The sequence below is a fragment of the Lacerta agilis genome, chromosome 5, assembly GCF_009819535.1.
Source record: "Lacerta agilis isolate rLacAgi1 chromosome 5, rLacAgi1.pri, whole genome shotgun sequence".
NCBI lineage: Eukaryota > Metazoa > Chordata > Lepidosauria > Squamata > Lacertidae > Lacerta > Lacerta agilis.
Window position 1 is genome coordinate 11,712,641 of NC_046316.1, and position 136,951 is coordinate 11,849,591.

The 136,951-nt window shown below is 42.8% G+C and overlaps 4 protein-coding genes across 8 annotated transcripts in view; 2 read left to right on the forward strand and 2 right to left on the reverse strand.

Moving 5' to 3' along the window:
- Positions 1 to 6,177: 6,177 nt before the first annotated feature.
- CHCHD1 (coiled-coil-helix-coiled-coil-helix domain containing 1) lies at positions 6,178 to 15,284 on the reverse strand. The gene is made up of 3 exons (XM_033148592.1): positions 15,119 to 15,284; positions 10,264 to 10,382; positions 6,178 to 6,573 (listed from the first exon to the last, which is right to left on the reverse strand). The coding sequence occupies exons 1-3, from the start codon at positions 15,267 to 15,269 to the stop codon at positions 6,460 to 6,462; spliced, it is 384 nt and encodes a 127-aa protein (XP_033004483.1). The 5' UTR covers positions 15,270 to 15,284; the 3' UTR covers positions 6,178 to 6,459.
- Positions 15,285 to 27,907: 12,623 nt separating this feature from the next.
- SEC24C (SEC24 homolog C, COPII coat complex component) lies at positions 27,908 to 64,191 on the reverse strand. 3 transcript variants are annotated; one of them, XM_033148593.1, is made up of 25 exons: positions 64,036 to 64,191; positions 58,784 to 58,987; positions 57,179 to 57,262; positions 56,362 to 56,506; positions 54,476 to 54,654; positions 52,779 to 53,246; positions 51,093 to 51,229; positions 49,517 to 49,585; positions 47,213 to 47,324; positions 45,928 to 46,055; positions 44,149 to 44,287; positions 43,048 to 43,163; positions 42,196 to 42,320; positions 41,554 to 41,745; positions 40,167 to 40,260; positions 38,670 to 38,786; positions 36,178 to 36,348; positions 35,033 to 35,129; positions 34,712 to 34,857; positions 34,356 to 34,494; positions 32,676 to 32,794; positions 31,574 to 31,753; positions 29,682 to 29,873; positions 28,569 to 28,658; positions 27,908 to 28,229 (listed from the first exon to the last, which is right to left on the reverse strand). In XM_033148593.1, the coding sequence occupies exons 2-25, from the start codon at positions 58,956 to 58,958 to the stop codon at positions 28,089 to 28,091; spliced, it is 3,555 nt and encodes a 1,184-aa protein (XP_033004484.1). In that variant the 5' UTR covers positions 58,959 to 58,987; positions 64,036 to 64,191; the 3' UTR covers positions 27,908 to 28,088. The 3 variants fall into 3 exon arrangements, with proteins under 3 accessions (XP_033004484.1, XP_033004486.1, XP_033004485.1); XM_033148595.1 differs by lacking the exon at positions 57,179 to 57,262; XM_033148594.1 differs by lacking the exon at positions 49,517 to 49,585.
- Positions 64,192 to 67,564: 3,373 nt separating this feature from the next.
- Positions 67,565 to 105,653, forward strand: SYNPO2L (synaptopodin 2 like). 2 transcript variants are annotated; one of them, XM_033148596.1, is made up of 4 exons: positions 67,565 to 68,003; positions 79,748 to 79,899; positions 84,978 to 85,645; positions 99,101 to 105,653. In XM_033148596.1, exons 1-4 carry the CDS (start codon positions 67,896 to 67,898, stop codon positions 101,434 to 101,436), a joined length of 3,264 nt encoding a protein of 1,087 aa, XP_033004487.1. In that variant the 5' UTR covers positions 67,565 to 67,895; the 3' UTR covers positions 101,437 to 105,653. The 2 variants fall into 2 exon arrangements, with proteins under 2 accessions (XP_033004487.1, XP_033004488.1); XM_033148597.1 differs by lacking the exon at positions 67,565 to 68,003 and adding an exon at positions 74,201 to 74,217.
- Positions 105,654 to 115,011: 9,358 nt separating this feature from the next.
- The window catches only part of MYOZ1 (myozenin 1), a 23,020-nt gene continuing 1,080 nt past the window's right edge, over positions 115,012 to 136,951 (forward strand). Inside the window, exons 1-5 of one of the 2 annotated variants that reach the window (XM_033148598.1) lie at positions 115,012 to 115,231; positions 122,831 to 122,913; positions 124,366 to 124,547; positions 134,526 to 134,796; positions 135,278 to 135,443. In XM_033148598.1, the coding sequence (XP_033004489.1) occupies positions 122,838 to 122,913; positions 124,366 to 124,547; positions 134,526 to 134,796; positions 135,278 to 135,443 (695 nt within the window). In that variant the 5' untranslated portion in view covers positions 115,012 to 115,231; positions 122,831 to 122,837. The remainder of the gene's footprint in view (positions 115,232 to 122,830; positions 122,914 to 124,365; positions 124,548 to 134,525; positions 134,797 to 135,277; positions 135,444 to 136,951) is intronic. The other variant, XM_033148599.1, reaches the window with a different exon arrangement.

Consider the following 136,951-nt stretch of genomic DNA (forward strand, 5'->3'; position numbering starts at 1 on the left):
CTGAGAATGGTATCTCTGTTAGGGGTAAAGTACAATCCCCAGGGTAGCTGGAAGGTGCTAACTTGGAGCTATCCACTGGAAGAACAACAGTATAATTCAAGTGGAGCAAAATCCTCTGCTTGAATTTGCAAGTGATTCGAAGGAATCTGGACTTTATCCTTCCAGCTTAATCAACTACCTGAAGTTGCCTGGACCATATTCTTCTCAGCTTCCCACCCTCCTTCCGTGCCTAGGGAAAGCTTCACACAGAGAGCATTCCCAGCCAGACAGATTGGTGCATTAGAAGTTGATCTGTACTGTATTTCCTTCAATTGACAGTTCTCTCCCTTGAACTAAGGCTTGGAGGTGGTTCCTTGTGGCAGGAAGAATGGCTTGGTTGCTGCTGCTGCCCTCCTCTGTGGTTCACATTGCGTGGTAGCAGACTGACATCAGCCATTGACCCAGAGACCCCCAGGCTTTTTCTCCTGCTGACTGGCACAGGATTCTCTCCTTCTCAGATGACCTGTAGGAGGGAACAGCATGAACATAAGACACTGCCATATACTGAGTCAGACCAATGGTCCATGTAGCTCAGTACTGTCTACACCAGGGTTTCCCAAACCTGGGTCTGCAGCTGTTTTGGGACAACAATTCCCATCATCCATGACCTGCTAGCTAGGAATGATGGGAGCTGTAGTCCAAAAACAGCTGGAGACAAAAGTTTGGGAAACCCTGGTCTATACTGACCATCAGTGGTTTTCCAGGATTTCAGATGGGGGTCTCTCCCACTCCTACCTGGAGGTGCTGGGAATTGAACATAGGACCTTCTGCATGCCAAGCAGATTTTCTCCCACTGAGCTCCAATCCTTTCCCAAGGTGGCATATGAATTGCACTGAAACAGACCTGATTGCAGGCAGCATTGTTTTTTAAAATACTATCAGTGGTGAATAAACGCTTCTTCTCAATTACCATTGTGATCCAAGTGTCACCCAGCAGAACTGTTCCAGGTGCTCAGCAACTTGTGGTTCGGAGACTGAAACATCTACTGCTCATTGTGATGAACCTGCAACTTCTGCAGCTCTCAGATCACACAGTGATTTGTGGGTTTGGGAGTGGGCGCGCTGTCCCTTTACCAGTTTTTAAATCTCACATGCTGGAGAACTAAATTTGATTCATACCCACACTGGCTGATGAAAGCCAGCTGGGAGAGGCTTGGCATTCAGTTGACTGAAACTATTAATGCCTGCTAAGGGAGGGAAGAGCACCAGACATGCTTAAATCCAGAGTTATTTGGCCTTTCTTCAAAAGCTCTACCTCCTAACTGGCTAGTCAGGATTCAGACTTTCTAGTTGTCTATTCACCTAGTTCTTTCCTTCCACTTGTAGGTGAGGTTACTGACTGGTTGCTCTCCAGCTCAAAACTTCTCTGGATACTAGCTACTGTCTAATGTTATGCCACTCTGGTTTTCAGCCTCACTGCTGCACTGACTAGGTTCATGGCTTCCAGCCCTTGCCTAGGGATTAATAGGACTGGTTGTACCCTGACATGTTTTTCCATGCCCACATTCCCAGCATGTTCACACTCCTGTATCAGTGCCATCTACGTTGGCTTGCTCATGTCCACAGTACGGAAGATGGCAGGAACCCCAAGGATGTGCTCTATTGCAAGCTGGCTTCAGACACCAGGCCCATCTGCAGACTATCTCTGTGTTACAAAGATGTCTGCAAACATGATATGAAGGCTGGTAACATCAACCCCGTCATGTGGGAATCCCTTGCAGAAGACCACAGTGCCTGGAGACAGATAGTCAGGTCTTGAATCCGCGGCAGTGACCAGAGGAGGAACGACTGCTGGGAGGAGCGCAGAGAGAAGAAACGCCATGGTGCATCTGCAACAGCACAACTGGACGCCTTCATCTGCCCCAGCTGCAACAAAGCATGTCTCTCCCGTATCCCATATCAGTCTCTACAGCCACAGCAGGCGCTGCAACCTCCCAACAGTTTTGACTTCACCTCCAGAAACATGCTCCTCCATTGCCTCCCAAGACAGACAGATGTCAACTCAACTTACTGATTCTGATAGGTCTTTCTGCAGCTTCTGATACTGTTGATCATGAAATGCTGGTGCATCAGTTATATCATTTGGTGAGCACAGAGATTGCTTGAGTGTTCTGCTAATTTTTGGCAAGAAGACTCTTCTGACCAACCTTCCCTTTTCTGTACCATCCATGCGTTCAAACAGGCAGGACACATGAGGAGGAATCTTTGGTGGCTGCTCCACAGTTGATGAACTGAACTCCTTTTCTAAAAGTCTATCAGCCTTCCATCATATGTCCTCTGGAAGCATTGTAATAATACATTGCGCCACCTAGTTTTTAACAGCTAGGGGAGAACAGATACAGGAGCATTTAAAATTCTATGTATTAGATGTGGCTATGTATTAAATTTGGCTATGCTGTTTAGTATATTTTCCCCTCCCTTAAACTATTGTTAAGCATGACAGCAATTGATATAAATGCATCTTGAGTCCTCTTTGATTTGATGGAAGACTGTATTCCAACACAATGGTAGAAGAAAAAATATAAAGAATAAATGAAAATGGCAAGGACAGATACATTTTCCTGCCTATTCCCTTCACCCCACCCCATCAACCTTTTTTTTTAAAAAAAACAAAAAACCTGTGTGATTCATTTCATTTTGTTCCATGAAAACATCAAGCTCTCCTTTAAACTAACAAGAACTTTTTGGTTGAATTGACACAGCTCTCAAATGTGCACACATTCTCCCAATGGCACCTGTCATTTGTTGATTCCCAGTACCCTGCACTTCTCTGCCAGTGCCTTCTTTCTGCCACTGCTACCAAGGTCTAATGCAGTTGTGTTAAATGATAAATTAATTGCAGTGGCTGCTGCTAAGAGAAGGGAGTGGTTTCTCTTGGGTGTTTTCTACTGCAGTGTGTCTGGCCAAGGAATTGCAATCATTTAATTAGCAGCAGACTCTGCTTGAGACACGGCAAGGGGGGTGGGGCATGGATTTGTACAGAAATAACCTTGGCAAGTCCTCACAGATTGTATTTAGTATGGTTCACAAAGGAAGGGGATTTCAATGCTGGGGTGATATACTTCTTTATCATGAACACGAGGAAGCTCTGGTTACAGGAAGCAAATAAAAAAATGGGATGGTTACATACCTGTCCCCTACAGCTTGTTTGTCCCGTCAGCATTACCCAGATCTGTTCCACCCATTATCAGGCTGACTCAATAGTTGATGGGCACGGAATCCTGTTCTTAGTCACATTTGCATGTTGATGCATTTTAAATATTGCCTACCTTTAGCATAGGGAATGTAGCAAGGGTGGAGAATATGTGGCCCTCCAGATGCTGTGGGACTACAACTCCCACCAACCCCAGCCAGCATAGCACGAATCCAGCCACATCTGGAGGGCCACCCCTGGAATATACCATGGTGCAAACAGAAATAACTCTTGCTTTGTTGCCAAGGACCCAGATGTCATTGTCTGAACAGTGCCAGAGCCAGGTATGAAGTGAACCAACCCGGACCCTGCAATCATCATCAGAAGTGCTTTTTCATGTGCCCCCTCCTTGAGAGGAGGATGGCAACATGAGAACTGGCCCTTTTTGCAGCAGCTCCCTGCTTCCTGAAATGCTCTCCCCAGGGAGGCTCACCTGGCACCTTCATTATATATGTGGTTTTTTACAAGTGGGTGCGATAATTTTTAATGCATTCCCCCCTGGCTTTAGTGTGTGTGTGTGTGTGTGTGTGTGTGTGTGTGTGTGTGTGTTTAAGTTGCTTTGGGTTGCCCCGAGCAGGATAAAGCAACTAACAAATTAATTAAATAAATAAATAACCCTCAGAGTTGCCCCATGTCAGTTGATTCCTATTTATTGTGCATATGGGGTGCCACTTTGGCTACACTTTTGAAAGCAAAGACATCTTGAATCAGAGATAGCATGGCGGGATGGGGGGAGGAGAGAGATGGGATATATACTGGTAAGACATGAGAGAGCCCTGTCAACCAATTAATGGAAATTTTCTAATAGATATGGCAGAGTTGTAGGAGAGTGGTGAAATTTTGCAAGATTTTGTAAACCAGATGTTATATTTAGAAAAGTCTGAGGTTCTCAGACTGTATCTTCTTCAGTGTACAATCCGCGGTGAGATGTACCAGGAATCTGGTTTACATGGCTAGAAGACCTTTTGGCCGATTGTAGAAGTCACTTTTGAGACTAAGAAAGGTGTGGCATGGCTTAATAAACTGAAATAGTTTTATGAAACATGGAAAGTAGTTAACAGTTGTTAAGTTGATCGCCTTTCAGACACTGGCAGCTAAGTATCAAAGTGCAACTCGGGTCGGGAAACCCAGAACAATGTATTCATATTAACTCTGTATGTACTTCAGTTTTGTGTCTTTGTGCTTAATAGTGTTCCCCTGTATGAACTTGGGTAGAACAATCCTAAGGTGGTGTTGAGTCTCTGTGGTGGAGGAATCACCCTCTTTCTAAGCCCTGCCAATCATACTGGTGACTGTAGGAAGGTGTGGGAACAGCTTTTCTGGGTTTTTCTCCCATTTGTTGTTTTAATTTTTTCCCATCCCAATGACAGCTCCCGGGCTGGTATAGGATTGTTGTTGCTTTTGCCCCTTTTAGATGTGTGTCAGTAGAAGAAAGGGGCCTCCTCTGATCTGCTGCCAACATACCCAGTCTCTGCAGCCATTTCGTGTGCATCTGCCAGCAGACCTGCTTCTCCACCCACAAAAAGGGGGGTCCTAAGGTCCTCAGTCACTATCCCAGGGAGAATGACTGCTCCCTTAACCATTTAACCAGTTACAGGTAGGTAGCCGTGTTGGTCTGCCACAGTCAAAACAAAACAAAAATAAAAAAATAAAAAAAATCCTTCCAGTAACACCTTAGAGACCAACTAAGTTTGTTCTTGGTATGAGCTCCCTTAACCATTTACTGTCATGTATAGTTGACTATTATTATTTTTACATTTAGGATAAGGTTGTAAATTTTGAAATCTTTTAAGGAGGGAAAGCCTCAAAATAAGGCCCAAATAATTTACAATGCGATTATGCCCAACATGTGTTCCTCAGGAGCACAAAGACCAGTAATAAAAAGGACAAAAGTAAGAATACTGAACATTAAAAATAACCTTCCATATTCCACTAACCACATAAACAAATGGTGTACCATGTATCATCCACACTATTGAAAATAGGAAATATCCATAAGAGTGAAGACTTCCAAATATAATCTAGTCTAAATTCTTTGTTTAAAATAAGAAAGTTAAACAAAAGAATGCCTTAATTAAAAAAATGTGACTGTTAATCAGAACTTAAGTCACTTGCAAGGTCAGATAACTGAATTTAGCATTCTGCAGATTTAGTTTCAAATAAAGGAAAGGTCTATGGAACATGACAAAGAACACATGTAGCAGTTAGCAAAAACAGAAGTCGTATACTCACAAGTCTTTCATCACCACCGCCTAAAATGCAATTAGATTCTTTTTATCTAACAAAACAAAACAAAACACTCTCTCAAAGTAATCTTTGTTGTTATTAGTGACCCTTCAGAAGGCAGCATGCTGAAATATGTTGGGTGCAATACAGCATAAAATTGTTTCACTTTATATTTTGAGGCTTTACCTTCCCTTTAGTCCCCAGCACCCTTAAATGCAATACTTTTAGCAACCAAAGTTAAAAGTATTATTCCATGGGAAGAAGCACTGTAGAGAAGCGTAAATCAGGGAGCAGGGAGGTTTTTGCCCCTCACAAGTGAATGGAATCTAGGAACGGATTCTAGGAACTGCCAAATTCTATGGACAGAATAGAGAGAACTCAATCCATTCTCACTCCCCTTAAAGCACTCCTGCTTCTCAACTTTTTCCTATCCACCAATGGAAAATCAGGGTCAGGGTTAGACTGGGAAGTTTCCATAAGGAAGTTCCCTAGTTGTGAGGCAGATGTTCTGGTGGTGGCACACAGATGGCACTATGAAAAAGACTCTGAGCGTTATCTTTGTGTGATCCTACAATAATTTAACACTCATAATACTTCCCACAACCACCACCCCTGTCATACTGGGAACTCTTGGCTGCAAGGGTCACGCTTATGGGATGCTGCTGTTTAGCAGTTTGGAGGCCAAAGTTCAGAAAGAAAGTTTGCTCTATAACAGCAGATAGGATTTCACGAAAGATTTTATTTCACTGAAGACTCAAAATCGATGCTAATTGAAGAACATTTCAAGCCGAAGTTCTTCTGGTCAAATAACTGCTGTAGCTTCTCTTCGTATCCAAGGAAACTTTAGGTCTTCATCTTATCTCAATGGAAGTTTTATTCCAAAAAAAGTATGAAATGCAGGAAAGCATTTCCTGTCCGTTTCAAAGAGAATGACCAACAAGCAGTGAGTTTCTTCAAATTCCAGTCCTGGTGTCCACAGATACTTGGGGAAGCAATTCTCTTTAATAATCGTGTGTGATATTTGGAAACCTTTTCAGTAATTTGTTGATTTGTTTTGAACCAAGTTTCCCCGACTGGCCCAGAGATTCTTGTCGAAGCTTTTCCTTGCGTTCTGCCTGAAAAGAACACAAACAATATTCTAAGTTTATTAAACTGACGCATAAATCCCAGCAATATTCCCAATGTTGCAAGCATCAACCTCTGGACAATTAGAGAGCTGCATTCAGAAGCCAGTGGTAATTCAATTTATTTGGAACAGTGAAATGATAAATATTACAGTCAAGGAAGAGGAGCTGGACTTTTACTATCAATTCCTAGGAATAGGAGGACAATATATCCTTACGACGTTATTTGAATGTACTTGGTCACATTTTGCGTCTGGTCAGTTTCCTGTTGATATGAGTGGCTTGTGCAGCAACAAGGGAGGAACATATTTTTCTAAGAAAAAGTGTAACTCACAAAACAGAAGGCTTGGCAAAGTAACTATAGAGTATGTGTATTATATCAAAACACTTGTGATTTGAAGCAATTCAATTGACAGTAGTCCTTGAACCCTAAGAAAAACACTGGCAAGTACACTATCTATTTTGTGGTCCATGGTCCCCAGGAATCCTCCTCCTTCTTGAAGCTTGTTTCCATTGGCACATGCCCTCGCGGTTACTTGCAATTTGTGGTTTAACGAAACAGGGGGGTGCACTCAAAAGTCCCTGCACAATGGGAATGATTATTACATGCAAGATGGAAACAGAACTTAATCCGTCTCATTACACGTTTTAACAAGGTTGCGATACAGGTCCACTATTATAAGCCTGCAGCCAAATATTCCACAAAGTAAAAAATGCCCTTGTGTAGGTGGTGGCCTACTTTTGAAAACTACATCATTGCTTCATAGCAATTTACTCCCTGTTTAATTTAAGGGAAGGCAATTCTTGCCCTTATGTACAGCTACAACCACATTTTAAAACAACTTGTCTTGAATATTCTTTTAAAAAAAATGACTGTGAATCAGGTGTTGTAGGAAAAAGTTAAGGAGGACTGTTCAATTTCCTGGATATTGATTACATGAATTTATATTGGTATAGCAGTGATAGCTTTACGTCTCTCTCTCTCTCTTTTACAGTCATACAAAATGGCACAACCCCATGCATATCAACTCAGGAATATGCCCAAATAAATTTAAAAGTACTACAAGATTCTGAATTTACATGCTTAGCCAATATTTTACTGGTTGGATTGGTTGATCAATCTCATTTTCAGGCATGGAGTACACAGCAGAAGCACCCCAGATATCATTAAGTTATAAACTGGGGAGCACACTGATATTTGTTTATAAAAATAATTCTTACTGGATTTTTACATTTCTATAGCTTACCTGAAACATGCATTCCTTCCTGTTGTCCATTAACACACAAGGCCATATTCCTCTGCTATACAGTGGAGGTTTCTCTCCTTCCAAATTGGATTGTACATAGTACATCTTGTTTAACATATCTATACCCTGATTTTCCTCATAAAAAGCTAACAAAACCAGGCCGTCACTTAAATTTAAAATATAGGTTATTACAGAAAAATAAACCATTGAGAACAACAGTAAAAATACAATGCAGCTGCAGTAATAATTATTCCAAATCCCAATGGGTGGACAGGCTTGTAGGCATTTGTTTCAAAATGGGAGTCACATGTATGCAGCCCTGTTAACAATCTGGCTGTCGAATTCTGGACTAATTGTAGTTTCAATGTAATCTTCAAAGGTAGCCCTTTGAAGGGAACGGGACTTTTTGTTTGGTGCAGACTGCACCAGCTATTTGCAATTTCTATAACCTATTTTTCCAGCAACCTGAAACTCAAAACTGCCCACGATAAGTCAAGAACCAAAGAAATATAAAACAGAAAAAAGTTGCTAATAAAAACAGCTGCAGTTTTTCAGGTATTTTTGATGTTTGTCTGTTTCTTTTTCAATTACATATTTTCTTATTGTTTTAGACATTTTTTGCTACGAACTATTCTGAAACTTGTGTTTAAAAAGCAGGATGAGAACTTTAAAAATAATTTTAAAAAACAGATATGAAACCATAGATGCCATAGGAAATAGATGTTTCAACAATTGCAGAAGCAATTCCATCTGCCACACCGGTATTTTAAAAATATGCAGACACACAATAGCATATCACCTGATATAACCAATACCTTAACCTCATTAGTTTTGTAGTGATTTCATTAGTTTCAATTACACCTGGTATGTGATGGACCTACAGTGGTACCCCGCAAGACGAATGCCTCGCACAACGAAAAACTCGCAAAACGAAAGGGTTTTGCGAGTTTTTAGTTGACTCGCGAGACGAATTCGTCTATGGCTGTTTTTCGCAAGACGAATTCGTCTGGCGAGGTACCACTGTGAGCCGCCGGAGCCGCGTTTTAAGGCTGCAGCGAGCGCTGCAGCTTTAAAACGCGGCATCGCGCCATAGCTAAAAAGGCTTACCTTTTGGCTCCGGTGTGTGGGGGGGTGTTTTCCGCGTCGCGTCCGCCATTTTGGATTGACTCAGACATGCGCAGTCGATCCAAAATGGCGGGCGCGACGCGGAAAACACCCCCCACACACACAACGGAACCAAAAGGTAAGCCCTCCCGACCGGCACGGCGCCGCGTTTTAAGGCTCCAGCGAGCGCTGCAGCTTTAAAACGCGGCGTCGCACCGCAGCTAAAAAGGCTTACCTTTTGGCTCCGGTGTGGGGGGGTGTTTTCCGCGTCGCGCCCGCCATTTTGGATCGACTGCGCATGTCTGAGTCGATCCAAAATGGCGGACGCGACGCAGAAAACACCCCCACCACCACCGGAGCCAAAAGGTAAGCCTTTTTAGCTGCGGCGTGACCCCGCGTTTTAAAGCTGCAGCGCTCGCCGGAGCCTTAAAACGCGGCGCCGTGCCGGTCGGGAGGGGCGCGGCTTACCTTTTGGCTCCGGTGGGGGGGTGTTTTCCGCGTCGCGTCCGCCATTTTGGATCGACTGCGCATGTCTGAGTCGATCCAAAATGGCGGACGCGACTCGGAACCCCCCCCCCACCGGAGCCAAAAGGTAAGCCTTTTTAGCTACGGCGCATTTTAAAGCTGCAGCGGGTGAACAGTTCGCTCGCTGCAGCCTTAAAATGCGGCGCCGTGCGGCTCCGGTGCCGGCCGGCGCCCCTTCCGACCGGCGCTTCCTGACTTTTTTCCCATAGGAACGCATTAATTAAATTTTAATGCGTTCCTATGGGAAACGGTGCCTCACAAGACGAAATTTCCGCAAGACGAAAAGTCTTGCGGAACGAATTAATTTCGTCTTGCGAGGTACCACTGTATAACCTCCATGCATGGGTCCTAATGGTAAGTTCACATATTCAAACTACTCACATCATTAACCAGCACACCTGCAGGCGGCATGCCCTGCCCCCAGAACACATGCCATGCCCTGCGAGTGGCGTGCCACACCCCCAGGATGCGCGCCCTGCCCCCAGAACACATGCCATGCCCTGCCCCCCGCCTGCTTTCTGCCCCCCAGTGCCGGAGCATGAATGATTAAAGCTGTATTATCTGGGTTACACCTTTGCATTATACTGTCTTGGGCAGATATGCTTACCATTTGCTAAACCACCACTGTTGCCAGTTTTACACATTCAGGTTAACATTCAGCAGTATGCAATTAAAATGTAAGGACCTGCCTCCCAGGATAATACAAACACAATGACAGAGATTTGTAGTGGTATTACATGCTCAAATTATGTATGGAAACTAATTTCCTGCAGCTTAATTAGAGGATAAATTGGGAAATAATTACTTCTGCCTTTGCAGCGCAGTTGAAGAATGTCTGGATCTCTTGGGCGCAAGTTACATCACTGAACTCATTCTGCTTCCAACAGGCCATCATTAATGACATCTCAGTGATGCATGTTGCCTCTGTAAAAGAAAGGAAACTGCCATTACTCAGGAGCATTTTATAACAGTGATAACTCTATTGTATGAATACTATATGAAACACTGAAGACGGTAAAAGCAAGCAGATTCTTCACAATGTTTTCTATTGCATCTTTAATCCAAGAAAACACATGCCTCCATTGGAATTGGGAGTTTCACTTCTAGTTACTATTTGAATGCAATCAAACCTTGGATCCCGAACGCCTCTGTTTGGAACATTTTGGCTCACAAACGTCGAAAACCCAGAAGTAAATGCTCTGGTTTTCAAAAGTTTTTGGGAAGCTGAACATCCGACGTAGCTTCCGCTGAGTGCAGAAAGCTCCTACAACCAATCGGAAGCCACACCTTGGTTGTCGAACATTTCAGAAGCCGAATGGGCTTCTGGAACAGATTATGTTCGACAACCGAGATTTGACTGTATTTTGCATATGTAAGGAAGCCACAAGGATGAGGGCAACTGTTTTATCAGTCTGCCTGCCTCTTCTCATGTTGTCAGCGGCTCAATTCAGACCTCATGCTAGATCATGGGTAAGGAAGTTTAAGGAAAGTTTGGTTTGCAACCATTGGAGGAGGAAGAAGAAAAGAGGGCGGGGGAAGCACCCCGCCACTGGCATCGCGATCCTGGCAGGGTGCCATCACGGCTGGGCCCCCCTGCACTAGACGCCCCGCCCCTGCAGGCGACATGCCCTGCCCCCAGAACGCATGCCCCGCCCCTGCCTGCTTTCCGCCCCCCGGTACCGGAGCATGAAGCTACGCCACTGTTTGCAACCAGAATTTAAAAACATTCTTCGCAAATCAAATATTTGTGCTAACTATGGTTTGGCATGACATCTGAATTAATAAACCATAGCTATGACTGTTGTTCCACCAAAGACACTGCAACTAAAGATAAGATGGCTGACCAAACAGAGAAAGTGGACAAGCATCTAAACCACAGTTTACCTATAATTTGCTTGGAAGCCCATACTATGATTTGGGTTTTAGTGTATGGTTAGTGGAAACCACAGTTTGGCATAACAATTAAACTAAGCCACTATAGTAGCACTGTTCTTTTCTGCACAGAACACCTCAAAAACTGAAGTTCTGCACAAAGGAAAGGCGAATTCTGAGTTCAAAATGAATAAAATGCAATGTAAGCATATTTAGGTTTCATAACCTAACTCAATGTATTCTGTTTATATAGGGACTTGGTGTTTGTGTTTCTGATGAATTTTGAATTTCTTTTTCCAGAATGAACTGTATGAAGGAAAATGCATGTATAAGTGGTGAACAGCAGGGGAGGGAACACAACACGAGGACATTAGAGATGAACAAGTTACAAACTCTAGAACATTTAACAGCAGAAGTTTTGGCAAACACTGTATTTTAAACCATGGCCATATGAAATCTTTGAAAGGCTAGCAAATGTAATATACCGTAAGTTTTTAAGGATTAGGTTTCACTTTTTGTAATTAAAAGTCAAGGTTCGCAGAAGCCTGTACCAGTTCTTGGACTGTCTATGAAATCTTATGCAGACAGAATTGAAGAAAATAGAGCCCTGATCACAAGGTAACAACCCTTTTTTTCCTGCCAACCAGAAAGAATATTTCCTACATACAACACATGGTTTTCTCCCTTACTTTACTTTTATAAATACTGAGGGAACAATTAGCATGCTTTACAATGTTCCAGTTGTGGAATTTATTCCCTCTGGCCATTTGCCACAGACAAGGTCTGGTAGCCTCCAGGGCACTATGAAGCAAAATGATTCAACCAAACATTCATATTCAGCTGAATGTAGGCAAACACACATACACACTGCCCCATGAATTTGCATGCATGTGTGACAATGACCAAGGAGGCGATAAAAGTATTCCTGCAAAATAGCAGCCAGTTTCAAAATAGCAGCAGCATCAAAACATGTTTTCAGTGTGAATGAAGAACTTTAAGCTGCAGTCTTATGAAACTTACTTGGGAGTAACTCCCATAGAATTCAGTAGAGCTTGAGTATACCTACATAAATACATACATACATACGTAGGATAGCAAAGGCTCTGTTCATAAGAGAAACAGATCACAAAGCAATTTGCCTCAGGTTGCATATGTAGAACTTAACACACCAAGAGCTCTGTTCTCAAAGCAAGCAATGATATCGCCAATCCAAATAAAGCATGCACACAGCATCAAAGCAAGCAAAGAAGCATGTTAGAAAAACATAAATCACGATGATCACTTCCTCCTTGCCTGTGAAACACCCCCTCCCAAATAGCTGATTTGTACAATTTCTGCATTTCTATCAGTTTAGGGATGTTAACAAGAACATCCCTTACCTGTGGGCAAGGTTGCATCTGACAGCTGCCCTCACATGTGCCCTGCACATACAGATGTATTCTTTCTGTGCGGATCCTGACCCAATCAGCGCTCCTCCAAAAAAAACCCATGGTGTTCATTTGAAACTCCCTTTTTACATGCATAAATCCAACAGCAGGAATGAGGAATGGTTTATATATGAAAAAAATGTATTTATGCATGTGATTCCTCATCCAGCTAGGGACAGACCTTAGCTGATTCATGATGTGTGTCATTGTTTAAATATTGGTGTGTATATCCGAGTGCAAGCTGCTGTGTGGTTTTTCTGCGGAAACTATCAAAAACATGTCCTTGCAACACTGATTGTTCCATGTCAGGTCCACATTAGTGTTCTGGTTAACAGCCAGACGCACTGAACCAAATACTTACATAGCGAAAGCAGTCATAAATGACAAATCAAACTTCAAAAAGTACACAACCAAACTGAACAATTTTCACATAAATTATCATAAGATCAAAAATAAAGATACTAAAAATTAATATTGATAACTCCTCTGCCCCTCCACAAAAAAACATAACCAATACCCCAGCACAAGAGTCAGCTTCAGGGATATTATTATTTAGTTTGTTACTACATTATGCATTTTCATGGGGGTTTTTAATATTGCAAAGCTACCTTGTGATTCTTGGGTAAGGGGAATATTTTTATAAATAATATAAAACAAGTGTTTCATTTGAGAGAGAGTGAGGCTTTTCCTCTGTCTGCTTTCTCCATGTCCCAAGCAGTTTTATAAATTTCCCTCATCTGCCCTTCTGTCGCTTGCCTTTTCTCTAAGCTGAGAAGCCCCAAAAGCTGCAACCCTTTCATTCACAGGGTGTGGGTGGGTGTCGCGGTGCTTTGGGATTCGCTTTAACTAAAAGTGGCACAGAAATACAATGAATCAAATCAAATTTATGTGGGTGCTGGTGTGAGGTTTTGCACCAGTCACATTGCTACTCCTAGCAGCACAGCAATAAAATTGCGAGCACATTTGCAAAGCTAAGCAGGGTCTGGTATGGTTTCAAAATTGGACAGCACCAGATTTAGTGTGGGTGGTTTCCCCTAACAGGGTGCCGAGCTAGATGACCCCCAGGGTCCCTACTGCTCTACAATTAAATGATATAATTCTATGAAATATTATCCCTCCCTCCTAGAGGAAATGGGGCTTCACAATCCTAACATCAGCTCAGTTGGCACTGCAGAGAGTGAGCCTCTTTAATCTCAGGCTTGTATATTTAAGCCCCACCTTGGGCAAAAGATTTTGACATTGCAAGGGGGTTCAACTAGATGACCCATGATGTCCCTCCCAACTCTACAATTACACGATATGATTCTATGAAATATTCTCCCTCCCTCCTTCGCAGAGGAGCAAGGGCTTCACAAACCTAACAATCTCTAGCTCTGTCTTTAAAATTTGTGAGATATACATCCAAGAACAGTGAGATTGAAATGCAGCCAAAAAAATTGATATGACAAAGAAATAAACGTCAATACTGCAAAATTGGTAGAGCCCGAGGCTCTAAATCTCAAGGGTTGTGGGTTCAAGCCCCACATTGGGGCAAAAGTTATAGATGACCTATGGGACCCCTTCCAACTCCCTACGACTCTAGGCTTCATATCCAGAGCAGCAGATACCTTGGAATTAATGGACATTGCTGAATCAGGTTGGTTTAGCAACTGCGGGGTCCGCTGCGCATGGAGTGGAGCGGGATGCAGTCCGAGTTGGGAGTCCATGGTTGCCACCTTTCTTCTGGCAAAACACAGGGCAGGGCTGGGTGGGGTGGAAAGCAACTTCAGAGCAATCCATTACAATCTATTGCAGCCTAGTAGGATGGCTCCTCTGGCATTTGTCACACACACACACGAATTTGCAAATCTGTCTGTGCTTGGCTCAAATACATGATCTTTTTTCTTTTTAAAAACTTTATTTATGCTTTTCAGGTTTATACATTTCACTAATTTTTCAATCATTTTAACATTTCAAAACTTGACTTCCTTCCCCCTTTCTGCGGTTCCTTAAATTCTGCTGCATATCCAAATTAACTTAATTTGTTCATTTATTCATCTACTTTAAATATATACTCTTATACAACAGCAGGTTATTACAATAATCCTGCCAATGTTCTTATGTTTATACAATCTATCTGGTAAATATTCAATGAAATACACCTTTCATACACCCTTTCAAACACGTGTTTGTAACCGCGTCCAGGGGTCTTTTTACCGTTTTTTTTACCTATTTGGAGAGGGTCCCTAACTTAGCAGAAAGAGAGAGAAGACCACCTGAAATACAGAACAAAACTGTAGTATCAATACAGGACGTAGGATTTTACTTTGGAATACGAGACTGGAGGGGACAACCCTAGCTGGGAGTGAGGAGGAAACCCACCTCCAAGGCCCAGGCGCCGGTTGGAGACCTGGTTGGCCAGCACTAGGGGCCGGTAAGGCCTCACCAGGGCCTGCTTGCCCCGCAGCTTCTTCACCTCGGCTAGCCGAGCCACCCAAGCCGCGTAGCTCGACGGTGGAGGCGCCGCCGCCATCTTTGCGCTTTTGCGACAGCCATGGGCCGGCCGGAAAGCAGCCCTCGCCGCGTGACCGTCGCGCGAGGCTCTGTAGAGATAGGAAAAGTTGAGAGTCGTGATCTCGCTCACGGGGGTGGGGTGGAGACAGGAGACTTTCCGGTTACTTTCCGCTCTCTCTCTCTCTCTCTCTCTGAGATGGAACGTGAGAACTGGCGCTAGAAATACGGAAAGGTAACTTACGTCGGGACTTAAGTCTTGTGGGGAAAATGCGATCCGTTATATAAATTTAAAATTACACACACACACACATATAATATTAAAAATACTGTGGTTGTGGTGGGAATAAGTTTAATTTTAAATATTAAATAAAATATTAAAAATAATATTAAAAATAGTATATATATAAACTATTTTTAATTTTAATATTTTTATTTAATATTAAAATATTGTTTTTGATTTTATATATCTCTCTCTCTGTGTGTAATTTAAAAATATTTTAAAAAGATTAAATCCCTTTAAAAACAATAACAACAGCACGGTATGTCAGTATGATCACCCACCATTCCGTCTCTTTTCCCTCACTGTTCAAGTTGTGAGTATCATTAGCTCAGCCAGTAAGAGCATGAGACTCTTAATCTCTGGGTTGCAGGTTCCAGCCCCACGTTGGGTCGAAAGATTCTTGTATTGCAGAGGGTTCGACTAGATGACCGTCGTCATATCCCGCTCCGATAGCCTCCCAAGCTCTCAATGATGTGCAGATGCATTGGACAGTCCAATTTGGACTCCAATTATCTGCAAACATACAGGCAGCTCAAGGACAAAAGGAGAGCCTGCTGGATAAAGCCAATGGCCACAATGTAAGTGCAAATCAAAAGCGCACTAATTCCTGTTCCCCATCAGACCGGTCCCAACATTTCCCCCTTTGTTATTCTCCTTTAGCCCGCTTGCAGGCTAACCTGTCATTTTTAGGTTAAGAAAACAACTCCTGGCATGATGGCATATGTAGCTTTGAAATGCCCATTTCTCCTAAGCTATGCCTATAGTGCTTGGAACTACAAAAGCAAGAATAGTGACATGCTTAGCATGCCTGCTGTAGTCAGAATAAATATCTGCAGACCCACCCTTTTCTCTGCAGTGTCCTTGTACCTCATGGTGCAAGATATGAGATAGTGTCTGGGTCAAGCCGTAAGTAGGCAGTTTATTACAGCATGGTCTATCTTGGCTCAGCAATTGCATCACTAAAAGGATTTCCTGTCTGATTAATTCCATCTGATCAGTGGAGGTCTTTGCACAGCCTCAGGACCCCCCCCCCCATTTGAGTAATCTCTTTCCGCGAGCGGTGCCTGGGGTCCAATTAGACTTAGTTATTCCCGCTAAAGGAACTTGCTGAAATTAAAAGGATAGCCAGTCAATTGAAGGAGTTGCTGTTGAGAGGGAACAGCAAGGGGGTACTCAAATACAGAGTGGGAGGGGAATGGTCAATAGACAAGCTGTGAGACTGAACGGGATGCCCATTGGAATCAAGTAGTTAACAGGGACCTAGAAAGCAGTGGTTAATTTGTTCAGTAGTTGTCACTTCTAAGTCCACTAACAGCTGCTCTTTGTCAAAGAAAAACACTGGGCATGTAATTTGCAATGAGAAAACGTAATTCGAAAATGAAATCAAGGACATTAAAGCTATGCAATTTCAATAAGCACGTCTTCACTTATACACTACACATCAGTCAGCGATGCTACTCCTAATGTGCGCACTCCGTGCACTGGCTTCACCGGTGAGACTGTCCTTCGGGCTACAAGAGGAGAAATGGAAAAACGAAAAATTGTCTGGCTCCCTGTGACCTGCTTGGAGCAGAGAGGCTGGAAGTGGATAATGAGCTGCTACTTCACTGTCTGGTAAAGAACACGATATAGAAAGCAACCTGCTCTTTTATGCTGGAAGAACAAGTACAACTACTCTCTTGCCTGGGGTGGCAGATTGCCTTGCTTGTCTTAAAGATTTCCCAGTACAGTGGTATCTCCGGTTACGAACTTAATTCGTTCCGGAGGTCCGTTCTTAACCCAAAACCATTCTTAACCTGAGGCACACTTTCGCTAATGGGGCCTTCTGCTGCCGCCGCACCACTGACACATAACTTCTGCTTGCATCCCGGGGCAAAGTTCGCTACCAGGAGCATCTACGTCCGGGTTAGCGGAAGTGTTACCTGAAGTGTTTGTAAGGACAGTACATAACCCAAGGTTCCACTGTAACTGCTAGAGAATAGGAAGAGAATTTTAGGAGAATTCAACTCCTGTTGCTGCTGACAAAATCTAAACACATCCTGTCATCCACTGTTCAGAATCGAATTCATTCTCACAAACAGTTGTCACTCACATGTCTATTAACAGCCATTCTAGATCAGAACCGAACCATTCAAGGTGGCTCACAAAGCTAATTAGCATTTGGGTAATCTTCATGGGGAGAAAGTATATAGTTTGAGCCTTAACAGGAAGAAATATTGCACCCTGTGTTTAAAACACAGCATCCGTGTCCAACATTTCAACTTTTAGAAACTCATATACAATGGTACCTCGGGTTAAGAACTTAATTCGTTCTGGAGGTCCGTTCTTAACCTGAAACTGTTCTTAACTGAGGGCAGGTGTGGAGGATTCCCTGGTCCTGAATGGGGTAACTGTGCCCCTGAAGGACCAGGTACGCAGCCTGGGAGTCATTTTGGACTCACAGCTGTCCATGGAGGCGCAGGTTAATTCTGTGTCCAGGGCAGCTGTCTACCAGCTCCATCTGGTACGCAGGCTGAGACCCTACCTGCTCGCGGACTGTCTCACCAGAGTGGTGCATGCTCTGGTTATCTCCCTCTTGGACTACTGCAATGCGCTCTATGTGGGGCTACCTTTGAAGGTGACCCGGAAACTGCAATTAATCCAGAATGCGGCAGCTAGACTGGTGACTGGGAGTGGCCGCCGGGACCACACAACACCGGTCCTGAGAGATCTACATTGGCTCCCAGTGCGTTTCCGAGCACAATTCAAAGTGTTGGTGCTGACCTTTAAAGCCCTAAACGGCCTCGGTCCTGTATACCTGAAGGAGCGTCTCCACCCCCTTCATTCAGCCTGGACACTGAGATCCAGCGCCGAGGACCTTCTGGCAGTTCCCTCACTGCGAGAAGCAAAGCTATAGGGAACCAGGCAGAGGGCCTTCTCGGTAGTGGCGCCCGCCCTGTGGAACGCCCTCCCATCACAGGTCAAGGAAATAAATAACTACCTGACATTCAGAAAATACCTGAAGGCAGCCCTTTTTAGGGAAGTTTTTAATGTGTGATATTTTTGTATTTGATTTCTGTTGGAAGCCGCCCAGAGTGGCTGGGGAAATCCAGCCAGATGGGCGGGGTACAAATAATAATAATAATAATAATAATAATAATAATAATAATAATAATAATAAACCTGAAGCACCACTTTAGCTAATGGGACCTCCCGCTGCCGCTGCGCCACCAGAGCACGATTTCTGTTCTTATCCTGAAGCAAAGTTCTTAACCTGAAGCATTATTTCTGGGTTAGCGGAGTATGTAACCTGAAGCGTATGTAACCCAAGGTACCACTGTATGTACATTATGTACACCCAGTTCTCTTGGGGAAAGTATAATTGAGGTGAGATGCGCCCCAAAATAATCACAATGCAATACTTTGCCTTTCCTTAGTACCCTTGCACTCTGTTGTCACCACATCAACTGGACCAACCCAGAGTAGACCTATTGAAATGAATGGACCTACGGTAACTTAGTAATATTCATTGATTTCAATGGGCCTGAGTAAAACTTAATCAAATACCAGCCATGGCATACCAACAAATGCTTTTTTTGTTCTTTGTTTCCATAATGCATCATAACAATTGTTTTCATAACAAAAATGCATTTTACAACTTTGTTTACTCTGTAGGCAAAGCAAGTGAGTGTAAAATGTTCTCTTCTTCTTCTTCTTCTTCACTTTTTGCTATAATGCCAGACAGCCTGGGGTCACAATAGCAAAGAGTGAGAAGAGTTACTCCAATCCTGAGGGGGGAACCCACTGTTCTAAGATTATGTTAGTCAGGATTTCTTCCTGAACAAGAGATCAATGCAACTTCAAATACATTTTTAGGCCAGCTATACTGATAGCTTAACAAGGTGGTATCTGTCATTCTTCGGGAACAAATGAGCAGCCGTTCTCATAAGCGTAATGCTGGCAAAATAAAGTTTATAAATTCACATTAAGCTACAGATACTTATTATTAAAACCCAACACAATATCTCCCTTTATTACAGTGGCTGGCTCCCAAGTTAGAAACATAAAGGAGCTTTTTGAAAGCTAAAGTCTGTGCAAATACCAGTCCTGTGCCAGAGCTAAGTCTTCTGAAGCAACAATGGTTATTATTAGAGTAGTTCCCATTGCTTCAATCCCTTTATAAACCATTCTCTCCTCACCTCACTCTGCCACCCTCATTTGTTGATTCTTGAGCTTTTTCATGCCCCCCCCATTCATCATTACCATCTAAATGCAGAAGACCAATAAAATATTTGCCTCTAAAAAGAAGCATAAATAGCTTGTAGATTTGTATATATGTGCAATGTTTTTGCATGCTAGCTGCTACAAACTTTAGATTCGTAGATCTCGGCATAAAACAGGCCAATTGTTTCTATGACACATTCGAGGGTTATGGAAACTGAGCTTATGTTCCGTGCATAGCTAGCCAACCTATATAGCTATCCTGAGACTCTGCAGATGTGGTTGCATACCTGTCTCTCATCAACATTGAGCATGGCCAATAGTCTGGGATTGTGGCAACAAAAGTCCAACAGCCAGAGGATCAAATGTTAGCCACCTCTGCTTTATGGCTTCCACACAAGTTTCCACCCTGGCCTGTCCTCTCTTTTTACCCATGCATCTTTTCTTGAACTACCTGGGGGATAGGGAAAAGCAACCGAACCGTATTGGATCTCAAATAACATGATAAAATAATAAAGATTACAGCCCCTCCCCTATTTCCCAGGGACTGTCCCAGATTTACAGAAGCCACCCGGTTTCTGAGCCCGCTTTTCCTATTTTCATTGGAGAAATGTTGGAGGGCATGGAGTTATCTGACTTCCGAACCATCAGCCCTGAATAGGGAAGATTTTTAATGTTTTATTATGTTTCTTTCATATCCGATCTGAAGACAAACCATAGTATTAAAAAAAACAAAAAACTGTTGGAAGCCGCCCAGAGTGGCTGGGGCAACCCAGTCAGATGGGCGGGATATAAATGATAAAATTATTATTGTGGAATAGGAGATCTCTGTTTTCATCAGAGAAATGTTGGAGGGTATGAGATCATGGCTTGTATCCAGTGCATCCCATCAGTGTAAATATTCCTGCTTGTGCATGGTGACTCCCCTTCTTCCTTCCCCTGCATGAACTCTTTGTCCTCTCCAAATCTGCTCTGGAGGGTTGCGTGAGGCCCCCAAGAACAGATCAGGGGGAAAGAAGTCCTGTTGTGTAGGCTTAAATCCTGACACTGGCAGGTGCCTACTTAGTGCTGCATTTAATACAAGCAACAGTTTGTATACCTCTTATTGAATGGTTGACTTTGTACACAGAATGAGTTTGCTTGGTAAAGAACATACCTGATTAAAACTAGTGCTGTGACAGCTCTTGACACACATAAAACTGGACTTGAAGATATTTACAGAATTAAGAATGCACCTTTGTGAACAGGGGAAAATGTTTCCCAGGAGGAAAATACACTTTAGAAACAAATTCGTTTGGTTCCTCTTCATCACACACACAGCCCAACAAGACAATGACAAAAATCTACCGACAGCATACAAATCAATATGGCTAACCTGATCAAAAACACTCACCCATCCCACTCACACAGAAAACCAAAGACCACTGCAGCCAACCACAAATGAACGATCACATCCTACACCAACCTGACCTCTCTCACCACCAAAGGAACACAAGTGAACAACAGAGAACCTGCACAAACAACGCTGACACCAAACCCTACATATATTAAGTAAAATAGAAGCATCGTAACCCCACCCACCTCTTTCCCCCTTTTCTTCCTAATGTCTCAACAAATGAAATTGACTTGTAAAAATGCTACATGGAAAAAATACGAGACATTGCACTACCTTTGTAAATCAATAAAATCTTTAATAAAAAAATACTTTAAAAAAAGAAATAAATTCGTTTTAGTTGTCACTGTTCCTAACTCCATTCAATTTCCCATAGCAAGATAATGCATCATCGTCAGCCTAATGAGACAATCACTTTAGGAATCGTAGTCCCTACAAATTATGGTAAGATGCAGTATCATAAAGTGTACTGTTCATAACATTAAACTGTATTTTAGTCCATAGAGATGTAGTTATTTGTGTACTGTTTAACTGATAGGCGATGTGAATTCATGTTGTAATGTCAACTATGTGTTATATAAAATGAAATATATAAAAACAACAGACTCTACAAATTAATGTTGAATATTTATGAGCGCAACCATTTATGACTCTTAATGTTAAGTCCTGTTGACCACGTTCAAAGTAATTTAAGAAAAAAACAGTGCTTTCTGAAATGACTTTACAGCAGCAGAAATGCTACTTTTCTTTGCTCCAGAGCCGAGGTTTGCTCCATATGAAGCAGCAGCAAATGAAACAATGCCAAAATCTTATCTGAATTGGTCTTTCCTTCATGCCATTAAAAAATGTAGTCTCCAGAGTGAGAATACCATATGAATATTATTTTTAACTTGCCCCAGAACAACTGCTCTGGCACTGGTAAATCTGTGCATACTCTAATTGGTATTCATAACACAAAAAGAGCCCTGACTTTGTGCATGTAATTCCCAAAATCTCCCCCGGTGTGGTTCATTCATTAACGTGACTGGGAAGGCTTCACCCTGATCAAAGCCCTGCCAGTAATCCTGCAGCCACATCTCCTTCCTGCTGAAACACAGAAAAGGAGTGCCAACAAACCCAAACAAACCATAAGAAAGACCGTGCTTATAGGTATAGCCTGCAATTAAACCTACATGACAAAATGAAGCAGGATGCTCACAACCGTGATACAGCAATAAAAGCAGCTCACACATTTGCCAAGCTAAGTAGGGTTTCAGGTTGGATGGGGGGCATGGGACCGTGTGTTGAGATTCCTGCATTGCAGGGGGTTGGACTAGATAACCCTCAGGGTCCCTTCCAACTCTACGAGTCTCTGATTCTATGAAGCCACACTTACATTTCCCTGTTAATACTGAGAAGCATCCAGTTTGGTTTAACTCTCTGCTGCCACCAGCTGTTCAGAATTTCATCAGGTCTATGTGCCTTTAAAAAAAACAACACAGAAATGAATACCCATGCCTGCAATTTTTTTAAAAAAGGAAGCAAGCAATCTGTTCGGTATATATGATTTGGCAGGGGGTTGACAGTAGAGGGGAAAATATTTAAAAAGATAAACAGATATTACAACACATAAAAAGCTAAGACATAATAAACTCCAGGATGTCTTTTGGCGTTTTATAGCTAGAGATGTGGTTTTGTAGTTAGGGTTTACATGAATAGCTTGTGGTTTCAAGCCTTATTTCTTTAAGTGTAAGCTTTAATCGTTTATACAGTGGTCCTGGGTTGCTTGCCGTTGGAAATAGGACAATTCGTTCAGCCAACATCTCAATAGTTTTAAGAAATTACTTTCGTAGTGTGCCTGCAAGCTATTTTTGTGCAGTCATGGAAACCTACTTGAAAACAAGTTATGTATGCAGCCAGGCATTTTTCTAAGAAGATAGATCCCATGCTACAAACACTATATTGACAAACAGGAACTTGGCTTCTTTACAAGCAAAATGGCAAGGAATTGAAAGGCCTCAACAGGTAGAAACATCAGGGCATCTTAAAAGTGTTTTGGGCATTTGTCCAATGGGCTATTATTTGTAATAACCAAGGGGGGGCGTCATGCGTGTGTGACATGTGCAACACGCAACATCATACGACAATGACAAATGCTGCGCAACCCAGGGCAATATTCCGCCAGGCTGCATGGTATCTCCAAAGGCTGTACACCGGGGGGGGGGAGGGGGGCAGATGAGGAAGGGCTCCGCCTCTTCTGCCCCTCTCAAGATTTGGGACTCAGCCACATCCCAATAGACTTTGGGGGGGGGTTGCTGAAGATACCTCGGCCCTATAGAGCAGGCACCCATGCCTTATATCCCCGTCACTGAATGCTGAGATTAATTCTGTGGCAAGTAGCATGTACTATCAGCCAGTATTGGCTGCTAAGAAGCCAACGACCCATTTCCAAGGTGGTCTTGTTAAGCCTTCTAATAAAAAATTCAGAAACAGATTTCCTGAAAGACCAGCTGCCCTTGTATATATATGCCTTTAATATCACTTAAATATGGGGGAACTACTCATGGGACGGCACCATACATATTATCACAGGGTGGTGATATGGCTTTCCCCCTGCCATATATGAATCATGCAGCAAACCATCAGCTGTTTCAGACGTCTTCTGACAATTTATAATTTTGTCAGGCTTTCTGACACCCGTAAGATTGGACTGTGTTGTATGTGTCTGACACTTCCAAATTCCTATTTTATCTACTTTTTTGTGTTTTTATATTGCTGTTTTACAGGTTTGAGGGAGGAAAATTTGCACCAAACCACCCAGATCCTCAAATACTTAGGTTGCAATTCTAACCCCTCTGCAAAGAAGCCTCATTTAATTCAACGGGGCTTATTAGTGTATATGGTTAGACTTGCACTGTAAATTGCTGTAAATGAGAAGTTTAAAAAAATATAGTTGGAGGGCAAGGGAAGGAATTTGTGAAATGAGGGAGGTGGTGGTGGTTGCTTTTCAACCACAGGAAGTTCTCTTCAAATACATGGCTAGCTTGCACAATCAGAACCTGCCCTTCTTGGCAAAGCAGATCTGCTCCTTGACACCCACCAACATACAGGCAGGCAGGAACAAGGATGACAACCTCTCACACAAAAATGTCTACCAACTTTTCTAGCCAGAGGGAGGCAAGCAATACAAAAAATTCAGGGTCCCATCCCCCACCCCCCCCGCCGCCGCAATATTTTTAATGTATGCATGAGACCATACCCAGTATTTATTTCCTAAGCAGCTTTGTGAATGAGCAGGAATTTGAAACTAGGTCTCCCCAGCTGTAGTCCTATACTAACCCTTATATTGCAGTCTTACTCACTGTTTGAGGGGGTGAGTGGGAGTGAATCAATGGGAATATTTTTGCCGTAAATGAAATACCGTATTTTTCGTTCCATAGGGCGCACCTCGTTTTTAGAGGAGGAAACAAGAATTTTTCTGGTTTTCCTCCTCTAAAAGGATCAGCTAAGTTTTGCAGCTTTTTTGCAAAGGGAAAAGCCCTGGTTTTTTGAGGATCAGCTAAAGGTTTTGCAGCTTTTTTGCAAAGGGAAAAACCCTGTTTTTTTTGAGGATCAGCTAAGTTTTGCAGCTTTTTTGCAAAGGGGGGAAAGCAAAGAGGAAAAGCCCCATTTTTATGGGGTTCAACTCACATTTCTGCAGCTTCTAAAGGGAGCCTTTTCTAGAGTTTCCAGACAGATAATCTAATCAGCCAGTCACATGTCGCTGGGGAAACAAACAACCTCCCTCTGCAGCACATTCAACAATGGAGAGCGGGGCTGAAAGGGAGCAGACTCTTATCTCTCTCCAGATCTCTTGCTGATCAGCTGCTGAGCGGGGTCCTTTCAACACCCCCTTTTCTCTTTGTAAAATAAAAAGCATGATCCTCTTTTGGCCCCCGGGGAATTCAGCTCCAGGGACCAGCATTCGCTCCATAAGACGCACAGATATTTCCCCATACTTTTTAGGAGGAAAAAAGTGTGTCTTATGGAGTGAAAAATACGGTACTGCTTCTCAGCATAAAACATTGCAGCAGCCTGCTACCTTTTAAGCCATACCTTTCTTCCTTGCCTTCTTTGCTGTGTTGCATCCTTGGGAGCAAGTTCTGTTGAATCCAGTATGTCCTTATTCTGAGCAGACCTACGTAGGATCGTATGTGAATTCTTCCATCTTCCTCTTACCTCTCAAACACAGGCTCGCCCCCAATGCAACTAACCTTGAGGGCAAAGCAGGCCTGCTGAGATGATGCTTGAAGACTTATTTTTAAGGCACACCAGCAGCAGAACTAAATAGTGAAGAAAAGCAAGTAGCAAAAAAGGCAACTGGATAATGATCACAGTTGTGGACAGAAAAACCAGGATGAATTGCTAACTCTCCAAACAAACAAATCAGGAATGGATTCCACTGTAGAAGTATTTTGATGCTCCTGTGATTGCTTCTGGACTTGGAATCAAAGGCAGCAACAGCCGATAAGCAACAATTATTAACAGTAGTAGCAGCAATATCAGTGATTTAAGAGAAGTAAACCTCATTTCTATTTGAGCAACCACGTAAGAATTATGCAATAGCACACTGACCAAAATGGGCTACGAAGATAATCTATATTCATGAAAATAGGAAGCTATGGGGGAGCATCTTTTCAAGATGGTGTTTTCATTTTATGAGAAGGCCATGTATGCCAATATGTTTCACCGCATTCCTAACAGGAAGTGAAGGTCATTGTATTGAAAGCTGAAATGTGTTTAATCCAGAAAGCAAAACATTATAAGCACCTTACGGAATTCTTTCTGATATCGTTGCAAATAACAGTTTTATTTGCCATGACAGAACTTGATTGAGTCACCTCCACACCAGCTCTCTCCCATCCCCAAAATACAGGGCTTGGAAAAAAATAATCAGTATTTATTTACTAACAATGACATAAAATACATCTTCATATATTTTTATTTCTTTACAAATTAAAAGATGCATTGAAAAAAGTGAAGAAAGATTTATGATCGAATATTTTCTTTTATATTAATTCTAGAAATTAGTATTCTGGAAGTCCGGTTGTGGAGTCTTGGGGAGCAAATCTCTTCACTGGTTTAACAGATTTCTAATTTTTTTGGTTGGAGACAGTATGTATGTTTGGCAGGAGGAAGGGGGGGGGGGGTTAGCCACACTTGCAAATGTGTTTAAGACTGCTGAGAAACTCACTGAGGTGTAGCCAGTTAACAGTTTTTGGGATATTCCCTTTCACTGTGTGATGAAAGGGAAGACAAACTAGCTGCAGAAGAAGGAAAAATATTTACAAACACACACGCATACACACACTATAGTTCAAGGGACTAGAAACCACACTCCTGGATTATTTAATCTGTCATATACATAAGGTTTCAACTTCAATTTTCAATGGCAGATGGAATAAATGCTTTACTTATATTCAGTCTTAATCCATCATTTGTCTAAGCGATCAACCTCCCTGCTTTTCCTTTTTTTCATGTTTCGGTGCTGCCGGTTCCCCAGTACATTCTCGGCACTGCAAGAATTCCTAAGTGTAGCATTAGAAACAAAAGGTTAGTGTCTTTTTAAAAATGAATGAGCCCTTTGACTCCTAGAGTCTCAAACTCATCATCTTTCTGTCTAGTACAAAGCAGAATACTTTCTGTTCAGCCTTGGAGAAGTCAACCATAAGCCTGCTTGATTTGTTGTAACAAGACCACAAGCAGGCATGCCACAGATATCCTACACCGATGGACTAATAAGAACTGCCCAGATGTAGTCATTTAAGTGCTGCATGACCAAAATTATTCAGAGCTACTAAAGGTTTGAATTTCAGAATACATTAGTGGCATGATTTGAACCTTATGTTATGAATATGAGCAACTCCTTCTGCATGGTGCTACAGGACTTCTCAGTGCTTCTTGGATACAATTCAAACTGAGTGTCTCTCCAAGCAAACTCCTGTGCTGCATATAAACAAAACTTTTTCAAAGTGATAAGAAGGGGAAAGCACGGCCATCTCCTTTGAAAAAGATATTCCAGACAAAACCCTACCATGTGAATGGAAAGAGGCAACAGACCACCAAAGCAAGAGGACACTGGCAGAGAGAGAGAAAGAGAGAAAGAGAGAAAGAAAGAAAGAAAGAAAGAAAGAAAGAAAGAAAGAAAGAAAGAAAGAGAAAAGATGCTGTTTTTCTCAAGGGGTGGTGGAGGCAACACCTGTCTATACCAACCCCGATTAATTTCACTTTCCCCAAAACAGCACCTGCTCATTATCACTCACTTATTCCAAGGCATATCCACACAGCAAAGCAACTACAGTGAAGGCATGCCTACCCTGCTATTTTGCCTAACAGCTCAGGTGTTTCCTAGAAGATGCCACTGTATAACTTGCTTACAGTATATAGCTCTATCCACTTATAAGTGAAGGTGTAAAAACACCCAGCTTGGCTGCTATATCAATCTCCTACTCTTTGGTTGAACAGGGCCTGCCACCTTCCACTCCCCCCACAGCCTGCCCGCCCCCCCCCCCCCAAACTGGCTCCTTTTCATACAGAGTATCACATGCACAAACTTAACACCCACTATGTGGTTCTGAAGAGTAATCACCTTTTCACCTGATGCTTAATCTTGTATAGTGAAACTCAAATGACATTTGTTATTACAGAACTGGGGGGCTGGGGGGCAGGAGGTACAGATACCTGCCAAGCATGAGAGGAGGGCACAGGTCCAAGGCCTGGAATCAAATAACATTCCCACACCCACCCCTATAGCTGATGTTTCGTCTGTCCATGCCTCACTTCTTCAAAGGGTTTTGGGAGATGCTGAAAATGTTTATGCACAGTGTATTAAAAATTATGGAATTGTACAGCTTTCTGTATTGTCCTTCTCGAAGGAGCTGGGCCCATTCATCAGGCGGTTAGTGAACATAGAAGTGTCAGTGCTGGAATCCAGCATATCTCCAGCTCTAGCTCAGCAACTGGCGGATCTCCTTGTGCATGTGACAGAGGAAGTCCACATATGAAGCACCCCCGTTCATGCTCTTATCTTCCACCAAAAAGTGTTTGAACAGCAAATCCAGTTTGTCTTCCTGCTTGACAATCATGAGCTACAAAGCAAAAGGAAAATGTTAGTACGGTAAGATGTTAGAGAGTGGTGCCTTTAGTGCAAAGTATTAATGGAACCTTGGAAGTTCTAGCACTGGCTAGCTATGGTTTGTACAACCAAGTAAGTTTCCGACACAATATAATGAAGCCCCGTTCTAAACTGCATAGGGAAAACACTGTTAGAACCCACTGTGAGGTTCTAGAAACTGCAGGTACTACGGTACTGTGATAGTCCCCCCCCCCAGATTAGTCAAACATAAGTTTCATATACATTATTTGATGCACAGAGATTACAGAAGGCAACGATTAAAAAAACCCAATCACAAGCAAGCATCAATTACCTTCATATAGCGTGATCTTTGAGACTGGAACATATCAATGACGGACCGTACTCTCTTCGAAAAGGGATTGTCCAAAACTGGCAGCATGCACTGCAACACAAGAGTCAGAACATCTCACAGAAGATCAAGAACCACTTAAAATATCCATTCACACATGGGCCGGCTGAGTTATTTACTAGGCACAAATATGTCACAGTCAATAGAGGTACTAAACAGCTAGCTTGGATCTTCTCAAAACTATCAAGAAGGAACATTCCCAGTTCAACACACACACAGAAAATGATGGATGCATCACATAAACCACCCTGACCTACATGTAGAAGAGCTACCCAACCTTGCCGAAACTCTTTCCACAGCACTGCTCACTCTTACTCGTGATTTGCAAGTGCCACAGCTCAGTGGCAAAGCATCTGCACTACAAATAAGGTAAAGGTAAAGGGACCCCTGACCATTAGGTCCAGTCATGTCCGACTCTGGGGTTGCAGCGCTCATCTCGCGTTACTGGCCGAGGGAGCCGGCGTACAGCTTCCGGATCATGTGGCCAGCATGACTAAGCCACATTCTGGTGAACCAGAGCAGCACACGGAAACACCATTTACCTTCCCACCGGAGCAGTACCTATTTATCTACTTGCACTTTGACGTGCTTTCGAACTGCTAGGTGGGCAGGAGCAACGGGAGCTCACCCCGTCGCAGGGATTCGAACCGCCGACCCTCTGATCAACAAGCCCTAGGCTTTGTGGTTTAACCCACAGTACGACCCGCGTCCCATAGCACTACATGTAGATGCTCCCAAATTCAACCCCTGGCATCACAAGGTAGGGCTGGGAATGTCCCCAGTCCGAAATCTAGGAGAACTACAGCTGGTCAGTGTAAACAATACTGAGCTACATGGACCAATGTTTTAGGTATGGAATTGTAAGTAACTGATCTGTTCCATCTATTGTGTTAAGGAGTCAAAAGACAAATCAGAGAGTTTGGGCCCTTACACAGGGCTGGTCCCATTATTCAGAATCTTGTCAGATCTTTTGGGGGAAATCCTGCAAGCAGAAAGTTAGGCAGCACCCTAAGACTGAGGAGAAATCTTCTTGTTGCCCAGCATGACCCCACTTACCATATTGCTGCTGATTTGGCTAAAAGATGCCACTCCAAAGAGGTTCTGGATCAGCCCTTGCTGAACATTTGCTCCTACCCACAAAAAGATGTTCAGCCCATTTTCTAGCAGATATATGTCACCCTTGGAGAGCCGCTCTTCAGAGTTTCTGATTGCTGGTGGTAAGGAGTCACTGTTGGGATCTATCTTGGTCTGTAGATATAGAACTGGAGTCACTGTGCTGTGGGACATTTGCAAGTTCACAACAATACTATACAGGATCAACGGTTTTGCAAATACCCACTGATTCGCACAGACTGGTACAGTATGTGGCATTCGTAAAACTCTCAGAATCCCATCTTTCGTTTAAAAAGACATGTTCAGGAGGAGGGCTGTAATTCAGCAGTACAGTACACGCTTTGCAAGCAAATGGGCACAGATTCAACCCCCAACCTCTCCAAGTTGGGCTAGAAAATACTTCTGTCTGAAATCTTGGACAGCTGCTGTCCATGACTGGACCAAGCTGATTTGCTTCATTTATATCCCACCCTTATTACATGGGACCTTGGGGGCAAGTCACAACCATTTCAAACACAGTAACAACAAAACTGACCACACTTCACAAAATATATCGGTTAGAATGGCAAAGTAACTCAGTGCACAAAGAGCTCCCAGGCGCATAATGGCCCACTCAGAAAGCGTGGTGGAAGAGGTGAACCACACACATCTACAACAGAATGATGAGGAAATAAAGAGCTACACTGGGAACAAGGGAATCAAACCAACCTTACACAGTGGTTGAATCAAAAGTTGTCACAGGAGGGAAAGGGGCCTGATTTGAATCATGCTAAGCAGTTGCAGAGCCCAGGAGACCCAGCCTACGCCATTTCCTCCCTAGGGGTAGGAGGAGATCACTCCCCAGAGTGGCTGGGAAAACCAGGCCAGATGGGCAGGGTATAAATAATAAAACTATTATTATTATTCGCCAAGAGGCTTCTACAGAGGCTGCATGGCTGCTGAGGCAGCAGATCCGACCTCCAAAGAATGTGCTGCAGCTGTTGCTGCCACTGTGACTTTGCCAATGTGGTGGTGGCAGTGGCAATGCATTCCTTGGAGCCCAGATCTTCTGCCCCTGAGGATCCTGCAGCCCGTGAAAGTCGCCTCATGGGTGGAAAAGAATATTCCATAGCTGGGGTGCTATTGCTGAGAAGTTCTCTGGTGAGCCATGGATCTCCTAATCTCGTGCAACAATGGCACTGCCAGAACAGCCTTCCCAGCTAACCTCAAACCTGGCCAAAATTATATGGGGAAGAGGTGCTGCCCCATCAGACACCTGCCCTAAGATGTTAATAACCTTTACATTGGCAGAACTGGCTGAGAATACCACCCAATTTCCCTGTATCAAGGGGATGCAAACAGGGCTCAACAATTCCTGGCTGGTGTTGGTACACAACCAAAAGTTGTGGTCTCCAGGATGCTGATGCAGGATGCAAGTGGACTTGCACTGCCTTCCTTACATCCTGATGCAGTTCCAGGTTTACAGCTGGAAAGTGTGAAAGAGGGATATTGTGTGGTATCGCACAGGAATCACGGCTCCTTGTTCAGACACTTGTGCCCAATTTCCCAAGACTACTAACAGGCTGAACTGAAGGGTAGCACTGTGCATGGAGTCTCCTGATACTCTTGCAGTACCAGGGAGAACAATACTTTTTATTTCCTTATATAGCAGGCATGACTTGACATAAACACAACTGTATGTGTCAGAGATCCAACAGAAGAAATGTTACAATTTCTTAAGTTACAAGTACTCTCAACTTAGACAAAGCAGCCTCACTCAAACATCTTAATTCCCCCTTATTCCATGAATTGTACGTTTAAGCAATTACAAGTCTTCTATGTGCAGAAGTGCTTACCAGCGGCAGGAGTCTAGGGTAAAAGAAAACATTTGTATCTGCCACATCCATGGAGGTGATTAGCTGGCGGATGTAGGATCGGTCATCAGTGGTGACTTCTGTCCCAGGCTGAAGCACATCACTTTTCAAAACACAGTTCAGATACACAGGGAGCAGTTTCATGCATTCAGGAAGAATCAGCTGAAAGTGGTAAGAGACGAAATGAGAGAAAATCACTTGTTAGGGAAAGTGGTGGCAGAGAGAAAGAGAACTTACGAGCATTTTAACCTTGTAAAAATTGAAGAGAATCATTGATAACAGTGGCATAGATGTAAAACAGGCATGTCCAAAGTCCTAATCTGGCCCGCTGGTTGGTTTAATCCGGCCCCTGTGGCAGTTTATTTCCTGGGGTAAAATCCTAAAAAAGGCTCAACAAATATGGTCGGCCCTTCACTTCATCAAATCTGGCCCTCTTTGAAAAAAGTTTGGACACCACTGATGTAAAAGAAACAAAACCCTCAGTCTCTAACAAAGATCAGAGTAACTGCTTCAGGAGATTCTTTAATTTCTACTGCTGTATTTCAAACTAAAACTGCAACCTATCGTAAATATCAGAAGAGACCTGAAAACAACTTCCTTGAACACTGTTTAGTACATAGTGCATATTCTGTAGCATGTGGCTTGCTTACAGGCAGGGGCCTTTGAAGTAAACTGCCTTAAAAGCAATTGCTTCTACAACCACTTGCAGCTCAAGAAATACTATGGTCTGGACTGCGTATGTTGATCGGAGCTAGTGAATGGATTTGTCCCTGTGTTTGGGCTTACATGTTCTTTCAAGGTTCTCTTCACCTGCAATACTATGGTGAAGTATCTTCACTATCACTGTGCTATTAACATTATCGTAAGACAATAACTCAGGTTCATTTCTCGGATTCATAAAGTTCATGAAATGCAGGAAGGCTGGAGCCGCTACCCTATTTCACAAAGCAACTATCTGGAAGGCAGTTCTAAGGAGCGAGCCAGAAGGTTCCTTTCCATGTTAGCATCATTATTAGATAGACCACTTCCAGCTGCTCTCCCAGTTTTCCAATTCAGGATTAGTACCCCACAACCAAGAAGTTACCTGTCCGGCAGAAGAAGGGCTAGCACAGTTTTTCCGGTAGCATGCCAGTATCTGCGCACACTGGTTGATCAGCGTATCTCTCACTGTCTTGACTGGATTGTTCAGAACTCCACGATATGCTTTAGGAAAAGAACAACATGTTGCTTAGAAAGTCCTATGCAAGCTGATGTAAAAAAATATTTAAGTAAGTCGCCTGGAAAACCATCAAGAAGGTATCTTGTGCTGCTGTGGTAATATGAGGCTGCTTTGGACTGAGTCAGTCCATGGCTCCACCTACTGTAGTTAAGTGCTGTCCACTGGCTGGAAGTGTCTCTCCAAAGCCTCACAGACCCTTTTCCCAGCTCTGCTATCAAGAGATCTTTTAACTGGGGGTGCCAAGGACTGGACCTGGGATCTACTGCATGCAAACTACATGCTTCCCCACTATAGATCCTCATGTTAGAGAAATGGGGGGATCTTAATTGCTTTATCTTGATAAAGAGAGATCAATTGTTACTAAAACTCTTTCACCATGGACACCAGTGATTTAAGCACTACATATTGCTTAGCAGTTCTATTCTTATGACATTTATTTACACCCCACCTTTTCCCCCTGACAGGAATTAAAAGTGGCTTACAGATAAAAAAAAATTAGCCTCCCCTGAGAACATAAAGAAGGGCCTGCTGGATCAGACCAATGGCCAATCTAGTCCAGCATCTTGTTCTATGGGAAGCCCACAACCAGGACCCAAGTACAAGAGCATTTCCCCCTCTTGTGCTTTCCAACAACTGGAATTCAGAAGCATATTTCTGGGCACACGTATATTAAGTTCTATACCCCAGAATCTGTTTATAATAACTTGTATAGTAATGTAGCCAATCTGCACATTCTAAATGGAGAATTCTTAAATAGGAAAATTAACTTTATAGATATGATGACATTTTAAAGGATGAAAGTCCTCCTGCAAAGGATGTTTCTCCCTGTCCAAATATGAAAGATATGGATGATAGTGGGAGCCATGCATGTTGTGGAATCCGTTTCTCGGATCAGGTTTTTTACTCAATATCTGATAATTATGCTTTACTTCATTAAGCCCTCTTGCTTGCAATAAAAATTATGGCTGATACATTCCATGTGTTTATTTTGGCAGCCTCTCTTAAAGGCGAGTCCATGGTTTCAGGCCACACAATGATGTAATGTAGTGCTAAATCACACGCATGCTGGCAAACCGAGGGGATCCATTTGTCATAGGCTGAAATAGTTGGGAGAAAACATAAGCAAGGTTTTTTTTCTATCATTAGCCATGGTCTTAAGACACTGTGAGAACAGGCTTAGTCAAAGCAGATTATTCTATTGCTCTTATATGTAGATCTACCACTCACTGTGCAAACTGTCTTTAACTACATAAAAAAATTGTACACACAAAAGCTTATACCAAAAACAAACTTAGTCGGTCTCTAAGGTGCTACTGGACAATATATATATGTGTGTGTGTGTGTGTGTGTGTGTGCGCGCGCGCGCGCGTACACACACACACACACACATCGACTTTGTCTTTAACTACATTTGCTTGGAAGGCAGCACACACCCATTTACATTAAACATTAAACTATATTCACAGTACAAGAAGAATGTTCCCTCCCAAAGCTTCTTGTGAATAGTTGTCTTCTCCAAGAAAGTGTTACAAGTCTACCCCTTACCAAATTTGGCCAAGAAGTTGATAAGTGTGTCCGTCTCACAGTTTCTATAAAGATCAGCCAGCTGAGTGCAGCAGTTCAAGGAGAGGTTGTGAATACGCAGTCGCCTCTGTCCTGCACAACTTGTATACAATATAGCACACTACATGAGAGAGATTACAAGCAGAACCGTTAGCATGCGAAAGAAAGAGTTCGGTACCACTACATGGGCTTCCAACAAATCTGACACAACTGCCGTGCTTAAATGGCTGCAGGCCTAAACAGCACTGACTATTTTGGGGCTGAAAAAGAATTGGAATAAGGGAGGGAAAACACATTTCGAAGGAACGGCCCATTATCACCCATCTCGCATGCATCACCTGAAGAAGTGCTCCACTTTCTTCACTAAGCTTATCATCATGTTTGAACTCCACGGTGATTGTTTTGTCACAGTCTAGGCCGGCTAATTCCACATCTGTGGTGTTGCTCATGTAAAAAGCTCCAAAGAAATCTGTTGCGCGAATACCTGGGAAGCAAGAGGATACGTGGTAAGAAATCCTTTGGAGTCCATCATTCCAGAAAGCTACCACTGAGCAAAAGGGATTGATACTGGCAGTATAGGGCATCCTAACTTTCGCAGGTTCGAGCGCTAGACCTCTGTACACTCCTAAAATCCAGACAGCATCTTCATAAGTACGTACCAGTGCTTGTGCGAACCCTCATCACAGCATCGAAGCCCACTTCTTTCTGAACATCTCTGCGCAAGTCGTTCAAGAAGCGTTCCTGATCCGTTTCCACCTAGTGTACACAGACAAACAGTAGGTTTCACACAACGTGTATAGAGGTGCCCCAGGGATATTAAAAGTGCTACTAGCCTTCAGTCCTAGGATAATCTTGCTAGACTCTCTCCAGGAACAAACCCTATCCCATTAAATTAACACACAAAATATGCAAGCACACCTGCAGTTTTAAAGAAACCCTATCCCATTAAATTAACACACAAAATATGTAAGCACACCTGCAGTTTTAAAGAAACCCATTATCTGTAAGCTATACAACAATCCATTGCCTCCCCAGTTCATTTCCATGCTCAATTTAAAGTGCTGGTTTTAAATTTAATAGCCCTTAGGACCTTCGGACCAGGTTACATGAAAAATGGTGTTCTGGCATACATATATACCTAAACCTGAAGCTTCTCTTTAGAGGTGCTGTTTTGTACCCATTGCTGCCCTCCCCACAAAAATGAGGCAAGGTGGGTGGCTACTACAGAGAGAGAACTGGTGTTAGCAACCCAGCCATGGGAGAGGCCTTCCAGAGGCTCACCTGGTGCCATCTTTATGGCATTTTGCCACAACGTGAAGGCTGCTTGTTTCAAACAAACTAAAAATTCTGGGCTGCCATTCTGTAAGCTATGCTTTATTTTGTACTATTAAGATCGAAATTAATCCCATATTCAGTGTATGCTGATTGGCGGAATTCACCTGAAAGCCAAGACACTCTTCTGAAAGAGAATCACTGCAAGAAACCATTGCTCTTTCTGTATGTTTTTCATCTATCCATGACATAATGTCAATTGTACATTTCATCATATACAAATGATAAGTCAAATTGTACTACTAAGCCAACAGGTTTCAGAGAAATCATGAAGCATGGCAGCGTCGCTAGTAAGTAACAACAAGAGAACTGTTCTTCATGTAACTAGAAAAGGCTTGTAGACTCCTAAAAAACCCAAACTGGTCCAATGAAAAAGTTAATCCAGCTTTTTATCTTCTCTCCTCTGAGATCAGCAGGGCAACTACTGCCTACTTAAATATGGAGCAGGCACCAAATCAAAGATAGATCATACCTGGAAAAATGTGTACTTATAAAGGGAGCCACCTGTTTGATGAGGAACAACCCCCAAGGTAGCCACATCCAAATACTGATTTGGGAACAGGAAGAGATCCACACAGCAGCCTTGTGTTACACATTCCTTGGCTAAGTTGTTATAGAAGTTTGTCTGAGGCTGAAAGAGAGTCTAGGGAGGCAAAGGGGGAGGGAAAGAGGAGCAGAGAGACAAGAAATAAGATTAATAATTGACAATTTCTGATGCAGCAGGTTTATGCTCTGCTCTCTATTCCTGATCATGTGACAAAAAAGAAGCAACAAAACCAACCACAGGGCACACTGGGACATTAAAACGTTCTACCTTCAACGATGACAATGTTGGAACATTTCACACAAGGCCAGCTTTGCAAGACCCTTGATGAATTTTCAGCCAGTTTTTAGCAAAGTTTCTTTAATGTAAAGTATTTTTACAGCATGCTTTAAGCTAAAGATTTACAAAGTGATTTACAACTTAGCAAATATAATAAATCACAATTTTGAAACCTAAAAAAAACCCACCCACCCACAATAATTTAAGAGCACAAAATATCACTAAAATCAGAACTAGATAAACAAGTAGCTCAAGTAACCTGCAAAAGGAAGTAAGGTCCTCTACAGAGTTTTTTCATCCAGCACCAAAGGTTTTGTAAGGCTTACACTACAGTGGTACCTCCGTTTTCGAACATAATCCATCCCAGAAGACCATTCGAGTTCCGAAACATTCGAAAACTGAAAACTGAATATGGAAGCCTCAATACAGAAGTCACGTGGCATGTTTGACTTCCGAGGCGCGTTTGAAAACCGAAGCATTTACATCTGGTTTTACGGTGTTCAAAAACCAAAATGTTTGTCAACGGAGATGTTCAAAAACCAAGATACCACTGTACTGCTATATTTAATAACTGCAGGTTATTCTTTGTTGTATGACTACCATATTTTTCGCTCCACAGGGCGCACCAAACCATAGGGCGCACCTAGTTTTTAGAAGAGGAAAACAAGGGGAAAAAAACATTTTTCTGGTTTTCCTCCTCTAAAAGGCTGGGAGGGGAGGCGGAGGGATGCTGCTGGTTCTTCCCCACCAACCCAGATAGCAAAAACAAGCCTGCTTTGGTGAACGGGGTTGGCAGGGAGCAACCAGCAGCATCCCTCCGCCACCGCCCCCCCCCCACCTCTGCTGCGATCAGGGATGACAGAGAGTGAAAGAAAGAGGAAGAAGGAAGGAAGGAGAGGGGGGGAGGGAGAGGGAGGGAAGAGAGAGAAGGGAGGAAGGGGTGAGAGGGAAAGAGAGAGAGAAGAGATAGATACTGCTCACCCCTCTGCCGCTGGGGGCGGTGGAGGAGGAGGGGGGTGGAGAAGCCCGATTTCGGGCTGCTCGTCCCTCCCCTGCCGCTGGGAGCCATGGCTCCGGTGGCAGTGGCATACAGTGGTACCTCGCAAGACGAATGCCTCGTGCAACGAAAAACTCGCTAGACAAAAGGGTTTTGCGGTTTTTTAGGTGACTCACCAAATGAATTTTTCTATGGTCGTGATTCGCAAGAAGAAAACATTTTGCGGTTTGTTTGTTTTTCGCACAATGCATTCCTATGGGAAACCGTGCTTCGCAAGACGAAATTTTCACAATATGAAACGACTCGCGGAACGAATAAATTTCGTCTTGCGAGGCACCACTGTACCTCTGCTCAAGGGATCCCGCTGCCATCCAGTGCCTTCGCTCCATAAGACACCTAGACATTTTCCCTTTGTTTTTAGGAGGGGGAAAGTGCGCCTTATGGAGCGAAAAATACGGTAATTACTTTCGTTCCTAGGATGCTACAAGGGTTTAGGTGGGGAACTACTAGAAGAAGCTTTAAACACTTTGCAAATAGCTTTGTTCTGAACTAGCAAGCTCAGCTCCTCTGCTCAGAATGGCAACTAGCAGGTCTGTGTGCACATCTTCCTGTTTAAAAAAGGAAGGTTCTCTCAACAATTCTCTTCCCAAGTGCTGTTCAGAGTACCTCAAGAGGCAAAGTGAATATTCAGAGTAGTTATTTTAAATTTGGTTCTAAGAATTCTGCTGAAGTGTTTTACATAAATAGGATTCTTTTTTTTTCTTGTCTGGCTGCTGAAGAAAAGGGACAGCACATGCTTTCATACTAAGTACTGCCTCTTAGGAATCTCCACATTTAAAAACAATCATTTCATTTTCTTGCTGCAAGTTACAGCAGGGAGTTACAATTAATGAAGAGATCTATACAGCTTTCTGAACCAGTATGTCCCTCAAATGTTGAAAATGACCACGTTGCCGAGAATTTCAGCTGATTTCCAGGAGAGAAAATAAGGTATGGTGTGTTTGTGTGAAATGTGCATCCTAGAAACAGGAAAGTATAAAGGAAGAAAAGCAGGCAGAGGAGTTAACAAGGAAATATTTTTCCTTAAATGAACCCACTGGTGAAGAAAAGCCAAGTGCAACCCACAAAACACAAGTCCCGCTACCTTTTCTTTATCCGTGTTTATCAGTTTCTTGTCATCTCTGTTCTTCAGCTTCCCTGGGGCCTCCGCAATAGGCAGTGATGTATGAAATATAAAGAGCTTGCCGGCACACTCTGCTGCCTGCAAGTAAGCATACAAAAGCCATTAAGTAAGACGCAAATATAACTGAGGGACTCTGGGTTCAGCGACCCTGAGTCTGCCTTCAGCAACCATATTCTCCAAACATATGTTGTCTTAAGATACTGAGTGCTGTCTGCTATAAAAAGCAATTTGGCTCCCCTAGAAGTAGAAGGCCTAAAATACTTTACATGGCCTGTCATCCAAGACAGTGCTCTGTGCAGTCTCCTTACTCTCAATATGCTGCAATATGTATTCACATAAAGGCTACTATGTTTTTCTCTTGGAGCCCCTGACGTTTGGCAAGGGAACAAAGAAACTAGAGCAAATGCTAGTAGCCACAAGCTCATTACTTGTGCCCATTACTGATGCCCACCATATCTGCCCAGAAGCCTGACTGCTACCCCTGAAAGCAGAAGACTGAAGTTTTTCAGTTACAAAATTTGGAAGGGAATAGTGGCCATATGAATTGGGGGGGCGCACACTTGGCAGCCCTCAGCTTTAACAACCAGCTACACATATATGGCTTGTACGTTTGCCAGATTAATTTAGTAGGTTTGCCAAAACTTCAGCATACCATTCACACAGCTTTGAAGTCTGAGACTGCAAGAATCAGCTTTCAAAAGGGAAAACAGCACCAGGTTTCTGAATGCCCATCTACAGTTCCTATAAATGCGTTCTCAGATAATTTAACTCCTTAAAGAAAGAAGAGCACCCACCAAGAACCCTGTGGAATCTCAAAGACAAACAGATTTATTGTGTTGTAGGTTTCTGTGGGCTAGTAGAGCTCACTGTGATGCATGAAGTGTTGGCAGATTTTTGTATGTGCTTGCAAAATGGGTATGGGGGATGTAGACATTGGGACCAAAAGGCCATGAAGATGTACAGCGCTGTGATACTTCCATGTCAGGCTCCAAAGCATGGAAAAATCGTACTTATCTTTGGAGACATACAATCCACAAAAGCTTATTGAGAAGTCTCATGACTGCGTTGGCTACCACTGGTAATGAACAATTTTTAAACAGTTCACTAGAAGTATATGGTAAAGTGTGTAGTGATAGACCAAATTCTTGCTTTCAATGCATTCCTGAAACCCAACTCCGTCTCAATTTTGCAAGATCCTCTGTGCTCACGGAACAGAATACCTCTTTGCTTTTTCGTTTTACCAGTTAGACTATCCTATAAGTTGCAAGGCAAGCTGTAGTTAAAAAGCCACTTTTAATTGTAAATTAGTTACATTTCTACAAATGCTTCATACATTTATGACCTCCTCTCAACACCTCAGCAGCTTTACAAAGTGCTGGGAAAGAGGTTTCAATACTACAACACAAAACAAAGAGATGTTAGAAGTCAGTTTAGAGTGATCATTAATGTTGAACAAACCTTCAGAGCCTCCATGCCAGCCTGAATTACTGGGGCAAACACAGTTTCTGTTTCTCTTGTATCAGCAAACATTTCTGGTATCTGATCCAGCAAGCTGCAAATCAAGGAAGTGCAAGTCAAGGGACATGTAAAATTCACCAGGTGAACTCCAGTCAGTGGAAACTGACACTTTGCAGATTAAAAATACTGACATGTTCTGTCCATTTTAACAGCTTCTGGGAAAAGGTGCTTGCTTCCTTTCCCTGCATATGGAAACAGCAGGTCTTGGGTCATGTAGTCACTTTCTTTTCCAATTGCCTGACCTTTTTTCAGAGGAGGCTCCTTTTACAGGCAAAGTGGGACAAAGCCCTGCCAAGATTCTGAACCCCCTCCCCAAAGCCAAGGCCTAGACACACAACAAAACACCAAGGCTGAGAGGAGAGGGAATTCCAGAGAACAAGTGTGACAGCAGGGACCCATTCCGAACCAAGATGCCAAGCACTTATACAATTGTACTGTCGTCTGGACAGCCCAGGACTTTCAAACACACTACTCAGGCTTGTGCTCTGGAGAGGTCAATTTTGAAGCAAAACAGCAAACTGCTTAGATGCTCACTATTTATTTGCAAGGCAGAGGAGGACCTTACAGGGAGTCACTGCCAAGGCTCTGCCATTGTGACCTCCTAGACTCCACCAAATCCATAGTTCTTCAGGCACTCTATCCACCAAATCTAAATCCTTAATTATGGTGCTGGAGGAAAATTTTGAGAGTCCCATGGACTGCAAAAAGATCAAACTTATCCATCCTTAAAGAAATCAGCCCTGAGTGCTCACTGGAAGGACAGATCCTGAAGTTAAGGCTCCAGTACTTTGGCCACCTCATGAGAAGAGAAGACTCCCTAGAAAAGACCCTGATGTTGGGAAAGATGGAGGGTACAAGGAGAAGGGGACGACAGAGGATGAGATGGTTGGACAGTGTTCTCGAAGCGACTAGCATGAGTTTGGCCAAACTGCGGGAGGCAGTGAAAGATAGGCGTGCCTGGCGTGCTCTGGTCCACGAGGTCACAAAGAGTCGGAAACGACTGAACAACTGAACAACAACAACAAGACTCCACCCAGGAGTCCCACCTAGGTGCCACCAGCATCCACTGTACTTTTTCTATATCTATAAAGGAAGGCAGTGCAAGCTCTCACAACAGAGGGTAAACCAGCCCACCACAAGAGCTGCTCCCTTTCTCTACCCCATCCTCAAAAACCACAATTATTTTAATGGGTTTCGGTACTGAATACATCATTTCCTTTAAGCTTATGTATGGGCAAAAGAAACTTAGAAATATGTGTTCCACGATAGCTACTTGAAGTAACAGGACATACAAACCATTTATCGATCTATACCAGCTCCTACTTACCTAGTGAAAACTGTGCGGGATTCATTAACATTCACCAGGAACCCATCGAGCAGAGGGACAAACATATCTGCTACATCTGACACAACCATCATTTGTGGCTGCCCCAGGGAGCTCTTCACATTATAGAAGTGCAGAACTTTGTTGTAGGTGACAAAGCCCACACGGATGGCTGATTCTTCCATGTTTCCTTCTCTGTTTTTCCCCAAAAAGGAAAAAAAGAGGGAGAATAAATTAAGTACGCCATGAAAACACACATGCAAAGTAAAGCAGCGTAAGCTCAAATAATAGTGGCACCATATGATTCTTCCATATGATTCTACAAGCAGCATTCAACTGAAAATTCCTAGCAGATAAAGAAAATAAACAAATAAATAAAACAAACCATACAATTGTCAAATGCTCCACATTGTGAGTATTTTATTGAGAGGCAAACATTTTCTAAATAAATAAATAAATAAAAAATAACATTTTCTAAATGTTTCTAAACTAAACATTTTCTAAATGTTTCTAAACTAAACATTTTCTAAATAAATAAATGGGCAACGCAGTTATGGTTCCACACAATGAGAATGTCTTGGGAAGCTTGCACCCCACATTCATCCTACTCATTCATTTATAACGGAATCTCATTTGCATGGTTACCTGGGCAGGTAGTCCAGGAGCGTCTTCAACTCTTCACAGATCAGCCTTACCAAGCCACTTCTTATTGCATTGTATGATACATCAATCATGAAAATATAAGCAGGGGGGTTGGGATACTTGTTATTCTGACAAGAGAAGAAAACACCATCACTAAGCATTAATTATTAACGTGTATTTCGCACACTGAATGCAAAAACTGTTTACAGTTCTATCTGCAACTAGTTCCACAACGCAGAGGACTTCCATTTTCCACTTTGCCTTGATAACTATGCTTCTTATGCAAGGGACAGGAAAAAATCACATCATGATCCTTAGCATCACCACACCAGAACCAAGTGGGTACCAGGTAATTATAAATAACCTGGTAGGATGTATGTCCTGCGTGAGAATTCCCAAACTTATATTACACATTCAGAGAGCAAAGTTGCTCTCCCAGTGGCTTTTCTATGGATTTAAACCCTCTTCCCTTGAGAACTCAAAGGAAGAGAATCACCAATGCACCAGTAAAAGAAAAACATATGTGAGCATTCCTCAGCTCACACCCTAGACAGGATTTCCTAAGCTTATTAAATGCATGCAAAGAATTTAAGAGCCTAGAGTCCAACACTTAGGTAAGCAGACAACTGCTCTGTGTACTTTGCCTTCTAGTTTGAAAAATCTGACAGTGGTAACCTGGTGCAGTGCTGGTTTGTATTATGTTATTTGGGTCATCATCAAGAAAATACATTTTGCTCCCTTGGCAGAATTAAAGACTTCAAGAAGAAACCCATGCAAGTCTACTGTTCCTACCTTGAGCAATGGGGCAAAAGTGACGTTTACTTAACACAACACTGTGCTTACAAGTCATCGTACCTTGCAGTAGTCAACAGTTGCCAAGAACTCATAGGACCCCAATGATAACTCAGGTCTGTCATAGTAGTCCACTCGCCTGCCCGTGTGATCCAAGTGCTGGAAGTACTGAGACGGCACTAAGGAAAGGGGAACGGGAGAAGAAAAGAGAAAGAGAAAGAAGGTCAAATACATGCACTTTCCTAAATAGGTAAATGATGTTTACCGTGGTAAGGAAGGGCACTTCAGGTACCAAACCAGGATGATTTTGACGGACACTTGGGAAAACACCACCAGTAAGAAAGAAACTGCAACTATCAAAGGCCTCCTGGGTCCAGTTTATTGCGATTTGGCCAGCTATGGACCAATTTCATGCATGACATTTCCTATTTTTGTCAATTACCCTGACCACTTCAAATAATGGAGCAGCTCCATGTTGATGAATATTGCAGTCAGCCAATTACGCAGGGATTCTCATGAAACTGAAGCTGGCATTCACTGATTCTTACACTTTTTATGTGTATACTCACAAACCAAGTCAAAGTATAGGCACAGCATGGAAAGAACAGTCTGCTACAACCAGTGTTACCTAATGAGGTCTGCAGATGTACTAAAACTGAAGAATGCCGTACCTATATACAGATTTGATGCACAGACCTCCTAAGTTTAGGAATATTTAAAGCAAGAAAAATTGCTCAAGAATCTAGTGGCATGCCTCTTCAGATAGAGCATTTTAATTGGTTTGCCCAGAATTTTACTATTACCATGAAAATACTAGCAATGTACTCTGGGATTTGTTATACCATTAGATCAGTGTTTTTCAACCACTGTTCCGCGGCACACTAGTGTGCCGCGAGATGTTGCCTGGTGTGCCGTGGGAAAAATTGAAAAATTCAAGAGAATTGCTTTATATATAGTCAATATAGGCACAGAGTTAAAATTTTTAACATTTTCTAATGGTGGTGTGCCTCGTGATTTTTTTCATGAAACAAGTGTGCCTTTGCCCAAAAAAGGTTGAAAAACACTGCATTAGATAACCTTCTTTGCACTTTGTTTGCAGCCGGAATAGAACCATCTCCCTCCCTCCCCACCCTCTATAACTGCCTCTTAATCGAAAACTCTTACCCTCAGTGACACAATTACAGAAGCAGCACTGAAATCTTCTTCCACCTTCAATGAATTGCATAAAAGGGCACATGTAGGCTTTACACCTATTGCATCGGATAGGGCCTGATTCTCCATGGTCTACCAAGTAAGGAGGAGACTGGAAAAAAAAGGAGAAAAAGGACATTGGTGCTATTTAAAGTAGCTTCCCTTTTCCTCAACAGGTGATATCTGGGAGCATGCCTTTTGCCACTTTGTGCTAGCATTCATGTCAGCAAAGCAACTTGCCTCTTCCTACATCTGTCCTGTAATATAAGATCAGCTGTGTAAGACTACACCAAGCAACAAATCCCTTATCTTTTCTTATCATGCTCTCCGTCCCAAGAAAAGAAAACCCATTCTTCAGTATAACTTTTAGCGTAGCTAAAAGCTTACAAGCTCCTTGCTTGAACCAACTTATGTTTGATTAAGAGCATCTTACTCTTAAGAGGAAGAAATATGGACCCATTTTTATTCATATCAGAGAACCAGAATCCATACTTGTATTTATAAAAAATATGTAGTGTGCTGCCATTGCAGAGGCTATAAATGAAGTCCTTAAGGCAGCAAGTACCCCTTTTCAAGGCCTCCTTGCACTAAGGAGCAAACATCTCTAAAGGACAGGTGCAGCATTTCAACCATTCTGAAAGTTGGATTTTGCTAGTCTCACTTTAACACCCCTTCTCCTAGATACATCTGAACATTAACTGATTCAGAGTGTCTTATTTCCCGCAACAGGTGGAGGACACAGCTGCCAAGCAAATCCCTGGACACTGGAAGCAACACCTGCCAATTAAAAAAAAAGTATTGCATAGCTAGGCTCTGCATGAAACTATCAAAAGGCTTTCTGGTGGCCACTGCAAAACTTTCCCCCTCCCTCAATAAGCACCAGCTTCTAAAAACCAGTTTATCAGCCTGAGATAGGAGACTACTGAATTAGATTAATAGCTCTTTTTAAATGCGAAACATCTGTCCAACTTTCATTTCTCTACAGATAGTTTTTTTTTTTTTTTTGGCTTAAAGGGTTCGAATGGCTGAAACATGTTGTAGAAAAAATTGGGTTTCATTGTGCTGTCATGCTCTAATGTGACCTAAGACAGCGATATGCAGCGAACAGTCTTGTTCAGTTTTTCATTCATTCCTATGGGAGAAAGTAAAGCACTGGACTTTGGTAACAAAATCTGCAGCATTCCCCTATGACTTGGAGACAGTGGGCAGTAAATATGGTGTCAGGTGTGGGGACACAGCTTAAAAGACTCCACCAGGAGCCTTATAATGCATTCCCAATTGTTCCTTTAAAAGCAAGACTTACGTTCTGTGCCTTTTAAATTTTGCACCAAATGCAAATCCTGCTGGGATTGGTTTTACTTGGAGCTCTTTACTTAGGAGTGGAGCCAATCCCTGCCAAAAAGGGTGCATGAGCAGTGCCAAGGCTCAGTGGCTTCAAGCTTGGATGCTAAGGATCTGGCCCACTGAGCTGAAAAGCTTCCCCACCCCGATCTAGATGTTAAAGAGGATGGGCAACACATTGGAACCTTGTGGAACATGACACAAATGTTTGAATTAAAGATTGCTAGTGCTTAGGTAATAAACACAAGCACAGAAAACTACACATAAAGTAATTTTGAACATCTACTTGAGCACTTTTATTTGGATAGATTCATTAACTAGCAGTGTTAAAAGTATGAGTGGTGACAAAACAAACAGGTGCTACTGACAAATCTGCTATTTCATCTGAACGCTCAGGGATATCAGTCTCACCTCTTCTGCAGGAAGTACAGCCAACGGCTTTATGACTGCAGCAAGAGGAACTTGCGACTGCTTGGCCATATCTGAGGTGCATGGGATATTATAGGATGTACATCTTATGTAGCGGGGACTGGCATTACCTGAAAAACAGAGAAGAAGAAAATCAAAATTCTATCCATACATCAACAGCAAACAGATCACTTTATTTCAATGAATTATATCCCAACTCTTCAGTTCTTTGGTAGCATTCTTTTCTCTTTCCCTACAAAGACTACACATACATATTTTTATGCCGCCTTTCCAAAGTTCAAATCACGCTCAAGGCAGCTTACAACATGAAAAAACATAACTACAACGTAACAAAAGTAGTCAAAAATATGTAAAACATTAAAAAATATACAACCAAACTGAACAATTTCCACATAAATCACAAGAGATCTAAAGAAAAGATACAACCCTGCCCCCCAGCAAAAACATTCCAGCCCAAAGTTTGTTCAACAGCCTCATCTTTTGTAGCTGGAGTGAGTCAGGGCCCCTCTCCCCGAGGCCTGATAGAAAAGACCTGCAAGGCAGGGAGCAAGTCTTCCAGGGCTCACAGCCAGGATGGTGGTGACTAGCACTGATATATTTAGCTATATGAAATAGTAAAGGAAATACTCAGATTAATCTATGATTAGGACTTAACCCTATGAAATTGATTGTTTCAATAAAAGCTCATGTCATAATAAGCTAATCAATTTTAGAAAAGCACCCATGTGTGACTAATACAAAAAGTTATTATACAACTTCAGAAATTAAAATTTTCCTTGTAAATTAAGCTCCCCACTCCAACATGCTATTTTTAATACCGTAGTTCTCAGAAACCTCTAACTTAAGTCTTATTTTTTTAAACTTAATATATTAATCACCTTTTATTTTATAATGGAACACACACCTGGTTCCCAGGCAGTCTCCCATCCTGGTACTGATAAAATCGAAGCCTACTTAGCTTTATGCATAGTTCCTGCATCAGAGGCCTGTTGTCTCTTTACACTCTGACACTTTTTTTTTAAAAAAAACCACTGTTTACTGTGTTCGTGTTCAGGTTGAGTTGGTTGTTCTGAACACAAACGGTATGAGCACCTTCAAGTATCACTTGAATCTATGTGATAACAGCCTCTATGACCAAGGGCCATGTTATTTTCTTTCTTTTTTTTCCAGCAATGACTGCTACTTTGACTGTAGTTCATGAGAGAATTTGTTGTCTTTACTGCAAAAGACTAACATGGAAAAATCTTTGGCTAGATGAACATTTTACCTTGATCTTTGACCAAAAAATTGGTAGTGACAAGGGGTGGGACTTGCCCACGGACTCCAGTGATGAATGGCTCTGACCCACGATTATTCCTGTCATCTTCAATTACCTGGATCTAAAATGGTAAGCAGAAAGTGAGTGCTACAGTGGACTCTGTGCAAAAACGGGTGATAATGCAACTTTCAAGTTTAGTGGTAGCCAAAGATTTGCAATCGATCACTAAATAACAACTACATATGGTTTAGGAGTCTATCATTTTGCTTTTGCTGAGGATTTTGGGGATAACTGAATGGTCAATTTGAAGATAATACAATTGGCATGTTAAACTCTACATTTCAAGATATTATGTCCACTAATCTAAAAATCCCGGGCCCAAGGAAGTTCCTGCTCATTGTTCATCAGCAACTTTAGTTGCAAACTGCCTACACAGCAGGGTCTAAATATTTATTGCCCAAGCACTTTGGCAGCATTTTTGCAGAACTGTAGTTTGCCATGTCCCAGTATGCTTGTTTTCAAAAGGCGATTCAAGTTAAGATGATAAACAACAAGACAAAACCAATACAATGGCAAATTTAAGAACTCGTGAGAGTTAAGCTTTCGTTTTCACCGAGATAACTTGCATATGGGCTGTGCTGCTTCTAAATGCAGGTGAGAGTGACATAATGAATTGATTCTCAAAACAAAACAAAATCCACCTAAAAGCTTAACATCAGGAAGAAGGCTAAATTGGATGCTAATTTACACCCAGCCACACTACTTCTTCCCTCCCACTTCTCATTTTACTATGGCCATTCTGGGCAATCTGGACGTACTAATCCCAATGTCTGGAAAGGAATTCCCACATCTGTCAAGCCACCACAGTCTTTGGCAAGCTGCTTCTCCTAAAATGCACTTCTGCAAAGCCCTTTCAGGTCCACTTATCAGGCACTTGTCCTCACTTTTGCCCAGATTGCAATCTCAGGTTACCATTCATACTACCCTAAGTTCAGTTCAAATCGTGCCATTAAGCAATACAGTAGTTGGTTAACCACAGAAGTTGTTGGTCTGTAACCCAAGGAGCGGCCACAAGTTTTTAAAATCTGGATAATCCTGCTTTCAGCCCTTCAACATACAACAATAAGGCAAGTTAAATGGTAATGTAATATTATTTGAAACTACTTTCCACCTATTGGATTACAAATATGTACTTGTTCCTCCCAAAAGTTTTAGAAAAGATTATGTTCTCTGGCAATCCACTGCTGTATGGCTTTTAAGTACTAGCATGGAAGTCTACTTCACTTTGCGAATGAGGACATTCAACCCTCCCTTTTTCTTCATGTCTTTATTCCTTTGCTAGTATGCCTCCTATGACAAGAGCACTAATAAATACCCTTACACTTGGATCAGAAACACACCAATGAAGAGGCTGTGTACAAAAGGTGAGTGACCATGCTGGGAAGATACTACAAACTAACTGAAGTTGTTAACACCACTGAGGAGATTCTAGCGTTGTGACCAACTTCAGCCTGTTCAAGACACAACAACGCAGGGGCAATAGACAAGTCACACTGACAAGTTTAATTGCAAACCAATTCATTTTGTCTGCTACTGAAATAGTATTGTGATGGACTATCTTTAATTAATTAACCATATTCAATAAACTGCTGCCTAAGCGAGACATTACAGCAGAAAATTCAATGTATTTATCATCTCCATTTCCCCTCAAATATACACTCATGAACTTCTTGTATTAGGAGGGAAATGTTAAAATAATGACTTCTGAATCTCACTAAAAATTAAAACTTGAATCCCTTTTTAAAGTGTAAAAGAATTAACTAAATAAAATGAGATTTAAGATTTCTGTCCAGAATATTATACAGGTTATGCACAAATCCACTGGAAATTCCCCCTTAGTTCAGTGGGCCTTGTGAAAAATCCCACCATTCATTTCAGAAGCGCAGGACTCAAAAAGAGCTCCAAGTGGATTGTGCCAAATTCAATGCTGAATTCATAATTCATAGCGCAAAACTGACTAATGTAATATTCAGAAGTATTTTGCTTATAAATGACTTAATTTCAAGAAGGAAATACCACTTCATTACCTTATAATGCCAAACTTCTATTGCCCCTTGATTTGTGGTGTGAAGAGGATTTCAAAGATCATGATATTTTTATTCTGCTTATTGTAATGTTGTGAGCAGAAAGAGAGGGGTGGGAAAAAGATGAAAGACTAACACCAGGAGTTAGCAAGAGTAAGATTACTTTGCAGACACAAACAAGCAGCCACCAACATGCAGACAATAGCAGACAGAGAGACACCGCACTTACTGGGCTAGGAATTGCATCTGGATCTATTCTGTGTCTGGGTTTCTGCTGAGGTGGCAGCTCATTGAGTTGCTTTTTTTGTTTTAAAAAAGAAAAAAGAAGTAAAATTGCCACAAAAAGGGAAAAAGAGAGAATAGTAAAACAAAACTAACAAGCAATGTTACTCCTATCTGTCCTGTTTCCATCACTGTTAGATATATGTATAATGGACAACAGTTCATGCGACAAGAGGTGAAACAACATTACCATCTTCAGTTCTACTTGTCATTTCCACATCTTGCTCCCTCATTCGAAATGTACTTAAAATGAGCACTATTCTTGACCAAGCTGGCAGCTCACATGCTTGCTCAGTTCTACTTTGAAGAAGTACGGGCTCAAGAACATGCAACTCCGCTTGAGATTTCAATTAAAGGAAGAGCACAGAAGGAAGCAAAGCTAGTAACGTATCTCAAAGTTTTCAAGCTGAAGGTTCAGTGTTACAGCAAAGGAGGCTGTAGCTTCATCCTTCACAAGTATAAGTTAGCACAATAGCATAAAGCTGGACATACAAAGAGCTACTCTGGAGAAACAGCTGTCACTGTCACTGCTTTAACCACACTGTAGTTGTGGCCTTTGGAACAATGGCTTCACAAAACCCCACTGGAATTGAGAGGATAAAAGACTAGCACACCCGAAATTAAAGCAAGCAGACTCTCTGTACAACTGGATATATGGCTGTGCTGTGGTGTTCCCCAGAACTCTCATATGTGAGTTGCAATACATAAAACTTAAGAACAAATCCTCATGTTTTCACACCAGGGTTCATGCAAGTCCTACATTCACTGGCTGGCAAGAAACTATATGCCCAAGGACATGGGGATGTAAAGCTTATTTTCCCACATGAACACCTGATCTTGGTACCCGGTAACAAACTGTTTTCGAAACTCCCCTTAATTTCAAAAGAGGCGTGTCTTCAGGCCATGCAGCACTGAGGTATGGAGGCTGGTGTTCAAGGCACCCAAAGCTCCCTTAAGAATTCTATAATTCTCCCTTAAGATTCTATGTCATGCAGTTGTTTTGTACAACATGGCCTTAGCCTAGCAAGGGTCATTATATGCTAGAAAACCGACCAAATGCCATTCTGTTACAACTCGAGAAGTGGAATAATAGCCCACCATAAGCAAAGTTAAGTTGCTTAGCCCTATTTCGCAAGTTCAAAGAAGCCATTCAAAATATTGTTTTACTAAACATTAACATACTCCAACTGAGGCCAATCACATGGACAAAGATATGAACTAGACAGAACTACAACTGTTCACAGTAATTCCTGTGATCCTTTCCCGGGTGGTGCAATTGCAGGGCTTGCTGCAAATTATTATTATCTTGTGATAATCCAGTTGATACGCTACATTTCTTTATATAAGTGTATAGAGATGGTCAGGATTGCCAATAACAGTAGTGCATGGGCATGTTCATGTTCTGTTTAAAGTGAGCAAGAATGAAACAAATTGATAGAAGCTACAAAGAGGCATGTTTTTAATCTTCGTAATCACTTTCTAGAATAGGATATTCATTTCTAAAATGGATACAACTAACTTACTGGACTAGGAATGGAGTCTGGATCTAGACGTTTTGGTGGAGGTGGAGGTGGAGGTCCAGGCTGACTCCCATAATTTGCTGGCCCAGGGTAAGCTTGTCCATAGTTTGGCTGGGCACCTCTATTCTGTCCAAAGGACCCTGAAAAATATATATGCTAAATTTAAGTATGCAATAGAATTCAAATAAATTCAACTTTGATTCAATTCAATTCAATAACCTTTATTAGGCATAACATTCAACTTTGATAGTAAACATATCACCACAAAAGCACCTATAACCACTCTTCAATACATATTATTCCAAGATTCTGATGATACAAATTTCACGTTATGATTTAGTTAAGAATGAAACCAATTTTAAGATGTCTGATAAACATACATATCTGCAGAAAGGTTTTTCAATACTGTAAAGTTCAGTAAGGAAAATCAGCTTGCAAAGGCACCCCTTTCCCCAATAATTTCTGTTCCAGTGTCTTACACTGCTCTATCCTAATGCATTCCAAATAACTCCAAGGTGAAACAACTATGCAAGGAGAATGAAAAGGCACCGGGGTTGGAATCTAGAGGAACTTAGTCCTACATTATCCTCTCCGAAAATAAAGGAGTAAGTTAGCCGAGGTTAACTTAAGTCTCACTGATTTCAACAGGAGCAATGCTATGGCAGAGTTTCTCTAGCTCCAACCTATTGCGGATATTGCATCTCTGCTGACAGATTCTGCATTCCTTCTTCAGAAGTTTCATACACAGAACTATGTGTGTTTGGTAGCCACAAGACTTAACAATCCAGTTCTGTAAACCAAGTAATCCAAAAACAGCATGATTCTGAGTATAGAGAAAAAAGGACCTCCCAAAAGATAAAAAGACCTCCCCAAAGAGAAGCAAACAGTTCTTATACAGGTTGCAAGCAACTTTCTAACTCACTGTTCACTGAGCTAGGAAGCAAAGGAAACTCAACTTTGGAAGTCTCCATCAGAGGAATGTGGGGAAAAACAGTAGCTAATTAACAAGCCAATCCACACCTTTATATTTAGGTTTTAAAACCCACAGGAAAATATATTTGTTTAAACAGCTACAGAAAAAAAAACCTTGATGCAATAACAGCAATCAGAACCACCCTGTACATCAAGGATAGAGAAAGTGATGTCCACTGGATCAACTCCAACTCCCATCAGCCCCAACCAGCATGGCCCATCAGTTATGATGTATGTTGTAGTCCCAATATCTGGAGCACAGCCTGTTGGCTACAACTGCTTTACATCCTAATAGGAATGACTTCCTGAGGAAATACAGTTACCAAGTTCAGTTACCTGCAAGTTGCTAATTTCCATTGAATTCAACATACAGTGGTACCTCGACTTACGACAATAATGCGTTCTGAAGGCGCTATCTCCGAAGGGAAAAAAAAATTCGCAAGTCGAGAAAACCGCATTAAAAAAACTCGTAAGTCGAGGTATCGCGCCGCTGCTTTCCCTTTGTAAGTCGAAAAAATTCGGAAGCGGCGGCCATATTTTTCCTTCTGGAACTCATTCGGAAGTCAAAAACGTCGTACGTCGAGGAGCTCGTAAATCAAGGTACCACTGTATTTTAAAGACCTCACTACCAATTAGCGCAGCCATCTATTATAACCAGTGTTAAAACCCAATTGACTTTTATTCCTTAGCCCTCTCTCAGCAACATACTGAACATACCATTCTGCTGCAGTGCATATCCTGCTTGGGAAGGATGGCTGGGAGGTGGTCCTTGCAAGCCTGCCATTGGTGGTCCAAGGGGTGGCCCTGACATAGATGGCTGAGGTGGTGGTGAGGTCACATGGTTTGGCTGGGAAGTGGGTGGCCCAGTAGCTGCTTGTCCCGGTAATGATGTACCCTGCATCGGGGGAGGCCTTGAAACTCCTGCAGCAGGAGGGTAATTGGAAGCACCGACCCCAGAAGATGAAGGTGGCGGGGCAAACCCAGGAGCTTGATGTGAGAGGTTCAGAGCTGACGGAGGACCAGAAATAGCAGGCTGTGCCATAGGAAGACCCTGAGACAAGGTGGTAGGAGGCAATCCATGGGGCACAGCAGGAGGTGGCGGTCCTTGGTTTGAATAGGGCACATATTGCCCAGATCCACTCGAAGTAAAACTTCCTGAGGCAGGAGGAACTGATGTTGGGGGACCTGAGGAGCAGAAGTTAATTAGGGTCACATCTTGCTTTATAAAAGTGTTGTTCTTCTCCCAGTGTGCACAAGGTGTTTTAGTAAACTAGTCCCTTACCCTGGATACAAAGTTATTTCAAGGTGGAGAGAGAGAGAGAGAACACAGAAATGGAGGTGCTTAATAACAAGCAGGTTTTACCATTCACTTTCATGATTACCGATACCAATACTTGGTATTCATCACCAGACCTTATGATAGCCTATGCTAAGAAACCATTTTAAGGAGCTACTTATCAAAACATTCAATTTTAAGAATGGAATGGAAGTGAGAGCATGATGAAGTTGCAGTTCTCCCACTTGAATTTTTCCCTGAGCTCTTTGGATGAATGACGGTATACTTTGTCTTTTTACTACTACTACTACTACTACTACTACTACTACACGGGTGGCACTCTGGATTAAACCACAGAGCTTAGGGCTTGCCGATCAGAAGGTGGGCGGTTCGAATCTCCACAAAGGGGTGAGCTCCTGTTGCTCGGTCCCTGCTCCTGCCAACCTAGCAGTTCGAAAGCATGTCAAAGTGCAAGTAGATAAATAGGTACCGCTCCGGCGGGAAGGTAAACGGCGTTTCCGTGCACTGCTCTGGCTCATCAGAAGCGGCTTAGTCATGCTGGCCACATGACCCGGAAGCTGTACGCCAGCTTCCTAGGCCAATAAAGCGAGATGAGCGACTGGACCTAATGGTCAGGGGTCCCTTTACCTTTACCTTTACCACTACTACAGTTGTTGTTATCTTTAGTGGAGCTGAAATAAAGGCCAAACATAACAAACCCTATGTGCATTTAAATGGACTATCTCTGCAGTTCTCAGAGATTCTTTTAATATGAATACCCCAGATTACTTTGACTGGTATCTCAATACTCTTGAGTAGACCCACTTAAATCAATAGTTTTAGTGGATCTACCGCGAGTATTACCTACACTCGATTATCAACCTTAATTAATTTAGTTGGTCCTTTTTCTTTGCTTAATACCATGGAACCATTTTATATAATATACTACTTGAGTTCCAATTAAGAGTTGTTGTAACAGCATGCAATAGTTGCAACACAGGGATCTGCTTTATTGCATTTTATAGAACTTGCAAAAGAGAGAAGTAATTGTACCCATAGCAGTCTGGAGGATCCTTCTCAAGGGAACTCCAAATCAGTCTATGCGAGCAAGCAGCATTCAAACGTTCTGGTTACTCACCATAGCCCAGTACACCTGGGGAGGGAACAGAGGTTGAAACACCACCTATATGCATTCCAGCCATATGATTGGTCAGCTGCTGTGTGCTTGTTGGAGGTGGCCCATATGACTGGAAAGTAGCTGATTGGGTAACAGGTGTGGGCGTTGTTCCAGGCATGAACTGTTGAGAAGCAGGAGGTCTAAGAAAAGGAAGCAGAATAAAGACAATCCTTTGTTACATAAGCCACTCATGTATTATTATTATTATTATTATTATTATTATTATTATTAATGAGATAGTGGTGATGAAGATCTTCCCAGTGCCTCTGCAGTTTTCAGAATGGGAAGGTTCTAAAACCCCTTTGCAGCACACCAATCAATCAAAGCAACAGACATTCAAGCACTTCAACTTTCCTAATCTAAGATGAAAAGCAAAGGAGAATCTGTCCAGTTCATCATCTGTTGGCATCACAACCCTCTGTTGCATTTATTGCCTGGGATGATAGGTTGCAATCTCTGTTCTTAGGAAAGCAGACAAAGGTGGATAAGTGGTTTGCAGCGACAGCTCTGGGGTTCTGCACTAGTGCCAATGCTGCCGCTCCCCTACTCCTAAAGCCTGTGACCACTCAAAATGTGGTTGCTTTGTTTCAAAGTAAATATGAACTTGCAAGCTGTGGTTAATGGCTTCACTTTCTTCCCACTTTATCTATTTTTCCTTCTAATTTTTTTCCTTTTAATTATTTCCACTGTGATGGTGCTTTTTGGTTACGTGTGTGTGTGTGTGTGTGTGTGTGTGTGTGTGTGTAAATATTAAATAATAAAATAAAATAAGTAAGTTATTTGCAACCTTATGCCTACACAGTAGCTATCAAAGACATACCAGTGGAGGCAGAATTCCTGCTCTGCAGAAGGGAGAAAGGCACAGCCCAATTGCGCAAGCAGCAGCCCGATTACCCAGATGATGAGTAACTTGCTCACTCAACACAGCTGAATTAGGTGTGGTGCTGAACTATGTATTTTCCCTGTTGCCTAACCGCAAATTCAGCTGTGGGTTAGGCTTGACTGAGACATATGTACTACTCACCTTTGTTCTAAAGCTTAACTAAAAGACCAATTACTAACTGTCTTGAGAAGAGCATTGTGGTGCATTACAAATAAATGAAGTATATCCAATTAAGTGTGCTTATAGAAAATAGAAAGTTAAAAAGGTAAAGGTAAAGGTACCCCTGACCGTTAGGTCCAGTCGCGGACGACTCTGGGGTTGCACGCTCATCTCGCTCTATAGGCCAAGAGAGCCGGCGTTTGTCCGCAGACAGCTTCCATCCAGGTCATGTGGCCAGCATGACTAAGCCGCTTCTGGCGAACCAGAGCAGCGCACAGAAACACCGTTTACCTTCCCGCAGGATAGGTACTTGTTTATCTACTTGCACTTTGACGTGCTTTCAAACTGCTAGGTTGTCAGGAGCAGGGACCACGCAATGGGAGCTCACCCCGTCGTGGGAATTCGAACCACCAACCTAATTATCAGCAAGCCCTAGGCTCTGTGGTTTAGACCACAGCACCACCCAGGTCCTAAATAGAAAGTTACCACCACATTTAGTAGCTGTTAGAAGTCAGTCCAACAACTTCTCTATGTAACAAACCAAAATCACACCATTTTGCTGTGCAGGGAGTGGATGGGTGCTCTGTCCCCCAAAACCTGATACAGGGGGCAACAATTCTGCATGGGGGTTCCGTTCCTGACCCCCATGTGCGTTGGTGGAGTGTGCTTAAGCCCTGCCACATCCCATTTTCGGGACACTTCTAGGTTGGCAGCGACAAGTGTGTGTGTGATCGAGCATCTGACTGTAAAATGGTTGCTGTCTGTACTGACAGGCTTAGAGTCTGATGACTGTTGTCCTAATTACCTTTGCAATGGAGCTGTAGATGCAGGAATCCCATTACGTACATCTCCTTGTCCAAACTGACTATAGGCCGGCTGTCCAGGAGGAACTAATGAGCCAGATGCTGAAGCAGGTCCTCCTCCAGAAGTAGTGGGAGCTCTCAGGGAACCTAGAAATATTGAACTGCATGTCAGTCATGTACAAGTAAATAAATGGGGGCCCACTTATGAAGATACTTAAAATATGCTAGGCATGATATGCATACAAGGAAGAACAGAAAGCTATCAAGATTTTCAACAGCAGAGAGAAAATTAATAGAAGCTTGTAAATATGCTAGTGAAAATAAGGCTTGCTGTTCCTAGCTTTTTTTGCTTTATAAAGCATCTCAGATCCCAAGAAAAGTCACTATTGTGGATGAAAGGAACAGACAAGGATTTGTCAGATTACTTATAGCATTTTTCTTTTTAGACAAGCCATGTAAATCTTTATTTGCATGAGAATCTTCTCTAACAAGTCTCACTGGAAATATTTATATATTAGAACTATTACCAAAATATAGGAGCTGATTTAGAGTTAAGGTGTATGGCTTTTCCAGCTTTTTATCATTAAAAGGCCTGAAAAATACTACTATAAAACGAAGATAATTTGTTGCACAATTAAGGAATTTTGGCACGGATAATGTATTATCTAGCCAAAGTTCAGAAAATTCTGACACAGCTCCACACATTCTAATAATTACATGGCTTAGCTTTCAGGTGAAACAGAGTAATGTTTCAGAAGCAAATGTATCTGAAACAGTCTTTTCTCATAAGAGACAGTGCATGAAAAGGAAAGCATTTACCTATGAAGTTGGGAGTAAAAGAAGCATCAGAATCAAGAGAGACAGGAGAGCCCTTAGAAGGAAACCCCATTGAAGGAAAGTAACCTAGAAAGACAATATACACATCAGTAAGAGTAGACTTGGAAAACTTCAAATGCATTGTGCTGGTCCTACAAATGCTGGAGTTCCCTCCTGCTTAGCAATCACTGATTATTTTCAATACAGTTTATCGCTACCTGCCATGAGACGTCAGGAATGAGTAGTTCCAAAGTAAAAAATAATAATGAGAAGATTCACCTCAAACAGCAGAACTTTCCGCTGGATGAGTGAACTACTTGATGAGCAAATTGAGCAGCTCAACCCAGTAAGCTACCCTAAAACGAGCTCCCCCACAAATATCTGCCAACTTTACACATGCCTCCAAAGTGAGAATGCAACATCAACCTTACCCTTCTGTTTAACATAAATAACTATTAAATGTAGCACATGTGCTACCTTTGCAGCAGCTTCCTTCATTAAAGTCTGGTATAAATACAACTCTCTATGGTCTCCACTATGATTCACATGTGCAAAGGTAAGAGAACTAATAATCATTCCCATTCCAAGACTGTAAGTCATGATAAAGCAGCTAGTTTTCCTGGGGTTAACACCACAAACTTTACTCCTTCAAGTGGCCTTCCAGCTAGTTCTGCTGCCATTCATGCCCACTTCTTTACACCAGCTGACTAGCAACTAAGCATCTAGCACAATTCCTAGGCAGCTAAATTTGGCCTAGGGGCTTCCAGTTGCTTTAATGCTTGTGGACCACCAAAGCATGGAGCCCTCCCAAACCCCATGCACAACCATGAAACTGCATTGCCATCTGAACCATCTCCCATTGCTTTATGAAATGTAACTGTATGCACAAGTTCTTAAATGATGAAGAACAAAGGACATTTATCGGCATCCATAGAATTGCAGAGCTGGAAGGTACTCTTGAGGGTCATCTAGTTCAAAGCAGGAATCTCAACTAAATAATACATGACAATTGGCCATCAAACCTCTGCTTAAAAACCTCTAGGAAAGGAGAGTCCAACATCTCTCGTGGGAGTCTATTCCTCTGTCAAACAGCTCTGATTGTCAGAAAGTTATTCCTGATGTTTATTCAGAATCTCCTTTCTTATAACTTGATTCAATTGGTTTGGGTCCTACCCTCTGGAGGAGAAAATAAGCTTGCTCCAACTTCCATGTGACAGCCCTTTAGATATTTGAAGACGGCTATCACATCTTCTCTCAGTCTCCTCTTTACCAGGCTAAACATACCCAATTCCGTCAAGCGTTCCTCATACAGCTTGGTTTCCAAACTCTTTATCAACAGTTGCCCTCCTCTGCACACATTCCAGCTTGTCAATATCCTTCTTAAAACTACAGTGCCCAGAACTGGACACAGTAATCCAGATGTGGTATAACCAGGCAGAATAGATTGGTACCATAAATCCTTATACTGAATATTTTAAATGCACTTTTGAATTTTTTGTTGCCACCACCTCAGGGGCACATACAGAACGTTAAAAAGCAGGGTAAACGGGTTTTTAAAAAAACACTAAAAACAAAGGTCATTTCCCCCTTTATACCAAGGAAGGATACCTTGTGGGGGGGCTGTCTGCGGATATCCTGTCACTGGACCATTGTAAGCACCATACTGTGAGACGGGAACGGTCGGGATTGGCTGCCCTCCGTAACCAGGCGGCAGGTATCCTCCATATCCAGGCTGTGGCTGCCCATAAGGTGGCCCTGTGTGAGTTGGCTGGTTTACGCTCATTGTGCTCACATCCCCAAACTAGCCTTCACCTGTGAGAAAGGAAAGAGAAACATTAGGAGCCATCCTTCAAAACAAGATTTTGTGCAAAAGAGCTGAAATGAAGAACCAGGCTCAATAATCCTTGCAGTGCTAGCAAATGTGTGCTGTTTTCTAAAGTAATTTTATGTACACATTACACTACAGATGAGTAACTTGTGAGCTCCAAGCTTGTTTTAGGTGTATTTTCCCAATATCTCTTAAAGCTGCCCAACCTTTTTCATCCCATCAAAGTTTGTTTTTTTTAAACTCTTTCTGTGTAGTTTCAGAGCAATCAGACAGAAAAATATTTTCTTTGATTAAAAAAAAATGATTTCTTTTTCATTTCTTCCCTGGTCGTATGGCTTGGGGATAAATCCCGCCCCCCATCATCTCTGGGTAGAAAATAGTAGGCTTCTGCCACTTATATACATTTGTAATACAAAACAGGATAGAGCATACAGGACTAATAGGAACGACTAATTCAGAAAGTACTTTCAGTTGCTTTCTAGACAAGGAACTTTATTGGTTCACTGTACAAAAAAAAATTATCCATGTACTTATTTGAGTACAGCACTGGGGCCTCCTTCTCAGACCTGCTTAGAATCTGGAATTCTTAAATTCTGGATTAGCTAATCCAGAACACTTTTATCTCTGACCCCATTCATCACCCATTTATGGTCCCTGCCAGAAGAAACGGGGCAATCAATAAGAAATAATGTTGCTGTTATGAAGCACTTATTTTAGAAATTAAAAGCATCTCATACATAAAAAATTTAAAATAACACAGATTCAACAAGAATTAAGGTCTAAAAGCTATCACCAAAAAGGCATTCATACAACCCTCATGAGGCCCAGCCAGCATATCCTTATATCTTGGTTGGCTAACCTGTGGTCCTACAGTTCCCATGATCCCTGACTACTGGATATGCTGGACCTGAATGAAATTTCCTTTACTACCAGGTACTATTTGGGGACAAAGTTTATAGGAACTTTGTATATACTACATGGTTCTGGACATAAGGTTTAAGGAATAGATTAGTCCTTTTCAGTTTATTAAATGCTTGCAATGTTAGCTGCACGTCAGTCTCCTGCAATAATCTGTATTCAGTAGCTGATACTCTTCAAAACACCATCTACTAGTAGCAAAAAGGTTCATTTATAGCAAGATAATCAAGCTGTTCCAGTATTATGTCAGATTGTATCAGTGCAAGTGATGTTTTGCAGGTGTGATCTTCTGAATCAGAACACACATAATCAGGAGAAATAAAATACATTGCCACTGAAATACATAACACATTGAAATTTTAGTTTAAAGCAAGTCGACAACCATTAAGATCAAAACACAGCCCTATTTGCAACAGCATAAAATATGTCATTGCGCTATTATAGTATTAACAAATAGATGTAACAAATTTTAAAAGCATAAGAGCACTTCCAAGACTACAGTTTGCTATGATGGCCAAACTAAATTCATGGTTCACCTATCAAACGAGAAATAGTACAAACCATGATTTGCGTATCTAATGTTATGGCCATCACCATGAAGCTGATAGTCTATAGTTTTGCTTTCTTCCTTCTCAACAAGTGGCTCTAAGCTACAGTTTCCCTAGCATTGTGTTTAGAAATTCAAACCATGGTTTGGTCCTAAACTATAGTGTAGAGACTATGGCTTGGTATAATGATAGTATTGACCAAAAATGCACAAGCATAAAACTGAATTCATTTTTTAGAAATGTTACAAGGAATCATACTGAGAGGACAGCGCTTATTCCATAATGCGTGTTCTAATTTTTGCATCCTGGTTAGCAAGTGAAGCTACAGCAGGGGAATGGCATTTGCTATGTCCCTTTTTTTGTTCTGCAAGCTTCCTGCTCATTTCCCTTCATCTTTTTTCTTTTTGCCATCTGCAAATATCTAAGTGCCAGCACAATGGGTTCTACGACAGTGTCTAAGCATGCCAGTATGTTGTACAGCTGGTATGCAAACCAGTATTGTGAGGTATACTCTCAAACTCCTTTAAGACCTTTGAGCTATGGACTTTGGCACACCTCACTCTGAATTAATGCTCTTGTTTTGTGATCACCACAGTGCAGTAGGATGGCACGTGTGCAACCTGATTCCCTTTAATCAATAAAGTTGTGCTTAATGAGACCACTGACTTGTCCTATACTCATTGTATCCCTCTCCGTATCCACCTAACACGCTAATACTTTAAAACAGGAGTGGACATACTTAGGCTTGTTGGATCTGCTGGGCTTTTTTATTAGAACCCCCAAGTTCTACCAATCAGAACTGGTTAAAGAACAGGTGTTTCTGAGCACATTCTGAGCCTAGGAATTTGTTTTTACCAACCAACCAATTTGTTTTTAGTTTCCTAGAATATGAACTTCCCATAGGCCTTTCATACAGAAGTCCATATCTACCGTGTTTCTCCTAAAATAAGACATGGCCATAAAATAAGCCATAGCAGGATTTCTATGCATTTGCGAAATATAAGCCGTTCCCCGAAAATAAGCCATACCCTGAAAATAAGCCATAGTGACGTGGCACCTCCCATTAAAACAGCCTGGAGAGGCGTGGCTATGCAGCGTACCAATGCAACGCGGTTAAAATAAGACATCCCCTGAAAATAAGCCATACTGTGTTTTGTTGAGGGGAAAAAAATATAAGACGGTGTCTTATTTTATGAGAAACACGGTAGTCAGTTCATTTCAGCAGCCTACTTTAGGTGGGAAAAGAAATTTTGCTATGATTAAACAATTAATCAGAAATCCCTGCCAATCTATGGCTGATCACCCTGAAATCTATCAGTAGATCTCAATCTGCTCTGCCTTCAGCCCACCTGTGCTTTAAAAGAATGCAATAACATCACCTAGAATTGCTACACTAGTCCAACATTGCATATCATATTATTATATTAGTACCACAGCTGGGGTGCTTGCAACACCCTCACTCACTGCTCCCTTCCTCACCACTTGAAAAGGACATCAAGCTTCTTTCAGTTCTATGTTTTTCAAGGCTCTCATTGGCCATATTGGCACTTGAACAGAAGTGACAGAGTAGGAAGTAAACAGAAGAGAAGTGGGAGAAAATAATGGAGCAGCTGGTGGGACAGTAGTCAGGAATGCACACTCACATATACACACCATATCCAATGCAACAGATCCTCTTTAAACTGTTTTCTCACTGGCTTCTTCCCCATTGGCAATCGAATAAATGTTACACCTATCTACTGACTGAACTGCAAAACCAAAAACCACAGAACTGATGCTTTCTAGCACTGCTATTGTGAAAAAATATAGACTCAAGGTATAGAAACCTATGGATCGTCATAATTTTTACAAGGGATATCCTCCAATAACAGGTCAACTCTGTATCCATAGATGTGCTCTGTGATTTTTACTGCGCAGTCTACCACCAAGGTAAGCTTTAATTTGGCAGTGGCTATTTAGGGAATCGTATGTAAAGTTGTGTAGATTGAAAAGGAAACAGTTTAATCCTGCTAGATATTCAACCTTCACCCAGATCCCTTGGAAGTATAATGACTCTTTCTGCATGTGTGCTTTCTCTATCAGGGGAAGAGAGGTAACAAGAAGGGCTGGTACCCACAACACACTCCCAAAATTCCAAATGTGCCCATAGATTAGCAGTCTCTGTATTAGCATAATCACCCTGTTATCACACATCTAGCCTTGCCCAGACTAATAAGTGGACCACTTGTCCATAAAACTGGTCCATTCTTCTGGCAAGAGCGAAACCATTTTCTAACAAAACTTAGAAAATGAACAATATGTAAATGTCCTGTTACATGAGGTAGTGGGATAGGACAAAATTAGGGAATTTAAAACACGGCCCCATATATAATCTGCAAATGAAGAAACTACTCTTCTGAGTTCTATGCGTAACTAATGCTGCAGTCCAAAGTACAATTTAGCACGAATGCAAGTTAATGTGCACTGCTTGGGAAAAGGAAAGCACCATGGTGTGCTTTGAAATCTTCAAGGTGAACCTAAGTTTCAAAACAAAGTTATTCCATTAGTTGCAAGTTCGATCCCCATAAGAGACAGCTGTGTATTCCTGCATTGCAGTGTGTTGGGCTATATGATCTCAAGGGTACCTTCCAACTCTGCTTCTAATACCAAGCGTTTCAAAAGAAGTCTCTAAACAATAGCAAGCACTGCTACTACTTTTGAAAAAAAGGCTCATAGGAACGCTTTCGTTGAAATGCAGCCTGACTCCTACATAAACAAAATATTGCTTCATCTCAGTTTCACCTTGTCAAGCCCTGTTCACACGTTCGGCAGGATCGACTGGTAAAGCTTTTCTCGGGTTGTTTCCCTTTTTGGCTGCAGATCAGTGTGTGGGGTTACTCCCTATGAGCTAAATCTCCCACACACAGAAAACACCAGCAGGCCAGGGAAAACATCCCCCACTCTCTATTTGAAAGTTGTCCGAATAATTTCCCACAACTCCTGTATTAAACCTGTTACCGACAAGCCTCAGGGACGCACTCATGTGAATGCAGCACACGTCAAGCGGAACACACTTTGCGTGGTGGCTGTGTGAGGCAAAGCGGGGAGGAAGGGAAAGCGCCGCTTATTTCCTGCCGGTCCGGAGGGTGAGGAGGGTTGGGTTGGAAAGATTTATTTTAATTTTATTCGTTAAATGTGTGTATCGCCCTTCAAGCGAAGAGCACTGAGCGGTTCAATACATAAAAGTGCAAAAAATGAGATCACACAAAATACGTAATAAAAAGAACAGACAACATCCCCCTCCCCAGCCCTCTCACAAACACGTTTAAAATGGCATTTAATCAGCCAAAGGCCTGGTAATGAGAACTCGCTAAGGGAAAAACTAAGCCGGGGATCCATCCGGACGGCTCAGCACAGGGCCTCCCCGGAGCCGTAAGCCTGCCAGCATCAGGCCACGCCAGGCGCGCTCCGGGGTCGGGCGGCGCTTTATCCCTCAGCCCCGGACTCGTCGCGGAGCAGCTCTCCCCCCCCCCCCCGTCCCTCACAACCTCGCGCCTCAAAGGAGATCGGCCCGGCCTCGCGCTTACCTCAACCGGCTGTCCCCGCTCCTGCTGGTCGTCGGGCCGCCGCTGGTGCCGGCTTCCGCTTCCTGTGCCCGCCGCCGCCGCTCACCGGAAAGGCCCCTCCACGTCCGCTCCGCTGTCTCTGAGAGCTTGCCACGTCCTCACTTCGCTCGCGGCCCTCGCTGCACTCCGCTGCAACAGGGACCCGGATGCTGCTCGGCGACCATAGAGGCGCGCGGCAGAGAGCGAGCGAGCGAGCCTAGGAAGAGGAGAAGGAAATGGGCCATCGCGGTCTTCCGTGACGTACTTCCGGTCAAGATGGCGGCTTTTCTGCTCCCTCAGGGACCGCGTTCGCTTAAATCACCCAAGGCCTCGGGGGCTGTGGCGTTCGACTGCGCCTCGGTCGTGATATCATCGTGCACTAAGATGGTGCTGTCCACTGTAGCAAACGGGAGGCTAGTTCTCCCTGACGTGGTAGTACTTAAGACTGTAGGTGGGGAGTTTGTTGGTGTTTATTAATTTCGTCGCTTGGTTGTGGGGACACACACACACAATAACCTCAGAGTTGTTTACAAAAAGATGAAATAACAAAATCAAAAAATCAACCATACTTTAAAACATACATTTTTTTATTTTTAATTAAAATTACCTCAACTTTCTAAGCACATGGGAAGTCTTGTCTGAGCAATGATGTTTTCAGCATGCACCGAAAAAAACACAGTGCAGCTACCTTCTTGATCTCACCTCCAAAGTGCAGGTGTGACCCTCCTATCCACCCTGCAAAAGCCCCTGTACTTAGTATGAAGCAGAAGAAGCCAACTTTGAACCTTTATTCTTTTTTATTGCATTATTTATTAAATTCATATGCCCCCCTTACAGTATATAAAACCACAAGTACGTAGCATCATAGCCATACCCCACCACACAAATAGTTTAAAAGGCCATAGATGGTTTAATTAGCCAATGGCCTGGGAGAAGAATAACGTTTTCACCTGGGACTGAGAGATACATAATGAAGGTGCCAAGTGAGCCTCCCTGGGAAGAGTTAAGCATCCCTATATATTCAGACACACTTGGGAAAGAGTAAGTCTCTGGACTATCCTTTCAAAGCTTTCAAAGTGAAGTTTGTTGACAACAAAGATTGATGCTGGAGAGACAATCATGAATGGTTAAAGCTAGGTTAAGAATTCTGCTGCTGCAGCAGCAGTGGACAACAGAGAGATCTGGCGTGTTTCCCTTTCAGTACCACATTAGAGAAGAAAAGAGACAAGTTTTGTAGCTGGCCAGTCCCAAAGGTGTGTTAAACAGGTACAGGTTGTAGTTGTTTGGGCTGCCTATTGCATACATACAGGATTCTTATTCAGAAGTGTTTCATAATCTGAATCCATATCTGAATCTGAAGTGGTACAGCTGCCTCAAAGATGTACCCCATCAAGTGAATGTGTACGTAGGGCCATCAATTCTACAGGCCATAAGTAAGGCTTCTCCTAGCTTGCTATAAATCTGTTTAAATTCCTCATTATTAAACAGATGAGTAACACTTGATTTCCTGTCCCCTGATTGTGTAATGCCCATGGTGATTTGCAGCTGAATGTATTCATTTATTTTGATATAGTGCATTGAGCTCCATTGTGAATTACAGACTAATGTAAACAAAAAATATGGGTTTATGGCTAGAAAACCTTACAATATAAATTCTGGCTGTGGGAAAGAGGGAGGGGAGGAATATGATACAGATGTTATCTCTGTAATGTTTAATTCCTAATAGCTCATTCGCACATGCAAATCACTTGTAAAACTTTGCAATAATGTTTTAAGTTCTCTTCAGTGTGTGAACAAGTATATCCAGTTTGGTCTAAGTAAATAGCAGGTGAACTTGGGTTGCAAAGCTTTCATCGGATTTCAAACTCAGCCATGATTTTAGTATACAGTATATAGCTGTAATCCTATAAAACATACAGGAAGTCCAATTGAACATAATACAACTTCACTAAGCCAAACATTTCTAAACAGGCAATTATAGAATTGCAGTGTGAACTTCTGTAAAATGTGGGAGAAGCAATGTGGCCTGCTTCACTGCTATGCTGAGCTATCAAGCAAATTAGTGGGAAGAGGCAGGATTGGACACATGTATTACCAGGGAAAGATGCAGCAAAAGAGTGGTTGCGCCATGCAGGCGGTATATTGATCCATGCAGCGCTCCTCTGATTGGCTCAGATTTGATTGGAGAAGCTCAGCCCTTTCCTAGTATGGGTCTATACCCTGCATTTGAATCTGGCACCTCCAGGATGTAAAGCATACGACTCTTCCTGCCTTGTTTGTGCAGAGGAGGGGAGAAGACAAATTCTCCATTATGTGTGTAATTGCTGTCTGTTGCTATAGCTAGGTGGTTAGGAAACTGCTTTGTAGTGTGTGCAGTGTGATTTCAAGTACTGAGGGTAGTATCCAATGTAGTACTATGACAATCCTCCCTTTGCTCCTCCTCCCATGTGCTGTTCTGAGAGTTCTTCTGAACACCGCCCTGAGACAATTATGGGAATTGTGGGGGTGCACAAGGGAAAAGAGAGGGGAACCCCATTGCTGAAACAGAAGTCATTGCACAGGGCTTCTGCTGACGGGGCCTGTTAGGTGAATTCCACCCAAAACAGTTCCCTCTCTTTTGCCTCTGACATGACTTTTGGTTTGTTTGTTTTTTTTCTGCCAGGCATGGAAGAGGTGAGTGGAGACATTTCCCCTCTGGTGAGGCTTAAAGTACCACATTAACAGCAGCAGCAGCAACAACACATAAGGTTCTTCCATGTGTGGGCATCAACACATTCCCTGGTGGAAGGAACTGGTAGAATCTTCTAGAACGCCAGGGGTATATCTGTCATTTCTGTATTTGCTGGTTGTGTAATTTCCTCATCTCTGCCCAGGCTGAGAACGTACTTGATATGGTAGCTGCTCCACCAGCACAGAAGGGGCATATGTCTAGTCATAATGTGTTTATAGGTTTGCTTTGCTAGTGGGGGGGGGGGGATTTTGACTTTCCATTTCTCCATTTTCAGCATTTTTGTCATGTCGTCCATCATGAAGGAATTTGTTAAAGATAAATTTGGGGCTTCTCTGAAATTTTATAATTCTGATATTGATTCAGGCATTTCAGCCTATTACTACATAATGATAGGCCTGGATTGTGCTATCAGTAATTTTTGACCCTTTAAGCATAATCCAAATGGGAAATCCTTGTGCATAGGCCCAACTGAAATAAATGGCAGCTCCCTTTCATTTAACAGGCTTGCACAGGAGAACGTTTCATTGGATGGTATCCATAGCTTTGCATGAAAGAAATGAAGGTTGCTTTGGCTAAGGTGGCATAAACATCTGATTGGTTTTATGTGCATGTTGAAAAACACAAAGGACAGCCTTCAGGAGCTTTGGAAATACCAAGTTTTATTGCAAAGCTTAAACCAAATCCTCCCCAGCTGGAAAAGTGTGAGACAAAGCTCTGGAAAGAAACAGGAGGAGAGCTATTTTCAGCCATGCTTTAGTGAAACATCCAGAGTCTATTGCGGGCCAGGAGGTGGGGGGAGCACAGAGGGTGAGATTGACAAGATGCATGTGCAAAATGACTCTGGCCTCTTACCAAAAGTGGAGTCAAAACGGCTGGTGATAGTCTGTTCAGCAGCTGGAGATCTAGAAGGGTATGGAGCATTGGTCTTGCAGGACTAACCTCTAAGGAGGAGGGGGGAAAGGAAGAAGTGGGCTTTAGGACGGACTTGAGAAGGTTGATGCTCCTTGCAGCAATGGAAGAGGAAAGCACCATACCTTAAGAGTAAAAAAAGGTTTATTTTTATTTTTGAAAAGGACATTTGTCACCAAAGGAAAAAGACTGTGCTATAATCATGGGAGCTGAAGAAGAGGAGGTCGTTGTCACTCTCTCTGGAGGGGCACCCTGGGGCTTCCGTTTGCAGGGGGGCTCTGAACAGAAAAGACCCCTTCAAGTGTCAAAGGTAGGAAAAGAATACCAGTATATTCTAACCGTCTAAACGTGAAGAAATGCCAACGGTTTAATATGTGGTGAAACTCGTTTGACTGCTTTGCTGCCTTTAAATAAATTTATTTTCAGAGCAGAAAGCATGCATTCAAACTACTTCCACCAGAATTGGAATGCCTGTCTTCACCCTTGGACTGTGTAGTTACCTGTTTTAAAATACAGTAGCAAGGCTTATTTTCAAGGAAGCATGCATGGAATTGGACTTCAGGATAGTATTAGGCAACATATAACTTGTGAGGTTCATATACTGTAGCTTTTGTTAGCTTCCTTTTTATTTTTAAGGTAAGCTTCTAATGGGATGGTTACAGTGGCACATTTTAAAATGTAACTCATGGATTGAAAACAAGGCGCTCAATAAAATGAAGCCTAGATTCAATATGGTTTCAAGTTTGGATACAACATTTAAATGGTTACTCAGATCAATCTATTTACAAATTTTCTGTTAACTAAAACAGTGTTCCTGATTAGTTGGGCAAGTACTTGTAAAAAGTGCAAATGACAAGCACCATCATTGTTAAAAAACTTTTTAATGACAAGCACTGTCTTAAAATGACTGTTTCACCCTTTTCTCACATAAGAAAATCCCTAATGTGTGCACACATCATGTAAAAACAAAAGTATATATTTTGCTTTGGAATTATTGTTCTATTCCATATGCACATTAATTCAACAATTAATTAAGATTACATACATACAGCTCTCTAGATACAATGCTTTTTCATATCTGAGGGTTGTTTAAATAAGGCAGGTGCATGTATCTCTCAATTGTTATTCTCCCTTGTAGATTAATGGATATGTATGCAAATTGATTGTGGGCAGTTGTCCCATGAAAATAGTTACATAAATTATTCGCTGGTTTGGAATAAATTTCATGAACTTCTAGAAAGTCAGCTACCTCTCTGTGTCTTTAAGAAATGCTGTAGTGACCTATCGTGCATGAGAGAAAAGTTTAGATGGAATGATCTGATCATGCCCAGCAAAAGGGGAGGGTTCCTAAATGCAGGCTGCTGAAGTTAAGGCTCAGTCTTTCTTGTGTGCAAGTTATCAATTTCTACCTACAGTATTTAATCTGTATGCATATGATGCAATACTGCTAAAGGTAGCAGTGATTCATGTTGAAACTAATGGAATATATTAATCTTGTTTTATGTAAGTTGCATAACTTTCAATCAAGCCTAGTCATGATTGTTAGCTGGACACTGGGTACCTTGCTATCTCCCACTGAGCAGCAAAATGTAATAGCCAATGTAGTAGCAGCAGCAGTAGTAATAATATTAGCATAGTTTATTTTTTATATGCCACTGTTCTACCAAATTGAGTTGTTTTAACTTTTTGATGTTTGTTGCTCTGAGCTCCTTAGGGAGGAAGACTGGGAAAGAAAATTATCAAAATAAACAAATGTACTCCAAGTTATACAGGTATATGGCATAACCAAATAAGCCATTCAATAAAATAATTAAAAATATAGGTCACACTATCTAAAAGCAAATATAAATAACACTAAAATAAAAGTAACAAGGCTGAACAGTTTTTCACTTTAAAACTGGCAGTAGTAAAACTAGGTGTTGTATTTTAAAAGGCTGTTGAAATAAATGCATCTTCAGTTTTTTAGCAAAACAGACACACAAAGCAGAAGCCTGTGCAGTTTCGATAGGGAGAGCATTCTAGAGTTGCACCCTGCCACAGAAAAGGCCTCATCTATTTTACACACTTGACAGCACCCCTAGAACAAGACCTCTAGAGTTAAAATTCAGTCCCAGGTGGGCCTACCTGTATATGAGAGCAAGCAAGAGGCGAACAATAGAACATTAATTCATCTTTGTTGATTGTTCAAAACTTCCTGCACTGTACAAACTTTAAGAAATTAACGAAGCAAGCCAATCCTCATATTATGACAGGACTGGAATTAGGTTACTGCTGTGCCATTCAGATGGGCACCACACTGAATGAGTGTTAAGCTTGCAGTGCAGGGTGGTGAGGGGAGGGGGCATACAGCAAGATAGTACAAAAAGCAGTGTAAAAATGACAGACATGCACCCAGCATCCCTGGACAGTTCACCAGTGCTCACAGTTGGGGGCTGTGACAGCACCCATGTGCCACTGACGCATGAAGGAAGCCAATGAAGTCACGATGAGGGTGTTTCCACAGCACACACCCGTGCATCACCACATAAAAACATGCAAAATGACACCATTATCCCTCCAATGACCCCATCGACACAGCCAGTGGTAACCCCCACCCCTGTCGGTTTCCATACAGGGGTCCAAGCCCCTTTATGCTCTTCACAGCCACTGTTTTTGAGGACAGTACACAAAAGAAAGGAATACTTGCAACACAGCACTCACATAGCTTAATGGGCACATATCCTCTCTGGGATATGGGTTCAAGAGCTGCTCGGGGATGGGAAAGAACCTTTCCCCAAACACCCAAGGCGGTAGCCCCTTATTTATTACTGCTGCAGCAGGGTGTTTGCAAGCAAAAGACCCCGAACCAAGGTACACAAGCTCCTATATAGACTTTTTGAAATTCCCCCCCTCCAGCTCAAGACCACCCCTCCATACATTAGAATTACATCACAAATTGGGAGGGTCTGGTGGCAGTGGTCTGAGCATCTTGGACCCTGCCCCCATGCCTCCTGCTCTCCACCAAAAAACCCATCAAGTGAAACAAAAGATATTTACATTTCCCTATATCCCAGCCAAGTTAATCACACCTTTTTGTCTGATACTTAGATATCAGGATGCCAGAGATTATCACTCAGGCAGAGGTCTGCTGAGTAGCTGGAGGGGCAAACCCCCCCCCTTTGTTCCTGAGACAAAGAAATACTTGGTCAGTTGGGAGTGAGGCCTGTCTTCCTGTGCTGGTTTTCAGACATGAGGCCTTATTTGTTTTGGTACATTAATAACAATTCTTATATATAAATAAAATACCTAAAATTCTTACAACAGTGGGACATAGTTGTTGAATACCATCTTGTGAACTTTGTTCAGTAACAGATTGGCAGCCAGTGTAAATTCTACAAACAAGGTGCTATATGCTGGCAGTAGTTTGTCCCTATAAGCAATTTAGTAGTTTTGCACTACTGAAACTTCTTGACCAACCTCAAAGGTAGCCCCATATAGAGTGCATTGCACTACTCCAACTTTGAGAATACCAATGCATGGACAACTGTGGTCAAGCTATCCCAGCCCAGGAACGGCCACATCTGTTTTACCAGCCCAAGCTGGTAATAGGCACACCTAGCCACTGAAGACACCTGTGCCTCCAGTGACAGAGCGGGATCCACAAGCACTCCCAAACTACGCACCTGCCTTTTCAAAAAGAGTGTAACCAAGGGCAGGCAACTTGCTGACTTCCTGGATTTGGGAACCACTCACCCACAGAGCCTCTGCCTTGCCAGGATTCAGACTCAATTTATTAGTCCTCATTCAGTTCACCACTGCATCCAGACACTGGTCTAGACCCTTCTCAGCCATTCCCAATTCAGACACTACAGAGAAAGAATTGGATATCATCAGCACACTGATGACACCTCAGTCCAAATCTCTAGATAACCACTCCCAGCAGCTTCATACGGATGTTAAATGGCTCTGGGCTTAACCTCAAATAACATGCTAATCAACAGAGCACTTCAGCCCTATAAACCAGCAAGCTGCCTTTACATGCTCTCTGTTCAAAAACATATGGCTGTTAACCAGAAGATTAGACCAAGCTATTAGGAGGGTCCCAGCCTGTGAACACCTATTCCTGCTGGGAGATTTTGATGCCAGAGTTGGGGAACATTGGGATGGCAGGCTCCCCAAGGCTATGGGGAGCTGGCTTCAGGCACCAACTCTGGATTACAAAGATGTCTGCAAACAGGACATGAATACTGGCAACATTAACCCCGTCATGTAGGAATACCTTGCAGACGACCGCAGTGCCTGGAAACAGTCAGGTTGTGTATCCACAGCAGTGACCAGAGGACGAATGACCACTGGGAGGAGCACAGAAAGAATAAACTCTATGGTGCACCAACAGCAGCAAAACTGGATGCCTTCATCTGCCCCAGCTGCAGCAAAACATTTCTGCCATAACAAGTCTTTACAGCCACGGCAGGCACTATAACTCTCCAGTGGTTTGACTTCACCCCGAAGGCACACTCTTCCATTGTCTCCTGAGACAGACGAATGCCAACTAACCAAGCAGTGGTTCGAGTCCACCTAGGGACAGTTGTGGGCAGGATTCCTGCATTGCAGGTTGTTGGACTAGGGTCCCTTCCAACTCTACAGTTCTATAATTCTATGATTTTGTTATTCTGTCACAGAGAACCCAGTGATGTATTTTCAAAAGCCTTTCATCTGGTGTATTTAAATTTTCTTCCATCAGCAGTTCTGAAAGGGAGGTTCCAGAAAATCCTGTACAGTATTGTTGACATAATTAAAACAAAAAAAATAAAAAAAATTCCAGTACCACCTTAGAGACCAACTAAGTTTGTTCTTGGTATGAGCTTTGGTATGAGAACAAACTTAGTTGGTCTCTAAGGTGCTACTGGAAAGAATTTTTTATTTTATTTTGTTTTGACTATCATTGACATAAGTGTCACTGTGCATCAGTCTGGTGAGGTAGTATCTATAACTCACGTCCTTACGTACTGTACTTTTTATACGTAAGATTTTTATGGATTTCTTTTATCAGAAATTTCCGGGATGATTGGATTAAATTGGATCATTAAATAATAATAGATTGCTTTTCTACTTAAAATTGAACACTTAATGTGATTGTAACCACAAGACTGTGAGCTGTTTTGTGAAACTAACAGAAACTCCGGTTGGAAATGGGGCATACAAACTTGTTGTGTGTGAATGGATTTTTAAACTCCACTCATTGTGGCAGCTGCTGGTTCTGCTGAATTAGCCTTTTGGAGGAGTCAGGTTATGATACTTGACATATCCTTTCCATTCCAGTGGAACAGCTGTTGCTTAATACCTTTTCTCCTCATCGGTGCATTACGGACACATGTATTCATCCTTCCCTGTTTAATTATGTTGCTACTCTCTGGCCTTCCTATAGGAAGAATGAGGTTGTTTCTATAAATCAGGATTTCTGGCAATAAATAGTATTAGTTTCTTATTTGTAATGCACAGTCCATACACTGGTTGAGCATCTGTTGTGAAGATAGTGGTATCACCCCCACCCCAGACCTTCCAAGTGTCCCTATTTTCCAGGGACGTCCCTGATTTAGAGAAGCCATCCCGGTTTCTGATATGATCCCAGAATGTCCCACTTTTCCTTAGGATGTTGCTATTTTTATTGGAGAAACATTGGAGGGTATGGAGTTATCTAACCCCTGAGCCAATCCTGTATAGGGAAGTTTTTTTTTACTTTTTAAAGTTTTATTATATTTTTATATATGTTGGAAGCTGCCCAGAGTGGCTGGGGCAACCCAGTAAGATGTGTGGGTTATAAATAGTCAAATTGTCGTTATGGAATGGGACGTCCCTATTTTCATTGGAGAAATGTTGGCGGGTATGCCAGCCCTGCAATTTCCATCCCTCCTCCATTGGGGAAATCCAATTATTCTCTCACATAGTATATTTGTATCTATTAGGATGACTTATTTTCCACTGCTTGTGATGTTTAGGGAAGTTTTTAATGTTTGATGTTTTATTGTGTTTTTAATATTCTGTTGGGAGCCAGCCAGAGTGGCTGGGGAAACCCTGCCAGATGAGCGGGGTATAAATATTATTATTATTATTATTTTATTTTATTTTATTTAGATGGGACTATGCGAAGGGGCTGGTTCACTCTTCTGAATTACAAAGAGCAGCAGCAGCTGAACTTTTCAAACAGCACACAGCAAATATTAGAGGGGATAGCAGAAGGCATTTTGGATCAGTTCAGTTTCTTGTGTGTGATTACACAGTATGTGATTACAGAGTCACATATAAACTCAGCAACAAGGTTTATTGCAGCACACTTTGAAAAGTACTTTATGGTGCTGCACTTAGTGAGTTTAAGTGGGTCCTTACTGTTTGCTTCATGGTTTATATCTAGGAAGATGTCTTTTGCATTGCTTGGAAAGGCCGTGCAGACTGGGATTGACTGGAGTTGTAGCCAAAAACATCTGGAGGTGTAATATGTGCAAAGCCCAAGACGTACAGAGTATGGGTTGCTTTGAAAGTTTAAGGTACACATTATACTTTTAAATATAGTGTGTACTTTTGTCCTCTCTTCCCAGATCATCTTTTTCACTGATACCAGCCCAGGCTATAGTTGCAAAGAATCTGAGAACTAGTCAGTCAAGTTGTGTTGGCAATGTTATGTTCCAAGAGGGATTTATGAGTTTTTGAAAAGCTGCCTCTGGGAACAAGAACAGTTGGGAAGTCTTTCATTCTATTTATAGAGTTTCTCCATCTGTGTGGGGAGCTGGCTGTGAAGACCGAGAGTGGACTTTGTTGATTTTAGATGCCCGGGACACACAACGTAGTTGAAGACTGCTTGGTAAATGAAGAGCTTTGCTGCAGAGTTTTTTTCCTTGCTCAGTTACATACAGGCACAAACTGGAGTTCAAGAATTACCATCAATCCTGGCATAAACCAAGCTGTGGTTAGGCCAGAGCACTCTGATCTGGCTCTAAGCTCCAGATTTCATAGCCATGGCTCCAAGCTCCAGATTTCATAGCCATGGAGGCTGAGGGTTGCTAGGGGAGTACACTCCAGGAGTGCAAGATTCTTAAGAGACAAATTGTATGTGATGATTGCCATAGGCACAGACCCTTCAGCAAAATTGGGTTTGCCATTGAATTCCTGTCAAGTGGTGTTAAGGCTTAAAACACAACATGGGTAAGTTAGAGGCAGGAGCTGAATCCACTCCCTTCATTTTTCCTGACCCTCTGAAACAGCCTTTCAGTATCATCTTTCCACTGGTGAGATGGCATGAGTTGAAGTAATTCTAGGAGGAAACATCTTTAAACTGTTTTTTGGGGGGATGGAAAAAATATTGAGAGAGAGAGAATGTTCAGACACTTTCAATGGCTTTGTGATTTTAGGCTGCATTTACTCTTGGGAGAGCCTTGCAATTGGGTTGTTTAGATCCAATTTGTCAATGTGTGTGATTGGCACATGAGGATCCACACACTTCTGGTTTTTTTCACTCACCATTTCATTGTTTTGCTGCTGCTTGTCATCCATACCACTGGGTGGAGTTTGGTAGAAATACCCTGGGTATGTTTGGGATTTTTCTGTCCTCTCAATCATTCTTCTCCTAGTTATCGTACAAAATTTAAAAGCAGTTTGCTTGGTCTATTTTTAAAATAAAAAATATATTTGTTTTTGCTGAATTGAGGCTAAGAATGGCTTTTGCCCTTTTGCTGTTAGGGTTTTAGAAATGGACTGACAGTGTAATCCTATGCAATGTTTACTCAGAAGTTCTTACTGGTTCTTACTCCCAGCTTCCAGAATCCAGACTGTCGTTATTTTGTGAGTCTGATACAGCTGTATGCCAACAATTTTAGGTTGCGCAATTAAAGTGGATTTGGTGCTTTTGCACACACACACAAAACCCACATCCCCCAAAATTCACAGAATGCATGTGGTAAGAAAAGTGATGGGAATGTGCACTGGAAAATGTGGAATAAGGGCAATGATGGGCAATATCATACAACGTATGTGCAAACAAATTGGAATGAAAACTCAACAAACAATAATGTCATATAATCTCCACACAGATTTTGTGCAAACAAATCAGGATGACTGCTTAACAAATAGGTTGTCTGGAGAAGCACTTGGAACTCTGCAGCTAGTGCAGGCTGGTCCTTCCCTACCATGATGGGATAGAGAGTTGTTAGCATGATCTTTAGTTCCAAATGACAACCCCCCACCCAATTTATTTTTTATTAATTTTCAAATTATTATGGAACATAATAAGAAACATGTAAACAATAATTAAAAAATCAATAATATATCCAACTCAAAGCACGGTATACAAAACCTAAACATATAAAATAATAACCATTATCTTTTCTGATAGTGGAGCGAGAGGTAAAGATAAATGATCAATTCCTCTTTCTACTCTATAGCTTAAAAAACTTTATTAGTGTGGTGGAGCACTCCACTCCTCAGGTTCAGGACTGAGCGGGTGGAAAACTCATTGCCAAACCCCCAAATCTGACAATTACCAGATTGCATGAGAGTGTTGGGGGAGAATTGGGTTTGGGAGAATTTAATTAAATTATTTTTTTAAAGAAGAATTTATTGGTTTTTTCAAAACAAAGAACAATATAACACATACCCATACACATCACACCCAAACACAAACCCCACAATCAAACCACAACAAAACAAAATACACCAAAAATTCTTATTCTTGTTTACACAAAAAAAAAACTTTTCTTGTTCACATCACTACTTAGTGACTTCCCCCGTTTTCTCCCCTTTGGTTCCGAATCTAATTTACTTTAGTAACTTCTCATCTCTAAAATTAAATCATTTAAAAATCTAAACTAAACATACTTCTTAAGATCTTATTTTTACTCCAAAATAATCTATCACTTCTTATTTTACATCAAATCTATTCCAAATATTACTTCGTAATAACTAATAATACAACTTTATAACATAACATATTACTTCTTATATCAAATCATATCAAACATCTTCTTTCACTTAGACTGCTGCTAATCAAACAAAAATTCAAATATCTCTTCTCTAGTTCAAAAGCTTAAAATCTTAACACACTGGCTTCAGGGTACCATAATAAACCATCCTAATTTTATCCTTAATAAATTTCACCCTATCCCTTTTCTAACCATTTTCTTACGCCATCTCGGGGCTTCCCCCCAGATATTCCTCCATCTTACACCCCAACCATTTTCCAGAATGTCCTCTTTTCTTGTAAGTCCACAGATCCAGACATAGTCTATTACAGTCCTTGCAGGGAGCATCAGGGTACACAGATCCTCATTTTCCAGCATCTCCGCTTCAAAATTCCATTCAGGGAGAATTTAAATTTTAGCAAGGTGCTAAGAATCCCCCTTTAGAACTCATTGGCATGCATATACACACACCTATTAGAATGCTGCCATTTTCAGGGGGTGACATTTAGATTTGTCCATCTACTTGCACAGAAGGATTTCCCCTTCCTCTCCTTCACCTGCACCCTTAAATTATGTGGGACCTTCCAGAGTAAATGGGGGTTTGAAGGTTGGAGGGGAGATAAGTGGAAGGAGAAGTACTATTGTGTAAGTGGAATCCCATTCATGTAACATTGGATATCATCCAGATACCACCCAGAGAAGTCTGTTCTCCCCCTCTTGGGGTGGGTGGCTTTGCGGACAGGACCTGGGCCTCCCTGGTAAACTGGCCTATCGCAAGCCAGATCCGTATTCCTGCCGCTAAATGGGCCAATGGCGGCAGGAGTTAGTGGGTGTTCCCCTGGGTGTAGGACCAACCAACCAATTGCAGCCCTTGGTGCCATGCCCAGGGGAAGTTTAAATGCCCAGCCGGCAGGGCTTTTCTGCCTTTCTCTGCACCCGTTCTCCCACCCACCCTCCCTCAGATTAGGGTTTTTCATGGATAGTTTGACATTGCTATGGACAATGTCAGCCGCCTAAATTTTCAGGGGTCAGGCAGGAATTTCCCCCTCTTGGCTAATTGGAACTCCCACTTGGGTTTTCGCCTATCTTGTAGCAATCGTCACAACTTTGTAAGGCGGATAGGCATTGGGTAAGCCTAGTCTTGGTTGGAGAGGAGGTTGTAGCCTCCGCCTGCCCCTCCATGGGTAAGTGTAACCTATTAGAAGGATCCAGGAGGAGTGGCTCCTGTCCAATATCCAGACAGGGGTTGCTAGGGCCATGCCACTCCTCCAATGGGGACCACTTGGGGGATGCCCCGATTTGACGTAGGTCATAGGGTGTCCCGTCGTCGTCGTCCCCTGTCGTCTTCACCCTTAGAAACACTCCCAACACACGGGCAGGAGTGACATGCACAGTTGCTTACCACACTGCCTATGTCCAAACCTCACATCTGTAACCAATAAAGTTGTGGCCTTATTTGATCCTAAATCAATATCCTGTGAGGTGTCTAGTTATTTGCACCTTAGGGAACAGGGTGGTCATTGGACCTCGTTATGCAAATGAAAAGCTGATAGTCTATGGCTGTGTACACCCTCCATACATCATTTCCCCCCAAAGAATCCTTCTGTAGTTCATTAAGAGTGCTGGAAATTGTAGCTCTGTGAAGGATAAACTGTGGTTCCTAGGATGGTTTGGTGTTTGTGCTTTAAATGTATGGTGCATGCAGCATTCTTTGTGGAGAAATGTCTCCATGAAAGAGTTGTTTCTCTCCAAATATTGGGCTTGAGGCACCTTTTCCCCAGTCAATTACCGGTACATTCTTCAAATACAAGCAGATACCCTTGCTCCTGCTTCTCCCAACTATAGCATCTCACATGAGTGTACATAGTTCTTTATTTTGTTATTTGCCTACAAACTGTACCCCAGAAAACTTGGTGAAATGAGGGAAGGAAACCAGATGGAAACTGCTCAGTTTGATAGGAGCAGGAGAGCCTGTTTGCTCTATTGCTCTATTACTAGGTTTCATGTTCTCATTCCAGTTTTTTTTCTTTTCCAAATGTTAGAGGCAGAGGAAGGGCAAAGTCTTTGGAAGGCCTGGATGATGGCATTTGTGCTGATGAATGTGGCAGATGGAATGAGCAATTTCTATTTTAAGATTGCAGGAAGAGCTTGGAGCTGATCCCCAGAGGCTGATAAAGGTCCAACAAGTGTCTAGACAGCTCATACCTCCCAAAAAAAGATAGGCACTTCTTCTTTTTCCCTGCTCCTCTACTTTGCAGGGGAGACACAGAGGACCAGGATGTTATGCTAGGCTCATCATTGGCAACTAGGCAATTTTTTAATTTGGGGGGAGGGGTTTGTTTTCATAGGGACCACAGCACACTGGGAGGGAAAAGTTAACCCTATCCTCTCCACGTCACCTAGGTCCTGATGAAAGGGCCCCATGTGTTGCTATTAACTGCCAGCTAGCAGGAAATGGAGTGCCTGGTCTTGGCCAATGGGGGATGAGTATTTCCCATGCATTGAGAACACTGCCCCCCACTGTTGTGGTTGGGGAATTGCTGGAGCAATAGAGTTTGGTAAAGGAAGACGGTGCTCCCATATGGCAATGCGGGTGGAGGGAAAGACTTGGGGTAGTTGCAGCAGGTCCTTTCTTGCTTACCTGTGTGGGATATGTCAGCCCCACACTCAATCCAGTTATTTGAGTGGAGACTGGTGTCACCTATCCCAATTTGACGTATCCTTTTAAGTTGCAAGAAGTCTTGGTACTGTGCTCAAGCTTAGGCCGTTCTTTGCAGAGTGGTCCCTTTGTGTGCAACATATGCTTTCTACATTGTTTCACATCACTGAAGTTGCCCCTTGGGAGGGCTAGGTGTGAATGCCATGAGACGAGAGCCAGAGAGAGGGACACAGCAGCTGTCATCTGAGTTATGGTCTCCCTATGTGGGGTTGGCATCAACGATGGGGTTGTGGCCATGGGCTGAAGAGATATAGAATGTGGCATAAGTGTGCCCCTTTCATGTGCTGACCAAACCCCTTTTTCAGCTTTTCCATGATGGTAACTATCATGCTGTTGGTATCCCTGTTGATAGCCCAGGAGGGAACTTTCTCCTTCACACTCTCTTCTCTGCTTTTCCCTTTTTAGATCCGTAAAAGAAGCAAAGCATGCCGTGGGGGCTTATGGGAAAATGATGAACTGGTATCCATCAATGGGAAATCATGTGCTGGCCTCTCACATGCCAGCGCCATGCAGATCATCGACTCCTCAAATGGCATCCTCAACATTGTTGTTAAAAGGTAAATGATAGCAGCTGTTGGCTCTTGGTGTCAGCTGAGCTCAGTGAAAAATGCAGCACCCTGCTGCTGCATTCATGTAAATTCTGTCCTTTTAAAGTTAAGGTAGCACAAACTTATTTTGATTAAATGTTCGATGTAATAATATATGTGACTTCATATACCTTCCCAGCTATGCCTGTCCTGTGCTCCTACTTCAGTCCCAGAATGCATGTGAGTGTCATATGAAAATGACTCCCCCCCACTAACAGTACAGGGACTATTTTTCATTATATGTAGTCTGGGGGGTTTTAAAACCTCAGAATGACTCATATTAGGCTTTTGGACATGTTGGACATTCAGAGTGTGACCAGGCTGGCCTGTTTAAAAGAAGATGTCAGACGTGTAAGAAAAGCTTTCCTGCACCATATTCCAAGTGCCTGATGTCTCTTTTAAGCCACAGCTGTCTTGCCTTCTAATACAGCATTAGGACACTAGTGATCCTTGTGGCCTGAGTGGGTGTTGCATTGACATGCTATTATTGCACATTCAGTAGCTGAGAGCCTGGTTTAAATTTGAAGCCAGCTACATGGAATGCTGCATGGATAAATTCTTGCTTGCTCAGCGCTTAGTCTAAATAGGATCAATGTAATAGCATCGTGTATCCGAGTTCTCATTCTGTAGGCTTATGGTTACTTTACTTTTATATTTTTTTATAATTGCATTGGAGGGCCGATTTCAAGAATATGTGAAGCTCGTAGGTAGATACATTGATCAACACCACACCAAAGACTAATATGAAAACATGGGAAAATAAGATAGAAGCTCTTATGGAGATTGTTAAGCAGTTAAAAAAACAGAAAGCAAAAGGTTAGGTTAAACAGTTTTCATATTTCAGGAAAGTAAGCAATGCTATACCCAAATAACCTGTACCAAGATTGTTGCTATTTAACATTTAACATCAGGATACAGGTAGGTAGCCGTGTTGGTCTGCTGTAGTAAAAAAAAAAAAAATCTGATCTGAAGAAGTGTGCATGCACACAAAAGCTCATATCAATAACGAACTTAGTTGGTCTCTAAGGTGCTACTGGAAGGAATTTTTTATATATACATCACGAGTAAGATGTGGACACTGAGTGAGGAGAGAACCCCTGTGGGTTTGAGTCTTCTTCTTTGAATGCAGCTCCTTGTTGTTTTGCTGATAAACAGGCCACCATGGCTGCCCTCTGGAAGCATGGAATGAGCTGTTCAACAAAGAACTGAAAAAATTCCGCTGAGCTAATGCAAACTCTTGAGTGAACCAGAGCAGCTCTTTAGGTCCCAGCCACTCAGCTCAGTCAGCATGAGCCCAACTGGAAAAACTCATGGCTGTCAACTGAGCAGGCCCTTGCAGAGCCAGGCAGAGGCCCGGGTCAGGTAGATAATGTGCCCCCCTTTTTTTACCCTGGGGATCTCTGAAGTCTTATAAATAAGTAAGTATATAAATAATTTTCACAAAAGTTATGCTGACAAATAATTTTATTTCAAGGCTTGAACCGTATCTGCATATAAAGACAAAATGGAAAATATATACAATAATGCTTTTTAAAAATACGTAGGGAAAAGGATTGTTTTAAGTATTTACATTTAAATCATGGTGAGTGATTGTGAATATGCTCACCGAGGCCCCCTTTGGAATCGGAGGCCCATATGACCCCCCCTCTGTTTGGGCCTGCAACTGAGCCTTAGTTTAAAGTTGTGTTGCTGGCAACAGTGCCTGCATCATCACTACCACTGCCAATGCAGCCAGTACGGCCTTTTAAAGCCTTCTCTGGGCTGGAGTATGCTTGTGTGCCCAGAATTTTATTCTGGCACAAGGTTAATTAAAGGATAAGTTGGACCCATGGGACACTGCCATGCATGCAAATTAAAGTAGTTAACAATTTTCTCATTTGTCGTGTATGCAGTTAGCAGCTTCTTTAAGTGTGCCACAACAACGATAAAGCATAACACTGTAGGCTTATGCAATTTTGACCGTTTCCACATAAGGTGGCACTATTTATTTTTAAAATGCATTGATCTGATCCTAGATCATCTGGTACTTGCCCCTCCTGCTACTTGCATGTACCTCAGTGGTGAATGTCAGATTTTGCAAACAGAAGAGGCCATGCTCAGTCCCCTGGCTCTCCAGTGAAAAGGATGGGGATAGCAAGGCTGGGAAAGACCTCTGGTTGTTTGCCAAAACAGATGTGACCCAGGATCAGATATCCTGATTACTTTTTAAAGCAGCAGTGGGGAAGGAGGGTGCTCTCATTTGGATTGGAATGACAGTGCTTAGGAAGTGGGCGTTGATGCATTTCCCTGGGTGCTGTCAGTGCCGCTTCTTGGGTCAAAACTGGAGCCCCTGGTTGCTGCTTTAAAGAGAGAGAAACTGTTGGGAAATCCAATTCTTCTCTCCCACGTCATATGTATTTCAGCCTTGAGACATTGAAGAATACTACAAATCAAAGGAAAATATTAGCTAGAATGACCAATGGCCTGACTCAGTATTATCTACAAGACCCCCAAACTTGCATCCTAATTCCTTGAGAAACTTCTTTTCAAGTTGGACTTCAAACTTCAAAACTACCAATAGGTAGACTGTGATCTACTGGTAGATCGTGGGGTGTTCCTGGTAGATCCTGGCAGATCTTTGGCCCCTCAGTGCTCTCCCCCCCCCAAAAAAAGGGAGGAACAACTTTGGCTTCCTAAAAAAAGCTCAACAACTTCAGTCCATCCAACAACAATGGGTAGATCACTGCCAGTTTATTTTAAGTTTTTCCCCCCAGAGGTATTTTATTATCACCTACTTCATTTTTAAAGAAAGGGTGGTGCTAAATAGGTCAGGTAGTAGAGAAAAGGTGAGCATACCAACAGAAAGACATGCAATATATATTAAATTTCACCATTCCAGGGAAGGAGATGTTGCAAGTCTTGAGAAATTCTGATAGGTTATCCTTTGCTGCTGGGATGGATGCCGGCGGGGGGGGGGGATGACCTGTGCCCCCTCCCCAGATATTGAGGGACTACAACTTCTACCAACACTGACTATAGGTGATCGAGTCCAACCACATCTGGAGGGCCACAGATGTTCCAGATTCCAGCTTCTGTAAATGTAAATTCAGCACAGGATCCCTGATTGGTTCGTATCGCCCAGGGAAGGAGAAGAAAGCAGCCAGTTTTTTTTATACTGTGAGTAAATCACAGTCTATTGGGAGTTGGACGTCCCTGCACTATACAAACTTGATAAAGACTTTTTACCGGTTTTTCTGTCGGAGTGTGTATATTGTGTGTTTACTGTTTATATGGTGTTTTGTTAATTGAAGTATTCTATAAAAGTTGTGTAGTTGTAGTTTTTTGTTTTGTTTTGTTTTGCTTTGTTTCGTTTCTGTGTGGGGACACTTATTATGCACTTTATCTAACCCAGTATAAGGCAGCTTCATATTTCTCTTCTGTTAAGAACTAACTATTCTCCAAGCATCCAAGGGCATGGTGTATTTTCTCTGTTTCCCATTCAACGCCATTCTTGCGGGTTTTATTTTTATTAAAAACTATTTTATAGAAGACTGATAAATATCAAAATCAACAAACAAATACATTTTTATCTCACTTTTCTGATAACTGAAGCTGACAAATGATGGATAATAGATATGCTGAGACCATACTCTAAATAATATGCACAGTTGCGGTTGCCTCACCTCAAAAAAGGAGATGGAAAAGATTCAGAAGAGGGCAACCAAAATGATCAAGAGGTTAGAGCAACTCCCCTTTGAGGAAAGGTTACATCATTTGGGGTGCTTTAGTTTGGAGGGAAAGTGAGCAAGTGTGGAGATGATAGAGGAGTATAAAATTATGAATGGGGTGGGGAAAATAGATAAAGAGATTTCTCCTCCCTTTCTCCCCTTAATAGAACCAAATCCTGTGACAAAATAATATGTGTGCACATAAATACACATGTTTGTATACTGTTTTGAGGGCTTTTGGGGGGCCTTTTTGGACAATCAAATGGTGTATAAATTTTATGAAATACAGTGAAAATAAGATACAAAAATCCATTATATTATTGGAAAATGCCATGCAAAAATGTGCAGATTAGGGAAAATTACTTACATGTGTATATTAGGTGTTATTCCAGGCAGAACACTGATGGATTTTTATGAGGACTTTACTTTATTTACCATACATTTCCATGTATAAGACTAGATTTTTTTCTTTAAAAATTATGCTAAAAAGTTGGGGTCATCTTATACATAGATAGCATAGCTGTCAACCTTTCCTTTTTTGTAGGAAATTCCCTTATAGCATTGGGAAACAGCAGGGAGGGTTGACAGCTATGGGATAGTGCATAGGGTGGGCTTTTGGTTGCTGCCGTGGCTGTCGGTGGCTATTTGGCGTGTTATTGGTTTCTGCATCAAGGGCTTGTGTTGATTGGTTGGTGCTGCAGCAATTGGGCGGGCAATTGGCAGCTTCTGCCAGCAAGGGGACACACAAGAGGTGGATTTTGCGCCGCGTGTGGTTGAGCAATTATTGGCAATCCCCGCTAAGAAAAGCTCAACAACCCTGAGCAATCTCCCCCCATTTTCTTAAATTTGAGTCCCCCCAAAATAGGGGGTGCCTTATACATGGGGGGCATCTTATACACAGAAAAATACTGTATTTTATTCTTTTGCAAACCAATGTGGAAAATTGAATTTAAGATTAGAAAAAGGAGAAACTGAAAGAAACTGAAACTAACAGATTCACCCAGTACAGTACTATTAACAAGCCATATTTCATACTAAGAGGTTAAACTTCTTCATGAGAGACCCCCTGATAACTAGATACATTTCCGATTTTTGCTTAATTTGTATGAGTGGCCTTCTGACTGCAATATATAGGAGGTTGGGGATTCACTCTCTGTATCTTCATTAGCCATTGTGTGACACAGTTTCATAATTTCCTAACCATAAATTGACTTTGGTTCTCAAAAGAGCCATACTGGAGATTCTGCTCAGGATACACATGACTGCATCAAATATTCATCTATTGCTTTGTGTGTAACTGACCCAGAATCTCTTAATGTATTTTCTTCTTCTTTCCTGCAGGGCGCTTAGTGGGAACCCATCTGTTGAGGGGCTCCTGCGTTCCCCTTCCCCCAGGCAGCTGCAAGTGCCCTCGCCAACTTCTCCATTCAGCCGGGCCTCCCAGTTGCGCAGTCCTGAACCGGCCGTTCCCCCTGCTGCCCTGGAACCTGAGCAGCAGCCCCGACGGCGGCAGCCCCTGGAGAACATAACCTCACCCCCTGATAGCGAAGCGTACTATGCCGAGACCGACAGCGATGCTGACAACATTGCCCAGGAAAAGCACCGGAGAGCTCGCAAGAAGAGCCCCCGTTCTCCCCCAGGGGGACCAAACAATAAAGTGGGCGAGCTGCAGGATGAAGTGTCACTTTCCGAGATGAGCGGGTATGACAGCACCCCCGAGGCAACAGCGCAAGCTGCAGAACGTGGAGAAAACCTCAGCGGCGTGGCCAAGAGGGAGATAGTGTGCCAGCCGGGAAGCCGCACCGATACCCCCTTCTCAGAGAGTGAAGCTTTGCTACTGCAGCCACCCTTAGCTGAAGACAGAGAGCCTTCCCCAGAGGCTATGCTCCTCCCACATGCAACTAAGAACATTCGAGCAGAGAGGCACCTCATCCCCATGATAGGGCCTGTGGAGCACCCCGTCGATGAAGACCTCACCACCACCTATACAGAGAAAGCCAAACAAGCCAGTAAGTGTTCCTGGCAGACCTGCTTCCTTCTCCCCTCTTCCCTCCCTGCCCCTCTCCTTTTTGCTGATTTCAGCTTTTCTTCATGCATAATTTGGATTTCCTTAGTGCATAATTTTAAGGAGTACACACAGCTCCAGTTATAATTCCGCATCAATCACTATTACCTTAATATTATCTTCTTTTGGTAATTGTATTGGCTCAAGTTACAACTCAGAAAACCCAAGAGCTCCGTTAAGGTGCTTCTCCACCTGAAGTGCAACAGACCCTGATCCTTGCTTTACACCATTTATGCCCACTCGACTTCTTCAGTCTGTGGAACTGGCATTGTTACGGCTGCCACATAATCCCGTATTGGCCCGAATATAAGCCGCACCCGAATATAAACCTCTCCCTTAAAATTCCACTGGCACTCACACCCATTCCGTTTTACCGTATGTCTGTTTCAGCAGCGATATCATAAAAAGTCAATTTTTATAAGGTTGTGAATTTAAGCCGCACTTTAACTTTTCACGGTTGGAATTTGGGGAAAAAGTGAGGTTTATACAGTGGATGCTTGGGCTGCGAACGCGATCCATGCGTTAGGTGCGTTCACAACCCACACTGCTGCGTCTGCGCATGCACATGTCTCAATTCGTTGCTTCTGCGCATGCACAAAGCGTGGTTTAGGGCTTGTGCACATGCGCGAGCGCCGAAACCCAGAAGTAACCCCTTCCGTTACTTTCGGGTTCGGCGCGGTGCATAACCTGAAATTGCACAACCTGAAGTGGCGTAAACCTAGGTATGACTGTATTCAGGCCAATATGGTACTTGTTCCATACTTGCAAGAAATCCATCTTTTATTGTGCAACACCTATATTTGGGAACTCCCTACTTATTGACATCAGGCTGGTGCTGATGTCAATTGCCTGGGCTATTCTATCCAGACATGCAGAATTTACATGTTATATTTCATTTTAGCTGTTGTTGATCTTAATCATATTTTGACTATTCCAATACTTGTTTATAACTGGCTTATAGCAATTTAAAAAATGTTTTACTTGATATTGTTCTCAGCCACCTAGAGGTGTGTTTTATACATTTTGCTAAATGTATAAATGTTTGTTTATTCCTACACATGGAAAGGGACAACAGTATGAGAACCGGCTTTCAAAACTACCTTTGTCAGGCACAAACATTACATAGCTATCAACCTTTCCCTTTTTTTGCAGGAAATTCCCTTATTATAGCATTGGGAAACAGCAGGGAGGGTTGACAGCTATGACAAATAATGGTCAACCACATGTCCAAAAAAGCCTCACCCAAAGTCTAGTTCACTGTTGAAAATTTAGATCTCTGCGTCTTCTTCAGAGTCCTCCTGGGGTGCTGCTGCTTTTGCTGCCAAATGATGTTATGGCCCTGCTTCTGGGATGACCTCCAAGTTGCGAGTGGTGCTCCTCGTAGATTGCAGCTGGCCTGACTCATTTAGCTTGCTGCTCAGTGATACAATGCCTTGGACTGGGTAAATGATGTCAGCAAAGGGGCTCCGGATCAGTGGTGATTTCTGCTCAGTAAGTCAGCTCAAGCAGTGACTCAGCAAGATGACAGCAGTGACTTCTTCTGTTTGGGTGGGGTATAATGAACTTAATGGAGTTCCCCCAATAAAACAATAAAAAATCAAAGAAAATATGATATGCATGCTTTACAATACAAATTTATATCAGGTTTAGATCATATCAAGTCCAGAATTCACTTTGTTCAGATATAACACTAAACGATGGTTTGGCATTATGTGAATGATCCTCATGCTCACATGCTCCCCCTTCCCTCCTCCGGTGGTGCAGCTGTGAGGTGGTGACCAGAAGCTTTCATTTCCAGTTTTTTAAAATTCTATGTGGTTACCATTGTTTCCAAATCTAGGCAAACAGTGGTTAGTCTTAACTATGGTTTAGTAGAACAACCCCCCTCCAAAAAAGTGGCTTATTAATTTGACTTGTTTCTCTAAACAAGAGATAACCCTCAGTTATTCAAAAATGGAAGTAAAACCTTCTGAGAGTTTAATGACTGCCAGAGAAGGAGAAAAGGAGAAGGAACCCAAGGTTCACCCATGTAACACTAGACCATAGTTCAGTGTTATGTCCGAATCCAGTCAAAAAGTTATATCAGTTAAATTGTCATATGAGTGATCTGTTTACATGCACTGTTGATTATTGATGCTAGATTTCAGAAATGATACTGTTGTTTAGTTTTAGTTGGTTTTGAACTGTTAATATTGCATGCAGTTTGCAGCAGATTTTCTTGCATTTTTCAAAGTTTGGTTTACTGCAATTCTAGTGATGATCTATTCACCTTTTCCCCTTATTTTGTGGATCAACTTTTATACAGCAGTAGCAGTAGCTCCTTCACCTTTTAGGTATTTACCGCTTGGGAGGGCTCATTGCTAGTCCCTGACCTGCCACCCTTGCTTTACACAGTTGCCACCCCAAGCCTTTAAAAACCGGGTGGAGAATCTCTGGCCCATGCCTACCAAGTCTCCCTATTTGCAAGGCCATTTCCCCCAAACAATGCCCACCAGCCCACACCTGACATCATATGTGACATCAGGTGTACAGCAAGTAGAGGTGTAGCTGCAGACAGCAGGACTGGACCTCCCCCAAGGACACCAGCTGATTCACAATCAGTTCAGTTCTTTTTGGTTTGGATGTTTTGGAAGGGAAACTAACCTGTACTACCAAACCTTGTAGAAAGTAGGATTGAACCCTCTGTGCATCAGTTGAGTGGGACAGCCCAGCTGCCAATCACCTGACTTCACTTTAACACTTGTCAAAGTGGGGGAGGTTTTTATTTTATTTTTTAAGAATCAAATTTCAGAGTCAAGACTGGAGCTGAGTGATCTGCAGTGCAATCCTATATATGTTTAGTCAGAAGTAAGTTCCGCAGGACTTACTAACACGTAAGTCAGGCAAACCTAAATTGCCAGCCCAGGAGCTTTAGCCACCTTAGATGCAGTATTTTTCTCTTTTGAATAATGCACAGCCATGAGGCCAATGCTGAGCAAGGCAAGGCATGCTCGGCTGTTCTCTGCTATTTGATAGTCCTAGCAGTGGGTGAGCAATGTCTTGCATCATGGCTTATTTTCATAGGCAGAGTCAGAAGGGTCCTAGGAAGGCCAGATTATTTCCTATGGAGCATTTATGAGGGTGCTATAACTAAAGTATTCTGTGTTGTGGGGCAATCCCAAGGCAGGTGGTGCTATAACTTTTTTTAAATTATTTTTGGTTGCTACAGTGAGGGCAGCTCCTAATGTGACACATTTCCTCCTAAACAAATAGCATTTGCATGTAGGAACAAGAATCTGAAATCAGTTACTTTTTTTTCTTTAAAAAATTGTGTACACACTCACTTTCACACACACCTTTATTTCCCTATGTGTACAACTCTGAGGAAGCCTCAGCCAATCTAGTCTTCCTGGGCTGTCTGTAAAGAAGAGGACCAGTGAACATGCACGACAATCTGCTTTTGTGCTATTATTGATCTGGGAATTTTTGCAGTTGAAGTGTGCCTGCATGGTTTTGGCACATAGGTTACACGTATAATACTTACCTGTAGTTATACTTTGAAGAGCGCACCATTCATTTCCCACCCCTCCAATCCTGTGCTGTAATGCAGGAACAATCCCTCAGCAGGAGTAGGGAGGAGAAGAAAAACCCAGCTGCTCTTTATTCATTCCGGACCGAGGTTGAATCCCGAAAAGATAGAAGAACTGTCTCTGGGGGGCAGGGTGTGTGCAGGTGTGGGGGACTCCTTGGTCCTGAATGGGGTAACTGTGCCCCTGAAGGACCAGGTGTGCAGGCTAGGAGTAATTCTGGACTCATAGCTGTCCATGGAGGCACAGGTCCACCAGGGCAGCTGTCTATCAGCTGCATCTGGTATGCTGGCTGAGACCTTAATTGTCTGCACACTGTCTCACCAGAGTGGCAAATGCCCTGGTTATCTCCTGTTTAGACTACTGCAACATGCTCTAAGTGGGACTACCTTTGAAGATGGCTCAGAAACTACAACTAATCCAGCTAGACTGGTGACTGGGAGCGGCCCCCGGGAGCCTACAACACTGGTCCTAAAACATCTACATTGGCTCCCAGTATGTTTCTGAGCATCATTCAAAGTGTTGGTGCTGACCTTTAAATCCCTAAACAGCTCGGCCCTGTATACCTGAAGGAGCATCTCTATCCCCATTTTTCAGCCCAGACATAGAGATCCAGCTCTGAGGGACTTCTGGTGGTTCCCTCATGGCAATGTGGTTACAGGGAACTAGGCAGATGGCCTTCTCAGTAGTGGCACCTTCCCTGAGGAATGCCCTCCCGTCAGATGTCAAGGAGATAAAGAACTACACAACTTTTAGAAGACATCTGAAGGCAGCTCTGTTCAGGGAAGTTTTTAGTGTCTGATCCTGTTTTAGTGTCTGATACTTTTTTGTTGGGAGTCACCAAGAGTGGCTGGGGCAACCCAGTCAGATGGGTGGAGTCTACAGTTGTTGTTGTTGTTGTTGGACACAGTTTAGGTGGGCACACACTGTTTCCCCTGTGTTGTTCACACAGTACATTTGTTACTGTGGCTGATACTTCATGCGCTCGATTATATGTAACACTCAGGCCTAGATGAGACAGTTTATTTATGATTTTTTTCTTTATTGACAGTCTGAATCATGAGAGCTATATACAAGTGGGAGGGTTGTTTCTCTCTCTGAAACATGAAGTACACTCTGAATATTTTCTTTTCTTTCATGTTTGATGCTGTTAAATCAGATTGGAGGGTGAAGGTTTTAGGGTCATATCTGCATGGGGTTGGACTAGATGACCTTTGGGGATCCCTTCCAACTCTACAGTTCTATGGTTCTATGATATTTGGGAGCTAATCTTGATGTTTATTTTGCTCAAGTAGGCTTAGTTTGGTCAGAATCGAGTATAAACTGGAATTCCAGAATTAATGCAAAATACATTACTTTTGTTAAATGGGCCACCACAACCACTAGAGGGTCATGAAAATTTGTGTCCTGGGCTTATTAGACTCATCTACCTGTGTACTATCTGGAACCAAAGTGGCACATTGGTTGCCAGATATGATTCCCTGCCCCCAGCTCTCCCACCCCACTAGCATATCAAGCAACCCCACCCAGCCTTGTGGACAACAGGATCTAGAAACAATCTAGATTACAGCAACATGTTGAGGATGAGCATGAATAATTCTGGATTGGGAAAAACTCAATTTTTGTTCTACACACTAGTCAGTGTGTACATAGTCTTTGTATTGTATCCAGAGACTTATGGTACTTGTAGCCAGAGGAGACACTAAAGGAGCTTTATTGAGAAACAGTCTAAAAATCAGCTATTGTCCTGCACTGCTTCTGCATCTAGCTTCTTCTCTCATCATTCTGGGTAATTCTTCTACATTTCCTTATTCCCGAGCATGAAACTTTGGAGTCTTCTTTCATTCCTCTCATTTTAGAAAAAAATGATATATGTATAAGTTACTGCCATTTTTGACTTTTTAAATATTGCTAACATTCTCTTTTTGTTCCCTCTTTTTGAATACTTCTTAATAGTTTATTTGCTGGCTTGCCTACATTTCATTAACCCTTTCGTCATTGACTCCTTTTTTCTTTACTGGATTCAATTTAAGCTACTACTTTTTGCTTTTAAATCCCTTCACTCTTCCGCGTCTTTCTCTTTTGCCCTACATCCTTCTGCAAATATGTTCCTCTTTGCTAAACCTTGAGTACTTCCTCTGTTTGACATCACTCCACTTTGCTGTCCCTTGTCTCTAAAAATCCAGACCTCCTGACATCTCTCCCCCCTTGAAACAGGGCTTAGACCACATTCCCAAAGAATCTCACTCTTCTCCCTTCATTCTGCCTTCTGTGCCCCTTCCCCTCTCCTTATAGCGGTATCTTTTTTGATCTGTTCCTTTTCATATACGCACTGAATAGCAGGGGTGGCTAACCATTTTCAGGCGAGGGCCGCATGGTAAATTGAGTGTGACCGAAGCGAAAATTCCCCAGAATTCCCATTGCATATTTATTTTCTTTCTTTGTTATTTATTTAACTCCCTGCTTCCATCCAAATCCTTCCCTTCATTTAATTGTTCCCCCCCCAAAAAAACCATTTATTTCTATCTCTTCTTTTCATCAACAAACTCTTCACTTTATGAAACCCCAAATCATTTATCATCTTTCCATCCAAAGTGAATCCATTCCCTTCCTTAACCCCCCTCTCCAATTAATTCTATTTGTACAACGTGCAGTGACTAGCTATTCAGGCATAATGATAAACAAATAATAATAATAATAATAAGCAGTCTGTTTACAGGGTTGCCAGCTTTTGATTTCAAAAATTCTGGGACCTGGCTGGGGTTGGGTCCAAGCAGTAGAGCTTGGAAGATTTGCTGGGTCCAAGAGAATAACAATAGCTTCCTATTTATTTTTTTGTAACATAGTTTATGTTCATTTTCATCTTTAAACTGTTTAAATGGTTACATTAAGATAGATCATTGTCTACATTAGATCATATGACATGCAAGAACTACATAAAAACAAAACAACAAAAAACACTCAAAGAAACGTTTCTGAGTATATAAACAAAGTTGCATTGAAGTTTATATACCAAAATCATTACAATTATTACAGATATGAAACGATGTGTAGTAATGTTTATTGGTTAGATTGGTGACCATAAGTAAAAGTATTTTGTATCAATAACGATTTGAATTTATAGGGAGGGGGAGGGAAAATAAAATAAAATATGTATTTCCTGCACTCGACTGTGCTGCAAACTCTGGGTACTGTTCCACCATATACCTCATTATTTGTGTAGTCAATAAAGTCACACCGGACTGCATGCTTCTGCAGTTTTTAGCATGGCATTGAGGAGCTGAGCAGGGAAAGTGGGTGTGAGGGCAGTCTCGACTGCTGCTGTAGCTACTTCCTCTTTCTTCTGCTGCCATGCCTTCCTGAGCTCTGCAGAACTTGTGGAGCTATGGTGGAACTGCACACACAGTACAGCATGTCTCACATGCCCGAGAGTCTGAAATGGTGCTCTCCCATTTACTTAGAAGACATCTAAAGGCAGCCCTGTTTAGGGCAGTTTTTAATGTTTGAAGTTTAGTGTTCTGTTGGGAGTTGCCCAGAGTCGCTGGGGAAACCCAGCCAGATGGGCAGGGTATAAATAAAATATTATTATTATTATTATTATTATTATTATTATTATTATTATTATTATTATTATTATTATTATTTATTTGTTTATTTGTTTATACTTGGTGCCTCAGGACTAGAAATGGGCAAATCTGTTGATTTCAGTTTCTCATCTTTCCCGTCTAAAGTTCAGTTCTACACATCCGTTTGAACCGCTGCTTATTTGAAGGAGCCTGTTTCAAGCTGGCTTTTCCCTGAGAAGCTACGTCCTGAAACAGTTGGGGGCACGGGAGGCCTTGCCCTTGCTGGCCGGCACACCTGGGACTTTTATGGGCAGGGCATAGTATGTGCCCCATAACACATCTGCTGTTTTTGAACAGGCTAGGGGATGCTTTGGGGTCCAAAGGACCTTTGTGGTAGCTTCTTCTTGTTGTTTTTAAACACACACACACACCACCTTGCACATATAAAGGACATGCAGCTGCTCTTATTCTCTAACCTCTTATATTTGGCTCTCTGTGTTAACTGTGACAACTGCCGTGGAAAAATTGTTTTGCCTGCCAAAGTTCACTCAACTTTGGCTATATTGAGAATGTATTCTTGCTATACTGCATCAGTTACTCTTTATGGATCATATGTAAGGATATGAACAGGGTCAAAATGAATAGGGCATGATCTAGCCAACATTAAGCACATTTAAATCCAATAGATTTTGAGTGAAATGATGTAAGTGCATGTGATTAACTCTGCAGCTGAAATGCATGAGACAAACAAGTTCTTAGCTTTGCTGGATCATGCGCATAGTGTTTTGTAGGAGTTAAAAATTCAGCAAAGCACAGGACATCATCTGTTCTGTAAAATATTTCAATCTTTTTCATTTCAAATTCAAATATCTCACCAATAGAAATCTACTGACTGGGTTAAAGCTTGATAACGCTCATCATATCCTACAGTTTCAATATGTTTTTCGCTCCTGAGTCTACATACACTGATTCACACACTGCTATATATACTTCATGAAAGCATACAGATCACTCTCTTTTAGCCTTTATCAGAGAACCTTTGCCTTTATCGAATACCTGTCAATCTGCTATTGCAGTGAATTTCCGTTGGTATGGACAGACTTTCACAATTCGTCCTGTACTATAAATAGTCCAGCCTTTGGAGTTGTTTGCTTTGAGGTTGTACTGCAATGTTGCTTAATCTCTGGCTGATGTAAAAAGTGGTTCATATGACTGTCGTTCTGTAAACGTTATTTTTTCTTTATTTTCAATGGGGAGTGTGATTGAGCTGCCCAGAGAACTTAGTTACATGGTTAAATAAACTGCTCCTTGCATTCTCCTCCACTTCTTAGGCATTGGCATGGTCTAGATCTTATACTAGGATTTGGGGTTCTATGAACTCCAGTAACATGCTGGTAAGTATTGGAGATATTAGGCAGTCCAAAACCATCCCACAGTGCTGCTCCACTTGCTTTCATATGAAACTAGAAGGGAAATGAGGCCGTGATGTGCTCCTGATTCACATTGCAGTAATTTCAGGTGTGCCTTTATAAAATCAAAGCTGCTTGTTTTGGGTAGCTGTGTTAAATGGAGGCCCTGAGGTATATGACATCCTGTGTCACTTTGGCAGTAGTCAGAAATACACCACTAAGAAGAATTTGGTGCTTTATGGAGGCAGTGTACGTCCAGCCAATATCACACAGTAATGCATTCAGACATTTTTTTGGACAAACAGTGCAGTAAACACCCTTCCACCTTCTCCCCCTGCAAAGTTCATGATGGAAAATACTGGAGGAACTACCTGGTCCAGAGAGAGGAAAACACCTATTATACCCTTTCCTTATCCTGATCTCACAATGGATCCTTGCATTATTCCGGCAGTACATTGTAGCAGGAAGAACTGGGACTATATATTTTTAAACCTTTGCTGATAAATTTCAGCCTTATAATTCTCCCATCAGGAGGATTCTTCCTTGGTGATTCCACATAATTTTGCCAGTTCAAATTTATCCTTCCTTAAAAATCTCATACTCGGCTACAATTGTTAGAACAGGGAGCATGTTGATAATCGTGTAACATCTGGAAATTGAGGCACCACTAAGGGCTCATCCATGCTTACTTTTTTGCCACGTTTCTAGGCACAGATCCAGGTTTTCCACATCCAGGTCCAAGCAGGTGTGTGTATGGTTTGGGGTTGTTGTTTTTTTCTTCCCCTGGCACGCTTTCCATGGGGAAAGCCATGTTTTACCACTGATCACAGCAAGTGGCAACTGGGTTTTTCATGAATTACCATTTGCCCCAATTCAGCAGTAGATTGTGGGTTTTCCTGGGGCAGACTGGGGCATTCTTCTTAGCAGTTTAGGGGTAGCCTGGGATCCCATATTCCGTTGTGGCCACCTCCTGATGTTTTTAAACAAAGGAAACATAACTCCAAGATGGGAAACAATCCTCTTTTAACTCCAGTAGGTCAATTGCCCAGGGTCCAACTAGGATATGAAGGCAGCCTGTTTGTTTGTTTGTTTGTTTGTTTGTTTGTTTGTTTGTTTTATTCACATGTCTGCCCCATATATGACTAATTATCTAGACTTGTTCCAGTCTGGATTTGAGCCTGGTTTCAGGCCAGAGTCAGCCTTGGTTGCTCTGAGGGGGTGTTGCTTATTGAGAGAGGGGCAAACGGACTGTGACCTTGCTTCTCCTGCTTGATCTCTCCATGGCTTTCTGTGCCATTGACCATGGCATACTTCTGATCTGTAGGATGCACACTGGGAAAACTGACTTCCGTGTTCTGTTCCTGCGTAGATTGGATTACATTTTACAGGAAAAAGCAGGTCTGCAGCTTGGGGGTGCTGCTGGATTCAACACTTTCAGTGGAGGCTCAGTGGCTCAGAGTGCCTTTTTCCAGCTCTGGCTGGTTTTCCAGCTACAACATAGGTCCAAGGTACCCCAGGGATCATTTGAACCCTTATATCCCAGCTCAATCACTGAGATCAGCATCTCTGGTTGTTCCCTGAGTTGATGAGGCTCATTTGGCAACAACAAGAAACCAAATCTTTTGTGATCAGCCCAGTCCTTTGCCAAAAGAGATTCAGCAGACTTCAGCCGTTTCAACTTTTGAACGCCTGCTGAAAACTTTTCTGTTCTGCCGGGCCTTCCGCAATGGTTAATTTATGTTTCAACTTTTGAACGCCTGCTGAAAACTTTTCTGTTCTGCCGGGCCTTCCGCAATGGTTAATTTATGCCAGTTTTAAACTTTTCAATGGTGATGAATGGCCCATCTCCATTTGGAGAAATCTACACCAATGTTATCCTTTGCAAATGACTGTGTCAGAAAAATGCTGTTTGTGTGAAACATGCCTGAGTATCAGGAAAGATGACAGTGTTTTGGGATTTAGTGCCTTCATGCTCAGTGACTCAAAGAGTCCCCTCTCCTGAGCGCAAGTGTGAAAACATTTGTGGCAAGGGACATGTCCTATTTTAAACCCCATCTATGGGAGGAGGATGGGAAGTGGAGCAAGTGCTTGACAGTTGACAATGTCCATCACACTGTTTAGTGATGATGCCTGGGGGGTAAAAATAGAGAGAGTTACCTCATGGCTTTCAGCAGCAATGTCGAGGAGACAAAAGAGAGGCTTTAAAAGGCTAGTGGAGCTGCAGGCAAAGGGCCTGGGCTCTTTTAAGGTTTTGGTTCTGCTCCAGAAGGGAGCTCTTCTACTTCTCCCTCTCTTTATGGAGAGCTGTGAGTTAAGGGTGTGTGACATGCCCTTCTCCCCGGGACTGGATGTTGCTTTCAAGAGCTTGGACCAACCATATGCAGGTACCAGTTTATTTTGCATGCCAAACTTTTGCAATCCTCCTCACTGACAGAGGCTCCACTTGCATACAGGGCTTTGCTTTCAGATGGTTTGTATTGCTGTGGAAGGAAGCTGTAGGTGAAAGGTAGCTGAATTTTTGGACAGTAGGAAGTAGAATGGGGAGAACCAGCTTGAATGGGCTTTAAGCCTCCTGTCAGTTGTGCAGTGCCTAGTTGCCTGATGTGCTCACTAAACTATAATGTCCGTAAAGAAGGTAAAACAGAGCCAATGAAAATAATTGGTGGTTGATTCAGGACAAGGAAAAGGAAGCATGCCTTCAAAAAAGATGCACAGTGAATTTATGGAATTTGCTCCCACAGAATGTAGGGGGGACCCTTTGGAGAGGCTTGCTCTGGAGGGTGACAAGAGAGGATGACTCCCCCTAGAGAGGGGGAGAGAGAACTCATTGGCTATTAGTCATGATGGCTACTGGGGATCTCCACATGCAGAGGTGAGGAGGGCAAACAATGCTGCCTTCATCCCTGGGCTTCCTGGAAACAGCTACCTTTGGAAAAAGGATGCTGAACAAATGGATTCCCGGTCTGATCTTACATGATTATTAAACACAGAAGATTTAAGGTTTATTGGAATTTCAGCTATTGTTTCCATTGTACTTAATACATTCCATGATTTTTTATGAGGTGTGTAGAGCCCTGTTGGTATCTTCAGCACCTTCTGTTCCCACAGATTTGTCTGTCATTTGTCTTGACCTTCACTGTGCCCGACAGTGGGATAGATAACATTCCAGAACAGCCTGTATCTCAGTGGTTGTGCCTCTAGAATGGATGGAGCAGCAAAGGCAGGAGAAGGAAGGGGGGGGGGAAATGAGAGGAGGCTGAAGCAGGAAGTGCTGCCTTTTCTCCTTAGAGCATTTTAAACATGACATTAAAAAGTGTGTTTGAGACGCCTATTTATTTTTTTAATGTCTCCTATGAATGCTGTTCATGCATGATGAGGGAGACACAAGAAACAGAATGTACACACCAACTACACTGGAGTTAATTTTCATTAAGAATCATTTTACAGTCAATTTAAGTCTCGCACATGAAAATGTTTCACTATGGTTATCTTGGACCATTGATTAAATGTCAAGAAAAATCCATTGGAAAAATATTTTTTCCAGTTTTTATTTTAAATGTTTTCCATCAAGTTACTCCCTCAGATTCTAGAAACTCTTCAACAGAGAAATGGAGATGGATGATAGCCTTGACTGCAGTTGACAAGGCAACATTTTCTTCTTTAAGGTGATTAAATGTGTTTGGAATCGTGTATCTTCTCATGGCACCCATCATATGCTCTCTCCTTGCAGCACGCCCTTGGCTTGTTGTCTACTGACCTCTCCCCCCCCCCAACCACCCACCCTCTCATCCCCACTTAAATTCTCTCTCTCACAAACACACATACTACGTATGCTTCTCTGTGCTGGAGTAGAGGACACTTTTGCTCGAGCAGCACATGCAAGAAAACAAGGTGGCAGAAAAATACCGTTTCAGATATCTGCAAATGGAAGATCATATTTTTACATGCTGCTTTACATTTATTTATTTATTTAGTTAGTTAGTTAGTTAGTTAGTTATTCATTCTGCTTGATTGTTGGGGGGGGGGGAGACTCAAAGTGGTTTACATTCTAATAGAAAACTAGCACAGCACAGGAAGGGGGCTACTTGAGCAAGAATCATAGAATTGTAGAGTTGGAAGGGACTTTTCACTTTGGTCTGCCAGGGGAGGAGGTGTTTCCTCTTCCTGGAAGCTATTTGTGGGGGAGCATCTTAAAGTCGCCCACCTGGAGCCTGGCATGGTACAATCTACTCAACTCTGCATGTATAGACCCAGCCTCAATCCTATGAAATCTTTCTTGGACTACCACAGGAAGTGAGAAATTGTTACCTTGAATTTTGTCCAAACCTCAGATCCAAACTGGAAGCGCCAATGTCAGAAGATTTTTATTTTCCCCTATCCAGCCAGCTCTGATATCCCCACATTACCTGAATGCCTGGCACAGTACTGGTAATAGTTAGCAGGAGGGGCAAGAATATTCCTCATGTTGATAGGTAACTCTTAAGAACATAAGAAGAGGTTGCTGGATCAGGCCAGTGGGCCATCTTGGTCTGCATCCTGCTCTCACAGTGGCCAGCTAGATGCTTGTGAGAAGCCCACAAGCAGGACCTGAGAGCAAGAGCACTTTCCCCTCCTGCGGTTTCCAGTAACTGATATTCAGAAATCAAAACAAAATAAAATAAAAAATTCCTTCCAGTAAAAATAAAAAAATTCCTTCCTTCCAGTGATTTTCAGAAGGATACTGTCTCCAGTTGTGGAGGCAAAGCATAGCCATCATGGTTAAAAGCTGCTGATAACCAGATAATCCAGGCTAGGCTTTCCTGCCAGATTCCCCACAGTATATTGACTGTGCCTCTCTTTTTGTCACTGTTCCTTGCAGAGCTTCATCGGAGTGAGAGCATGCAGGAAAAGAATGTGAAAGAAGCCAAAACCAAATGCCGAACCATTGCATCCCTGCTGACAGATGCGCCCAACCCCCATTCCAAGGGTGTCCTGATGTTCAAGAAGCGCCGCCAGAGGGCAAAGAAGTACACCCTGGTCAGCTTCGGAAGCGTTGACGAAGACCGCTGCTACGATGAAGAGGACGGCGTCTTCCCAACCAGCGAATCCGAGTTTGACGAGGAAGGCTTCTCCGATGCCCGGAGCCTAACAAACCACTCAGACTGGGACAATACTTACCTCGACATTGAGAAGCCCAAGGGGCCTCCTGCCCATGAGCAGGACCAGGCTCAGCAAGGCCTCAGCGGAGCATCAGGCAGAGGGGCACAGTTGTTTGAGCAGCAAAGGCAGAAGGCTGGTGAACATACTATGGAGAGAGTCCCTACTCATGAGCCAGAAGAACAGCCCCCACCTCCACCTGTCCTTCAAGCACATAACGTGTTACACAATGAAGCACCCACTCCACAGAAGGCAGAAAGGGCCCCTCTGAGTGTCCACTTAGAAGCTGTACAGGTCTCTAGCCAGCTGCCATCACCCAGCCCTGCTCAGCTCCAGTCTCCATCAGGCATCTTCGGAGGAGGAGCAGTGGGCACCCAGAACTCGCCAAGTGCCACCAGCATCTTCAACAGATCTGCCCGACCTTTCACTCCAGGTTTTCCCGGGCAACGTCCTATGACTTCCTCTGTTGTGTTCAGACCATCTGCGCCAAGGAAAAGCAGCGAGAGTTTTGGTGGGCAGAGAACAGTGGTGCCTCCTTTCTCCCCTGTCACTCCAGGGACAACTATGCTTCCTGCCACTCCCATGACAGTGCAGCCTAGTGGCCCAGCAAGTGCCTCTGTGTCTCTGTATATCCCAACCCCTCCATCATTGGTGCAACTCTCAGGGGCTGGAAATTCTGCGGAGGCCAAGCCACCTTCCAACACAGCCCGAACCTCCACAGCTTCCATATACCTATCGGCACCTTCTAAGCCAGCTGCAGATGCTGTCGCTGCTACATCCCCGCCATTGCTGCCTTCCCAAGGCCAAGAGATGGCTTCTTCGACTTTGTACATCAGCCCGGTCCAACAACAGCCCCTCTCCCAGCCCTTCACTGTTGTAGCACCAGCCATCTCACGGCCTGCTTCTGTGCCCTTTGCCTCTAGGGAACAGAGAGTTGCAGTTCCGGCTCCCAGAACGGGAATCTTGCAGGAGGCTCGCCGGCGGAGCAGCAAGAAGCCCATGTTCAAGACTGTGGAGGAGAAGAAGAAGAATTCCCCCAACCCCGAGTTGCTGTCTCTAGTGCAGAACCTGGACGAAAAGCCCAAAGGAGACCACCACGGGGCAGGCTTTGAGTCTGGGCCCGAGGAGGACTTCCTCAGCCTGGGGGCCGAAGCCTGCAACTTCATGCAAGCCTCGGGTCGGAAATTCAAGACCCCGCCCCCAGTAGCTCCTAAGCCCCAGCCGTCAAAGGCCTCTGGCGGACTGGTAAACGGCTCCTCCTCTGCCAACGACATATCCCATATGAAGGGGAAAGGGGCGGAGCTCTTTGCCAAGCGACAGAGCCGCATGGACAAGTTTGTCGTGGAGTCTGCTCTAACACCGGCCCCAAAGGCCAGGACCCCATCCCCGACCCCTTCCCTGCCTTCCTCCTGGAAGTACTCCTCCAACATCCGCGCCCCACCGCCCATCGGTTACAACCCACTGCTCTCTCCGTTTTATCCCCTGGCAGCCAGCAGGTCGCAAGCCAGCAAGGCAGAGAGCAAAGCGAAAAAGGGGCCCAGCCAGAAATCGGGGATCAAGGCCATCGACTTCATGCGGCACCAGCCATACCAGCTGAAGTCCGCCATGTTCTGCTTCGGGGATGTGCCAGGCTCTGACGTCCAGGCCTCTTCTGCAAGCCAGGCAGCCCAGCAGTCCAGCCTGTCTTTCACCCCGGCCAAGCAAGTGCCCGTGAAAACAGCCCGGACCTATGAGATCCGCCGCTTCTCCACACCTGCTCCAGCCCCAGCTTCCAGCAGCCTGGCCCCTACAGTGCTGGCCCCCCGCTCTGCCACTACGCTGGATGAGCCTGTGTGGAGGACAGAAATGACCTCCATCTCTGCACCCGCTTCCCCGGGGCCCTTCCAGGTGGCTCCCCCACAGTATCTAAGCTCCCCTGACCTAAGCCAGCCAGGCAGGGGGCCTTCCCCAAGCCGACCCTCCTCATCCTCCAGTTTCCAGGTAGCGAGACCCAGGTTCTCAGCTGCGCAAACTGGGATGCAGGCACACACCTGGAGACCAAGTTCTGGTCACCAGTGAAAGTGAAATAGTGCTTCCCCATCCCCACCAGTGGGCTTCTTCACACGTGTTTTTTTAGGTGTACACCTAAGTTTTTTTGGGGGGGGGCGTACATCTACAAATTTTAAAGTGTAAATGCAGCAGTTTATCCTAAAAATACACCCACCAGAGAGCTACAATTGGCTGCAGCTCACTGCTGAGTGCCCACTTTGTGGCAAACCCACGTTTGCTGCTGTGTAGTAATGTATTGAGATGGCCCACAGGCGCAAGACAGGCGTTTGAACAGAATAGTTACCTTTAGCTCCTTCCCCTCCCCCCTCCTTTTCTGTTTAAGTTGAGTTCCTGTAAATTAGGACAATGAAACCAAATGGCAGGCAAGCAACCTCCTTTTCCAGATCCCTGAACTATCCACTTTTTGGACTTGCGACGTTTCCAAGGGATTTAACTGTGTCCGGAGCAGGAGAAAAGTAGCAAAGATAGAAGGGTTTGCCATTCACATAGCAGCAAGATTCATAACCGCCCTAGGAAAAGCAGTGCTGTGCAGCTGTAAGCAAGTGCATTTTTATCTCCAAGAACAGCTCCTCGCCCTGTCATTCGGAAGCCCTGTGTAGCATGAGCTTGGTGGTAAGGTGGAAAAGAAGCAGTAGCAGAGGCATGGATGGAACCTCCTAATTGTCTCAACATCTGCCTGCTATCGCCCACAAATTCAAAGTTTTCATCACTCTCTTCCAAACAGGATTGTCTTGGAAGCTTGTTGTGAGTTCCTTGGGAAGGCAGCCAGTGATGTATTGCAAGTTTCCGCTAATGCTAGGCCTAAGAGACCCAGTCTTTGCCCTGCCTTAACTGAGAGCAATGCTGTAGCAATCAAAGTTTTCCAAGGAAATGCAAATTGTTGTTATTATTTCTTAAATTTGTATACGGACATTCATCTGAAGATCCCAGAGTGGTTCACAACAGAAAATCACTTTCTCTTTTGCATTTACAGGAAAGGCTTGGCAGGCATTTCCTCAGTGTCCCTGTGTTATGTCTCTGCCTCCACATTAGCATTACGAAGCAAATATGGCAACTGCCAGGCATGGCATTTGCCTTGTAACATGCCGTTCTCTCTTGAAATGCCCCAAGACTATGCCCCAGAATCATCTGCTTCTTCAACAGATAAGTCAGGTAGAAAGTTTGAAAGCAACTGGTTGACACAGATGTGTGTGCCATTTGCTATGTAATTAAAGGAGACAGGAGACACAAATTCCTCAAAGTTTCCTGGTCCTCCTCTGAACAGCTGAACGAGAGGCTGTGCAGGACTGCAAGGGCTGAAAAGTAGCATGAGATGAGAATTCGAGGTGGAAGAGGCACAGAGGCAGCAAGGCAGCCAAATGACTACTACTTTATGGCAGTAGTGGGGTAAAGGTGTGTGAAAATGCAGGGTAGATCTTCTCGCCATCTCTCTCTGCTTAGCAGCCAATTTGCGTTGGTCAGAAACCGGACAGTGTTGTGTGTCAAAGCACCAGAGAAGGAGAACCCTTTCAGAAAAATGAAAGGAAGACCCAAGTGTGGAATTTTGGAGTGCAAGGTTTGACATTAATCTCTTGCTAGAATAGGACACTGTAAGTGGGAGGGAGGAATGTGTGAGCAAGTGCGGGAGTAGTTTTCAGAGTCCACAGGACAGAGTTTTAAAGCGTTCATGTACCTCATATACTTTGTCCAATCACTGACAAGCTAGCAACTGGAAATGCGAGTCCAGGGCCACTTTTTGTATACTCTCCCAGGTCAATGAAAGCTAGCAGGGGGAGAAGGGATGGCTAGGAGTTTTACATCTGCTCAAAGCCAGGAAGGGATAGAACAGGCAGCTTGCTGGAAGAACTGCCCTGGATGTTCTTGGGGCGTTTTTGGCATCCCCAGAAGCAGGTGGTGGCCATACTAAAACCAAGAGGGGGGGTGGAGAGATGGCATTAATCAATGTAATATCTTTAATTTCTGTCAGCATAACTTGAAGCTTCTGAGTTTGGCCTCTTTACCCATACTATGTAACATAAGAAGCAAACCCAGCCCCTGTCCCCCAAATATTTAATATGATGGTAGGGAGATCCGTTTAACAAAATGCTGTACAGTGTATACCTGATTCCCACACAAACTTGACCTTGCCTGGCTTATGTTGACCACTGTCCAGGCCAGTTCACAATGTATTACTTGTATGGAGGCCCAGGTAAAATACCAAAGTATACAGGGCAGGCCACTGTTCCCCTGCCAACAGTACCTGCAGAAACAGGGGCCTAATTAATTGTTTGTCTCTACTCAGAGAGAAGTGAGGGCAGGGGTTATTTCCCAGCCGGAACTCACTGAAACTCTGTTCCGGCACCTGTCAAGTGGGTGCCATTTTCATTATAAGAGAGCAAGGGATGTGAGTTCTGGCACCTCTTTTTCTAGAAAAATAGCACTGAGTGAGGGTGAATTGACTAGGCCCACGACCTCCTGTGATGCATCATTGCTGCACAGTTTAGAGCCATTCATGAGTTGGGGGGGGGGTGTTGAAGTTCTTAAGTGTGGAAGCTCCCCATGTGATTTAGAGCCCTATGCGTTTGCACATGAGGAGACTGAGCAGCTGAATAAGGCTTGTAGCATGGAGAAAAGCATGCCTGCCATTTGAAATCAATGCATCATGTATATGTTTGGGCCAGTTATTATGAGGCTCAAACAGCAGCTGAGATGCCAGTTCCTTGCTCCCTGCTGGTTGGAGAAGATACACACACAAAAATACATATATACTGTATATATCAGAATGCTCCTGATCCTGGGATTCAGGTGATCCCAAAGAGCCAATCCCTTGTCACTGCCTGTTTGGTGCACTCTCATCTTCAGCTTTGTAGATGGAGTCTAGATATTGTTGGGCTACAAACTCCCATCATTCCCAGCCACCTTAGCCAACTGTAAGAGATGATGGGTGTTGGAGGTCAACAATATCTTGAGATGCAATGCTGAAGAACACAGGCCTGAGCTCAGCTGTCTGTTTCAGGAAGTTATCCTTTCAGCAGGCAATGGTGGTTGAGGTGGGGCTCCAAGTGCAAGAGGGTGGATAGGTTCAAGGAAGAGTAGATATGAAATACTGGTTAACATTGTCTGAAGAATGCAAACCTGTCATTCAAGAGGGAGACAGATGGAGAAAGGTGGTTTGTAATGTGCGGTTTCCACATCCAGATATGTCCTTAGGCCCAAGGTCAAAAAAGTTTGGGAGGCCTCAGCCTCTGTGTAGTCCTGCTGACCTCATGCAGCCAAGTTTGAGTGCTGAGACATAGCAAAATTGGGGCTGAGGAGGGGGGTGTTGATCACTGGGACATACTTCTCAAAGCTGCTGTGCTGTGAAATGCAAGTTGCCTGTTTCTGTCTCTTTTGAGCCTCCTAAGTGTTGTAACAGCTGCTTGACTGTCTGCAAGAAGCACTGTAGTGACGATAGCAGAACCTCCCTGGCCTGGCACAGCTTGCTCTGCAGCAACCGATGGCGAAAAAGCTCTCTTGGTGCCCTTTTAAGAGCTCTCATGGAAGTATGGATCAGGGTAGTGATAGGCTTACCTTTGAAAATGGGTGCTGGGCACCATGAGAATGTAGAGATAGGCTCTTCCCATTCCTTCTGCCTGGCACAGGTTTTCATAGTTTAAGAAGAGGTGTGAAATGGTGGAGGGAGGCAGCCTCTTTGCAAGAAGCCTGAGAAGGGAGCGCACTAGAGGAAGGGATCCAGTGGCTCTGTTCTGCATGACAGTCCCTGTCGAGCCAGTCTGTGCTCTAGAAAGGTTCCAAGTCCAATCTTACAGCTTAGGAAGTGACACTGGGAGCTAGAATTCAGAACAGCTTAGGAAGCAATACCGGGAGCTAGAATACAGAACAAGAGTTGGGAGCAAGGCATTTATTTGGATGAGCTCTTGATGAGGCTTCTGTCATTTTCACAGTCACACACAACCCAGCTGGAAACCACATCAGTGAAATCTTCACTTTACCCTTTATCAGATATCTTGTCATTGTTTGCTATTTAGACTGGCAGCTCTCTTGCTTCTCCGGGAGGGTGTTCAAATTTCACAACCAAGAAACGAACCTGCCAGCAACATCCTGAAATACACAAGGCTGTACATCTCAAGCAGTAAGAGAACTTGTTCTGTTCTTTTGGAAATATTTTTATTTGATTTTATTTTTGAAGTTAAAAGTCACTTTACAACTGCTTGTGCTGAGGAATAAATTTCTGATACGCACTTTAACCGTTGCTTTCATTTGCCTCTTTCATTTTCAGTTTCTTTCACAGTGTGATCCCAAAACATCTTCACACTTGACCAATGCTGTTATATTCAGACAAAGTGACTCTGCATTGTGCTAAGCTGCCGGTCTAAGATAATGATAGAAGGCGGCATTTAAGTAGCATTGATGCTGCTCATGTAATAAGCTGCTTTATCAGGCAAAGGGAACTGCTGGTCAGGGATGATGAGCATTTTAGTCCACCAATGACTGGACTGCCACAGTTTCAGTATATCTGTGTAATGCAAAATCTTCAAAGCAAGTGAATGAAACATGGTGTATCCTGAGATGGGGAGGGAGCTCTAATGACAGACTTCAACCTCTGACCTGTTGGATTCTGAGAAATGTATTGCCCCCCCCTCCTCACACATATAATGTACACATCTTGACTGCCTTATATTTCCCACAGTCCTGCAATCCAGCCCTTTCTCCTGGTACATATCCTATTAGTGGCAAACAGATTCAGTGGGAAACAAATACACAGGAGAATCAAAACCAAACCTGAAACTCCCTAACAGCCAGGAAAAAATCGGGATTCCATACTCTACATCCTTGCTCTCATCTGTGAAAGTTGTGAGATTCTCCAGCACCATTTGCCCCTCCCCTCTCAAAAAAGTGGCTCTCTGTTCCTTTCAACCCATTAAGATGCTTCTATCTTCTTCCCTCACAATCAGAGGAAATGATGGATGCCTCTCAAATTCCCAAATCTCCCCCTGGAGAGTTCTCAGTGGTCTATGCCCTTTTGAGGCTGCCCTTGGTGCTTTCAGCATGAGTTTTAAGGCAGGGAATGAGGAAAAGCTCTTACAGTCACCTCCACTGTGCTCCTAAACAAGGTCCCTTCTGCAAGTTGTTTACAATATAGCAGATTTTTTAAAAAAATCAGAGCAAATATGTGCCTTTTCTGCTATCATGTATTAGGCCCACTGTGCATCTTGCAAATGTCTTCACTGAAAGGTCAAATCCACACTATACATGGCTTCCCCCAAAGAATCCTGGGAATTGTAGTTTACCCCCCACAAAGCTATAATTTCCAGCACCCTCAACAAACTACAGTCCCCACAATTCTTTGGAAGAAGTAATGTGCTTTGAATGTATGATGTGGATGTGACCAGAGTGATTCCTTCCTCCTTTACAAAGAGGATAAAAGACAAGCACACATGGCCACTAGATGGTGGTCTTGTGCTTCCATAGCCTAGCAGGGTTCTGCATTCACCTGCTGCAGTGATAAGTTGGGAGGATTTAAAATATTATGGCAGACTTACAAATCCTCTCCACTTAATCTTTTGCCCTTTGGACTTCACAGAGAATCACATCTGGCAATTACTCTGTACCACATATTTGCAGGGTTGCAAAGCAATTGCACATTCTTGACTCTGCGAACGGATGGCTTGCAAAAAATCTATTTCGCTCCACCTGTGCTGTTAGGATCACAGGCTGCGTCACAATTCTTCCACTTCGCCCAGCAGGCAGCTCTAGTTTAATGATGCTAACCTTTTGTTGCTTGTGCAGGTTACAACTAGTAAGGGCTTGCTGTTTGCTGCTCTCCACAAGGGTGAGATGTGTCACACACCACTGAACTACAAGAAAAACAAACATCTGCAGAAAACAGAAATATAACAAATCAGCATGGAAGCATCATGTATGAGGTCTCATTTAGAGGTATGATTTTGCATTTAGTGGTACGAAAATATGGTCACATCATCAACACCATATATTTAAAGCTCATGGCTTCCCTCAAAGAATCCTGGGAACTGTAGTTTGCTCCCCACAGAGCCACAAATTCATGCGCCCTTCACAGACTTCAGTTCCCAGGATTATTTGGGGGGAAGTCATCTGTTTTACATGTGTGTTGTGTATGTGGCCACATAGCTGGGTTTGTAAAAGCCTAGAAGTCATTGCATTCCCTATGTCAGATGCAAGAAAATCATCAGTCGTTTAAAACCAAATACACAGAATAGAAGTACAACAGAGCAGAATCTTCTAAACCAGTTCATCCAACAACAGAACGAAAGGGTGAATCTAATCCTAGCCCACAATATTCAGTATACAATACTAATATATATGAAACAAGATGAACAGAAAGAAAAAATGACTTAAGTCATTGACTTACCGGTAGGTTAAAATATGAATTAAGGTAAAAGTTAAAGAACCCCTGGACGTTTAAGTCCAGTCAAAGGTGACTATGGGGTTGTGGCACTCATCTCTCTTTTAGGCCAAGGGAGCTGGTGTTTGTCCACAGACAGCTTTCCTATTTCCCCCATATAAATTTTTATTAATTAATTTTGTTTTACAAAGAAAAAAATCTTGGTCCAACCATTGACAAATATAATTACAGAATAAAATTACATACAATATTGTTTTGTTTGTATTTTGATCATACATTCTTAATTGGTCCCGTGTCGCATGGAGTGAAGAAAATACATTCCAAAAAAAGAAAAGAAAGGAAAATGAAAGAAAGAAAGAAAATATTTTCCTTATACTCTTCACAAACTTAACTTATAGTTTCTCAAATCTGACTTCCTGTCAAATCCCTTTGCATCTATTTTTCTTAATGTTGAATATTTTCAAAACAGTAGGCCTTCGTATATATACTCTCCAATACATTCCTAGAATGTTATACTTCCATAATTTTTTCCAACTCTTTAACCTTCCTTTATCACTCGAAAGCTGTCATGGTAGCAAAACCATTATTGTATTTCTGCACGTATCTCCTATATATATCCCATTTTCCCACAAATTTTTGCTTGGTATTTTCTCTAAGATTGTTAGTTAAAAGGGCCATCTCAGCAACTTCTTATAGTTTACTTTGCCAGTCTGAAATTTTTGGCGCTTCCTGATCTTTCCCACCTTTTGCCACTAATGTTCGAGCCGCCACAATTGCATACAGGAATACTTCTCTTAATTTGTTTGGTATTTCTTTATCTACTATACTTAGTAGAAATGTCTCTGGTCTTTTAATAAAAGATATCCCCATCATCTTTTTTTAGTTCCTTATATACTTCCCCCCAAAATACCTTAATCTTTCCACACAACCACCACATGTGGATCATATCCCCATTCTTTACTCCACATCTCCAACACACATTCACTAAGCTTTTATACATTTTCGAAAGTCTGGAAGGAGTAAGGTACCGCAGACAGCTTTCCAGGTCATGTGGCCAGCATGACTAAACTGCTTCTGGCACATGGAACACCGTGACAAAAGCCAGAGCACATGGAAACGCTGTTTACCTTTTAGAATATGAATAATATGAGAAGACAGTGTAATCACAAAGAGGAAGAGGAGGATTTGTTGTGTGCTTTTGAAGCAAAGCACATGAACCAAAGCTCCACATTCTGTTTTAAAGACAAAAATCAAAAGTACTTCTCAGACTTCATAAGAGAGCACCTTCCAAAAATGGGATGAAAGGGAACCAAAACTCCAAGAAGAGAACCAGCTCCATAAAAGAGAGCATCTGCCTTATTTCGGCCCAGTGCAGTGACCACTCTAAAGTCATCTTGCCCTTCTCACAGTGTTCCAGTTTCTGCTTAAACAAACCACTTCGGTTTTCCATTGTGCTAAAATTTAGCGCCTGACTGCAAACAGCAGAAGAACTATTAGGACTGTTGTGAAATTTAAGGACTTGTTGAGGCAGCTTACAAGGATTGGACTGTGATAAATGACATACACTACAAAACACACATTTAAACCAGAAGCATTGGGTATTCAGGCAATTCTACTACAGAGTAATAAAGGACTACTAAGTGACCTCAAGCTGCATTTCAGCTTAATCTACCTCACAGGGTTGTTGTGAATGAAATGAGGAGTGGGGATCATATACAGTACATTAGGCCCCTTGGAGGAATGCCTGAATATAAATATAGTAAATGAAATAAAATTCACCTTGTAGTCACATTTCTTCCAGCTGTGTTCAGAGCATGACTGCCATAGGCTTGGGTCTTGCTCCATATGCTCAAGAACATGCTTTAATGGCAAGAAGACCCAAATACCTGACCATGTTCCTGAAGAAAATTGTGCTAATTTGCATGCCAATATGCTGTTTACTTGAGTTTGTTGGCTGCTGTGATAGAATCTCTTTTCAAAAAACGTTGAGCTTGTAGCCTTACGAGCTGACCACATGACAACTGGCAACAGCAATGAAATGGACAAGATGCACCAGCAACCGCCGTCCTATTGCAGCTTGTTATCCGTGACCTTAATTCAATCTTGCAAGAATGTAAGATGACACAAATGTCTAGGGCTGGGAGTGTCGATATCTATATGTGTGTACACATGAGGAAGAGCCAAGAATTTTGCCTGCTATACCTTTCAGTAGAGCTGCTCATGCCATTGGCTTTGGATATTTAGGGAAGTTCTGTCTTCTGAAGCTCTCTCTCTCACACACAACTCTTAAGTGCTGTGGACTTACAAGAGGAGAGACACACACTGCCAACAACGTGTGTTCCTTTGACTTTTGTATATATAGACAAGGAGGGTCAAAATAGCTTCTGCAGGACTGGAGGGAACATAGATTTGTATGCAGAGCAACAGAGTTGCCATATCAACTTTCATAATGAGGGACACCTCAAACCAAACTCAGAAAATGATCTTAGGGACCTGAATGTGACACTTCTGCAATGTGTGGTGATAAAACCAGGACAGGCTCCCACAGAGAAACTGGGGTGAGAAACATGAGTCTCATGCTCTCCACTGCATTATGTCAAATTAGAACTTGGTAGGAATGACAAGAGACCCTTTTGCTAAAACAGTGCCTCTCACTGCTCAGCAGGGATTTGCTTATCCCCAGACCCTCATTTCAGAGCACCAAAGAATCTCAGGTTTCCCCAATTCTTTCTTAGGTTTTGTCAAGAGCATCCTTACAATGCTACCACTCTTAAGCAAATGAAACAAAACATCAAACATCCTTACTTTCTTACAGTCATGAGATTTTTTTTAATTAAAAAAAAAACATATTTAAATATAATAAACTGCGCGTAACCTTTAATGTAGGTTTTATATAATGTGATAGTGAGAAGCATGGACAGGACGTGTCTTGGCCCTGGTCCGTACATTTAAAATTATCCCACTGTCACTACTGGCCATGCAAAGCAAAGAACTGAAAGTCAGGATGAAGGCCTTTCAGTCAAGCAGGCATAGTGGAAAGTACTTTCACTCAGGCATAGTCCCAGCCTGCCGTGATCCTACAACATGAGGACTCCACAGAGGCAGAGTCTACTGGGAACTCTGACAGCTGGTCCACAGACATCCCAGTGGATCAAGGTGAGAAAACCTTGAAGAGAGATCCCCTGTGAGGGACCCTATTCCCGATCCCTCCCTTTCGATACTTCCCCAACTGTGTCTCTCCCTAGGTTTCACTGACGACTAGAATGAATCCTAAAGTGTTCATATGGGAGATGTCTCTGGGGTACCTCAGCGCTTCACGTTCGAAAACCTCTTGCCACCTATGGGATCTCCCTCCCAGGGTTCCCAACTACTGCAGTTTGCCTTCCCTTTTGGCAACTGCGTGGCACCTTTGGCTTCACTGCCCAGCCCTCTGTATGACAGGAGAATAAGCAAACTGTTTCCTTTTCCACAGGAAAACTTTGTTCTCTCCTCTTAGTCACACCTCTTAAGGCACTGATACGCTGCCAGAGTCAACGAACGTTGAAACACATTGAACTTTATTGAGGTAACTTGAAAACATGGATGTCCAGGGTTAATACTGTTACAAATCATCTTCTCATGTAATTCAGCTTTGTTACAACATAGCAATGGTAAAGACCTTTCCTCCCATTCCCCAAAGCCTAACCTCTCACGATCTCTCTCCAACCCTCTCACCCTCTAACCCTCCTGACCAACTGCCATTCCCCCCTTTAAAAGGGCGAAAAGCCCCGCCTCCTGCGAGTGAGCTGCCAGTCACATAGAGTGGGTGTTAACTCCTAATATGCTGGGCTCCTGACCATACCCAGCCTAAGGGCTGATCCGTTACATCCCCACAGCTGGGAACCCCTTGACTGCAGCAGGAGACTCTGGCCCTTTAACTACAGGAGGCAGAACTTAGTGGGTGGAGCTTCCAGTCAATAACTACTATGTAGACCTGCTATAAAACTCAGCCAGTTGCTCTAAGCTCTTGCTGAAGCAACTTGGATGTGTTGCTTTAGCAGCTTTATCTATGATGCTGAACTCACAACTTTGGTGCTTTTGCCTGTACAGCCAGGAACTTTTGACTTCCGGTTTTGTGGACTATCACCCCTATTTGTGGTGGACATCCCTGCGGATCACAATACAGTACAGCCTGACCTGGAACTTCATATAGTTCTTCAACATGGAGGAGAGGCCATTGGACTGCCTGGGTGGGTAAAGTTATCTTAAATATAGAGCCTAAAGGCACATCATAGCTCAACAAGCCATTCAGCCTGGAACCTCAACAGCATACCATCTGGGGGTAGGGTGTGCAATAACACAACTTTTCAGTTTGTAGCCCTAACAACTCCTGGCACCCACATAGAGAGGCCCTCATGGGATAGCCCATGTGTGAGAAGGGTGCTCTGGCCTGATAGCTGATTGCAAGAGACTGAGGCCCTGCTTGGGAAGGCTTTCTCTTTCAAAAAAGGAAGGGAATCCAGAGAGTGGATGCTCTGCAAGATCAGGCACTGACGTGAAACGACTCATACATTCTTGCATAAGGCTATGGGAATGAGGTTACTTGCAGGGGAGAGTGCTGAATGTATGAACCAAGACACGGAGAGCCTGCTTACAAGCAGCTAGTAAGAGCCCAGCAGCACGGGATCCAAGGAAACTTTCAAAGAACTGAGATCCATCAATAGCCAACAAAATCCCAAATCTTGATGACTCCCAGAGCACTGTCCCACAATTGACAGTAGTTATGCGAAAGAGGAAAATTCAGCAGCTGTAGTTTGCACAACAAGCTGTCATTCCCTCTTCCGCACGATTATTAATTGTGCAAGAGCCCTGCCGTCTTTTGCAACTGACCACAGTGGTTCAGAGTCTGAGTGCAGCATCCTCTTCTTGGGAAAGGCCTGTAGAGAGTTTCCTTTTAAAGTCTATTTCTGATGGATTCAGGGACTCCGAGATCATGTTAGGGGGTTTCAATAACTGAGGGGTCAGGGGCTGGGTCACAGCAGTGCTGAGGGTAAGCATAAAAGCTCCTGGTGTCACATAACCCAAGCTGGAATTGCAGCAGTTACCAATGCTGAATCTGACAGCACTTGGTGTTTGGGAAGAAACACCTTGAATATGACCACCTTACTTGACTGTATCTTGCTGTCAGCAATTCCTCTACACTGCACCCTACACTACACCCAGTTCTATAATAATAATAATAACAACAACACGCGCACACACGCACACACACACACACACATATATATACCCCACCCATCTGGGCAGCTTCCAACAAAACATTAAAAATACAATAAAACATCAAACATTAAAAACTTCCCTAAACAGGGCTGCCTTCAGATGTCTTCTAAAAGTCAGATAGTTGTTTATTTCCTTGACATCTGAAGGGAGGGTATTCCACAGGAAGGACACCACTACCAATAAGGCCCTCTGCCTGGTTCCCTGTCACTTCGCTTCTCGCAGTGAGGGTACCGCCAGAAGGCCCTAGGTGCTGGACTTCAGTGTCCGGGCAGAACAATGGGGGTGGAGATGCTCCTTCAGGTATACTGGGCCGAAGCTATTTAGGGCTTTAAAGGTCAGCACCAACACTTTGAAATGTGCTTAGAAATGTACTGGGAGACAATGTAGTTCTTTCAGGACTGGTGTTATGTGGTCCCGGCGGCCACTCCCAGTCACCAGTCTAGCTGCCGCATTCTGGATTGGTTGTAGTTTCCGGGACACCTTCAAGGGTAGCCCACACAGAGCGTATTGCAGTAGTCCAAGCGGGAGATAACCAGAGCATGCACCACTCTGGCAAGACAGACCACAGGCAGGTAGGGTCTCAGCCTGCGTACCAGATGGAGCTGGTAGACAGTTGCCGAGGACACAACCTGCACTTCCATGGACAGCTGTGCACCTGATCCTTCAGGGGCATAGTTACCCCATTCAGGACCAGGGAGTCCTCCACACCTGCCTGCCCCTGCCCCTCCCAAAAAGTACTTCTGTCTTTTCAGGATTCTACCCAAATCTGTTAACCACCATCCATCCTCCAACCGCCTCCAGACACTCGCACAGGACCTTCACCGCCTTCACCATGGCTTTGACATTTGCAGCTCTTGCCTGGCATGCCTTGTGCTTCCAGTCCCTTGTTTCTCTGTGTTTCTCTTAGGGTGCCTCCAAACTGCTTAATATTTTGCGAGACATTTAGGTTGCAAAAATTAAAGCAGCCTACGCTCTAGCAGAACAAATCCATTTTGAAAAAGAAATGGACTGTGGAAAGTGATGGGGAAACACTTTGAAAAGCACAAGATGAATGAATGATGAGCAGGACAGGACATAAATGCTCGTTGTTCTTGTATAACCCACCTCCATGCAAACAAATCAAAATGAATGCTCAATAAAGACCAGATATAAACTAACTTCTGTGTATGCCTTGTGCAAGCAAACCAGGATGAATGTTAAATAAATAGGTCATCCAGGGGGAGCCCTCTATTCCCACAGTCCTGCTTTTCTCCAGATTTCCTGATACACATTCCTCTCAAGGAGTCAGGGTTGCTTCATGTCTTGCTTCTCTGCTCTGAGGCTTTCTAAATGGAGAGGCAACTTATAAATGTTAAAAGTAAATTTAGAAGGTAAATAATTTCCCCGTCTGCTGCAAGTACTCATACTTCTGTTGGTAAAAGTATGTGAACTGAAATGCAAAGTGTCTATTTTCTTCCTGCTTCGCGCACTGGAGAGTTGAAACAAGTACACTGAGTCACCACCATGCCAACGGCAGCAGAAGTGACATGTGGCACAACATAGAGGGGCTGTGATCATATTGTTCATCTGTGTTCCCCTCCGAGCCCCAGAACCTTTCCACGCCCATTCATCTAACATAGCAGCTATGTGAGATGAATGGGCGTGGAAAGGTTCTGCAGAACTGCATGCCCCAACCGACCCATCTGTTATCAGCTTACAGCCAATTGCCCTTAAATGCGTGGTTTCAAACATATAATTCATATAGCTTTTTATGCAGGTAGCAGCAGTGCTTACAACCCAGAGGAAGGAGAGTGATGTGCAGAGCTGGTCCCCTGCTTGGTATGTGGCCCCAGGTTGAGGTAGCTGTCATGGGAGTGCTGAGGTGCACTTTTCTCTCTTCCCAGCCTTGCCTGGGCTGGTGCTATCTGAGACTCTTGGACTCCGAGATCCCGTTGACTATTAATAACCCCAGGATGTCTGTGTGAGCAGTGTCTCCAAGAGTCAAATTCGCAGCACTCCACATCAGCACTTTGTGCCGTGCAGACCCTGAGCAGGGAGTGTGTGGGCCCCCGGATACCCAGGGGGGTCAAGAAGAGCTACTAAGCCTCCTGCAAGACCAAGCAAGCGAAGAACGCCAGACACACCAAGGTCTGCTCTTGCTGCTGGAGGCTCTGTGGAGTGGCCTGTGCATGCGTGTCTGAGGTGAGTGCCTCCACAAGGTGATGGGAAAGGTAGCTAGGAGGGACGGGACATTAAGAGAGGGGGCGGAACAAATGGTGGAAAGTCTGCATTGCATTGCAGCGTACTGCCTGGCGGTGGGGTAGGGGGTTAACAGGCAAAGCAGGCAGAAAGAAGTACTTGCACCAGTGAGCCTGAGACCCCTTTCCTCCCTAAACGCTCCCAAAACCACTAAATCCAGCGGACCCTCTTTCCTACACTAGAAAAGCAAAGTCCTGCTGAAGTCCCACTCTTGGGGACAATGACCATTACAGAGATCCCTTTTTCTTGAAGCGATCCACTCAAAATTGTCACCGCCGGCACTGACAGCTTCAGCAGTCTTAAGTTACCATCTAGGACATTTGGGAAGGCTGCCAACTCTCCCGTTCCTTTCGTGGCCTTACTAAATGTCAAAATAGATCAGATCTTTCTCTTGGATGTATCTCAGTACACTGCACATAAGGGTGTTTCCTCCCATGTTTCCCCACTTACTAACTTATCCCACTAGGTAATGCTACAGCAGAAATTCTTTCCCATTCCCCATGAGGTCAGGTAGTAGCACCAATGCCTTGCCAGCTAGTTTCTGCTCCTTGTCTCTGTCACCGGAGCAGCTGTCCAGGGTCTTGCCGAAGTATTCAAACGGGGCATTTAACTGGCACATCTGCTGCCCTTGATTTGGAGATATACACATTTGGCAACTACATGACATGGAGTTCACACTTGTTGGATGGATCCCAGTTAGAAAGAAAAGTGTGCAAATCAGTAAATAACTTGATTCCAGAAGACATTTTGTTGATATGTAGGGTTCTCATTTGCTCTGGCCAAGGTGCTACACAGCAACAATCAGCCTTCATTTCTCACCTCAAACCGTTCAAAATGGAATAATAATAAAAATACCGTAAAAACAGTTTTAAGATGAAGGAGCTCTAACCCAGCCTGAGCTCTTGGGCTCAAATGAGGAATTACAGGGTGAAATGTGTTTTGTTTTTTGAGACAAGAGTAATGCTGTCCTTTGCCCTTGAAATCTAAGAATAATGAATGAAAAACCTTGCTTGCAATGGATACATTTCGCAAATCCTCTCAGTTTAATGCCTGCAATTCTGTACTTTTAATCAGAGACTGGAGAACAGATGGCAGAAACAGCAGAATTTAGATGTCCAGCTAGCTGATTTCTTCTGCTTTAAATAGAAGGTGCAATCAGCTCCCTAGATAGCTAGATTCTACCAGTTATGCCATCTGTCAAAGAAGTCCTACCTATTTTGTTATGGTTGAGAGTTTGGGGTGCAATTGCCAGAACTCTCCCACATAATTGTAGAAGCAAAACTGGAAGTCCAAAGGTGGTCTTGTTTTATTTTTAACCACTTTCACAGCCTTAATTTTAATGATGGATAGCAAATAATTGTAACAAATTCATCTGTTGAATTCCTTGTCTCAGACACAAACACACATTCCTCATCTCGCCAAGGGAAACACCGGAAGACAAAAGGGTGAATTAGGATTGTGTGGTCAAATAATATCCCTGTGCTTTTGTTCCTACTGGTGTAAATAACTTCTGCATTAGCAAAAACAAAAGTAATGGAAGGCGTTTTCCTATGCAATCAGTTTTTGAGAAAAGAACTTTCTAAGTTTCAAGAGATTGTCCTATATCTATATTCAACCTTCAAAGTGTACAACAAAATGCAACAGCAGGTTAATTATCATTTTATTGCATTGATTATGACTAGAAATGGGTGAATAATTCCATTTTGGTTTATGTCAGTTTCTCATTTTTCTAATCTGAGCACAGTTCTCTGCATTTCCACATCAGTTTCCATTTTTAAAAAATCTCATGAACATTCATCAGCATTTTAGTGCAAATTTCTCTTCGTATAGACATTTTTGTATGCAATTTTTGCCTAACGCATTTTTGCAAAGCATTTTATTTTCTCTAATAATACTATTTCTCCAAAAATAATGCATTTTTGAATGTTATTTTCACTGATATATCCATTTTTATGCATTTTTTATCCTAGTATGTGCACTTTTGTACACATTGCTTAGCTGGCGAACTGCATTGCAAAATTCGGAGACGTGTGAATTTTGAACAGTTGCATTTACGTTTACATGTTGTTTCATAAAATGTGAATTAGGCAGATTCGCCTTTCTTTGTGTTCTGAATTGAACCTATACCTACCTTGTAGGAATGTGGCACATAGGTAAATAGATCCATTTCTACACGGTCTTTCAAAAATATTGAGGTTCTCAAAGGCAAAATGCAGTATACAGAGACCAGAGTGGCTGCTAAGGAAGCCAGAGAACACTGATTGGTGAGATTCTGGGAAACATATAAGAAAATTTAAATTTCCAGTGAATGCTCGCGATGCTCATGATTTGGGGGTAATGATTTGCTTACTTTAATGGAGGAACCCCTGCACAAAACCTTTGACTAATATGGTGGCTGCTTGCTTCATGGGAGATGAGACACAATTTCTGAAAGGATGTGAAAAATATAGGAAGGAGTGTGATGGCTGGGAGGATCACAAGAAGAGTTGTTTGCCCAGGTATGAAGTTGGCCAGTCTCTTTAGGCAGCCATATAGGGAGCAGCAGGAATAGGCCTGTAGAAGTGTGGGTACCGTTGGCATAGGGAAATGTCAGTGGGATGACCTGGGTGCTAAATTTAGGCTTCTTCGGTAAGAAATTTGGGACCTCCATGGTGGCTTTCTCTAAATAGACCTCCTGTTCCCAAATAGGAGCAGTAGGGCAAGCAGAGGTTCTGATGATCAATGTATTAACAAGAAACCAGTAGTTTTAACAGGTACTTTTTTCCTGCTATTAACAAAGGAATATTCTGTGCAGGAAAGAGATTACAAGCCAGTAATGAATTTAGAACTAAAACAGAACAGAACTGGGCATTATGATACGGAAACGCTTGAAGAAGTACAGTGGTGCCCCGCTAGACGAAAATAATTCGTTCTGCGAGTATTTTCGTCTAGCGGTTTTTCGTCTAGCGAAGCACTAATGCAAACCGCGGTTTTCGCTAAAAAAATTTCCGTCTTGTGAGGCAGCCCCATAGACAAATGCGTCTTGCGGGGCAGCCTTCCGCTAGACGAATGCCTTCGTCTAGTGAGTTTTTCGTCTAGTGAGGCATTCGTCTAGCGGGGCACCACTGTAGTTGCAAATTAGAAAGTGGAGTGGACATGAACAGGTTCTGCGGGGGGGGGGGAGACTCCTGACGAAGTTGCTAAAATCCAAGAATAATTATTATTTATTTATTTATACATACATACATACATACATACATACCCCACCCATCTGGCTGGGTTTCCCCAGCCACTCTGGGTGGCTCCCAACAAAATATTAAAAACACAATACAGCATTAAACATTAAAAACTTCCCTAAACAGGTCTGCCTTCAGATGTTTTTTTAAAGTAGGATAGTTGTTTATTGCCTTGACATCTGATGGGAGGGCGTTCCACAGGGCAGGCGCCACTACTGAGAAGGCCCTTTGCCTGGTTCCCTGTAGCTTCGCTTCTCGCAATAAGGGAACCACCAGAAGGCCCTTGGCGTTGGACCTCAGTGTCCGGGCTGAACAATGTGGGTTGGGGCTCTCCTTCAGGTATACAGCAGGCCCTGAAGGGCACACAAAAATTCCCACAGTGCCATTTCCTTGAATAAATTGGCAGCCCCCTATAGCTGCCTTGAAGTTGTTGGGGGTAGATCTAAATTATGGTTCTGCTGACTCAAACCTAATTTGGCTCTTGGACAGGAAGAGAAAGATTAAAAATATCTCTTAACAATTAAACCAGGCTTCCTCAACCTCGGCCCTCCAGATGTTTTGAGACTACAATTCCCATCATCCCTGACCACTGGTCTTGCTAGCTAGGGAACATGGGAGTTGTAGGCCAAAAACATCTGGAGGGCCGAGGTTGAGGAAGCCTAAATTAAACTCACTGGAGTCTCCTGGTAAAATCATTACCTTCTCTGTGAGACCACCACTTTCCTGGAGTTAAGCAGGTCTAACCTCCAGGAACCACATGAATGGCACTTCGGATTCCATTACAGAAGAACGGGTAAAATGCAAGTGTAATAAAATGGCTGCTTAGTCTCTGGGTGGGAAGCAGTTGTGGAATTCCCCTGGCCAGCTGCAAAGGATGGTGGGATAGTCCGCCACCCCTAGATTTCCAATTGGCCATCAGGTGCCAGAGGGCCCAGCTATAAAGGTTTCGGACCATATTCAGATCCGAGAAGGAATTTCCTGCAAACAAGGTTGACCCTGTTTGGAGGTTTTGCCTTCCTGATAAAAAATATAGTCACATATTTTTGGCAGATAAGGGATTGGGGGTAGAATCCTTTAGTGTAATATCAGGTCGGTGTGAAGTGGTGCATCACATCTAAACCAAACTGGAGCAATCTCAGGATACTCCATTAGAGGGGTCTAGTGAGGAGCCAAGCATGGCCCACCTATGTCAACCCATGTTTTGAGGAAGTCCCATAATCTCAGGCACGACCCCATTCAAACACTGCCATCCATCTGGAGGATGAAATTGGATTTGCACCCTGTAGCTGAACCAAAGCCTACTTACAACTATAATCAATAAAAGTTGTGGCCCATTTTAAAATCCCACAATATTGTTACACATAAACATTGCCCAGGCCTTTGCTGCCTAGGTTGGGGGTCACTGTGAGTGGGTCTGCTATAGCGATGCAGGCAAAGAGCATTTCAATGGAAAACAAGCAGAATTACATTTGAGTAGAAATATAGAATTGTGATGCCAATGCAGAAGTTTGAGAACTGTCAAAAACCGTAACTAATATAGGCGTAACTAATATAGTCTTAATAGGCATTGCAAATGTACCCAAATGTTAGTGAGGTGATTATGAGGAGTAGGCCTAGCCAAAAGAAGCTCTATGTGCTGTTGTTGTTTTTTAAATCAATGTAACAGAAAGGAAAGTGGACATATACTGGACCTTTGCCATTGGGCTACTAAATGTGGATGTTTATTAGTGCATTTTTTCTGGTGGGTGGCTTGTCATGTGTGCGGTGATGTTTCAGTTGGTGGTCCCTTTTGCCACACCCTTGCTTCCATTTGCTTCCCCCTTCACACATCCATGCACTTTGCCCCTTCTGTTCCCACCCCAATATATCCCCCCCAGTAGCTCCACTTGCAAGGAGCAGATTTCACTCATTTCCCTCTTGTGTACCTACACATATGACTACACATAGGCAGTCCAATAGAAAAATGGAAATCATTTTTAATTAACCGTTGCAATAGGGGGGCTAATCCTGTCCCAATGTTCGTCTTTATTTGTCCTGGCCTCAGCTAAGGGTATTTTGAGGGTAGGGAGGGTGTATGTCTTACCAGCTGCCAGCTGTACCTTTGACTGGGAATGTGGACAAAGTTTGCACTTTTTGAAATCACTTACAAAATGTCACGCAATTCACTGTTTTGTGCCCGCAAGCACAGGGAGTGAGATTCTTTGAGCAATCGCAGGATTACAGTGCTCTATGTTGTGGTGGTTCTTTTTTAAATGAAAAACCTTTTTCCCCATAATGAATTCTGGACATATGGCGAGTAGGGTGACTACTTTTTTTTTTAAACCTGTTAAAATTCCCATAAAAGGCCTCCCCCTTTGTGGGGAGAGATGTTCCCAAAGAAAGCTAGACAACTTTGACCCCCAACTTTGTCTGGATTTCCACTTTGGGGGATATGGCAGCCCTAAAAATATGTAAGATTATGTAAACCAAAACCATGCTAGAATTTGTGGCTGGAATTCATGTTGAGAAACAAATGTCAAAGTTTTTGAAAACAATTATGAATTTTGTGCAATTCTTTTCATTTACTCTTTTTACAACAGATTATCACATTTTTGAAAGCGAACAAGGTGTAAAGTGGGGTGGGTTCAATAACTTGAGAAAAATGAATGAAATAAGACAACATCACAAATCGCATCGTTATTGATAACTGAAACCAGAAAGAACAGAACATTGATAACTCAAGCGAGAAACACATGGGGACAAATATTGCAGACTAACCTGCATCTTTGGAATACCTGAAACAGCCAGAAATTGTTAGTGACAGAACTATTATTACTATTATTTTGCTCAAATCAAACCTGCCCATTTACCAACATACATTTTCATGTGCACAATATACATACTCCCATTGTTAAAAACAAAACACCTCAGAGAAAAGCACTATCAATAACTAACCTTATTCTGTTGCAATGTAGATGTGACCTTTAAAAAAAAAGCTATGCTTTTAAGTACAGTGGTACCTCGGGTTAAAGAACTTAATTCGTTCTGGAGGTCTGTTCTTAACCTGAAACTGTTCTTAACCTGAGGTACCACTTTAGCTAATGGGGCTTCCCGCTGCCGCTGCGCCGCCAGAGCACGATTTCTGTTCTTATCCTGAAGCAAAGTTCCTAAACCGAGGTACTATTTCTGGGTTAGTGGAGTCTGTAACCTGAAGCATCTGTAACCTGAAACGTCTGTAACCCGAGGTGCCACTGTAATAGATTTAAGTAATAAATCTGATAATATGTAAACTAATAATCAGATTGCGTTTCTGCCATACATCATGGTGTATCAACTTCTATTAAACATTGTTGAACAGGTTTCTAACAATATATCTGGAACATGGTCCAGTGTTAGTAGAGAATCTTCCTTATTTTCTTCAGCCTAGAAATTAATAAAGAGGCTTCCTGGTCCTTTCGGTCCTCCTCAGGGACATGCCACATTATCAAATTATTTGTTTTGGTTTACTTTCCAAATCTGCAGCCTACACAGTTATCTTACTGAATAAAATCTCCTGCATAGCTTATTCATCACTCAATTTTGTTTGTTGTTTTGCTACGTCCTTCTGTATATTATCATAATTAATGAATATAGTTCTCTGTACTGAGGTGACTCATCTGTAGAAGAGAGATCTCAGGTGAACCTCAACGAACCTCAAACATACCCAGCAGCTGGGTACCAGGTCATGAAATTCCTGTTGGTGCTTCTTCTTCTTCTTCTTCTTCTTCTTCTTCTTCTTCTTATTATTATTATTATTATTATTATTAGTCACCCATCTGACTGGGTTGCCCCAGCCACTCTGGGTGGCTCCTAACAAAATACTAAAAACACAATAAAACACTAACCATTAAAAACTTCCCTGTACAGAGCTGCCTTCAGATGTCTTCCAAAAGTCATATAGCTGTTTATCTGTTTTATATCTGATGGGAGGGTGTTCCGCAGGACAGGTGCCACTACTGAGAAGGCTCTCTGCCTGATTCCCTGAAACTTCACTTCTCACAGTTGGGGCACTGCCAGAAGTGATTACTGAAATTGGCCAAAACTGCAAAATATGCAGCCAGAATGAAAAACAGGGCATGTGCCATCATTGTTCCCTAGAGTTTGCTGGGGCTAGGAAAGATTCCAGAAGCATCTGTGGACTGGCCCCTTTTGTCTTGAGAGAGGAAGTTGGCGGACACCTTTTCTATATATGCCAGGAGGGGAAAGGGATTAGCAAACAAAATAAAAGTCCATTGTGAAAGAGGCAACAGCTTTGTATTTAACCTGACATGAATGAGAAGTTCATTCACACTATTCTATTCTCGTACAGAAACAGCATGCCTCTTGCAGGAACCCCGCCTCCCAATAAGAAGAGAAAGCCTACTAAACTCATTTTAGAACTAACCCAAGAAGGTAAGATATACGTGCACCTGAACGCAAACATAAAATCCTCTCTGAGCACTTCCTCCCTAGAATATCTGTGGAGTGCCACACAGAGGACAAGCATAGAAGCCCTTCTCTATGGAAATGAAGAGTCATGGGTGGTTAAGTTATGGCTTATGTAGAAGGACCACAACAGTCTCCTGCTTTCTAGAATATTCACAGAGCCAAAGGGCTTGCCCCAAAGAGCCAAACTGTATGTGATGATGTTTAGTCATGTGCAGCTCGTCTCATGTTTTTTCTTTTTCTTTTACAAGATGGAACCCACATCTTATTTCACTCAATTCCTTTAGCAATAATACTTGCAAGGTAGTCTACACAACAAAATAACAATGCTACCAATAAAATAACAATAAAACTATAATTGAAACCAAATTAATCAAAAGAAACATACTCACAGTAATATATACCTGAGTCAGGAGAAAACATGCACAAAAGTGTTGTAAAATACATGACATCAGTGTTATTTTTCTACAAAAAGAGGTGTTGAAACTCACAATGAACACTTCCCTCATTCTCTCAGAATGGTAATGGCGCCCATCTGACAGGTGCCAGATCCAAGTTCTGGAGAGTTCCGGCTGAAAAAAGTCATTAATAACGTACAGTATTCAGAATCTATTTAAAAGCAATGAGAGTTCTCACACAAGGGGATTCAACCATAGCAGAGCTGCTCCTAAAAAAATCCCTGCCCCTGTGTCCATTCATCTAATCTTTGCTAATAATGGGTCAGAAAGCAAGGCCTCAGCAGCTGATTTTAATGGCTGAGGTAAGTTTGTGTTTGTGGAGGAGGCCCTTCAAATAACCTTTGAAAGGTTAAAACTAGCACTGAAACGGCTCGTTGTTAACCAGCATAGTTGTGGTACAGAGTCAATAACTTTCTTGTTCCTCTCCGCAAGCTGGAGGGCCAGAGTTTGAACCAACTGGCTGTGGGGGTCATACCCTGTTAGAAACAACACAGGTTAGGGCAGCAACGCAGTTGGTAGGCCGCAAACCTTAAAGCAGTCTCCTCAGGAAGCGAACGCTTGAAACCTAACTGGGTGGTATACCATGTACACTCATGATACAGGTGAAATCAAAGTCAGAGTGGACTTGAATGATTTTTATCTGCAAAAAGTATCGAAAACCTGTCACAACAGGCCACTGATAGCTCTATCAGCTGCTCCCTTGGGCTTGGCTGCAATAAAACCTTCACCACTCTGAAAAAGGTCAGCTGCTTGGCACTGTGCAAATGTATGTTCCCAAGCCTACATTTTGCCAATATAATGGGAATGGAATCAATTACCGGTACACAATATTTACAGAAAGGAAAGAAGGGTGCTTTTTGTTTTTTAACTGCTCTCTTTGCACTGGTTTGGAGGAATGAAGAAAGAGGTCAATATGTAGGTTTATTGTAGTTGTAACATTGTCCTTGTTGTACACCTTCAGTCATGCCACAAGAAGGGTCCAAGCTGAACCTGGGGAAGAAGATAAGCATCCCCAGGGATGTGATGCTAGAAGAACTCTCTCTCCTCACCAACAAGGGATCCAAGATGTTCAAACTTCGTCAACTAAGGGTAGAGAAATTCATATATGAGAACAACCCAGATGCGTTCACCGACAATTCTGTGGTAAGTATATAAAAATATAGAAATGTGTGGTTAATTGCATTTGTTCATGCTGATCATAGACGGAAATGGATATCTAGATGGTTCTATGCTGTCAAAAGTGCCCAAAGGCAGGACCGGTTGTGGTTCTTGGTGAAGTTTGTTTTTGTGCCTATATAAAAGCTGGCCCTAATACAAATGCTGATCTTCAAATTAGGTGTATACCTCCATACAAATGCATAGTAGTTAATAATAACTCCTTTTTTGGCAGCACTGATGCTGAATGGTTGGATATATTTGGGAGGGGGAATTTGAAATCATTTGGGAAGCCAGATCAGGCCCATGGCTCACCAGAGTGGTTTTGGGTTGGTAGGCTGGATTGAGATATAAGACATCCAAATTCAAATTCCTGCTGTCAAGCTCATTTGAATGGACTCAAGCTGGTCAGTCCCTCTCATCCTAGCCTATGGTACCTGATCTTTTGAGGATAAAATGGAACAAGGACCTCTTGTCTAGAGGATGAGGCACAAAAGCAGGTCACTTTACTATCTCCCTCATACATTAATGTTCCAATAATATTGTTTCACCTACTGCAAATTGTTTGAAGTCCTAGGGGCAGCCGCTACAGGAGCTATTTCCTTGTGAAGAGAAAGAACTGGACATGTGTGGCATTTTTTGGTGATATATGTTTATTTATAAATATAGATAATGTGCACAGAGATCTGACAACTGTGTTCCCACACAGGAGTCTAAAACAGTGCACGGGACTCAAAAGCAAATATAATCTACCTGCTGTCCTCCCCCTGCGAAGAACAGACCCAGATTGCTGCCTGTAGCTGAACTACAAATGATTCCCCTTGCTCTCAGGCAAGGTGCATAGAGCCTAAGGCTAGGCAAGTTATTTTAGCACCTGAGGCAGAAAATCCTGTGAGTGCCTCTCCTTGGGAGTACAAATACAACAACAGGAACAATTTGCTGATCTTTCGTGACTCTCAAAATTAGTTGCCCCCCACTCTGCCAAATGTTAGGGCTGGCACTGCAACCGCAGAGGATGATTACTATTCAGAAATAAGAAAGCCACATCAGTTATAAGAACAACAGGGCAAATTTACATCATACATGTATATTTTATTATACATTGTTAATATACATGATACTATAAAAGATTGCTTTTATTCTTGAATTTGACTCACTGTGTTTGAAGTTGCTTTACGAAGCGTACAAAGAGAAACACATAGGTTATAACGAAGCAAATGACCCTTCCTACCATTTTAAATATAGCTGAAATAGTTTAATAGACCCGGGGTCTGTTTTTCAACCCAAAGGGCTGTATTTTCTTGTGGGGAGCCTTCCAGGGGCTGCATGCCAGGGGGAAATCCAAAGCATGTGCTGGATTCACATGTTGCCCTGTTCTGCATAGTGTGATATCTTATTATATTTCCTAGACCCTCTCGTAAGTTTTGCAGTCAAACCAAGGAAGCAAGAGGTCCTAGTCTTTCCTCCACATTTAAGTGCTGGGCCTTGGACAAGGGCAGCTTTTTCAAGCTACGTGCCGACCAATAATTGCTGGCCTGCCCACAGGCCAGTGGCGTAGTGTGCAGGGGCACAGGGGCAATTGCCTTGTGTGCAACATTGTTAAGGGCACAAAATTTGAACACGTGGTGCTGCTTCAAAACAGCTGTGCGCTTCCGTCACTGGACTCTGTTGTAAACCGCTTCTCCATGTGAACCAGGAAGTGGCCTTTCCAGACAATAGAACAACTCCTCTTATCTCTGCGGCTGCAATCTCCTGGGTGGCACAGATGCTGTTAGGCAGTTGAATGCACATGCATACCCTGTCCATTTCCTTCCCTCCCTCCCTCCCATCCACCCTCTGCACCTGCGAGGCCCCGGATGCTGGCAACCCATGCTATGCTGCATACCGCCCCTGGACTCCCACAAGGCCTATGGGTCCAGGACAGTTCCAGAGGTTGGAGTCCCTAATTCAGGACCCCCAACACCATGCAGACACCATTAGCGGTGCATGCAGGTCGCAGACATGATAACTGATTGGCTTTATTTTCAATGGCTGTTGTTTTTAGAAATATTGGGGTGCATACCCTCCAACATTTCCCCAATAAAAATAAGTACATTCTATTTAATAATTATAATTATAATTATATTTATCCCCTCCCATATGACTGGGTTGCCCCAGCCACTCTGGGTGGCTTCCAACATATATAAAAACATAATAAAAATCAGACATTTAAAAAGCTTCACAATACAGGGCTGCCTTCAGATGTCTTCTAAAGGTTGTATAGTTCCTAATCTCCTTGGCTCGGGGGGTGGGTCACATAACTCCATACCCTCCCACATTTCTCCAATGAAAATAGGGATGTCCTACCATAGCTTTCCAATATTTCTCTGATTAAAATAGGAACATTCTAAGAAAAAGCAGGACATTCCGGGATCAAATCAGAAACCTCGATGGCTTTTGTAAAGAATGTCCCTGGAAAATAGGGACACTTGGAGGGTGTGGGGAAGGGTTCAGGGTTCAGAATCTGAGGTGGCCTCTCACTCCTGACATAGGAGATGCAGGCAGCATTTCTACGAGTCTGTCCTAATGAGCATAGGGAGATTTACTTCTAAATAAACATGTACAGAATTGCAACAAAACACCTCACAGGTATTATTTTAACTTTTTATAGAAATATTTTTTAAATGGCACAGGTAAGGGCAGGGTTGCTCAGCAGCAGCATTATCACAGGTTCCAGCCATTAGCTACCCGTGACATGCAAAAAAAAAAAAACCCAGATCCTTGTAGCAGTCAGTGCTTGTCAATGGGTAGCATTACTTTCCCAGCAACTGTGAATAGTGGTTTGAGTACTGGGGAAATGTAGTTCCCAAACTATCTGACAGACTATTTGAGGAAAGGTGTTTGACTCCCTTATAACAACTGACTAATTACAGAGGATTTCAGTTTCCATGTACAACACAACATGGATTTGGAGAGGTGTTAACTTCCCCCGTTTCAAACTAAAGACTCTTTTCTACGAGGGCTAAGGACAGTGACTGAAGGCGAGTGACTGTAACTCCAGACGTGTTGTTAATAACATAGACTGTAAGCATTTTGGGAAGCTCTTCATCAGGGAGGTGGAAATAGAAACACACATGGTGGTCTCAATCATTCCCTTTAGGGCACACTGAAAAGAGCTCCGTGGCATCTCCCCAACTCAGCAAGCCTCCTCCCCCAGTGACGTCAGGACCTTGAGATGCCTAGCAGTTCCATCTCCCTGAGGTGGATCGTTTTTCATTGCCTAGTTCTCCTGAAGCACATATAGATATGCTGGAACTAAAGAGAGCCAAAGTGCCTTGCGGCATCAGGAAAGTTGCCGCTATTGGGACTTCCATGTGAGGCAGCTGAAGGGCACACAAGTGGAGTTCTATCTCATTGAAACAGAAGGCTTGGCCTGCACCAAATTTCAAGGTGCCCTCTGGGATAGCCAGGCTGTTTGGTGACTAACTCAAGCCACTTTGGGCAAATGTCCAAAGGATGTCAGCATGCCAGCTTTTAGCGTGCAGCAGGCATGCAGCTCCTGTGCCTTGGTATCATTTTGGTCCCACCCGGTATATTAAAATGTTCCTGGCATCGAAAGTAACAACAAAAGCAAAAGTGAAATGTGTGAAAATGCCCTTCGCTGGTGTCTGAAGCAGCTACTTTTTACATGAGCTGCACCACACTCAGTCCTGTGTCCTGCTGCAATGAGCACTGTACTCATGGGATGATTAAAGTTCATGAATACTTCACAGAACAGGAATGAGCCATACCACATTGTCACTTTGCCAGGACAAACATTTTCTAATGCCCCCACCAAACTATTGCCGCCCCCATCTCTTCTACCCCCCCTCTGTGTGTGTGTATAAATAGAATGTGCACACATCTACCTTCTCACTTGTCTTCTTCACTAGATATCTCATATCTCATCTCTACCATTCCTTCATTCACCAGCCTCCCAAGCTTGCAGAACTATAGTTGTTTTGCACACACACACACACACACACACACACACACACATATATATATATATATATATATATATATATATATATATATGTATGTATTTGTGTGTGTGTGTGTGTGTTGCAAGCATTTCTCCCCTTGGCTTCGTGTTCTGTGGATGGAACTACTCATTTGCTCATTTCCATACCATTTTCCTGTATTCAATATATTATGAAGGGGAAAAACCTTTCAAGATTCATCAATATCTCTTATTATTATGCCCAGATATTAATTAATGGGGACACCAATTGGACTGCCGGTATTAACCCTAAGAACTGACTTTTTGGCTTTCAAGGAAAGAACACTTTTAAATAGGGTTTCTGTTCACCTGTCTGGTTAAGAATTAGAACTAGATATTATTGGATTGTTGGGGGAATGAGAACTCTGTGTAAGATGATGAACAGTGTGGAAAGAAGAAATAGGTAACATTTTCCCTTGCCCTCACACAATGCTAGAACTCAAGAGCCCCTTCATATTAGGGTTAAGTAAACATGCAAGGGGGAGCCTTGTCTGCACCTGCATTCCTCTCCCCATAACTCTCTTTGAGTGGGAGGGCAAACCTGTGAACTCTGGAACCTAGCGAACTCATGGGTGGGGGGTCCTCACACATTTCAGAACCTCTGGCTTCCAAAATGTGGTGGGAGCCCTAACACGATGGCTAGGAGAGTTAGTCGGCAGGGTGTAAATTCAGGAAAGACAAAAATAAGGACTTATTTGCACAATCAGTACGCAGTCCATTGTCCCAGTGGATAACCACTAGTTTGGATGCTTTTAATTATAATTATATAAATTTGTGCAAGATAGGTCTCGCAACAGCTGTTGTATCCATGATCAATTGGTCCTTCAGTGAATATCTTGTTGAAAAGCCCATCATTTTATCCCTTTTCTGTTGCCTCTGAACAAAACATACCTATAACTATTGCACACAACACACATCCATATGCCGTATGTCTCGCCCCATTATGTCTTCATAATGCCAATATGGGTCATAATCCTGCTGGTGTCCCCCAAAACCAGTCTCTCCCAATCATTTTTTTATAATACAGTAAATGCATTTTTCTATGTACAAACATCTAAAACAACCTGATGCATCAATACCCTCCCCCCCCCCCTTTGGCTATTTTCTGATTGGCATCATTCGCTCATGATTTTGCAGACTTGCACAGAGAAGACTCCTCTTTGGACTTTTGTCTCTCCCTTCCACCAAGACTGGTGTTTGGTTTTGTTAACCCTTCTTTGCTAGGCCTTTTTGAGTCACCATCCGAAGATTCCCTTCCTAATTGTACTGAGCTGGAGCTCATCTGTCCCCAGAACACTTGGTTTTTTTCCTGAACAGCAGCTCTTGGGTCACATCCACACTATCTATTTAAAGCACAACACATTACTTAACAAACTACAGTTCCCAGGATTCTTTCTGGGGTGTGCTTCAAATGTATGGGGGTGTGTGTGTTCGTGTGCGTGTGTGCGTGCGCGCAGCTATAGAAAGGCCCCAGTGGAAGGGAATGTTCCAGTTTAGTGTACCAGATAAGCGTGTCAGATTCTGAGCAGGAAGACCCACGTTTAAATCCCTGATCAATTATGAAGCTCTGGGGCAGTCACCAGCTCCCAGGCTATCTTACTAACATAGTAGTTGCAGACCCTCCAAGTGTCCCTATTTTGCAGGGGCAGTCTTGGATTTACAGAAGCCAGTTTCTGATATGATCCCGGAATGTCCTGCTTTCCCTTAGGTAAAGGTAAAGGGACCCCTGATTGTTAGGTCCAGTCACGGACGACTTTGGGGTTGCAGCGCTTATCTCACTTTATTGGCCGAGGAAGCCGGCATACAGCTCCCAGGTCATGTGGCCAGCGTGACTAAGCTGCTTCTGGCGAACCAGAGCAGTGCACAGAAACACTGTTTACCTTCCCGCCGGAGCGGTACCTATTTATCTACTTGCACTTTGACGTGCTTTCGAACTGCTAGGTTGGCAGGAGCAGGGACCGAGCAACAGGAGCTCACCCCGTTGCGGGGATTCGAACCGCCAACCTCCTGATCGGCAAGCCCTAGGCTCTGTGGTTTGGACCACAGCGCCACCCACGTCGCTTCTGCTTTCCCTTAGGATGTCCCTATTTTAATCAGAGAAATGTTGGAGGGTATGGAGACATCTGAAGGCAACCCTGTATAAGGAAGTGGGTTTTTTAATGTTTAATTATTCATTATGTTTTTATATCTGTTGGAAGCCGCCCAGAGTGGCTGGGGCAACCCAGTAAGATGGACGGGGGTAGTAGTAGTAGTAGTAGTAGTAGAATACTATTATTGAATCAACTAACCCTATTTCCATTGGAGAAATGCTGGAGGGTGTGCAAGCAAAGAATATGTGCTTTTAAATATCCCACAGGCCAGAAGTTAAACAACTGCTTCAAGGACAGGTGAATAGGACTGCATCTGTACAAAGATGCAGAGAACAAAATTAAGGAAGTTTTTTACCAAGCCATATATATCTCATTGAATGGGACCTCCATCTACCTCCGTCTACCATATGATATACCAAATGACTTAGGAGCAGAATCATATGGGCATCTCCATTTGTTTGATCACCTCCATCCTTCCATATCTTTTGATCTTCTTGTGACAAGGCTGGAAAACTTGTCACCCTTCAAATAGACTTTACCTTCCATCCTCCTTGACCACTGGCCATGCTGACTGATGCTGCTCTGTGTCCTCTTTTGGTAGGAATATGTGGTCAGAAGAGTTTCTTTACTATGTGCCTAGGAATTAGGATTGTTGTGTAAGGGATGTTTTGTGATTGGGCTAGACAGAGGCTACCAGTATTGATGTTATTGTGCAGCTAAATTAGATTAGTGCCCAGGGATTTCCCCTTCTTCACTCTCAACTACCCACATCCGGCTTTCCATTCTCCTTGTTGTAGGCAACCACCAAACTTTTGAGCTGTCTGTAGAAAATCCAGGCGACACATGATTGGATCTCAGTAACTGAAACGCACTGGATAAATTTTGCTGCATGTGCACTGTCTTTTTTGTACTGCAAACACCACTAAATACCACCAGTTTACGTGCATGCGATTGTTTCAAATTGTGGGCATAGCCATTCTTAGAACAGCTCGGCATTTCACAGGATCAATTGTGGCTTTGTTAAGAGTGGGTGCTTTTTGCTAGCTCCTTTTGCTGGATAAACACAAGACTGGGGCACCCACAATTTTGGTAAGCGCTCGCAGGGACTTTAGCCTGGCAGAAGAGGAAGCAGATGCAAGGGAGGGAAGCAGCCCAGATGGTTGTTGGCGGCTGGAATTTAGTGAGAAGCTGTGCTGAGGAATTGCCCACCTGCAGATGTAGGCATCATCGTCACATGTTCACCCTTCAAGCAGACTGGCCTCCTGAACTCAGAAACCAGTTGCAGATTTCAGTTTGCATTTGTGCTGCTCCATGCTTCCCTGTTTAGTACGGGAACAGACAACCCTACCAGCCTCAGCCTCCAGCTCTAGGCAGCATCAGAGATGAAACCTTCATGACTCAGATTCTCTTCCTCTTTTCCTCTCTCCCCCTCTCAACCCCGAATCACATATTTCCTAACATTCAGAGGGAATTCATTCTCCTTGTTCTTAAAATGGGGAATTTATATAGGCAAGGGAGGGAGATTCCCCAGAGCTCTGTCAGTTTAGTTTGCTGATGGCTCTGTGCCCAGACTGCAGATTGGATGACCTGCCGTGAAGCCCTGGCGACTGCAGCTGAATACATGGAGTGGGGTGTTAGATAATTCTACACTCAGCCTTGTGGGGTTTTCACTTCTTCTCTCCTATATTTAGCTGACCGAACAGCTGGCCTTGGAAGCCTGTTTACAGCCTCGAAAGCTTCTCTTCACCAAACAGTGCTGCATGTAACATGCAAGCAAAGTGCTTGACCCTTAAGAAAAACTAATGTGTGTTTTGCTAGGATCCCTCAGAGATGATTTTGCAGGTGGACCCAGCAAGCCTTGCAATTCTGCAGTCATGTGCCTTTGCTCAACAGAACATGAGTAGCAGCTTTATCTCTCTGTTTTATTATTTGCACAGGCTGCCTTTGTGATTACTTAGTTTTTTCCTGCAAAATGTATTTTTGTTGTTGTTGTTTAGTCGTTTAGTCATGTCCTCAGCTTCAGGATCCTTCCAGTGAGCACTCAGGGCTGATTTCCTTAAGAATGGATAGGTTTGATCTTCTTGCCGTCCATGGGACTCTCAAGAGTCTCCTCCAGCACCATAATTCAAAAGCATCAATTCTTTGGTGATCAGCCTTCTTTATCATTCAGCTCTCACTTCCATACATTACTACTGGGAAAACCATAGCTTTAACTATACGGACCTTTGTCGGCAAGGTGATGTCTCTGCTTTTTAAGATGCTGTCTAGGTTTGTCATTGCTTTTCAAATAGCTGGATAATATGAACATCATCAAGTTAGCGCACAGATTGCCTGTTGTTGGCAAAAGTTAAAATGACTTGCTGGGATTAGCTACATGTAGAAAGAAAATACCTGCAGGGGGAAAAAACACCCAACAAATCTGCATGCAGATGGCATAGCAGAGGTGTTTGTTTTTAATGATGTGGTGAGGAAGGGTACCCTACTGATCAACCTCTCTCAATGCTATTTCTACAGTTTTCAGAATTGGTGGAGAAGGTTCCCTTAGATGTCAATTAAGCTGCCAACCAATCAGTGTCATACACTTGTATGGATTTTCTGCCCACACCCAAATCTAAGTTTGTAGGTAAACTTGACTAAGTCAAGTTTAAAATTGCAGGTAGGCTTGATAATTTTTGTTCCTTTTCTAGCAGGTCTCCTCCTGCTACTATGCATTGTTTGTGTCTTAGTTGTGCCTTTTACTGCCCGTTACATCTTGAGTGCTGCCCCAGTACTGCAACAAGGGGCACTTTGTCCTAACAATCTAGTTATCATAACCTAAATTATTATTATTTCATTATTATTATTATTATTATTATTATTATTAATTAAATTTGTATCATCTGAAGATCACAGGGCGGTTCACAATGTAAGTAAACCTAACAAAGATACAGAGACACTTACTAGTGGCAATTCTCACTGTTGCTCCTTTCTAATATTTTATTTTATCTAAAGAATTTATATGCTGCTTAACTAAAACACTCTCTAAGCAGTTTACAAATATAACCTTGAGGCCACCCAACCATCCCTGCCAATGCATTTAGACCTATGGCATAGCTGCTCACAGGGTGGATTTGATTTAAATCAAATCAATTTAAATCATGATTTAAATCACTAGTTAGTAAAGACTTGATTTAAATCATTTTTTACTGAAAGACTCATTCTTTCTGGTATAATCTTAATATTTACAACCAGATTAAGGTTTCATTTTTGGAATAATAATTTTTCAGAGTAGTTTTTACAGATATATAAAAAATTACTGATTCGGTTATACTATTAGAAATACATAGACCGATAATTATGAAATTATTGGGAGGTTTAATCAGTTAACTGTTTTTAATTGAACCACTTTTCTGCTGTACTTTATTGGAAGGAGTAAAACAACCATTTCCTTAATAACAATTTAAACAATTTATTTAACTAAAACAATAACATTATAGCATATGTATCCACGTATGTTAACTGATGTGGTTAAGCAATTTTTATTTTTATTTTAAACTTAGACTGAGTTTTAGCACGTATGAAAAACTTAAATAAATCCTTATTTCCTGATGAATAGTATTTGGACTATAATGTAACTTAAATAGAAAACTTTCTTTAGAAAGATTTTTCCTCCAAAAGCATTTTATTTTAAAAATCCAATTTAAATTTTTTTAAAAAAATGGATTGATTTTTATCCACCCTGCCAACAGCAGTAGGGCCCAATAAGAATATTGTTAGCTGGCAATAGGTGTAATGAATCTGCACCTTGACATTCACGCTTCTCTCTCTCTCTCTCTCTCTCCCTCCCTCCCTCCCTCCCTCCCTCCTCCCTTACAGGATCATTTTCAGAGATTCATCCCACCTGGTGGACACTACGGAATTGATTCTCATGGTTATTCACACAGTGGTGGGAGGATGGTGGGTGGTGTAACTGTAGGGCAGTATGGATCCAGTAAACTGCAATACCCTCCTGCCCCTCCTCCAAAACCTGGGAGCAAAGGTGGAGCTGGAGGAATGGGAGGAACAGGAGCAGGCCACACCGAGGGATCTGCTGGCACAGGGGGAGGCATGGATGGTAGTGGAGGAAGTGACACCACTGGCGGGAAAGGCAAGTATCTGTGAGCATATTGCATTTTTATATGTACACACACACACACACACACACACACACACACACACACATACACACACACAGGTTTAAGTGAGGAAAGATGCCAGGGTTTTTGGCCTATTGCTCCAGAGATTGTAATACTTGTTTCAGCTGAGCAAGAAGCAATCTGAATCCTGCCTTTTGTATTATTATTATTCCTACTACTAACTTATTCTAGCTGCATCCAAATAAATAAATTCACACAGAATGGCACAACTTTCGTAATTTATTCTGAATGGAGGTTTTCTGATTCTTTGGTACAGAATTTGGATTTTGTTTGAAGCAACCTACTGCCACCTTTTGACTTGATAATTCATAACATTTAGCTACCCCGCTGGCATTCTTTTATGTGTTCCTCTGTTTTGCCTTTTAAAAATGACCTAAATCATCTGTTGTTGTTGTTGTTGTTGTTGTTGTTGTTGTTGTTGTTGTATTTCAGGTGACAGCAAAGGTGGAAGTGGGAAGCATGTCTCTATTTTTAAGACCTACATCTCTCCATGGGAAAGAGCTCTAGGCCTGACCCCACAAGAGAAAAGTGAATTCACAATTGACCTCCTTTCTTATGGCTCCAAAGCAGACCTCTGCCGTTATAAATCTTTTAACAGGTAAGGGGAAACTTTTGATATATTGGTGGAGGCTGACAGTGGATGGTAAGTAAGATTATTGTGAGTTAAACGGAAAATGGATTTAATCTGGAGCTTCAGCAAAAGGAAGTAAGAAAGACCCTTGTGTTAGGAAAAAGACCCTTTCCCCTTAAATGCAAGGGAGACGAGCTGTTTGGTTATTAGGGAAGCTGTGAGTACAAGACAAAATAGCCAAGGTCTCTGGTGCTACCCATTGTGTGAAGCCATGGGGTAGACCTGAACCCCATGCAAAATGGCATTTTGGTTTCTTCCAAATCGATGATCCTATAAACTGAAAAGGGCTGAGTAGAGAAGATGCAGAGAGTACATACACAAAGAAAGATGGAAACTGACAGGGAGTTGTTATGAGGAAATCTGCGTGACAAGGTGGCAGGGGAGGGGAGGGTACGTTGAATGTGGATGGTACAACAGCAGGGAAAGATATTTGATTGTTTGTTTATTTATTCAGTTTCTATACTGCCTTTTATCCGGGGATCACAGGGCTGGTTACAGAGGCGTACTTGGGGGGGGGGAGGGCATGCGAAACTGATCTCCACTGGGGGCGTAGGCCCACCCCACCCCCAATAAATCGCCTATCAGACTGTGGAGAGTGTGACGCGTATGTGTGTGTGCTATAGTGGCGAGATCAAACACAAGATAAGGTTCCCATCCATCTCACACTGTGGCACAAAGGCATGTGGTAAAGTGATTTTTTTTTAAGGGAGAGAGTGCCGATACAGCCCCTTGCCAAAGGTGCAAAGGATCCTAGGTACACCTCTGGTGGTTAACAGTATAAAAACACAAAAATACGTAACATAGTAAGAAACAAAAACAGTAACCACCACAAACAGTTTAATTAGACAAAGGGGAAGAGGAAGTCCCCCCCTTAAAGCATGTAACAAAGGTGCCAAGCAAGTCTCCCTTGGGAGAACATTGTGAAGCGTTGCTTTTCCTCAATTAACTGGAAGCAGAATTAGAACAATGATTCCACAGGGCACGATATCATCTTATATTATCTGGCAAGGTTTGTCCTCTTGGCCAAGATCCTTCTATAATGTGTACTCAGAAGTAATTCCCATTTAGAAGAAGTCCTCTGCTTCTTCCTTCAAGTTTCAACCTCTAGTTGCTTTCTGTTCAGCACCGTACAGCAGTGGTAATTAATTGTCCCACAAAACATTTGTTTCTCTTTCCCTTGGGGCAGGGGAGGCTTTCATTTCTATGTAATTAAGGGGAAGCTCATAAATGCACACATCTTGAGCGACATAGAAAGCAATGGGAGAGAGAGAGAAACTCGGTGAGGACACCTCTAATGAAAGGTACAGTATCCCTGAAAGGCCTCAACAGCACTTTGCCAGTTCAGACTAGACCAGCTGGTGCTGCAACTGCATTTTAAGTGGGGGGAAGTTTGCCACAAATTGGGTCTGTAAAAAGATAGCAGGACCACACACACACACACACACACACACGACTGGAGTGCTAAGGGTTGACAA

What these genes read in the sequence shown, in the direction of transcription:
- CHCHD1 (XM_033148592.1), bottom strand. Translation starts at nt 15,269, where the DNA reads ATGGCGGCGGCGCCTCCACCGTCGAGCTACGCGGCTTGGGTGGCTCGG. An exon ending in CCGGCGCCTGGGCCTTGGAG is followed by an intron (nt 10,383 to 15,118) that starts GTGGGTTTCCTC and finishes TTTCTTTTACAG; the next exon opens with AGGCAACATGCATCACTGAG. An exon ending in ACTGCGCTGCAAAGGCAGAA is followed by an intron (nt 6,574 to 10,263) that starts GTAATTATTTCC and finishes TGTTCTTTTCAG; the next exon opens with GCAGAACGCAAGGAAAAGCT.
- SEC24C (XM_033148593.1), bottom strand. Translation starts at nt 58,958, where the DNA reads ATGAGCGTAAACCAGCCAACTCACACAGGGCCACCTTATGGGCAGCCA. An exon ending in TCCCGCACAGTTTTCACTAG is followed by an intron (nt 40,261 to 41,553) that starts GTAAGTAGGAGC and finishes CTTGATTTGCAG; the next exon opens with CTTGCTGGATCAGATACCAG. An exon ending in ATAAGTACACATTTTTCCAG is followed by an intron (nt 35,130 to 36,177) that starts GTATGATCTATC and finishes TGTGTACACTAG; the next exon opens with GTGGAAACGGATCAGGAACG.
- SYNPO2L (XM_033148596.1), top strand. Translation starts at nt 67,896, where the DNA reads ATGGGAGCTGAAGAAGAGGAGGTCGTTGTCACTCTCTCTGGAGGGGCA. An exon ending in GACCCCTTCAAGTGTCAAAG is followed by an intron (nt 68,004 to 79,747) that starts GTAGGAAAAGAA and finishes TTCCCTTTTTAG; the next exon opens with ATCCGTAAAAGAAGCAAAGC. An exon ending in CTCAACATTGTTGTTAAAAG is followed by an intron (nt 79,900 to 84,977) that starts GTAAATGATAGC and finishes TCTTTCCTGCAG; the next exon opens with GGCGCTTAGTGGGAACCCAT.